This window comes from Arachis hypogaea, chromosome 18 (genome assembly GCF_003086295.3).
Source record: "Arachis hypogaea cultivar Tifrunner chromosome 18, arahy.Tifrunner.gnm2.J5K5, whole genome shotgun sequence".
Lineage (NCBI taxonomy): Eukaryota > Viridiplantae > Streptophyta > Magnoliopsida > Fabales > Fabaceae > Arachis > Arachis hypogaea.
In genome coordinates, this window is record NC_092053.1 from 7,106,741 (window position 1) to 7,247,949 (window position 141,209).

At 32.7% G+C, this 141,209-nt stretch overlaps 12 protein-coding genes across 22 annotated transcripts; 6 read left to right on the top strand and 6 right to left on the bottom strand.

Moving 5' to 3' along the window:
* The first annotated feature begins 3,909 nt into the window (after nt 1-3,909).
* On the top strand, nt 3,910-5,213 carry LOC112773050 (uncharacterized). Its single transcript, XM_025818092.3, has 2 exons — nt 3,910-4,008; nt 4,131-5,213. Exon 2 carries the CDS (start codon nt 4,144-4,146, stop codon nt 4,960-4,962), a length of 819 nt encoding a protein of 272 aa, XP_025673877.1. The 5' UTR covers nt 3,910-4,008; nt 4,131-4,143; the 3' UTR covers nt 4,963-5,213.
* A 3,457-nt stretch (nt 5,214-8,670) lies between these two features.
* On the top strand, nt 8,671-12,124 carry LOC112771044 (uncharacterized). The gene is made up of 9 exons (XM_025815613.3): nt 8,671-9,014; nt 9,188-9,278; nt 9,357-9,417; nt 9,646-9,723; nt 10,069-10,142; nt 10,396-10,509; nt 10,636-10,743; nt 11,611-11,649; nt 11,763-12,124. The coding sequence occupies exons 1-9, from the start codon at nt 8,908-8,910 to the stop codon at nt 11,847-11,849; spliced, it is 759 nt and encodes a 252-aa protein (XP_025671398.1). The 5' UTR covers nt 8,671-8,907; the 3' UTR covers nt 11,850-12,124.
* Nucleotides 12,125-12,457: 333 nt separating this feature from the next.
* LOC112771043 (serine/threonine-protein phosphatase BSL3) lies at nt 12,458-24,593 on the bottom strand. 2 transcript variants are annotated; one of them, XM_072225453.1, is made up of 22 exons: nt 23,302-24,593; nt 21,307-21,367; nt 21,122-21,200; nt 20,935-21,014; nt 20,760-20,854; nt 20,550-20,649; nt 19,903-19,972; nt 18,940-19,041; nt 18,768-18,849; nt 17,764-17,943; nt 16,751-17,018; nt 16,436-16,670; nt 16,145-16,315; nt 15,442-15,680; nt 14,562-14,646; nt 14,371-14,469; nt 14,086-14,285; nt 13,929-14,004; nt 13,507-13,642; nt 13,288-13,427; nt 13,062-13,125; nt 12,458-12,979 (listed from the first exon to the last, which is right to left on the bottom strand). In XM_072225453.1, exons 1-22 carry the CDS (start codon nt 23,726-23,728, stop codon nt 12,966-12,968), a joined length of 3,003 nt encoding a protein of 1,000 aa, XP_072081554.1. In that variant the 5' UTR covers nt 23,729-24,593; the 3' UTR covers nt 12,458-12,965. The 2 variants fall into 2 exon arrangements, with proteins under 2 accessions (XP_072081554.1, XP_025671396.1); XM_025815611.2 differs by having other exon boundaries at nt 12,458-13,125.
* A 14,703-nt stretch (nt 24,594-39,296) lies between these two features.
* On the bottom strand, nt 39,297-42,774 carry LOC112771129 (tRNA-specific adenosine deaminase TAD3). Of its 2 annotated transcripts, none has more exons than XM_025815758.3 (9): nt 42,634-42,774; nt 42,478-42,529; nt 42,233-42,306; nt 42,043-42,142; nt 41,471-41,553; nt 41,266-41,357; nt 40,614-41,075; nt 40,035-40,150; nt 39,297-39,705 (listed from the first exon to the last, which is right to left on the bottom strand). In XM_025815758.3, the coding sequence occupies exons 1-9, from the start codon at nt 42,713-42,715 to the stop codon at nt 39,513-39,515; spliced, it is 1,254 nt and encodes a 417-aa protein (XP_025671543.1). In that variant the 5' UTR covers nt 42,716-42,774; the 3' UTR covers nt 39,297-39,512. The 2 variants fall into 2 exon arrangements, with proteins under 2 accessions (XP_025671543.1, XP_025671544.1); XM_025815759.3 differs by having other exon boundaries at nt 41,261-41,357; nt 42,021-42,142.
* Nucleotides 42,741-46,252, top strand: LOC112771130 (outer envelope protein 39, chloroplastic). Its single transcript, XM_025815760.3, has 11 exons — nt 42,741-43,218; nt 43,320-43,386; nt 43,473-43,508; nt 43,660-43,804; nt 43,994-44,152; nt 44,292-44,362; nt 44,452-44,530; nt 44,637-44,752; nt 44,866-45,013; nt 45,115-45,184; nt 45,654-46,252. Exons 1-11 carry the CDS (start codon nt 43,185-43,187, stop codon nt 45,809-45,811), a joined length of 1,083 nt encoding a protein of 360 aa, XP_025671545.1. The 5' UTR covers nt 42,741-43,184; the 3' UTR covers nt 45,812-46,252.
* An 11,185-nt stretch (nt 46,253-57,437) lies between these two features.
* On the bottom strand, nt 57,438-60,689 carry LOC112771025 (glycosyltransferase BC10). The gene is made up of 2 exons (XM_025815573.3): nt 58,971-60,689; nt 57,438-58,087 (listed from the first exon to the last, which is right to left on the bottom strand). The coding sequence occupies exon 1, from the start codon at nt 60,066-60,068 to the stop codon at nt 58,974-58,976; it is 1,095 nt and encodes a 364-aa protein (XP_025671358.1). The 5' UTR covers nt 60,069-60,689; the 3' UTR covers nt 57,438-58,087; nt 58,971-58,973.
* A 930-nt stretch (nt 60,690-61,619) lies between these two features.
* LOC112771024 (protein IQ-DOMAIN 5) lies at nt 61,620-66,799 on the bottom strand. Of its 6 annotated transcripts, none has more exons than XM_025815572.3 (7): nt 66,604-66,799; nt 65,260-65,382; nt 64,951-65,190; nt 64,385-64,612; nt 63,871-63,984; nt 62,872-63,334; nt 61,620-62,272 (listed from the first exon to the last, which is right to left on the bottom strand). In XM_025815572.3, the coding sequence occupies exons 2-7, from the start codon at nt 65,341-65,343 to the stop codon at nt 62,118-62,120; spliced, it is 1,284 nt and encodes a 427-aa protein (XP_025671357.1). In that variant the 5' UTR covers nt 65,344-65,382; nt 66,604-66,799; the 3' UTR covers nt 61,620-62,117. The 6 variants fall into 6 exon arrangements, with proteins under 6 accessions (XP_025671357.1, XP_025671354.1, XP_025671355.1 ...); XM_025815569.2 differs by having other exon boundaries at nt 61,620-62,275; XM_025815570.2 differs by having other exon boundaries at nt 61,620-62,275; nt 65,260-65,402; nt 66,604-66,790.
* A 25,540-nt stretch (nt 66,800-92,339) lies between these two features.
* On the top strand, nt 92,340-94,905 carry LOC112772564 (dnaJ protein homolog). The gene is made up of 6 exons (XM_025817532.2): nt 92,340-92,905; nt 93,221-93,389; nt 93,482-93,623; nt 93,725-94,001; nt 94,094-94,292; nt 94,406-94,905. The coding sequence occupies exons 1-6, from the start codon at nt 92,756-92,758 to the stop codon at nt 94,723-94,725; spliced, it is 1,257 nt and encodes a 418-aa protein (XP_025673317.1). The 5' UTR covers nt 92,340-92,755; the 3' UTR covers nt 94,726-94,905.
* On the bottom strand, nt 94,401-99,703 carry LOC112772565 (probable receptor-like protein kinase At1g49730). The gene is made up of 8 exons (XM_025817533.3): nt 99,319-99,703; nt 98,466-98,730; nt 97,996-98,048; nt 97,835-97,902; nt 97,155-97,244; nt 96,972-97,032; nt 96,577-96,881; nt 94,401-95,057 (listed from the first exon to the last, which is right to left on the bottom strand). The coding sequence occupies exons 1-8, from the start codon at nt 99,383-99,385 to the stop codon at nt 94,908-94,910; spliced, it is 1,059 nt and encodes a 352-aa protein (XP_025673318.2). The 5' UTR covers nt 99,386-99,703; the 3' UTR covers nt 94,401-94,907.
* A 1,333-nt stretch (nt 99,704-101,036) lies between these two features.
* Nucleotides 101,037-103,742, top strand: LOC112771848 (uncharacterized). The gene is made up of 4 exons (XM_025816667.3): nt 101,037-101,239; nt 101,767-101,868; nt 103,136-103,296; nt 103,371-103,742. Exons 1-4 carry the CDS (start codon nt 101,125-101,127, stop codon nt 103,473-103,475), a joined length of 483 nt encoding a protein of 160 aa, XP_025672452.1. The 5' UTR covers nt 101,037-101,124; the 3' UTR covers nt 103,476-103,742.
* A 2,689-nt stretch (nt 103,743-106,431) lies between these two features.
* LOC112771182 (ubiquitin carboxyl-terminal hydrolase 8) lies at nt 106,432-115,044 on the top strand. 3 transcript variants are annotated; one of them, XM_072223911.1, is made up of 14 exons: nt 106,441-106,690; nt 106,759-106,879; nt 107,011-107,265; nt 107,762-107,903; nt 108,194-108,253; nt 108,355-108,450; nt 109,331-109,666; nt 109,797-109,937; nt 110,050-110,220; nt 110,381-110,644; nt 110,770-110,918; nt 112,747-113,265; nt 113,877-114,147; nt 114,408-115,044. In XM_072223911.1, the coding sequence occupies exons 3-14, from the start codon at nt 107,108-107,110 to the stop codon at nt 114,528-114,530; spliced, it is 2,430 nt and encodes an 809-aa protein (XP_072080012.1). In that variant the 5' UTR covers nt 106,441-106,690; nt 106,759-106,879; nt 107,011-107,107; the 3' UTR covers nt 114,531-115,044. The 3 variants fall into 3 exon arrangements, with proteins under 3 accessions (XP_025671614.1, XP_072080012.1, XP_025671615.1); XM_025815830.2 differs by having other exon boundaries at nt 106,759-106,853; XM_025815829.2 differs by lacking the exon at nt 106,759-106,879 and having other exon boundaries at nt 106,432-106,690.
* Nucleotides 115,045-123,137: 8,093 nt separating this feature from the next.
* Nucleotides 123,138-131,258, bottom strand: LOC112772312 (putative axial regulator YABBY 2). 2 transcript variants are annotated; one of them, XM_025817227.3, is made up of 6 exons: nt 130,772-131,258; nt 128,384-128,512; nt 128,089-128,218; nt 127,077-127,125; nt 125,641-125,716; nt 123,138-123,595 (listed from the first exon to the last, which is right to left on the bottom strand). In XM_025817227.3, the coding sequence occupies exons 1-6, from the start codon at nt 130,835-130,837 to the stop codon at nt 123,491-123,493; spliced, it is 555 nt and encodes a 184-aa protein (XP_025673012.1). In that variant the 5' UTR covers nt 130,838-131,258; the 3' UTR covers nt 123,138-123,490. The 2 variants fall into 2 exon arrangements, with proteins under 2 accessions (XP_025673012.1, XP_025673011.1); XM_025817226.3 differs by having other exon boundaries at nt 128,089-128,224; nt 130,772-131,207.
* Between the last annotated feature and the right edge of the window lie 9,951 nt (nt 131,259-141,209).

Consider the following 141,209-nt stretch of genomic DNA (forward strand, 5'->3'; position numbering starts at 1 on the left):
AACGTTTCAATCGTCCTATTTAATTCCCTAACGTTTTAAAATTGACTCAATGTTGTCCTGTCGTTAGGGATCCGTTAACAGAAACGTTAGGGACTTAAATAGGACAAAACGTTAGGGACAAAAACGATACATAAAAATAAATTTTAATTTAATTTTATCTTTCAATAATATTAATTTTTTACTGTACATAGTATTCAATTATTTTTTAATTACATCTAAATAAATTACACTTAATTACATTACTTTTATTTTAAATAAATTTATTTTTTTATAATTTTAAAGAATTTTGATACATTAGAGACAAAAGGTATAATTTATATTTTATTGTATATATATTATTTTTTTCTTTTCTGTAAATTTATATACTAGTCATTCTACAAACATTTCATGATAACTAAAAATCTTTAAGAGTAAAATTATAAAAAAGGTTAATTTATTTAAGAGTAAACTACCATTTGTACCCACGAAAGTTGAAAACGCTGACATATCTACCCATAGAAAAAGGAAATTACCATTTGTACCCATAAAATATGGATTTCGCATAACAAAATTATCCAAACACTAAAAAATTACATAAAATCCCTAAAATACCCTTATCTTCACCACCACACCACCTCCTTCACCCAATCACCTTCTTAACCCTAACCCTCTTCACCCAACCACCACTCTTCTTTCCCTTCCTAATCTCAAATCCCACCACCACCCTCTTCACCCAGCCACCACCCCTCTTTCCGTTTCTAACACACTCTCACCATTAAGTCGAAAACCTCAGCTTCATGTTCTGCGTAACAGAGCCCTCTCTTCTTCCGACTAAACTCAACTTCAGGGCTCAGAGCTTGAGCTACAATGGCGGCGAAGAAGCAGGATGATGGAAGCACCAAGAAGAGGAAGCGGATTCCAGCTTCGGACTCTAATGCGAAGCATTACATGAATCCCATTCTAAGGCTCCTAAACTCTCTGCCTCTAAGAAACCCTTCAAATCCCTCAAAACACGCAAACTAGACGCCGTTCCTAAAGACAAGACCAAGAAGGCTCCCCTTATAGGTCGAGAACGTCATCTTCATGCTAAGGTCTTAAAACGTTACCAATTTGCTTTCAAATGCATTTGAATCTATGTTTTATTATTGTTATGAATCGGTGGAACATTTTGTTGTTTGATTTCAGGAACTTGCGGAGGCTAGGAAAAAGAAGAGGAAGCGCCATTTCACTCTTGAGCAAGTTTTACTTTGGAATCTTGTATAACTCAAGGCTGGTGACAGAAGCTCTGCAAAAGATGAAGGGAAAATTCCTGAAATTGCAGGCCCGCCTCGCCATCTGCAAGGTCTGCTGGAACGGCGGTTGCTTCGACTCTGACATTCTCGCAGCTTTTGATGCCGCCGTCGTCGATAAGGTAGCGTGAAGAGGAGGGTCTCTGACGCGGTAGGCTCTGGTTTGAGGCCGATGGTGATGGTGGCGAGGAGAAGCTGGCGCGGTACTCCTGGGCTGGCGGAGTTCCGCGACGTTGCTAGCGGAGAAGGGTGAACGATGATGAGGAGGGTTAGACAGTGGTTTGTGGTTGATGCTGGGATTGGGTGGCTGAGAACATTGAGAGAGAGAGGAGGGAGGAAGGAGATGATAGTGTGGAGAGAAGGGTAATTTAGGAATTTTAGATAATTTTTTAGGGTTTGGATAATTTTGTCTATAAAAACATTTTTTTATGGGTACAAATGGTAATTTCTTTTTTCTATGGGTAGATATATCAGCGTTTTCAACTTTCGTGGGTACAAATGGTAGTTTACTCTTTATTTAAAATGGAAGTAATATGATTAAGTGTAATTTACTTAGATGTGATTAAAAAATAATTGAATACTATGTATAGTAAAAAATTGATATTATTGAAGGATAAAATTAAAATTTATTTCTATATATCATTTTTGTCCCTAATGTTTTCGTCCTATTTAAGTTCCAAACGTTTTAAAATCGTCTCAATTTTGTCCCGCCGTCAATTCTGTTAACGGATCCCTAATGGCAGGACAACATTGAGTCAATTTTAAAACATTAGAAATTTAAATAGGACGATTAAAATGTTAGGAACAATTTTAGAACTTACCCCAAACATTAGAGACAAAAATAATACTCTACTAAAAAAAACTCATGCACAAATGCAAAATAATGTGAGAAAGAAGGAGCATAAACAAGAGCGACTGCCAAATGAAGTAAGTCTTGTGTCCGTCCGAAAAGATTAGACGTGACACGCTTTCATTTATTTCCACATATTATTATTCCATTATGATTTCTAAATAAATTATTTATATATATATACCATCAAAAAGTAAAAAGGAAAAAAAGAAAAGAAAAAGAAAGGTATACACTATTACTATAGTCTGAAATCAATATTAGATGTTAGTGTCGGATTCTCCACGAGGCAATAAGATTGTGGGATTTCTAGCCGCCCAATCATACTGCTCTCTCCAAAATTAAAGTTGATTCCTTTGCTTCCCTCTTAAGCCATTTTCATCCAATAAATGTTTTTATGTACATATATAATAATAGTTCTACATTATAGCCATGCCTTTTTCTTTTATTTTCTCCATTGAGTATGGTTGTAGTGGCAATGACCTCACTACCCTTTTCATAGTTTCATTGATGTTAATCAATGACTTTTTATGAATTATTAAACTATGTATGTTTTTGGTGGGTGATGGGTATTAGAGAGAATGGAGGATTGTGGTGCTCACTTTTGTTTAGTAGACGAGCCTTTTAATTTCCTCCTATTTACTAATTCAAAAGGAGCTTTAATTTGTTTGTTTGTTACACCAAAATGGTAGATCATTAGCTACATATGCTTTATTGATTTTTACCATATGTCATCAAAGCAAGTGTATGTTTAGAACCTAATGAAAAAGACATCATGTGTTGATTACATATAAGATAAGATCAGACAAGCATGCATGGTACATTAATTTACTAATAATAATAATACACGTTTAGTGGTATATTAAACTAAGAAAAATAATTGAGAGTTTTAATTTATTCTTCTAATTATGCTTTTTATTTTAAATAAAAAAGTTTAAATATTTTATCTTTTTGACATTTTTTAAAAAATAACACATATATTTAAATTTTTACTAATTAAAAAGATAAATTAAATCTCTTAATTATTACTTTTAAACTAATAAATGACAATATTTTGACATGATTTAAGTGTTTGATAGTGCTCATCTCAAGTAGGTAGATCAAGTACAAAATTTATTTCAATTATATTATGCCTAAAAAAAATCAGTCACTAGTTATATGTATTTGACATCTTATAAATTTTTTATTATATTACTATAAATAAATTTAATTTTTAGTCTATTATAAATTTAATTATTTAATTAAAAAAATATATAAATAAATATATACAATATATAATAATTGATTTTTACGCACATAGAACATTTTCAAATCTAATTTGGTATACGTATCATGATTAACTATATGAATGAATGATAAATGTGATAGACTTTTATATATAAATGGACATGTGATAAAATTAGAAAACAATTTTTTGGGTTATTATTGAACAGAAAAAAAATAAAAATTTTAAAAGAAAAAATGTCAACTAATAATATTAATGATAGAAAAAATGAAAAATTTAACACCCTAACGTAAGCAATATAACGACAACAAAACCTTGTCCCACTAAGTAGGGTCGGCTATATGAATCAAATGACGTTATTGTGCTCTGTTATATATCATGTTTATAGAGAGACTGCTTACATATAGATTTTGTTTAACCACCTCATAGATGGTCTTTTTAGATCTTCCTCTGCCTTTCGCCCCTAACGTAAGCAATAGAAAAGAAAAAAAAAATATATTGAAAACCTGAAAAGGGAGATTTTTCAATCGTGGCAGTAGATAGATACTGTTATTGGTTCTTCCATTTGGCACCCTATAAATACCCCATTTCCTCCTCACATCAATTAACCACAACCATCACCTGAACTCTCATCTCAAACCTAACTTTTCTGTTGATAATAATCACAGGTACTATATATATCTATGTGTTTTCTTAATAAGCTTTGGGTTTTGAAATTAATATCACTAGCTAGGCTTTGTTCGTTGTTATTGTGAATTAATTAACTTTGATGATAACTTGTTGGATGCAGCTTACTAATTAAGATGATGGTGCCGGCAATGAAGAAGCAAGAAGAAGAAGAGAATAATAGTAAGAAGTTTGTTGGAACATGCTGGAGTTCAATCTTGATGTCCAATAATAATAAGTCCATGGAAGAAGAAACATTGATGAATTCATTGAATTGCATTGTAAAACCTCCTCCTCCTTATTATGTTGCAAAGACTAAAAAACCCTCTCTCAGTGATAAGAGTTTCCAGATATGCACTGAAAGCCTTGGATCCGAAACCGGCTCCGATCATCTTCTCTTCTCTTCCTCTTCTTCTTATACAGTCCCTTCTCGCGTCGAGACTCAATTTCAGGCTCAAACTCAGGCTCTGCCAGAACAGCATTGTGCTAATAATCTTGTTGTCGTGAACAAGTGCGCACCGCGTTCACCTCCTTCTTCTCTTCCTCCTCCGCTGCCTTCGCTTGGGACGCTGTCCCGCCGGCGTGACGGCAATGGGAGGCTGTTTCTAGAAGCTTTGCCAGCTGTTGCTGCTGCTCCTCACAAAAGCATTAACAAGAACAACAATAAGCTCTGTGCTCAACGCCAAGACGGTCGTCTCGTCCTTACCTTTGCTAATGAAGAAGAAGAAGAAGAATTTGAGGAAGATGACAATGTTGTTGTTGATGAAGAAGAGGAATATGATGAAGATGACGAAGTAGATGAAGCAAATCACGATGATGATGATGATGATGATGATGATGATGATGATTACTTGGTTCATCATCACAATAATAATAATAATCCAAAGAGCATTATTAGTTGCAAGGATTCTAGAAGGTCTTTTCTACTATGGGAACCACATTGCATTGCTACTTAATTTCATGATGATTAATTAATTAATTAGCCATAATAATGCACTCTTATTTAATTTTTATTATATATATCACTCTTAATGTCTGTTTTGTCTCTACCAGCAGCTAGCTCCACTCTTTTCAGGGAGCTGCTGATTAATTAGTTCAAATAAGTCAATTAACTGGACAGAGGAAGAGACAATAATACTTTAGTTATTATGTGTAACATCATATATATTTCATATATGCTTATCTTCTTTTCATATTTTATTATTAACATGTTTATATTTATACCTATTTATATTTATGTATATGTTTGTGCATGTATGCACACGGTAAATTTGACAGTTACATTGCCAATAGGTTATAGCTCAAATGACATAGGCTCTCCATATTCAATTAAGAGTTCGCGGATTCGAGTCTCCTATCTTTCCAAATTTTTTAGCCAATGAGTAATAGCTCAAATGGCATAGACTCCCCATACTCAATTAAGAGGTTGCGGGTTCGAATTTCCTATCTTTCCAAATTTTTGCCAATGAATAATAGCTCAAATGGCATAGTCTCCCCATACTCAATTAAGAGATTGTGGATTCGAGTCTCCTATATTTGTAGTGACATCAAATTTGATAATACTTTTTAATTTTATCATATTCTTTATTTTTAAATTAAGAAATATTACTAAATAATTAAAAAAATATAGGACTAGTTTTAATTATATTTTTAAATATGATCAAAATTTCATACTTAGCATATGATTTTAGTTAAAAAATGTTAAAAATTCAGTAAAATTTTTTTTTGGTCAATAATTTTAATCATTAATTTAATTTTTTAATTTAACAATTTAATATGTACACTTTAAAATATTATTAATTGATTACTGGTTAAAAAAATAAATTATTTTGGAGTTCACCAAGAATTGAATTTTTGATCTTTTGGATCTAGCGTTCTAATACCATGTCATGATACCACTCATCCCAACAATTTCAACTGATGGAAAAATGTAACACTAATAATTATATCTCTAATACTCTTTAAACCTCCATTATACACATTATATAAATATTCTATTGGCTCCTCGTACTTTTCCTTTTCGTGTATATATATATATAGTAATAATCTAATTAAGCTCATAGTTGACCTACCTAACTGGCTAGGTACTTATCATGTTGTCCTATATTTATAACGTTATTATGGATGGCTTATTTTAATTTCAACTTTGTAGTCCCTTTTATTAAATTCAGCCAATTTGTGGGGTTATTCCAAAATGGGTCCTGTCTCTGCCTAACTCCTCTTATTCTTTGGGAACATCATGGATCCACCCCTCGTTTGTCTTTTGCCTCACATGATGACTTTCCAACTTATTAAGACACTAAATTCAACACTTATTTTCCCTTTTTCTTCTTAATTCTATATATATCCCAAGTTCTATACTAAAATTGCCGGTGCAAGAAGTAAGCAAAGTACTGAAAATAAGAATTGACAAACTTATAAAAATGCCGAACTAAGGTGAGAAGGTAATACAGTGAGATTCAAATCTTATATATATACATCTATTTTTTAGTAACTAACTTTTAATAACTTATGTAATTAATCAATAACTGATAATCTTTAATAATTAATACAATAATATCTTTCTTATAATTTACAGGACCATTCTATGTCATCGTTAATTGGAGTTACCTATATAGAGAATGATGATAACAATAACATCATCTACTTTTAAGTGAATTATATATAGTGTGTTTTAGCTACCAATTTCATTGGGCGGGAAACAAACAAATATGATGATCAATTTAGCAAAGAGTAGTGTGAATGTGTCAAATGTGATTTTGCTTTTGTTTTTTTTTCATTCTAATGATCTTTTGGGCCAACATCAAAGAAGAGTAAAAGAAAGGGAAAGAAAAATATGACCAAGTTAGTTAGAATATTAATTTAAAGCAATTGGTTTCAAACTCTCTGTCATTTTATTATACTTTATTTTTCTTCCTTAATTATTGGAGAAACCTTTTCATTACGTGTCATCTTTTTCATCCACCACAGAAAATCTATATCTATGTAATGTATTGTAGAAGGAGGCTTTAGTAAGTGCCATGCCTTTGCTTTCTACCCTCACTCTTACTTTGTCATTGTCAATTAGGTATAACTCAAATAGTATAGTTTCTTTATATCTACTTAAGAAATTACAAATTTAAATTTTTCTATTTTTGATTAAAAAAAATCTTTTATTCAATTTAGTCATTATAATTGACCATTAATTAACTTATTTTTGATCTAGTGATCATCATCTCTATCTTAAAATTAATGTACCTGAGTTCAAAATTTGGTTGACGTTGAATAATAAATGAAATTTTTAAATGTTGTGTGTATAAGTATTGTGTGAATAAGTTTGTAATGTTTAGGATTAAAAACTGTAATAATATTAAGGAGACAAAAAAAATCGTCAGAATTTATTTTATTTAGCATTTATTAATTGTTATAGTAATTAATAAATACTAAATAAAATAAATTTTGATTGATTTTGAGTTTTGACTAATTTTATTTGTTATTAAGTATTTTCGTAAAAATGGTTCAATTCATCTGACCTAGGGCTGGAAGTGAGTCAAGCCAGCTCATGAGCCAACTCGAGCTCGACTCGTTAACAGCTCGATAAGCTAAGTTCGTGAGCTGGTGAGCCAAGTTTGAGCCTGAAATTGAGCTCATAAATTAAATGAGCCGAGCTTGAGCTTGGATAAGCTCAGCTCATTAGCTCGTGAGCTAGCTCGATTATATATATATATATATATATATATATATATATATATATATATATATATATATATATATATATATATATATTATAACAATCTTAATTATTTAATATTTATATTTATTTTTTACATATAATTTTAATATAGGACATAAATAAAAAATTTATAATTTATTGATAGATAAACAATATATAAAATTGATCTTTTCAAATATTTTTAAAAATATATAAGTTATAATTTATTGATATAAAATTATAGATTATGTATTTATGTTTCTCTTATTTGAGCCGGCTCGTGAGCTCGAGTCAGCTCGTGAGCTTTTGGTGAGTCGAGCTTGAGCTAAAGAAATAAGCTCGATAGCTAATGAGCCGAGCCGTGAGCCAAGCTCAGTTTTCGTGAGCCGAGCTTGAGCTTGGTCTAGCTCGGCTCAACTCGGCTCTCACTTCCAGGCCTAATCTGACCCAACAAATTTTTTTTTTCTAGTCCAATCTATTATTGACTTATGCTTCAAGGTTCTAATTAATTAAGATTAATTAAAAAATGTTCTAATTTACGATTGAACCTTCTCATTTCAAGTGTACAATTCCTTCGTGACAACCAACTGCCTAGTTCCAATTTAATTATAGTTTAATTACAAACTTTTGTTTTATCCCACTAACAAACTAAGTACGAGAATTGATTTTTTGTTAGTTTATAAATATGAGTTTAATTTTAATATACTAATATATAAAATATTTTATGTAGTCATTTAATTATATTTATTTCTTTAGATAACTATTCATACTATCAATATAAAAGACATGTAAAACTAATTTACACTCGCAATCATCCAAAATAAATTCTATGGACATTTCACAGGAGGAACAGCTACCTGCCTACCTCAACGTTTTAAAGATTTTCATATAAAATAAAAAATGGATCTCTTTTCGGACTAGGAATTAAGGCCCAAAACCATTGAAATACAACTTGCAGAAAAGGCCCAAACATACAGCGAAAAAAACATAGGTTCTAGAAATTTTCAATTTTAAGACAAAAAAAAAAAAGAAAATTTCAATTTTATTTTTTATTTTTTATTCTAAAAAACAAAAATCCCCAAACATAGCGTCGAAATTGTTGTAGGTGGAGCTAAATCTTATTTTTTCTGGCGAGGTTGCAGCTGCAGGTGTGGTTTGATCCGAGAAGCTGGTAAAATCTAAAATTGAAATTCAAATCGAAATCGGAGAAATGGGAGAGACAGCTTCTGCGGCTGCGTCCACCGTCGACGACGATTTGCTTCTCAAGAACTTCTTCGCCGAAGTCAGCGAAGCCGAGAGGGACAACGAAGTCGCTAGGTATTAGGTTTTTTTTTGGGGCACTACTTCAATTTTGATTTTAACTGGATGTTTCTTCAATTTGATGTTTCTTACTATGCTCAACAACAATTTTTCTACAAAAGATTTTTTTTTTTTAATTTGTTATTGGTTTAAAGTATGTATGCTGATCAACATTGTTGTTGTATTTGCAGGATTCTCTCTTGTTTTAAGTTGAATCCGTTTGAGTATCTAAAGCTTCCATTTGATTCATCACCTGATGATGTGAAAAAGCAGTACCGCAAGGTAACTTCATGGTTGGTTTAACTAACTAATTTGTTCTTGGCCTTGTTACAACTTACACTTGCTAATCCTTTTTTGTAGTTGTCTTTGATGGTTCACCCTGATAAATGTAAGCATCCACAAGCAAAGGAGGCTTTTGGAGGTATATGAAATTAATGCTTTTATCTTTCCTCTCTATTAAGCTTATTCTTGTTATCTTGCATGGAATTCTGCAATGTTATGATGTAAAATAGCATGTTATTGCTGTAGGATACTCAGAATTCAGAGTTGTACATCAATTAGCATGTTATTCTGTAGGCGCAGCTAGAGAAGTTCATATGAAAGTTTTTAATTGTTCTTAATGCTTGTTGTGCTATTTAATTGTCTGCAGCCCTAGCAAAAGCCCAACAATTATTACTAGACCAAAATGAAAGAGATTACCTTCTTAGCCAGGTCAATTCAGCTAAAGGTTAGTATAGTTGTCTTTTTACTTATTATATAGTTCTTACCTGAAAATTCTTTCCATTAAGGGGTTTTATTCTGCCTCCTTTGTGGGTTGGTTTTTTTTTTTTAGGATTCTCTGTTTCTTTGAAATTTTAGCACTTCAGCTGTGATTATTGATTGATTCTTAGCTGAGTACTCTTAATTTTTACTGGTCATTTGTCTGCATTCCTCCACTTGTTTGTTATTGTGTGCAATATTCTCTTCATTGCATGTGTCATTTAATTGTTCATCTTTTAGTTTCTCATTTTTTTGGTCCTCAAATCTCTGAAAGAATTGCCTCTCATTTTTCCCCCATTGATATGGACTGCAGAAGAACTTAGAGCAAAGAGGAAGAAGCAGTTGAAGAAGGATACAGCTTCGAAAATTAAGTCTTTGGTTGAAGAGGTATGTTTACTGTTTTATTAGAGTTATATACAAATCTGTGATCTGTATTATGCATCTAGAACCTAGAATTTTAGAATACCCTCTTGTTGTGAGGCACTGAGGCTTTCTTTTTGTTCTTCATCTGTCTAGCCCCTGCTCGTGTTCTAATCTCTTATAATTAGTATGCTATCAATACTAAACAAAAAATATACTGGTTGCCTTTCTTTTCCCCCCAAAAGACCTATCATATTTTGTTCTCTCTTGTGCTTATCAGGGAAAATATGATAAACAATATGAACAGTCAGAGGAGTTCCAGAAAGAGCTCAAAATCAAGGTTCGTGAACTATTAACTGAACAAGAATGGAGGAGAAGAAAAATGCAAATGAGGGTATGCTCTAACTACTTGTCATTATCCTTAAGATGCTGTTTATGTAGGAAAATTTAGCCCGAAAGTAATTATATGCATAAAAGGCATTCTTGTTTCTTACCTTGTATTTTCTTCAATATTATGTAGATATCAGAGGAGGAAGGCAGATTAAAAAAGGATGAAGAGGAACAAAAAGAGATGTGGAAAAGGAAGCGTGAACATGAAGAAGAGTGGGAAGGAACAAGAGAACAGAGGGTTAGTTTTCTATGATTTTGTCTAACTTTCATTATACATCCAACTGCAATTTGTTTTATTATCTTCCATAAAACATAATCTTTGTCTCACTTTTCTTAACTTTCCCTATGAAATGTACAATAATACGTGTTATGTATATTGTTCCTGATTATGGCCGAAACCCCAATATGTTTTTTGGGTCCACATGTACTTCCCTTCTGTCTGTAATAAAGTTGAGTAGCAGTGTGATAGTAGTATATAAGTGGATATTAAAGTAACAAGATAAAACATTATTAAGAAAATAATGAAGGTAAGGCTGGCATAAAGCTGTCCATCCTTAGACCCCAAAACGGTGGAAGCCAGCCTTGGTCTTGTGGCCACCATTTTTCAGTTCTTGTTGCATGTTAGTTGTTCATGAGTCTATCAATCACACCCCTAGAGCCTTGTTTGTTCATATGGATGCATTCTCCTCTACCTCACCCAATCATTGCCAAATGGCAATTATGAAACTTACTTCGCATTTCTATTTATTTCATTTAGTACCATCAGTTCTTTATTTAACTTGTTTCTGAATTCGGAAACAATACTTTTCTATTGTTTTTTAATTAATGCTCTTTTGGATTGTCAGTAACAACTTTCTGTTCAGATGGCTGTACAAGTTGTTAATATGGGTTCATTGGTTGCAATGAATTTATAGATTATATAGTCAAAGAAACCATCATGCACGCCACTTAGTTTTGACAGTGTTGATGATTCGTATTGTACAGGAACTTGAAATTTAGTCTAATTAAAATATCAATGCAGTTTTTTTCTTATTGCTTTTCTTCAGAAAAAGATTTAACATTGTACAAAATGTGGATAACGTTACTACAATGGATTTATTATCAGGTGTCCAGTTGGAGAGATTTCATGAAAGGTGGAAAGAAGGTGAGATATGCTGCTTGCTGTTTTTTGTATAAGCTGTTGTTCCATTTGACACGCGGAGCAAAAAAAATGATAAATTCCTTGACTAATATTTTGTTGTGTGTATGTATGTGCAGAATAAGAAAGGAGAACTTAGGCCCCCTAAGCTTAAGACGGAAGATCCAAACAAATCCTACGTTCAGAGGCCTGTCAAAAGAGGTTAGACTGTGTTTGGAGGCATTTCATACGCAATCAATCTAACAAAGAAGTCCCTGAGAAGAGAGCACTCATTTATGCTGGCTATTCCTTTGTCTGTCAATTTGATGGATACTTGTTAGCATGTTTATCAGTGGGGTCACGAGATGCATCTAGATGGGATGTTACACAAGAACTCGTACATAGGGATTTTAACTAGTGTGTCATTATTAAGTCTTCGTTAGAAATTATGTAACTTGCTGGTTCCGGCCTATTGAAAATAGGATTATATTTACTTTGCGTCTCCAGTGAGTCATATTTGAGAATTTCTTTCATAGTGCCAAGAAGTCCATTTAGAAAGAGATTCAGTGAGCATGCAATCTGTTTAAAAACTGGGAAATGTTCAATTTCTGGACGCTTAAAAATTGGACATGTGATTATATAATAAAATTTCAGACAGTCAAGTTAATATGAACAAACAACGTATTTCATTTTTGCATTTTGTCATTATCGCCGCAATATTGAACTGCAAGAAAGCATTGTAAAGACGGAAATGAATCAGAATGGAGTAACCCCTTAATCCTAGGCTCCGGAAGAGAAAAAAAAAAAAAGACAATAAAAGAACCACGTAAGCTTCTTGCATCCTAAGACTGCGAAATCTATTATCGAATTTGCGATATTCCCTGTCAGAGAATGTAGATTCACACAAAAATTAATTGTACAGATTAAGGATAAAAATTACACAAAGCAACACCTATGATACATGGGACATCCGACAAAGGTTTCTGATTTTATATATCTCACCACATAAAACCCTCTTGTACTCTTGATTAAGAAAGAAAGGGAACCAAGGAGCCATAGCAAAAAATATTGAAGAATTAATGACAAAAATAGCCATCTTTGACAAACCATGACCTTTTTTTTACTAGTACCTATGCTCAATTTACACGGGGTGGGTGAACCCAGAATGCAGCTTCTAGCTTTTGTCAAAGCAAACCTAGCAGCGGCTACCAACCTTGCACATTACCTTTTTATCTTCTCGACGGTTTGCTGATTGAGCAGTGAGAACCAAAACCAGGAAAGCCAAGCTTTCTGCTGCAGGGATGAAGACCAAAAGCCCAGGGCCTCCCGTAAATCGCATCATGCTATGTACAGAGCACTAAAACAAGGCGATAGCACGAACCGGTAAGGCACAAATAATAAGGACATTTTTAATGATCACTATATCCAAGCGAGCGAACCTCGGTCATTTGTTACTTGGGGACGGCCTCTAGTTGGCGTTGGTGGTCTGTTGGCATTCAACTCCTATACAATAATATATAAAAATATTACTTTAATCACCATTATACCATGTAAGAAATTGACCACAGTAAGAAATTCATCTAGCCGCCTTCATGTATATTTGATAGGTGCAGTACGTTAAATTACACAGCACCACAATTCAATTGAGAACAATTATTGGAGTACCTGCATCCATGTATCTTCAATATGCCGCTCAGGTGATGTCTCCGGTGAAGACATCGCTGGTGGTAATGGATGAATTAATTTAGGAACCACAACAAGGTCCCTACCCAAAACTAATATTGCCCCAGCATTGTTTGCAGTGCCTAAAGAAACAAGGACGTGCCAAAATCAGAAGCAAATATATAGAGAGCAAACAGTAATTTAGAAGTCAGCAATATATACCACAATAATTTGTAGCTGAGAAAAGCGTGATCAGATGTCCTTGGGCGAAACGTTCAAACCCATCCATGACACATTCATGTGCACGGACAATCAGCTGAAGATCATTGTTATTGCAAAATTCTATGACACGATCAGGCTGCAGTCCAAACACCATTTACATGAGCATAATAACACAGGTATGTGATGATTGATCAGAAAAGCATAAATATCCTTAAATTACTTTAAAGTTTCTAGAATAATGAAGCAATTTTCATAAGCATTTTAGATTTATCATTTTCTCATGCAAAAAAGTAATTTTTTTAAGTAAATGATTACCATAGTGATCATCTAAAACCTTTTGAACTACCAAAAGGCCATATAGAATTAAAAAAAAAAAAGAAAGAAAAGAAAAATCAATCATTTGCAAGATAATAAGTACTCACCCCAAAAGTAACCAATCCAGGACCTCTTGCATTTGGCCGTAGTCCTTCCACACTATCATTCTCTGTAGGATCAGACCTAGAGAAACATTTCATGCTCTTATCATCCAAAAGGAAACCCAGTAAATTGTCTCATACAATAGCACACAAATGAACTAACCACAATAGATCCATCAGCACAATTGACCCTGCTTCCATTGGAATTGGACGTTGAATGTTCTCAATCTGCTCCACGTGATTTATTGAACGACCAATACCACCATGCATGCAAATAATCTTTTTCTCAATTAAAGCCGCCAGAGGCAGCCAATTAAACAGACGGTTCACCCGATGCCATGTCCAAATTCCATCTCTCTCACCCTGATAAGCAACTAACACCATTGGTTGATGTGCCAATACCATAGATAAATTAGGGAGGAAAAGCTTGGCACTTAAAATTCCTTACCATCCTTTCAATGCACTCAATTCGGAAGCCAAAAAGAGCATTAATATCTGCAGCTTCATGGTTTCCACGAATTAGATGTACATTTTTGGGATATTCAACCTGTAATATTAACATCACAATGCAAAAATCTGAGGCATCAATCTTGATAATAACACAGTAAGACAACATTAAGCCATCAAGCATCAAAGTACCTTCAAAGCAAGGAGGAGGCATATAGTTTCCAAACTGTGTTGTCCCCGGTCAACATAATCTCCTAGGAATAGATAATCGATATATCTGATAGTCATTTAAGCAAATTAGCAACAGAAAATATTGAATGCCTAAATCACGAAATGTATAATAGCCGAGTTAAGGTTTTTGGGATTGGATAGAAATCAGAAAAGAAATAGAGGTAAAACACGAAGTATATTACACTAATGCGGTAACATTTCTTCTGACACCTTTATTTATACTAAATCTATGACAAACAGTTCTTCTGACACCTTTTATTCATACTAAATCTATGACTGAAACCACAATGAACCTTTACCTTGGGTGAAGTACAAGCCATTTGTTGTCACATTATTTTGCAGCGATTTCTTTATGAAATTCTTGGTTTAGGAATTTAACAAAGTGCAGGAGGTGCCCTGGGTTTTTGGATAATTTCTTGTTGACTATCTTAACTGATAATGGGAAAAGGAATAGTGAAACTCTTTTGGCAATGTGCAATTTATGTAAATTGTTGATCTACTTGATGGAGCATGATTCTTCCCTCTCTAAATATATTTCTTTGGATGAACAGCTCCTTTCAGGTATTACACATTTGCCTTGTGTTTGCTGTATACCACTAATTGTCTTCAATAAAGCCTCTAGTAGACTTGTGTCACTATTATTATTATTATTATTATTTTCAAAAACAGGTTGTGGTTTTCACATATTGTATATCAACAACCATGTTAAATACTCTTAAAAGTAACCTATTGACCAATTGCTTAAACCAAGATACAACAATCATCAACATGCACAGAAGTAAGAACACATAGCAATATCCTTATTTACAAATACAAACATTGATGGCACAATCGAACTTACGCTATGTCACCAGCAGTTGATGGTGAACCATATTCATCAAAAAGCCGCATGAGATCCCCAAACTGCCCATGTAAATCACCAAATATTTTAATTGGAGCCTTAAGCCGTAATACACTTGGTTCACTAGAAAAGATCCGCTCGGCACTGTCACAAAGATCAGCAATTTCATTGCAATCTAAGAAAAACTGCCGGCGAACTGGTGGTTTCCATCCACGAGGCTTTAAGAGGTGTGCTATGACCTACAATATAACATATATAAGAAACAAATTTGAATATAACATGACACAACAGACTTTGAAATACAACATAACATATATAACAAGAAGGCAACAAGGAGATGTAAACATAAACCACAGTTCAACACAACACAATTAGATCAAGAGATGTGATACAAGATGGAGTAAGCTAGGAAATGAAAGGAAGGTCAGTAAAAAAGACCTATCTGATGTTCTGGACCTGATTAACTGGTCTACTGTTCATGGTACAACAGTTAGAAGTTAGGTCCACAACAGTTGACAGATAAATCCACGGAATTTCAACGTCCATGTTACTTAATATCATCATATATGTGCACTACATATATATTAGAGAGATAACTTTTTATGAATTCTAAATAGAAACAAACTATTTTGGTAATGTTATCATATGAATTATAATTATTATTTTTGCACGCTTGATAACTAATAGTAAGAAGAACATGTACCTTTTTTGGCACACTATTGATAGACATCTGTCTGTCTAATAATTTTCTAGCAGCAGTTGCATTTTCTGGAGTTCCATAACTGACTCGCCTGCCCTCATTTTCAAATTGATCAATTGAAAGCTGTCTAACCATACCACCTAATGCTCCACCGGTCTCCGCAGCAACAACCACCTTGAAAACATTCAACTTAGAATAAGAAATTGCACTTATAATTTTATAAGAACTCTTGTTGATAAAATTTTATAAGAACTTATAGCATAGTTTTCTGAGAACAAAAGATGTATCACTCACAGCTCTATGATGCAGCCGGACACCGCCAGAAGCAATGATATTTGACCCTGCAGAATCAGGTTTGATAAAGGAAGACTGTTTCCCACTTGGGGTAGCATCGGCTCCACCGTCTCTGTCAGGCAATTCAACTTCACCATTCTCTTGCCGTGCCTTGGCTGCAGCCAGTGCAGCACTGATAGCTTCAGCTTCTGCAGCTGATGCTTCGACCAGATACTCAACTCCTTTGCTTGTTCGCCTGCTAACAAAGTTCATCAGATTAATGAGGCCAAAGATGTATAATTAAACACTTTTCCCAAGGATAACAAAAACTCTCACCGAGAACCCTGAAGCATGGCATTTTCGGTGCTGATATCTGTATACATATCTCCATTCATTGGGGGAGCGACTGGATTTCCTAATACAACTGAACCATCAGCAGCAGCTTCGGACATTGGTTGCCTCGTCCTCTCATCAAATCCATATCTTCCAGGTAAGCCGCCTGCTTGTACATTAGATGCAGCCGCCGCTGCTGCATGTGAAGCGGCAGTAGTTGTTTCTGAAGCAGCAAGATCTACGGCAACAAGTAGGTCATCTAGCAATACTCCTGCAGCACAATCCCAAAACATTCCAGTCCACCTCTCTAAGTTATGAATTGGTTAAGATAACCACATGCCAAAATGAATATTAAAAGAAATCAACCATAAACTAAAAATGTTCCAGACAAGACCAGACATCTCAGCTTGGAGCGTGAACAAACATTGACAGGCAATTATCACGGAGAATAGCAATTACAAAAAAAAGGTGAGATCTTGATTAAAATGGAAACATATTTTGGTTATTCATAAAGAAAATGGAAAGAAATCTTGTTTAAGTTACGTTGAAAAATGTTGTAATAATAATTAACTATATAGATTTTATCTGACAAGAAACCATTGAGCAACTTAATTCATTGGAATTCCCTATGATTGTTGACTTCAACAGCATCAGAGGCCGTAGCTACCATACTAATTGAGTCCTTTTATAGCCCAGTTTTTATGTCTCAAAACTATTAGCACTATCTAAGAACTTTTATATGGATGGATGGAATCAATAGATGATATGCATCAAGTTAATCGATTATTTGCAGAGTCCTATAATTCAATGCAGAAATCACAGGCAGGATTCAAGTGTTTGACTGCCTCAAGTCAACCCATAAAGAGCTCTTTTTAAAATAATCAACCAACATTACTAGGTGAATAGAACTTGTAACCCAAAAACATCAAGAAAGGATTTCAATTTTCAAGCAGTACTCAGGTTGTATAAACTAGTAATCTGAAAGCTATATGAATCCATTTAATGTTTAAACTTACCCCCTCGTAAACCACCATAAATAAAAATTAGGTCACCAACAGCAGCAGCTGCATGCCTACAACGCCGAGTCAACTCAACTGCAGCATCTCCTCCGGCTGCATCAGCACTGTATCTACCGGTTCTTGGACTAGTGACAACAGATTTTGTATCACACCAAACACCAGCAGCAGTGTCAAGTACTGCAAAAATGCAAATGAATAAAAAGACAGAAAATAGCCATAGACAAATATAACTGCACTTATAGCACCAACAAGGAGTTTTAAGGGGGAAACACAAGTACTTTGCTCCTTAATTTCCAAAAAAAAAAAATAATAATAATATAATAATAAGGGAAAAGTATACTTTACACCCTCAATGTTTAGAGTTGCTTTTAATTTTACCCATAAGTTTTATTTCGTTTCAATTTTACACAAACCATTTCTTATAGTTTCAATTTTACCCTTCCATTCGATTTTTAACAGTTAAAGATTAGTCAAAATTGTTTTTCCCAGTTTTGCCCTTTTTCATCAACTCTTCCCACTCTGAAACTCAACGTTGCCGTTGCAGCCGCTGGCACCATGCACCACAACACCAGTGGAGAAGAGGGAAAGTTCATGATGGTATATTTACAATTTTTGTTAATAGATTTTAAGCAACAAAAAAAGTCTTATCCCACTAGGTGGGGTGTTCATAGATTTTAAGCAAATTAGGGAAAAAAAGGGGGTAAAACTGAAATTAAAATAAATTTTTGGTGTAAAATTAAAACGAAATAAAACTTAGGGGTAAAATTGAAACTAATCCTAAACATTTAGGGTATAAAGTATACTATTTCCTAAAACAGAATTGGGAACAACTTGTATAAACAAGTGTTCTTTTGTGTGTGTGTGTGTGTGTGTGTGTGTGTTGGGGGGGGGGGATAGAACTAGAGCACAAAGATCAATAATACGTTTTTGTATTACATGCAATAGACATAGGTGGGGGGAAGAGATTTAGGAAGCCAGCACCATGGAGCCTAACCAAGTACCTGCTACACTTGATGAGTCTTCTACCATCCTTCCTCCACCAAGAGCCCCACCAGACACATGGAGCCTTGCATTAACAAATACCTAAATCATTAAATTAAACAAATTATGATTCTTGAATATTTATAAAATCAGCTAGAAGAATTAAAATAAAATGAAAGAAACTGAACCAACCGCAGCATGCTGATATCTTGGTGATGGAGAAACACCAGGGGCAATTGCCCATTCCCATCGACCATCTCTATGCTTAGCAAGTCCATATGCACTTGCCAATGGCTGCAACATAAGTGGTAAGAAGAAAATTTCACTAAAGCTTAGGAGGAAACATTTCACAATAGTCACATTAAAATTTAAATAATAATAATGATAATAACAAGAATCCCATTAGAATTATTTTCATATTTTACATAATATATCCTCATGTATTCATTTTCTAATACTCAGAAAAAATGTACCACACACCCACACATATAGAGGAATAGGTACTTATACCCATGTCCTTGCACGTAGGACTATACCACTGTAAGCTTAAAGCTTCTCCTGTGGTGTACTTTGTTTGGACAGTAACATGCTTCTGCATTGTAAGGCTCATGTTACATTTCTCAAACCCTAGAATATCTTTAGGCACTGGGTCACATGTTTCTTATATAGAACAGTTCTGTTGAGTTTGTTTTCTGGCTTGGGGTAAAAAGAGAATGAAAAGAACTCCATGGGAATGTGCAATGGTTGCCATCTTCAGGTGCATTTTAGGGAGTGGACCACACATGTCCTTAAGAGCGTCTCCCTGCCCCAAATTTGTTTGGGATAGAGTTATGTTCTTAGGTAGCACTCTCTAAATTGCAAAGCGGTTGGGTTGGCACTACTTGTTTCTGGAAATATTCTGTTTTGTTTTACTTTTTTCAGCTCTTGCTAATACCTTACACTCCCCCTATACTAAATTCTCTCCTTTTTAATAATACTTCTTTTCTAAAAACAATCCAGCAAAGACACTTAAACTCTGCACGACCATCATATGAACATGCACAAGCCGTAGACAAAAAGATACAATAGTGTATGAGTGCCAAATGAGAGAATTGTATAAGGAACAAATTGAAGGCTTGGAAGTAAAACAAATAAACAGAATAAATAATAACTCACAACACTATTGGCATCTCTCCCTCCACAGAGCAGAAGCAGTCCATCAGAGCGTGCACTTGCAGTTGCATACCTACTCACAAACAAAGTATTAAATAACAACTCCTTTCCACATTGATAAGTTTCACTATAAGATAGCCAAATTCACAAATAGAAGGAAGGCAGGTCTATATAATTTAAATTAAAAAAAAGCAGCAAACCAATAAAAATTATTGCTACAAATGGAAAAGGTAATTAAATTAAGAGAATGATTTTCTTTGGCTTTCTAGAACTACAGCCTAATTTTATTTAAAAGGAATTTAAGAAAAGCAAGAGAGAAAGAACAAGAAACACAATCCAAGAACTTTTCCTTGGATATGAAAACAGTTTGAAAAATGGAAACATTAAATGTAGTTAGCAACTAAATTAACTTGGCATAAGTATTACCAATTAAAATTCTCACATAAAGTAAAACTGAAATTAAATATCTAATGTAACCACTCAATAGTTTGGTAAATGAATGATTTGAGTGACAATCTTCAAAACCTAGTCTAACACCTAAAAGGTTAAAAAATAAACATATCACCTCTTCATAAGAATTTAAAACTAATACGTACATAGTACGTGGAAATATCAGTCTAGAAAAGAAAAATTCAGAGATAGAAGTATACATGCATGGAGGTGGACCCTCTCCTTCTGGCTCCAACTTGCGCCATTCATAAGGCTTGGCAGCTGTGTCCAAGGCCCACACATCAGCCAAAGGTCTCTTTCCTGGGAAGCAAAGGCCAAACTAAGTGCAACGTCCAATAAATAAATAAAAATAAAATAAAACAACCAAACAACGCACACAATGGAAAAGGGCTAGGCATTTGACCAGTTACCATCATTTCCTCCAATAGCCATAAGATACCTCTGCCCCACCAAAGCCATTACATGTCCATAGCGTGACCCTGGTCCAGGGCCTTGAACAGATACTCTACAAATAATTCAGAACCTACAAGATTAGTTAAATATCATTGGAAACATCAAGGGGGAAAAACAGGTTGCAAGTCTAACCTATGCCACCGGGGCATTTGCTGAGTGAGATCAAGAACATGAAGATCCTCTGCTGACAAACCAGCAGGACCGATGCCACCCTGGGTAACAATGCAATAATTCAAAAGAATTGAGCATCAACATTCACAGAAAGGAAATCAAATCCACCGATATTATGAGAACTTAAGAGATGCCCCCTCCATGATACCTGAATAACCACCATGGTCCCTACAGCAGTTGCCACATGTGCAGCCCTTGGAGTTGGAGGCTCTCCATAGGGAGTTATCCTGCAGCATATTGCTTTATGAGCACTAAAGCCAAGTGTGAAAGGCTATAAATGCATTATTCAAGTCTTAAAGTAGGCAGGAAATAATGACCTAGTTCTAAGCTTACCTAGACCATTTATTATTAATGACATCATAACAGTGGACATCAGCAGTAGCACCAGCTAAACCTGCAGAGCAGATAATATACTAGTCATGATAGATTCCAAGCATAAACATTTATCACTAAGTTTTTAAAGCTACAAGACATGTTCAAGAAAAAGCTCCCTTCAAGCTAGTTAATATCAAAGTCTTTCTACGAAGGGAAAAAAAGATGTGAATCCAAATTAATCAGAGTTCATTTTGTGGCATTGCTCACAGAAAGATGAATAGCTATAGCATATTAAGGTATTCCCAAAATAACCAATAATGTTTGCACCAAATAAAGTTTTCAGCGTCTTGTTACTGCCATTATTATGCACCATGAATCATGATATGGAAAATCCAACTTGGATTACCTAGATCTAAATATTAAAAACAAAAACCATTTCAGGCTTAAAATGGCTACCAAAAGCATGATGATTGGAATTACTATAATAGGGCATGGAAATAATTTCAAAACAGGAACTCACTGTATTCTCCAAAAAATGCAATGTGTGATCAATAACAGTTGAAACAAATACTCTTCAGAACACGAATTGAAATATAACATTCTAACTAAGTAAAACAATTTGGGTTCACAAGGTTTCCACATGACTGAACCAAAGATGCCACTCAATATTTATATGCAAAATGGGAAAGGCTCCAACCTCCTTTTCACATTCTTGAGCCTCTACCTTAGATAGGCTTTTCAGAGAGAATGCTGTAGGCATGGTTAAAAAATGCTTTCATGACAAAGTGATCAAGAATCCAACAGTTAATGAATATGTTGTTGTGTCCGATACCATGTCTACCGATACTGCCATTCTTCAAATTTAAATTAAATTTTAGCATAAAGTTTACTGTGCTTATGTATTATCTATGCTTCAAAAACAGAGCAATTTGCATAAAAGAGCTTCATCTAAAAGAGCTTAAGTAGTTAGGAGAGATGACTCTTTAGTCTTAACAAAGCTCATTTGGGTGAACGGATCGAAACATAATGATGTGGCACGAATGGGAAATAACATAAACAAATCACCACGCCCATTTTTAAGATGCATTATATTGAGTGAAGGATAGAAGACCAATGAAAGGAAGTTATCCTGGAAGGTTCTTAATGAAGTTCTAACTATCAACTAACTGTATCAAAAAATAAAGGGTTCTCATGAAAAATAATAAATTCATTTCATTTAAATGCATCATACACACAAGTCTGTGTGCGTCTGTGAGTTCTTTCTCTTAAGATGAGGAAGAGGTTACAGTAGCACTTAATGAGAATAATGGCAGGAAGTCATCCACAGTCGTTTGATCATGTATGGAAAAACATGAGACAAACTTAAAAAGAGAACCAAATGGAAAGTAGTCTAATTAAATTGGGTGAAGACTACAGAAAGATTAACAAGGCTATAATCTAAATGAAATCATTCAAGTTTAGAGTTTGAATAGAGCTCTATGATGTTGTTTGAATGCAAGCATGTAAACCCTACGAGTGGAATATTACTGCTGTTTTTGCAAGTTAAACCATCCAACAAAGGAATGATCGTAAATAACATGCCATCTCCACTACATTCAATTCTATTCTAATATTATTCCACCCAACCAAATGAATCATTGTGGAGCCTCTGCAATCAATAAAAGCAGGTTTATGAAAACACGTGTTTCAATGACGGAAGAATTTATATCATTAGCACCCAGACTACGACATAGAGTAAGTCTGAATAATCACTCATTCCTTCCCATGTATGCATTTTCCATGTCTTGAAACAACTATGTAAAGAGGGATTTTTCGTTCAAACATCCCTAAGAATTAATAACTAGACAAATAGACATTGACAAAGAAACAAAAGCTCGTGTGTGAATCCAAATTCAAAATGCAATTCAACTTTAAAACACACGAACCATGAAAAATTCAAAATACTCAGCCATGATATAACAACTAATGGTAACAAATGCAAGGTAAAATAAAATAAGATAGTGAAGCACATACGTATTCCAGCATTTCCAGCAGACGACGGAGTCCCTGAAGCCGCAGAATTGCCTTCAAGAGCAGTGGCACCACCGAACAATATCAGCCTGGGACCAATGTACCCAGGAGCCCCCTCCTCTCCGACGGCTGCCACCGCCGTCAATGTGTGGCCGCACCGCGGACCCGGCCCGTCCTCCTTCTTCTCAATAATCGCGTTCATCGCCGAATAAGTTGGCGCCAGCCTCGGCCCTATCACCGGACTCTGCTGCACCTGAGCAGGCGCCTGCTGCTGCTGCTGCACAGGCAGCTGAGCCGCCGCCGGAGATCCACTGCCTGAAGACGGTGACTCGGCCAGCTGCTCTACCTCTCCCGCAGCCGGCGCCGGAGCAGCAGCACCGGCGGATGGAGCGTGATCGGCCTCCTGCACCATCGAGGAATCAACATCCATTACTTCAACCCTAAGATTCGAGCAATTCCGTCAAGATCGGAGGCTAGAATTCCAGCAAAATCGAATTCCTAGCCAACATTTGGATTCATTCCTCGGAATCCAAAGGCTTCGAACGAACTCGCTCCTTTCAATAACAAACGCTAGGAACTACACAACTTAAAAGGAACGAACTCAATGTTGACGAATTGAAACAAAGGAAGGGTTGAGCTCAGATCCTCGATTCTTCAATCGGAAGACGGAAGAAACGAAACGCGTTCGGAGAATAGTAAGCAGCTCGGAGAAAAGTCCTTTAGGTTTTTTTTCCCCTCTCTCTCTCTTCTCGCTTGTGTTTCTCTCTCTTCTGTGTTGAAAGTTGAAACCCAGAGAAAGAAAAGAAAAGAAGCGGTCGAAGAGGCAGCGAAACGGGAAACGGAGACGATCTCAAAGCCACAACAAAAACTCAACCCAAAAGCCCCAAATATTAAAAATAAAATTATAAAAAAAATAAAAAGTTATTTTATGTAAATAGCTAAACAAATAACAAACGATAAAGAAATTAAATTATAAAATCCAATCGCTTTGTCTGTGCTGTCCCCTTCTCTCTTTCTCTCTGTAGTGTCTGGATTTATTTTTTTAAGAAAAAAAAGCTTTGCTGTTTTTTTTTTCTTTTTTAATATTTTGTTTGTTGGTGCGGTCTACAGTGTTTCGTTTATTTCCTCGTTGAAAAAGAAAACGGGGGGACCGGGATCAACCGGCTAGGGTAAGAAGTGTATGGGGATGAATGCGGCGGCAGTGGCGGCGGAAAACGGAGAGGATTCAGCGAAAATCCGGTGTTTGTTAATGGTGGTGGAATGTTCCTAATTGCAAGGAGGTTTGCTTTTAATAGAAGGGTTTAACAGCGCAGCGATAAGATATATAGCAGATTGAAAAAGCACGCGCTTTACACTCTTTTTTAGATTTTACAGGATTTGACTAATTTTATATGGATTTACTAATTTTGCCTAGGATTAGCATAAAAATAATTCACTTTAAACCTTTTTTATTAAATAAAAAGTTTTATATCTCCTTTGTAAATTAAGTAAATTTTAATTTTTTAATTTATTATGTTTCATATTATTTGTTTGAATAATGCGATTCAACTTTTTTTCTCAACATTAATTAATTTTTTGGCTAATTAAAAATTAATTTTTTATACTTTCTTTAATTATTTATATTTAAATTTTAGAATTTAAATTTAAGGTTTAAAAATTATGATTTAAAATATTTTATGTTTTTCTTTTGTTTTTTTATTTTCAATAACAAATTAATTTAAGAGAAGCAGAAGACTATATTATCTACTTTTTCTGTAATACATTAGTATTTTTCACAAAGCAAGCTAAAATAAAGCGTAACTTGATAAAATCAGCCAGAAATATAAAAATGCAAACGTTGCAATTTCTTTCTTGGGTATCATTACGTAAATAAGTTTTTTTTCACGCTCATTCTCTAAAAAGAAAATATTATGTTTGTTTGTATAATAAAACATAATTTGACGTCAATATAAAAGATTTTGATTGATATATATATTGCATAAACATCAACCTCTTTAATCACCTCTCCATCGTTTATAAAATAATTACATCCTGTAAAGCTTCTTTATATTTTGTTTCGTATAGCTGGTTGATAATTCTATATTATATTATTCGAATTACATAATTATTAATAGCATATAACTAATAAATATTAGTAATATTACTATCACATGGTTGACCGCATAAATAACTAAACTATCACAATATGCCACCAAGAAAAAAACTAGTACAATATAATTAGAAAAATATCTAAAAATGTAAAAAAAAAAATATATCTAACATCATTGATTATCTTTTAACCAAATCATAATATTACCTTTAGTCAACCAAAACATTAATTATTCCTCTATTATTATTATTATTATTATTATTATTATTATTATTATTATTATTATTAGAGTAAACTACTATTTCTATCCACGAAAGTTGAAAATGTTGACATATTTACCTATAAAAAAAAGAAATTACCATTTGTACCCATAAAAAATAGTTTTTACAAGCAAAATTATCCAAATCCTAAAAAATTACCTAAAATCCCTAAATTACCCTTATTTTCACCACCACACCACCTCCTTCACCCAATCACCTTTCTAACCCTAATCCTCTTCACCCAGCCACACCCCCCTTCTCCTTTCTAATCTCAAATTCCACCACCATCTCATTTTCTTTATTACTACCATCACCACCACCGCCACTATACCTCCATCATCATCTTCTTCACATGCAGCAGCAGCAGCAACAACAACAACAATAGAAAAAGCAGAGAAAAACGGTTCTTCCTCACTGAACAGCGTTGATGACGATGGTGGCAGTGACACCCACCGGCGCCGTCGCCCTCTCCTCCTTCTCCGATCTCTTACGCGCTCTCTTCCTTCCAAACCAGCGACAACGACAGCGACGGACTCAATCAATGGCGACGATAGATGTGACGGAGCCGGCAGCAGCAGGGCGCGACGGCGGCGACAGCTCCCCCTTCCTTGGTTCTGGCTCGCATCTCCTCTTTGGGCTCCCTCAACAACGACGACGATGATGCGATAGCGGCAGCGAGTCCCCACGTTATCAGTGCGGTCTCGCTCCCCCTCCTCTTCTCTTCTTCTTCCTCGGGTGGGGGTGTGTGTGTAATGTCTCCGTGTGTAAGTTTTGGAGGGAAAGGGGGTGGTGGCTGGGTGAAGGGGGGTGGTAGTGGTGGGATTTGAGATTAGAAAGGGAAAGAGGGATAGTGGCTGGGTGAAGAGGGTTAGGGTTAGAAAGGTGATTGGGTGAATGAGGTGGTGTAGTGGTGAAGATAAGGGATTTTGCAGGTAAGAGAGAGTGTGGGGGCAAAGAATCTGAAGATGGTTCTGTTGTTGTTGATGATGGTGAAGCCCTTTTTCTGGGTTAAGAATTCGAAGAAGCAGAAGAGAAAGAGAAAAGCAAAATACATAAGGAAAGCGAGAGAAAGAGAAAGAGAAAGGAGTTGGCAGAGTTGACGGATTATGGCGGCGACGACGAGCTCAGAAAATGGAAGGAAAGAGAAAGAGGATGGGTTAGTGGTGGTGATGGCAGTGGTGGGGAAAAGATGAAAACATTGAGAAAGAAAGAGGAGAGGGGGAGGGGAGGAGATGATAGTGGTAGTGGTGGAGAGAAGGGTAATTTATAAATTTAATTTAATTTTTTAGGGTTTGGATAATTTTGCTTGTAAAAATCATTTTTTATGGGTATCAATGGTAATTTCCTTTTTTTATGGGTAGATATGTCAGCGTTTTCAACTTTCGTGGGTAAAAATTGTAGTTAGATCTATTATATTCTATTATATATCTCTAATTTTAAGGCCAAAATGTGCCACATGTCACTCTCTCGTTGCAATTGAAATCAAATATTTCCCTCCAAAATCAAAGAACTCTCCTCTCTTCTCTCTTCCTTTCTCTATCTCTCTCATTTCTTCACTCACTCTATCTCTCTTATATATCATTATCAATGACTAATTACAAATTTGACAATCAAAATATACAACATAACACTCTCTAATTATATTTAAATTAAATTAAAATTAAAATATAGCTATATTATATATTATATTTATATATCTATTATATCTATTATCTATTATATATTACTAATTTTAAGGCCAAAATGTGTCACATGTCACTCCTTCATTGCAATTGAAATCAAATCTTTATCTTCAAAATTAAAAAACTCTCCCCCTCTTCTCTCTCTCATTCCTTCACTCACTCTATCTCTCTTATATATCATTATCATTATTAATGACTAATTATGAATTTGACAATCAAAATATACAATATAACATTCTCTAATTGTATTTAAATTAAATTAAAATACTAAAATTGAAATATAGCTATATTTTATATTATATTTATATATTACTAACTAATTTAATAACTAAAATGTGTCATACGACAATCTCTTATTAAAATTTAGAGAAAATATTTTCCTCTAAAATTAGTAAACATCCTTCTTATATTTTCTTATCTACCTCTCTTTTTTTTCTATTTCTCTCTATCCTTCCTACTCTATATATAATTTATAATTCATATTTTATATTAGTAATTTGACAAATCAAAATTTATCACTAGATATTTTTATTATAATTAAAATAAAAATTGTTCTTAACTTCCAAAATTAACAAACTCCCTCTCCCATTCTTCTTCTTTATCTTTCTCTCTCTTTTCTCTCATTCTCTATTTTTTTCTACCTTTATGTTCTACAAAAAATAAAATTAACAACATAATATAATTTAAATAAAAAATATTATTATATACATATATTTTATTTAAATTTAAATTTTTACTGCTTATCTTTTTAATATATGTTTTTACTTTTTTTCTTTTAAATATTTATTACATATAATTTTAAAAAAAATACTAATATTGCGATTAAAAGTTAGAATCAAGATTCAATTGTTTTTAAAAAAATGAGTTAATTTTATAACTATAAATATAATTTTTTTTATATTAATATCTAATTATATTTTTATATATATAGAAAAAAATATTATTTTTAAATAGTAAGTATAAAAATTAATTATTTCTATTTGTGCAACAAATTTAATACCTAATCAAATATAAAAATATACACATTAAATTCTTTTAAATTTTAGATAACGAATGTTAAAATTAAGTAAAAAAATTAAACTCTTTCATTTGAAAATAATAACTAAAAAATTTATTATTTAATTTTGTTTAAGATTCTGGTCTTCTTAGTCGACGGGGACTTTTGTCCCTTAATACCATTTTATAAAAGTAGTTTAATACTATAAATTTTGTGTCATAATCTATAATACCAAAATTTACGTAATTTTAAAAGACTTATATTCCCTGGTATTACGGGTAAAAATACTAGTATTTTTTTAATTATACTAAAATATTTTCCTTTTCTTCAAAATTTATGAATATGTATATATGTATCTATCTCTATTTAGTATACTGCCTTATTACATGTACAATAATATTGGAGAAACAAAAATAAATAAATCAAAACAATTTAAATTTATCTCATTTAGTATTTATTAATTGCTGTTAATTAATAAATATTAAATAAAGAAACTTAGGCTGTTTTTCTTTTTTTTCTACTCTAATATTACCATTGATCAATTGTACATGTACTCATATAGTAATAAATTTTCATGCATCACAAAAGAAAAAAATTAATTAAAAAACTTGTCTATATCAAGCAAAAATTAATTTTTGTTGACCATATAAAAATATTATCTTAAACTATAAACTCGTTTAACTATATCATTTAATTTAATTATATAATAACTTAAACTTATTGTCACAAAAAAAAGTTATTATATCATGTGTCATCATCTCATATAAAAATAAAGAAAATTATTATTTACAAAAACCTAAATCATTTGGAAGTGAAAATTAGATTATTAGATGAGTTACGTATTTTCTTGAATATCTAAAATCAACTTCTAATAATAAATATCCTAAAATTATATATGCTAATTGCTAGGTCATTAGAATTAATGGAAAATGAATCCTCTTAATTAGTGATTTTTTTAATTGGTACATATTTATTATTTTTTGCTATTTTAGTATTATAAAATAGTTCTTTATTTGGGATTGAATTCTTTCAATTTTTTTTTTAAAAGTATAAAATATAATCTCTTATCATACAATTTATTAGTGAAATAAAAAATTATAAAAATAAAAATATTAAAAAATTAAAAATTATATTTAACGCTCTCAATTAAAAAAAATTAGAAAATAAAAGACGATTCCATGATGCCAAATAGCCACAGACATCAGATATGCATCAATAAAAAAAAAAAAACACCCATCACACTTTCTTAGACTTGTCTTTTTCCTTATCCGTCTCAAACACTTTTTATATTTTATAGTTTTAATTATTTTTGCAAAAATTAGTATAATAAAGCAGTTATTTAATGTTTTTATCAAGGAAAAGAATAGAATTAAGAGATGTTATCTTGGAAAGACAAAACAATTCCAAAAATTAGTGTCTACTTAGATAATTTTTAATTTTAAAGGTAAAAGATAACTAGGATTAATTATTTGATTTAATTATAAAATTTGACATTTAAACAAACACAAGTATTTTTTTTTGTGTATAAATACTATTACTGATAAATTTTATTAAATATAAATTTTAAATTTTTGTGATTTTGTTCTTTATTCGAAGATTATTTACATTTATATGTATCTTTTATATTAGAGATGGTTCATTTTTAAAATACTATTTTCTATTAAATGCTTCATTCTTAAAATACTATTTTCTATTAAATAAAGAAATTATTTGTTAATTAAATAAATTTTAGTTTTTTATTTATTATATTTTATATAAATAATTAAAATTTATAATTTATAATTTATAATTTAATATTTATAATTTTTTATTTTTAATAACAATCTAATTTTTAAAAAATGATACATCTTTTATTTTTATTTAGAGTATATTAACACTTGTTTATATGAGATCAACTTAAATCTATTATAATTTAAAAAAATTGTATTACACTTTATTTTAAAAGAGAGACGAGGATCTTTCGGTTATTAATTAAAGTGCGATAAGGAATTTGTGTTTGGCGCATAAGAAGAACTATGAAGGTGACTTTTATCATATTTATTTCAGCTCAGTAATTTTATAAATTGAAAATGTGGTGGAATCTCAAAGACAATCCACATGGACCAATAACTTCTCGTATCATTAGTGTATTATTCTCTAATCTTTACACTCTTTTTTTTTATAATCCTAGATTTAATCAATCATTACTTTATTCGTTTGATAAAAGAGTTATAATCCTAGATTTAATTTCGAGAAATCCAGCTTCATTCCGATTAATTGTGAACAGAGTTAGGTGCGAAAGATGTGTCGTCTGTTGGGATATAAGGAGGCCTCCTTCCCTATTCGGTATCTTGGCATCTCTTTGAAAGCGAACCCGCGGCTAGTGAAGATATGGAAACCAGTGATTGATAAGGTAGAAGAAAAGTTTAGTCTTTGGAAAGTTAAGATTCTCAATAAAGCGGGTAAGCTGATTCTCATAAAATCTGTTCTTAACAGCTTACCTATATACTATCTAAGCTTGTACAAGTTGCCTAAGGCTGTAGCGGAGAAGTTGATAGCCTTACAAAGACGGTTCTTGTGGAGTAAAGAGAACGGGAGGACCGGTATGCCACTTGTGAGATGGGAGGTAGTGATGACTCCGAAAAAGGCGGGTGGGTTGGGAGTGGGTGATGCCGTGCTGCAGAATACGGCACTTCTGTTTAAGTGGTGGTGGCGATTTGCGAAAGAGGACTGCCGCTTATGGAAAAAAGTAGTGTGTTCTTGTAATAACATGAGTCCTGCTGAGATGCTGCGTGTGTAACAGCCCAGACCACCCGCTAGCACGATATTGTCCGCTTTGGCACACAAGGCCTCACGGTTTTGCTTTTGACGATAGGGATGCTAGCCGAAGCCCCCCACACTCACTCGTCAAAACGCGTCATGCTAGGGAGAGGTATCCACACCCTTATAAGGCATGCTTCGTTCCCCTCTCCAACCGATGTGGGCCTTACAATCCACCCCCCTAAGGGAGCCCAGCGCCCTCGCTGGCACATCGATCCGGGTTCTGGCTCTGATACCATCTGTAACAGCCCAGACCACCCGCTAGCACGATATTGTCCGCTGCAACCACCGCGTGTTATCATCTTCAGATCCGCCGTCGTTTGAGTCGCGAACAGGGGAACGCGCGCGAAGGAAACTGTCGCGGAGCTGCCGTTGCCGCCGGGTTGATGGGCTCGCCGTCGTTCTGCTCGCGTGGCTGCTGCGTTGCCGGAGCTCCTCGTCGCTGCTGCTGGCGCCGGAAACCGCCTTTCAAGCTTATATCTGTTGGTAAGCCCTAACCCTACTTCAGCTTCTTCATCTGTTAAGTTTACCTTTATCGTGAGAGTTGTTGCTGCTGTTTGGTTTTAGATAATTTAATCTATATCATTTAATACTATAAGTTAAAGATAAAGAAAATTAATCATATTACCGTGTATTTTCAATTGGAGTAATTTATTGAGAATCAATTAGTATTTCTATACCACAAATAGTATTTTAAAGTAATTTTAGAGATTAAATTAGTTTTTCAAATATTAATACTTTATGCTCTAATTTTATTAAAATTATCAAACTAATGAAACTATCCTACACCTAATTTTTACCAAAACCCTAAATCCCCAAAATGTCACTCTAATCCTAGTTTCCCCAAAAACCCTAGCCGCCACTAACATTTTCTCTAACACAGACACGGTAGAAAAAAAAAGAGAAACAAAAGAAAAGGAAGAACGGAGTGGGAGCAGGGAAATCAGGGAAGAAAGAAAGAAAGAAAAAGGAGGGAAAAAAGGGAGAGCAGAAGGGGGAAGAGAGGGAGACGGCGCCAGTGGGCATCACTGCCACCGTCGCCGCCGCTGTGTCGTCAGGAGGAAGGTCCGAGGGAGAGAGAGAGCGTGGAGTTGAGGGAGTAGAGAAGCACGCCGTCACCTCCAGACGCCGTTGCCGCCGCCGTTCGCGAAGAGGGAAGAGAGAGCTCGCGGGTGAGAGAAGGAAGTCGTCGCGTCATTGTTGCGAGTCCACCGCCACGCCGTCGTCTGTGCTCGTCGCCGTCGAGGGTCCATCCACGCCGTCGCTGGAGCCTGAACGCCGCTGCAACCACCGCGTGTTATCATCTTCAGATCCGCCGTCGTTTGAGTCGCGAACAGGGGAACGCGCGCGAAGGAAACTGTCGCGGAGCTGCCGTTGCCGCCGGGTTGATGGGCTCGCCGTCGTTCTGCTCGCGTGGCTGCTGCGTTGCCGGAGCTCCTCGTCGCTGCTGCTGGCGCCGGAAACCGCCTTTCAAGCTTATATCTGTTGGTAAGCCCTAACCCTACTTCAGCTTCTTCATCTGTTAAGTTTACCTTTATCGTGAGAGTTGTTGCTGCTGTTGGGTTCGCCGCAGGGAGGAGTCCGAGCAAGAAAAGGAAGAAGGTGGCGATGGATACCTCCGCCGCTGCTGCTGTTACTATCAGTGTTCTGGAGCTTGCAGTTACTGCCGTTTTTGGGTGATGAACCTGGTTGTGTCCTTGCTGCTGATTGATTGTAGTGAGAGACGTTGTAGCCACTACTTTTCATCTTGGTAAGCTCATGGGTAAGATCGCTTTAATTCTTCTTTGTGCCATTTTATTTACGCAGCTAGTTCTGATCCGTCTAATTTACCAGAGTCACTATTGTCATATCTCGGCGCTGCCGCCCTTGTTTGGAACTACTGAATGTTGTTGTCTCTTGTAGCACTATTCTTCCCATTTTAATTTCAACTCCTTTAATTCTGAAATTTATAATGTTTCTGCCTTTATCCTACTGCTATTTGGTTTCCTTGTGCCACCCTTACTCTAATTACAGAAATATATTTCTATTCTAGTCGCTGTCGATTTATCTATTGCAAAGTCATAATTGATAATGGAGCTGCTAAGATCGCTGCTGCTGCTATGAATTGGGGATAAAGGGGATTATTGAGTTAAATTCTGCGATTGAGACATCGAGGTAGGGGCGTTTTCATTAAACTTATTTTTATTCTTAAGAGTTGTTATAAATTGATATTTAAGCAAATGATTATTTTTAGTGATTATAGAGTTTTATGAATTGAACTGAATTGCCTTGAATGAATGTGATTGCTTATTTGACTATGGCTATTTCTGAAAATTGAGTTGGTATTGAGATAGTGAGTGGAAGATTAATTAAACATTGTTTCTTTGAAAAGGTTTTGAACGATTACCTATTGGTTTTTAAAAGATTCATAAGGCAATGATAATCACTGAGCTTGGAAACAGATTTCTTATTAGATATCTTCTTATGACAACTTTGAAACTCCGTGGTGAGACCGTGTGGTTAGGTTCTCACCCCCCTACAGCTTTACCTTTTCAGGAACCGGATGAAGAAGCGTTAAGAAGAGTTATACTGCGTTTGGTTTATATGTTGTGTTAATTAGATTATTTTCCCTCGTCTTTGTTATTATAAGTTTGTAAGAGGGATAGAAGTTGTATGTTCTATATGTTTATTATATTATGAGATATTATGGAAAGAGTCTTGTATATGAACCTATGCTTGCTTGTATTTTTCTTAAGATAAGGTATTTATTTTTCCGATTTTCAAAGGAATCAGCGATACAGTGTCGAGTCACAGGCTCTTATTTTAATATTTAGTATGTAAAGTAGTCGTAATACTTCTTGCTATCAGAGTAGCGCAGCCGGAACCGTGATTTCTGATAGTGAGGGTGTTACAGCGTGCGCAGCCTGTGCCTCAAAGAGGGGGCCCTGGAAGGATATGTGTTAGCTTCGGATAAGGGAACCACAGATAAGGGAGAAGATGATCAGAGGACTGGCAATGGACGTAGGGAATGGCAGAACAACCCGATTTTGGGAAGATGTCTGGCTACCTGGTGGGGTCTTGAAGGAGATGTTCCCAAGACTGTTCTCGATCTCAAACCTTAAAGGATCGGTTATTGGGGACTGTGGGTTTTGAGATGGATTAGAGTGGATATGGAGCTTCCAGTGGAGGAGACAGCTATTTCAATGGGAGCTAGAGCTTTTGAACCAACTCCATGAGATCTTACTGACAGTAAAGCTAACGACTGAAAGGGAGGATAGGGTCGTCTGGAAATTTGATAGATCTGGCATTGTCTCAACTAAATCCTTTGTACAGGTGATGCAAGAAGCAGTCCTCCCGGAGAAAATAACGAGCTATAGCTTTATCAGTGCTGTTTGGCGAGGCTTCGTCCCGCCCAGGCTTAAACTATTCACTTGGTTTGTGTTGATTGAGAGGGTGAATACTAAAGAACGCCTATCCAGACTAGGTGTTATTGGTCAGCGTGATAATTTGTGTGCTTTATGCAATAAGGCTGTTGAGTCCGCTTTTCATCTGTTTGTTGGGTGTGAGATCACTTGGCAAGTGTGGAGCGCGTGGCTGTTCGCCCTTGGAAGGTCATGGCCTATACCAGGTACACTAAAGCAACACTTTTAGAGTTGGACGCATACGGCACAGAGAAAGAGTGAGAGAAAAATGTGGTTGATTGGATTCTTTACTGTCATTTGGGTAGTTTGGCTAGAGAGGAATGATCGAGTATTCAATAATCATGGCTCAGAAGTCGTGGAATTAATCAGCAAAACATTTATGTTTGATGCTCCCTTTGGTTGTTGATGGCAATGCCGAAAATGACGAGGGGTTGATACCACTATTAGAGTTGTTAGTCATGTTTGAAATTTGATTTTTACTTCTGTTCTTGACTCTAGTTGCTCCACTGTGCTGTGTTGAGCGCATTTTAATTAAAAAAAAAATGTTACACATATATCAAAAATCAACAATTATTTATTTGTATAAAAAATATATATTATTTCACATATTTTTAATGTTATTTTGTATTATAATACTTGTTTTATATATAGAAATGAAAGATTTTTTGTATATATAATATAATTGTTCTCTTAAAAATTACTCATTTAAATTGATCATCCAATAAAAATAATAAAACTTAAAGAATATGCAAAAGAATACCTAGAGTACGCAAAAATTTAAAAAAGTTGTTATATATATTTTTTATTAAAAAGTTATAAAAATAAAACTAAATATATAAACTGAAATTATAACCGAATTTATATATTTTTTTGGCCTGAATTTAAGTTCTTTTAACTTGTAAAGAAATAAGAAAGAGTTACTGGTAGGTAATATTTAAATATGACAAATTTAACCCAAATAATGTAAAAACATCAAAAGGAACCCAAAATTAAAACTGAGACATATCATATTCTACTAGAGTTAAGTCCATGTGCCAAATCTTACCACAGCTCCATACTTCAATAGCACTTTGAATACATTGAGTTGCTCAAATATATTATCTCCAAGTTGGAGCAAACTGAAGCAAGTATAGTGACAGTTCCATCATTCAACCACAAATTATGAATCAAATAAATAAACTTTTTTCAAACAAGCTATGAGTCCAATTGTTAGATGCCAAATATCGATCATTTATATATGACTGTTTTAGTTATCTTAAAAATAAGGACTCTCCTATTTGGAGTTGTCTTTGCAAGACTTGGGAAATGTTGAAGGATGGATTTGTTTGGTGTATTAGAAATTTGAACCAGAATTTTTAGTTTTCTAACTGGAGGAGAGAAGGACGGTTATCTAATGAGATGGATTATGTTCACATTTCTGATTTGAATCTCCGGATACAGGATATTTGATCGGTTGATAGGTGGCATTTGGATACTCTTTATTCTCCTTTATCTCAAAATCTGAAAGGTAATATTCTTTCTTACAATCCAGATGAACAAGCAGGTCCGGAAGTAGGTTGGTATTGGTGTGGGTCTGCTGCCAAAGTTTATGACTCACGCAATGGTTACTTGTGGTTGTATAAGCAGCTATTTGATCGGGAGGAGCGGGAGAATTGGCTTTGGCTTTGGCGTCAGCTTGTTCCGGAAAAGCATAAATTTTTGGCTTGGTTGTGTCTTAAGGAGGCTCTTCCTACTGCAAGTTTTCGCTTTAGAAGAGGGATGTCGTTATCAGATAGGTGTTCAAGATGTCTTTCTAGCCAGGAATCGGTTTTACATTGTATTCGGGATTGTCCAAAAGCTTAGCTTGTTTGGCATAGGTTGGATATTTCTTGTCATCCTTTGGATTTGAAGAACTGGTTCTTGTATCATAGCAGAGAGCATCCGTTCAAGTTCTTTTCGGGACTTTGGTGGATATGGAGAGCAAGGAATAATGACATCTTTAATTCTCATGAAACTTGGCCTCCGAAAAAAGTGATTTGTCTGGCATTAACTTCAGAAAAGGAGCTTAGGAATATTTTTGAATTACAACGTATGTCCCTTCCCTCTATTCTAAATGGTTTTTGGAATCCCCCATCCATTGGTACTTTTAAGATTAATTGTGATGCTAGTTATTTTGGTTCGGGTGATAGTGTTGGTTTTGCTTGTTTATTAGAGATTGTAATGAGAGTTGGCAAAAGGGGTGTTTGGAAATGATTGAGAGTAATAGTATTCTTCAAGGAGAATTGTTTGCCATTTGGAGATGATATCTCTTAGCTTGAGATGTGGGTCAACGAGATGTTATTTGTGAGACAGATTGTGTGGAAACATTTAATCTTGTTACTCAAGATGGTTTTGGGTTTATTGATCCATTGGTACTCAAAATAAGAGATATCATGCATTGGAATTGGCGTGTTGACTTTCGTTTGATTATGAGAGATACAAACACGGTGGTAGATACTATGGTAAAGATGACGATGAAGTTACAACTTTCACATGTGGAACTTCTTTCACCTTGGGAGGAGTTTAAGAGTAGTCTTAAACGGGACTGTCCCTCTATTTAAACAGTTCCTTATTTTGTTTGTTTTGTTTTTCTTTATTTAGTTTATTTCAGTCACAAAAAAAAAAAACTTTTTTATGAGAATTCACATCAATGGTTGGTTTATCCAAAATTGAACTTTGATAACATAATAAAATTTGAAGAGTATATAAAGATAAAGAAAGTTGTGTTATATATTTTTTTATTAAAAAAATTACAAGGTAAAGCTAAGTATATACACTAAAATTATAATTGAATTTATATATTTTGTTATATTAAATTTATGGATTAGTATGAAACTTTTTTATTGTTGTCATAAATTAAAATAATAATTTAATAAAAAGTTGAATTGAAACTTGAACAAGTATTTGTCTCAATCAATCATACTATGTTCTTAGACTGCGTTTGTTTTCAAGAATAAGATAAGATAAGACAAGTCTAAAAATAAGACACAAAGTTAAGAGACATAATATTTTTTATTCTTGTATTTTATTTAGTGATAAATTAGAATAAATTATAAAAATTTATTTTATCTTCTTATTTCTCATTCAAAATTTGTGAGAAGAAAAATATAATAATAAAAAATATATTTATGAAAAATTAATAAAAATAATAAAAAATTAAAAATAAATTGTGTCTCTTGTTGGTTTTTATTCTGTCAGAGTGAACACAAAATATATTAATTCAGTATCTCTCGACACAATATCTTTATTCATGTCTCATCTGTCAAATATAATTTTGTATCGCTATATTTCAGTATTCCAATTTCCATCCCTATAAACAGATACAATCTTAAAAATTGTGCAATGTATTTAACAAAGAATCCATACTTTTTGTGTACAAAATGCCTTTGTTTTATGTTCTTAATTTATATTGGCTAAAAATGATAATACAAACTCATTTATCGGAAAAATATAAATTCCTCTTTTTTATAGAGCTTCTCTCTTTCTTACGAAGCTTCCTTCGCTTTCTTTCTTCTTCTATCAACTCCAGCATTTCCAAATGAATAAATAGCACGGTATTTGTATTTGAATGTCACATTATTCAATGAGAGAATCCAAAACTGATCACTAGAGTTTGCCATATCATTTGATCAATTTTTCATGGTCCAAGTTGAGACATGCATGCCTTAAGAGGAAGCTAAGATAGAGTTATGCCAATTGCGAAGTAGTGAAATACATTTATGTATCCTAAATTCCTAATAAGTGTAATTAAAAATACTATATCCTTCCATTTTCCATCATTAATTCAAATTAGATTTAGAAGTGACTTATGTCAGCTCATAAACCAATTCAAACTCGACTCGTTAATAATTTATTAAGCTAAATTTGTGAGTTGGTGAGTCGAATTTGAACCTCAAATTAAACTAATAAATTAAATGAGACGAACTTGAGTTTAGATAAGCTTAATTATATATATAATATTAAAAGTATAGATTAAATGAATATATGATATGTGTATTATAATTTAATATATATCTATATATACATATAAAATAGTAATATATAATTATATATATTTATTAATATTTTTAATTATTCAAAATTTTATAATAATTTTTTATATATAATTTTAATGTAAGATATAAATAAAAAATTAATAATTAATAGATAGACAATATATAAAATTTATCTTTTTTTAATATTTTTTAATATATAACTTATGATTTATTAATATAGAACTATAAATTATAAATTATATCTTATTTATTACCATTTTTATATTATTAATTTTTATATCTTATTTTCAGTATCATTAAACCATACCACTGAAGATTTGATTATTTTCCGTGGATTTTATACATTACTAAAGGCTAAAAGGTTTAATTTGTTATTGGTCCAAAGAGGGGGAAGAAAAAACTGACTCAACCACTGAATCAAACAGTATAGGTAGTGAAAACGACGCAGCTCTCCATCATAACCAGAACATAAACGGTATCTTAAACGTTATTGTTACAAAAACGGTATTTTGAAGTTTTAATTTTGTTTAATATGACTTTTGTTTTGTTTATATTATTTTTTTAAAAAAAAATAAATTCTAAAAAACCCATAAAAAACAGTGAAATGAGATTTATAAATAATACTTTTTTTGGTAGAGGGTATATATGCTCATTTTTTATTTTCTTTAAAAAAAATGTTATTATTTATACAGTGCTTTTATGAAAAATATAATTTAAGCGTTAATTCTAACCAATAATTTGTATGAATTCCAAGAGCTATTTCAAAAGTCTAATGATTAATCATGTTTTAATTAGTATAATCACTACACTAAGCTGTCATTTGCAAAAATTTACACTACACCAAAATGTCCAAAGAGTGTAACAGATCGGTAATTAGCTCAAATAAATCATTCTCAAATAGAACAATGATCAAAACCTTCATGATAATTTGAAGGTAGGTCATAATCATGTCTTCACTATTCCATTGCATGATCTATGTCTGAGGGACTTCAGTATGACATTTATGGAGGGCTTCTTCAGGTAACAAAACCCTGAAAACAGCATAATGATGATTTAAACTCTTCTCTCCTTGTAATCTGTGAACACTTCCCAGGGCGCCGGCGTTCCGGTTGGGGAAAGCATAGAATATCCTCCTGATTCTTTGATGGACTAGGGCCATAGCACACCTGACATTACAGTGGCAGCGAATGTGTCAGAAAAACGAACCATAACACGTGTTTCAACCAACAGAAACTGAAACTCGCCAAAAGGTGAATCCTAGAGTTTCTCTCATTTCTATGATGCAAAGGGTATTCAAGATAAAAGGGAGAATATACTATAGTGCTAGCCTCTATGAATTTCTAGAAATTCATTAACAATGTATTCAATCAATGGTGGAAATCTATATTTGACAAATTACATGCCTGAGCAAATAAGAAGAACTACAACTTCAAACAATCTCAAGAAAGTGACAGAGTGGTTCAAAGGTAGAACATGATCTTGTTTATAAGCTTACATTGTGCATGGTTCCCAAACAAGATAGATGTCATATCCAGTGCACAAGTAAGGTCGTTCTAACAGCTGATTGGAACTCTGACTTCGAGCTTTCAATTGATCATCATCATTCTCAACCTGAAAATTCCATAATGCAATACCTAAATACTTCTTTCAAAAGAACATGCTCAAACGACAAAAAAAAATGATCAAGCTAATGACATTGCATATGTAATGCATATTTTCATATTATCAATGTTGAGGTTGGTATGAGATGCCTCGCTATGATCTAGATTATAGACAAATGACAAATTTATATAAGTTTCAAGTAAATGCATGGTTCTGCCTCCATGGCAATCTGTGTCTGTGCTATATCACCTATCCAAACGAATTGCAAACTTGATATGATACATAATCCACAAATTCCACAGTTCATTAAGGTCATAAGGCAAGTGTGATGAAAATAAAAAATTTTACGGCTCAAGTAAAAGATGTTCTTATTGTTTTGGATATTTCAAATAGTTAACACTTCATAAAGATTGGCAGCTATATCTGGTTTTTAAATAGATATAGTACCAGACATAGATATAGGTGTACTTACAGCAGTGCAAACAGTTTTCTGTCTCTTTGCGGGAGAGCTAGTAGAAGAAGGATTCTCGTGATCCAGTTCCAAAGGTTTTTCTCCATTATTTTCCTCGCTGGGGAAAAGATATCTATCCCTTGCAGCCGATGATTCTACAGCCACCATGGCAGCATGCCGCAAAGGGTGGCAATAATATGAACTCTGTGAATGCAATTGCTGCTTAGCCCATTGCCAAGGATATAAACATGCAACACCTGTATATGGTTGTTTGAGTTGCTTGTTTGATTCATTAACTTGAAATGACTCATGTGTTGCAAAGTTATTGGAAATAACATCAGAACTAGAGAATTCTGACTTTCTATTGCAACTGGAGTCGATGCTACTGTTTTCTTTGTTAGGGCTCCAAGCAAAAACCTGATCGCGTGCCCTTGAAATTATTTGCTTAGCTGAAGGATCCACTATGACTGCAGCATTGACTACCTAAACAGATTGAATTTCGGGTAAGTATTAACAGAAAAGCTAGACATTACTAAGAATAGCTCAACCAATTATGTGGTAAAAATTATCAGAGAAAAGAAACTGAAGTTAAGCCAGTACAGCCAGGTGCAAGTAAATTATTTCTTGAGTACAAATATATGAACAGCGGAAAAAAAATGCATATTTACCACACCATCAGAAGTTGCCAACTCCATAGCTGATTGCATAAACTTAAAAATGCATTCTGAGTTTTCGTCGCTAAACCCAGTAATACCATCAATGTTACTGCAATTCAAAATGCCAAGCAAACACAAAGAAGAAATCAGTTTATTCTCATATAAGAAAGGATTTTACACTGTGATAAATGAAGAACTGTAGAATAAGAATATAAAGCCTACTAAGTCCTTGGATGATATGAGGTTGGCCAAATTTTACATTGCTCTTGCCACTCTTCTTTTGATGTTGCAGCATATTTGCAGACCTAATAACAATTAAATCCAAGTTTATTGTACAAACTAACTGATGTAAAATGAACAAAAATGAAGAATCCAGGGGATTCTAACCAAAACTCTCAACAATATCTTCAATTAATCAAAACATCTCTTCATTAATAGTGTATCTGAAAAAATATGGGATAGCCACAAAATAAAGTAGGTCCTGGAGCTTGCAGTTATCAAACACGACAAAACCAAAACTTCATTCATATAATTGATTTCAAATGTTGAGGATTTTCCCTTTCTTTTACATTTCGTGATTTAGTTAGCAAGTTATAGAATACTAAAAAAGGGAGAACAAAATGCTACTACCTGAATATAAAACTCAGATTAAAAAAAAAAAAAACCATCATAAACACTTTGAAATTGATATCATCATACAAATAACCAAAGATCAAAACATAATATGAGCAAGCATTAACTAGGAAAAGAGAAAAAATAAAAGAACACCCACTTTTGTGATAAAAGGACTCAACTGAAAGGAACTAATCAATTCCTGGAGAGCAGGCGGCACACTATCCAATTGATTGTCACCTTCAGATGCTGCACACAAGATCACTGATAACTGTACTTGTCCTGTCAAATATTCTAAGTGTCACCACAAGCCACTCACTTCACACAATAACGAAGAATAAAGCAATTATAAAACATGAAATACCACCATACCTCTTTCTAGTACTTTCTTCTGAATTCGTTTGACATGCCGGAGATTTTCTAACGGTGCTATTTGATTCAGACGCCTAACAATGAAATTCAAACATCTCCCAACAGGTTAGTTTACAAAGCACACAACTCCACATGCATAAAAAAAAATCCACACTTTTATTGATAGAAGCAACAAAATTCAAAATTTAAGCTTCCAAACAAGCAAACCAAAACCAAAATGCTAGTATGCTTTAAGAGGTGCTAACCTAACAATGTGGTTTGCATTCTGTGGGTCAATAGCTGAAGCAAAAACAAACTCTGCACAGGAAAAAAAAAAACACACACCAAAATCAAAGCACCAAACTTTGAGCTTCAAAAAGAGAGGGAACCAAAAAATCAAATAGGGTTTCGATAAACTTCACCAGTGGGTTGGTTATGAAGGTCATGCGGTTCCTTCTCTGGAATATGCACAATCTCGCACGTGCCAAATTGCTTGTTCATCATCCTCTTCTCTCCTATTGCCACGTGTCTACTCGTTTCCGGTAACCCCTGATGCCAGAGAATTCTCCGGTTCGAGGAGTCAGAGAGTGGCCGTGGCGCGACTCTGCTTGTGGCTACGGCTACAACCACTTTCCTTTCATGGGCTTTCACTTTTTTGGTTGAAGCCCAGTTGATTTTTGACGAGGCCCATTAATATTGAGTGGGTATCACGTGCGTATCATGTGCAATGCTTGTGGCGTTCAGTGGTGGAGTGTGGAGAAGCAAAAGGGATAACAGAGGTTGGAAGCAAAGAACGCCTTCTTCTTTCTTCTTCCTCTAATCCTCTTCTTCCCCAAAATTCAGAAATTGCAAAACGACGCCGCATTCTTGCGTCAAACGTTGCCTTTTTCTTCGTTTCTTTTTTTGTTCAAACTTGATGTGGTAACATAAATTTTTTAGTGCGAAATTTAATGGTTGATGCATATGTAACGCGATGGGAGCTCAGAAGAGCATCCATGCTGGCAAAGGTTGGAACTTCCAAAGATTATTCATCTGCCCTAAATTGGAAAGTTTACTCTTTTAACTGATTAGTGTTTCTTTTTGTTCTGCATTTGAATGGTTTTTGCAGCAAAGATTGACGTTCATGTTGATTTTTCTCACAAGCTTTGCGCTTCTTTGATGCTCCCTACCCTTAGGTTTGTTTTCTGATCAAATTATTAATTTTGTATACAATTTATGAAAGCGGTTTTATTTGAAAACCTTTTTTTTCTTTACCTGATAGGAGTTCTGACAGTCCTCTTTCGTTGGTTATTGGGAGGTAAGAATTTCATTCAGTATGCTTTCTGTGTTATAAAGATGATAACTTTTGAGTTATGCATCGGATTTAGTATATGGCTATCCCTTATTTGTTTAATGAGTGGTTCAATTTATTTATCTGTTTTGTTAACTTTTTTTTTTTTATGATTTAGTCTCTGCATCAAGCACCCAAACTTATTTGGTGGGAGTGAGAAGCTTGATGTTTCGTGGGACAAGGGTTTATATGATTCAAATATCTTAGTTGCCTATAGAAGGCCACGACCAAAATGGCTTGCTCAACAATCTTTTGTGTTACAGGTTGGTCTTTCTTTGGTTAACTTTAATTTTATTTATGGTATGAGAAAGGATGCAAGGCCATGCTGTAAAATGAGCTTAGTTTCTAAAATGGAACTTTTAAGTTAGTTAATATGTGAAATCTACTGAATTAGATGAAAATTGTTATAGCATATTCTAAATTTTATTTGTTGTCGCCCTTTGCATCTTCAGCATTCTCTTTCACCTGAGATTGGTATCCATGGTATACCTATAAACAATTTCTCCCGCTCTGGAAGTGGAGGTGTAAATTTGTCTAGATTATCGGTTGGGCTGGACTTGAAGGAACCTGCAAGTACGAAATGGAGCAGTTCAACCAGTATAAAGTTTGAGGTTCAGCTAGGTTTTTTGTGAATCTTTCATTCATGTTATTAAAGCTCAGTAGCATGAGTTTCCTTAGGTTGCATTACTCTTTGATTTTGGTAATAGACAATGTTGAATTGGAAACTAATTATGATAAACCATCTTGTAGCATGTCCGTCCATTGAACGATGATGGTCACTCGATAAGTAGAGATCATGATGGGTTGCCTTTGACTTGCAGGTAATAATGGATTCTACATTCTAGTAGCTAGTATTTCATTTCTCCTGTTGTTGGACTGATTTTGACCTTATGATATACATTGCTTGCAGTGGTACTACACATGACAGTATGGTAGTGTTAAAGCAAGAGTCTCGATATACGAAGGCAAATGATCGTAGCTTTTTCCATGTAATACAATCAATTCTTATCTGCAGTTTGCTTACTATCTATATACGATTGATTACAAAGATATTGTTGTGTATTTGTTGGCTGACCAGATGCTTGTCTGTTTCAGTTTAATCTTCAAATAGAGCAAGGCATTCCAGTTCTTTCCAAGTGGCTAATCTTTAATCGTTTTAAATTTGTTGCTTCTAAAGGAATCAAACTTGGACCAGCATTTTTGTTAACAAGGTTGGTAATTATGACATTTTAATAGTATATTTACTATTTCATGTCTTTCCTACATTATGAGTCCTAATTTCAACAAGAATTCTGGATATCCTGTTTACCGTTTCTTCTGACAGACTTACAGGTGGTTCAATTGTTGGTGACATGGCTCCTTACCAAGCATTTTCCATTGGAGGGATTGGGAGTGTGCGAGGGTATGGTGAAGGAGCAGTAGGGTCTGGGAGATCTTGTCTGGTGGCTAATAGTGAACTAACACTCCCTTTGGTAAGCAATAGCCTTATAAGCAACTCTTATACTCTTATAAGCTATTTATTGTTAAATTGAAGTGCCTAGAACTAAACCCCCTGAGGTCATCTTTACTGTAGAACAAGATGTTAGAAGGTGCCATTTTTATGGACTGTGGAACAGACTTGCGCTCTGGTCATCTTGTACCGGGTGAGTTGTCATTCTGCTGAGAATAGGTCTATTTGTCCGCTTGTTGATATAATACATAATAAAGCGACATTTGATTTAGGAGGAGGAAAAAGAAAAAGATTGGCTTGAAGAGGTTCATGTAATAACAACTGCAAGCTATAAAAAAAGCAAGTCATCCATAATTTGACATGTGAACTCAAAGTCATACATTTTTATGTGGCAGGAGAATTATTCCAGGCTTTTCCCATGTTATTCTACTCGTGATTTCATGTCTAAATTGTGCAAGCTAATACATAGAAGTTCCATTCATGTCTAAATTAGTTATCGTGAATTTAGTTTTTTTTTTTTTTTTTTTTTTAACACACTCCTTTGGCGTGTGTTGTCGAGAGGTTTCCATTTTGGATTTAGTTTGTCGTTTTTGGTTTCTTTGTGATGATGCCTTACTGGATTTTGAACTTGCTCTCATGGCATTGATCTCTTGGAAATTCAGGAAATCCAGCAATGAGACAGGGTAAACCAGGATCTGGTGTTGGTGTGGGATATGGACTTCGATTTAAGTCACAGTTCGGCCACTTTCAAGTCGATTATGCCATAAATGCATTTCAGCAGAGAACTCTCTATTTTGGCCTCAGCAACCTTGCTTCATGAGATCCATACATTCTTTTTTTTCCACTGGTCATTTCTCATTTCTCATCATTTCCTATGGAAGATGGATTGTTGAAGACACAGAAGCTGCAATATTTTGTTGTCGATTCTCGGCATCATCGGTTTTATGAACTCCAATAATATTCCTTCTGGTTCTAAATAACTGTCGGCTCGGACGAAATTGGCGCAATAGAAACTCAATGAACACAGTATATCCAGATTTCATTTATTAACTAATTTGCCACTTTGTCCAAGTTGATAGTTATTTGGAACCTGAAGGAGTATATTTCTAGCTTAGAAGTATATTTTTCATTCTTTTTCACACAATTCATGATAGTTGAAATTCTGATGGCATGTTTTTTAATTTGGTTTTGGATAAATGAGTACATATTATTTACTGTAAATTGCTCTCAAGCTAATGGTAGATAGAATTATATTCTTATACATGAATCTCAGCACATAAGCAGACAATTAACCCTCAGATCTTGTAGATATTTTGTAATTTAGTTACAATTTTAGTTAATTAAGGTGGCAACAAAAAAAAGAGTTTGTAGTAGTTTTATAGTCTTTCGTAATTCATATAATCATATGGCTATAACCAACATCTGAAATGACACAAAAAAACGATTAGTAGTGACATTGTTACATAACCATTTTATCAACCAACAAAAATTCAGTGACTTACTTCTTCTATTTATATTTTTTGGGCCCTTTAATACATTAGGATTTTATTGGGCCTATAAAATCTTTAATAGACCAAGACATCTGGCCCATTAAGAAAGGTATCTCACCTAGCTGAAGTTTAACAGAAGTTACTGTCATGACCAAAACAAAAATACAAAAGTTACTGCAAAATAATAGAAATTAGGGTATTAACTGAAATTAAATATTTGTTTAAGCAGGATCGTATCTGCAGAGTTAATATTTTTATCTTGTAATAATTAGATCTTTGATAATAAAATTCAGCTCTCCCATTAAAAGAAAAAAAAAATGTGCCTCATCAATTCAAAGAGTTCATAATATTGTGATTACCAATGTTTGTTTATTCATAAATGGAGATTCCAACAAAACAAACAAGATTCGAAACCAGAAAGGTTCTGCTGTACCGCTGCCTGTACGTGAATCATCTGCCTTCAATTTAATCATTTATAAATAAATTATTCCGAAAGTGATGGTAACAAACTAACAATGATATATTGACTTTGTGTCAAATCTAATTTCTAAGTTGTAACCCATTTATCATAGTTAATTAATAAATAATAAATTCCAGTGTCACGTGAACACTAAAGAAATTTGATAAAACATGCTCGTCAAAGTTGTCGGGTTAGCTCTGTCATTGGCTGAAGTATCCAAGATGAGACATCATTAAAACATTAAGCATCAATTATTAATTCAACTATATTATGTGTACACTAAAATCAGCTCTTATTATTAGTTATTAGTATAAAATATATATTGAAATATAAATACATAAAAAAATAAATTAAACTATATATATTTATACATAAATGTATTAATAACTAATTTTAATAATTAATTTTAATGTATAAATAATATTTTTATTTGTCACTGTAGATTTCTTTTTTTTTATTTTCTTTTATTAACAAATAAGTAATTTAATTTGATTATTTACATGAAGTGAGGATCGAGAAATCAGTGGCGTGTGCAAAAGACTAGTGGTGGAAGTGAGCCAATTAAACTCAAGTTCCAATAATGAAAATTGAGTTCAAATTATGGTTGATTACGGTTCAACTTTAACTCAAATATTAACATGTATTTTTTTTAGTAATACCCTAAATAGGTCCTCAAGAAATTTATGTTTAGACAAATTTGTCCCCAACGAAATTTAACTAAAATTTTGTTCTTGACCTTCTTAGCTATACACCAGATATGTCCCTACACCAGGTTCAGCCAGTCAGGTCTAAGGTTGACGTCCTACGTGGAAGTAACCTGGCTAACATGTCGGGTTAAGAGTGACGCGTCACGTCGAGGACAGTTTGGTCTCTGTGCTTACAGGACAAAACGACGTCGTGTTGGGGCACAGGAGAACGATTTCGTTTTTCAAGGGACAAATAGGTCCCGGCGATGGAGGGTAATGTAACCAAACGATGCCGTTTGATTTGGGGGCCAAATTAAAATTAGGTTGTGTAGTTGATGATGGTTGCTGGAATTGATTATGGCTAGTGGAGGGACGACGTCAACTGGAAGTCGGAGACAATGTGGAAGAAGTATTACTGGCGAGTTGAGTGCTGACAGTGAGACGACTGGATTCGGGAGGGGTCGACTGAGAAAAGGAGAACATCCCAAGTGATTTTGCAGGACATTAGCTGTCATATGCAGGTCGCGCACGACAGAAAATCCGAATAGGTTGTTTTTTGGTTGTCCTTATTTCAAGGTATTGGAGAGTATTTTTGTTGTGTCATGTGTGATAATTGCCATGGGTCTGTAAAATTGTTTCCCATGTTGTTGTTGTGATTGTAAGAGAAGCAAGGTTATTGTGAATTTTTTGCATGGTTTGATGAGATTTTTGGGTATGCGATGGAGGATGTAGTCGAAGGATATAGATTGGCTTCTGTGGACACTGGTGCAGGTGATGAAGGTGTTGTAAGTTTGAACGATGGCTTGGAAGACAGAGTGAAGCAATTGGAGAATTTGTTGTGGAAGAAAGATGAGGATAACCAATTTGTGAAGAAGCATAATATTTTCGACTTTCTTAGGGGTGTAATATGTGGTGCATTGATAGGTGTGGTTGTGTTTTGTATATTTGTGGTGGCTGTTTAGGCAAACTGGATTCTATGTTAATAATCAAGTTATTGTATTGAAATGTGTATTCATGGTTAGATAGATATTAGATGGACATGCATTATATTGATTAACTCAATTGTGGTCAAATAGGATAAAAGAAATATATTGCTTTTGGGTTGTTGCAACCATATATCAAAAGGGTGAAGTAACTGATATTCACAATATTGTAACTACACAAGTAATTTGATTTAGTAGCAACATAACTCAAATGAAACAAAACAAAGGTCTGTTTCCTTCAACATACACCAAAAGCAAACCAAACTAAACAAAAGGTCTGTTGTCTTAAACACAGAGAACACCAAAACAAAACAAACCAAACAAAGAGGTTCTATTTTCTCAAACATAACAAAATATGGTGTTTATAATAAGTTGCACACTGATTCTTAAAAGGGTAATTTCTTCTTATATTGGTTCAATCCCGGTGTTGGGATGAATTTAAACATTTCAGATACTGCCTGACTGGTGGTAGCTACAGTCGTATCTACACCGACACTCCCCTGTACCTGGGGCCTCCTAATTGTTTGCTTTGGACGTCTGAACGGTTACTGAGCCTAGAATTTACAAGATTGTTATGAGTATATTTTTTACAAATTTCAAACATACACATTAATCTAATTACAAGTAGCATACTTTGGGTTTGCTTGAGACATTAGTTGTGGCTTGTGAGGGAGGATTTTCAGTTTGAGTCTCATGAGAGGCAGGATTAAGAGGTTGTATGCTACCTTCTACAGATCCTTCATTTTGTATGACCAATTATAAGGTAGTTAAGTACCCAAATAATAATTTATAAGACAATTAGTTCCCTATAGAATAATATTTATGGTGCAAATAGGTCCCCACGTACAGGGGCAATAGTCTACACCACAACTAATGTGCAAACTAAGACTCTGCAAGTGAAAACTAATGCAATAGATGTTACCTGAGATAACGGGGCTGATTGAGAAATATTCATCTCATACTATGGCTGGGCTTGCTTCTTCTTTCCTTTGCCCTTTGAAGATTATCCTTGCTGGGGTGCCCCTTTGCATGTTTTGGAATTGTGACCAATTTCTCCACACTTGGAGTATGTAACTCTGAAGGTCTTCTTGGCCTTTGTCCCATCAGGGCCGTCTTCCACTGCATCAGGTCTCCTTCGCTTCACAGGACGCCCAATTGGTCTCTTAATTTTGGGGGGTACGGAACTAACTACTCAAGATTTATCCCAATATTTCTCACTGTTGATAGGGCTTATGGAGTGAGCATAGATAGCCCTAAATACATCCATCTTCAGCCATTGATGGACATATCCCTCTGGTCTATCTCCTCTTCTGCCAATTGCAGCTATTGCATGCACACAAGGGATCTTTGGTGTCTCATGTAAATTGGAGTTGTAATTAATATATGATAAATATATCAGAATTTTAAACCCAACAGCATGTTAAGCACACCATAGAAAATATCCTTTAAGACAACCCAGAAAATTCCAATGGAGCACTAATTAAGAAATTAATCCAAGGAAAATATAACCATTACCTGTAAGTTGCCACATGTTACAAGAACATGTACTGTTTTCTAGATCCACCCCCAATTTCTTTATGTGATATTGCACCTCAAAAATTTGTTTGGCATCATCACTAGTCCATTGAGCAGTCCAGTATTTGCATTCTTTCATGATGTCATCCATCATCTTTTGTTGCACTGGTGCCACTATGCTTGTGTAGGTGCTCAAAATTCTCTTATGCTGGGTCATCCTCCTCATGATGTAGCATCTCAACTCTTTCAGCATTGTCAAAATGGGTTTTCTTCTGTAGTGTACTATCTTGGCATTCCACACTTCTGTCATATTGTTGGTGATGTTATCTAGCTTCGGCCAGTTACTAAAATGTGATTTTGTCCAGCATGTTGGGTCAAATTTTGCAAGGTAAACCCATGCATCCTGGTTCACCGTCTTTAGTCTATTCATGTGCTCTCTGAACTCTGCTTTCGTACTGCTTTTAGCACAAGCACAGATGACATTCTTCAACTGCTTGCTCTTGTACTTATTGGTGAAATTCTTTCATATATGCCTAACATAGTTCCTGTGATGGGAATTCGGCATAACCTCCTTCATCGCCGGCATCAGACCCTATACAAAATTGAAGTGTGTTATAACTAAATTAAAGAGTAAATTTAATATAATAGTAAAAAAAAAGTAGCCAAAACTAGCATTTACCTTTTGCTGATCACTGATGAAGTTCCACCCTTCAACTGCAGCAGGGCCTAAATCATTTTGTAACAAGTCTAAAAACTATTTTCAGCTTTCTTTAGTCTCATTAGCAACCACTGCGTATGCAATCACATAAAAGTGATTGTTGGCATCTTGTGCTACCGCCGACAGCAATTGTCCTCCGTAATAACCCTTCAGGAAGCACCCGTCTAATCCTATCAACGGTCGACAACCAGTCCTAAACCCCTTTTTACAAGCATCCAAGCACACATACAACTTGTCAAATAGTAGAGGGGACTGGGGAATTGGCTCCACTGCTAACAGAGCAGTTGAACCATGATTGCTTCTGTGTAGTTTTTGTAGGTAATCTCTAAGCTTCCCATATTGAGCCTTCTTATTACCAACATACTTTTCTCTTGCTATCTTCAAACTTCTGTACAACATCTTATCACTAATTATCACATTATAATCAATTTTTATATGATCCCAAGCCTCTGCATGGGTTAGCCTTGGCTGACTTAGAAGTCTTTTTTGACAACTTTTCCGCAACCCAATTTTGATCGACCATGTTGCTTTCAAACTCTCTACCACAATTATGCACAGGAATAAAGGTCTTAATCTGGTAGCCCCCAGACCTAGAGTTCCTAGCACAGTAAATAATCCAAGGACAGTCATTCTTCTCATGTTGTTCTTTATCACCTACTGCCTCAGACCCTAGCTTGCTAGCATTTTGTTTTTTATCACCTACTGCCTCAAACCCTGGCTTGCTAGCATTTTGATCAGGGTTAGCTTGAGTAGAATTGGCTACAGCTGGAATGTCATCAACTGCATTCTCCTCTTCGCCTCCATTTGATCCACCCTCTTTTGCCTTAGCTTCTCTCTTAGCTCTTAGTCTTACTTTGGCCTTATCCTTCTGTATCTCCTTTCCAGCCATAAACCCTCCATGAACACATGCTGCTCTCACCCGCCTCTTATCATTCTTGATGTAAAATATTCTTCTGCCTTCAGCTATAGTATAGTCCTTTAGAGTCTTTTTGAACTGGTCTAAAGTCTCAAACTCCATCCTCAATTGAAATTGAACTTCTCCAAATTCTGCATTTGGATCATATTGAGGCCAATTAAATCCCTCACCCCCATCATCACTTGAGTCTGGAGGAGTCAAGAAGGCCTCTGACTCATACTCAAAATCAATATCTGACTCATCCCTTGGCTCCACTCCAATCTCCTCTGCAAAGGTTGAAGGTTTCCTAGGCTCAGTTCCATTAACCTCATGAGGCCCATTATTGTCATTTGGGCTTGGTTCAACACTGTCAGGCCCAACTGCCCTTGGCCCACCATCACCCTTCTTCCTCACTTCAGGTCCACTTCTACCATTTACAGCACATCCATCTTTATACCCTGTCTTTTTACCTTGGGTCTTAGCCTTGGAACCTCTGGTAACATTGACATTTGGCTTTGAAGCTTTCATTGTAGTTTTTTTCTTTCCCTTATCACATTTTCTCCCTTTCGTTCCACTATTTTTTTTAATACTCCTCATCTTCACTTGAATCAGAAAAACCATAACTTGAGGGTGGGGGCTTATATGGCTCATCTTCTGTAGATTCATACCCATCATCATCACTAGAACTACTCTCAATGTCTGCATCATTGTCCAACCCAGCATCTTCAACCACTACCTCCGCAGCACCCTCATCAGAATCAGATAATATCTCCTCCACCCCTTCCAGTACTGGATGGTCAAAATATATGTAAAATTCATCTGTATCCTCATTCTGTATTTTATTCTTCTGTAAGGCTCTGATTTCTTTATCTCCATGAATAGAGTGTAGACCAGACTCCAGAGTTTCAGATGTGGGATCATACCAGTACATAGCTTTATAATCATGGTATCCCAAGTCTAGAAAAAATTTCTTCAAGTCAAAGAAACAAATGAGGTCAACATTCATTGGGAGAAATCTTTCCACATTCCCATTAATGTACACCAAGACACCTTTGTTATCTCGAACAAAGCTTCCACCATGATGAAACACTGGAACCACATCTTTCGACATCTAAATGCCAACAAATAAACAAGTACAACTCATTTTCTATTATATCCAATATTGCTAATCACTACAACTATCCACGACAATGCATACAACCAAAATCAGAAATTCAAAAACAATCAAGTAAAAAAAACGTTTCACTGACCTTGATCAGTTGGGTGTTGAACCAACTGCCTTCACAACCACTTTCACGATCAATGTCACCAACGAGTATGGACAGAACAATGAGTATGCACAATGTTGATGGAGGTATGGAAGGATTTTCTTCGTAAAACCTAACAGAGCTAATGGGGGTATGGAGTAATTTCACCAAACAATTGAATATGAAGAGACTTGTATATCAAATTGGCCCCCAAATAAAACGGCGTCATTTGGTTGCATTGCCCTCCATCGCGAGGACCTATTTGTCCCTTAAAAAATGACGTCGTTCTCCTGTGCCCCAACACGACGTCGTTTTGTCCTGCAAGCACAGAGACCAAACTGTCCTCGACGTGACGCGTCACTCTTAACTCGACACGTCAGCCAGGTTACCTCCACGTATGACGTCAACCTTAGACCTGATCGGCTGAACCTGGTGTGGGGACGTATCTGGTGTATAGCTAAAAAAGTTAGGAACACAATTTTAGTTAAATTTCGTTGGAAACAAATCTGTTTAAACGTGAATTTTTTGGAGACCTATTTGAAGTATTATTTTTTTTATCATAAATACTCTAATTAAATTCGTGGTATTCTCATTTATGAATTATTTAACTTATTATATAATAGACAAAAGTATACGATTTAGATATGACATAAATGAATAAAAATTTATCTTAATATACTTAATAACCATACATGTTATATAAATTAAAAATATAAAAAAAATCTCCACATTGTTATGCATACCAGCCACCAGAAACAAGCCAGGTTTCTATGTAGGACGCGTATTCACGGCTTTAGGTGGTTAGAATATATATTTAGTGTCAACTATGATTCAATGATTAAATGTATAACTGTCTCAAGTCTTGTTTCTTTATATATATAAGTTGATGTTTATCAAAATGTTACGTCTTATGTATATATAATTTCAACATTTTCAATATATATTTTATATAAATAATTAATTTTTTATGTGCCCTATTTTTATATACTATTGTATGCTTGTGCTTGGAGGAAAGTGAAGAGCACATGTGCTATAGCCTATAGCGTCTACATTTCTTCCAATTCAAGGGAACATAACGCAAAAACTCGCCTAAAGATAAATCAACTTTATTCCTTACCCATTTTCTTTTTCTTATAAATAATAAAACCAATTTTGTAGATCTTGATGTGCGCTTGGTCATTATATTATTTTAAGATGGTCACCACGTTTAATGCATTGATGTCTTGATGACATCCACAATTTTTTTTTTTTAAAAATTCAACATCTAGATAAATTGTTCAAGTAGATCAAGGAATGAATGTCAAAATTTGGTGGTAACAACTTACTTAACTTTCATTTAATTTTATTTTTATTGAGAGCTGATTAAAGTAACGTGAAAACTCAAGTGAAGTTGACTTCACGTAAAGTTGATACTGAGAGCCGTTAGATGATTTGACTGATTTGACTGAATTTTTATCTAACGACTCTCAAGTATCAACTTCACGTGAAGTCGACTGCAACTGAGTTTCCACGTTAAAATAAACATTGCAAGTTTTTTATGTGTATTAATCATTGTAAAACTAATATGTGATTAAACTATTGCCAATTTAGATTATCATGTTAAGTAAAAGATAATCTATAATATTCATACTATTAGATTGAGTAGACCCATTGATTGATAAGATGAAGAGGGTATTGGTAGAAATTTTATTATAATTGAAAAATTATAACTAACTTAATTTGATTGAGTGATCAACTTATTTGTCCATTTAAACAAGTGATAAGAGTTTAAATCTCATCTACTGTATACAACAATTTATTACCTAATGACAAATTTTTAATTCTTGACCTGTAAAATTGGAGGATTATCCCATACTATTACATTGAGTGGACGCTCTTTTGTTTGCCTTGTAATTTTTTGCAAGATCAACAATAGAAATGACTTATTTTAATTTCTGAAAAAATAAATATTAAGAGTTTAAGTCTCATTTTAGAAGTTCAACTTCCTCATTACTGTCTCGTTGATCATTAACATGCTTAAAATGATTGTAATTAAAATGATACTCTATTATTATTTATAAACACCTTGTTTGTTACTCCTATGTGATTAGACACTTTCATCATCCTAACTTCACCCAACTCCAACAACAGATTCAAATGTGCCCTTCATAAATTTTTAGTTGTACCAGATTTTGGTCCAGTTTCAGAATGTGACTACCACAAATTAAAAGAAGAAAAATATTAATAAATTAAGTTGACAGATAATTTTTATTATTAAAAAAGATATGAATCTTTTAAAATCTAAAATTCTTGTTATCACAGTTTTAAAGGCAAAAAATAAGTAGCAAATCAATTGAAATTCCAATGATTAATTAAGAACAAATGGAGTAATTAAAAAGGAATAAAAATTAACATCAAAGTGATATTTCTATTTGCAATATTAAAGATATTTAGATGAAATTCTAATGTCATAATAATACGCACAATATAAATTTATTATGTTTTATATAAATTAAAAAATATTTTTTTAGTTAAATAAATAAAAAACCTCTAACACTTTGACTACTAAATAATAAGAGAAAATTACACTTTTCTTTTCTATAAAATGTCTAAATAACACTCTTTTTTTGCAAGAGTTAAATAACATACAATTTAATTTTTTTTATTAAAATATTTTTTAATAATCATTTTTATATATAAATTAATGATAATTATTTTTATATATAAATATTGAAAAATTCTATAGTGCCTATAACTTGGTATCTAACTTTTGTCTAACTTACTTTTTATGACAATTTTTGAATATTTAACAATTATTTACTTTTATACTTTTAAAATTAAATATTAATTTTTAATCTTTTTTGATAAGTTAAGCAAACATTTTTAGGCACCATAGCAATCACCATAAATATTTACCTAAAATATATATTGCATGAGTTTTTGATGTGAAAAAAAAAGTTAAATTATTAAATAAAACTGCAAAAAGTAAAAAATTATATAAAAAGAAAACAATAAAACTCTGCAGAAAAGGAAAAAAATATATATTTATAATTATTGTAATAGCTTTTATTTATTTCTAATATTTTAACTTATTATAAAAATATTTAATTAAAATTTTTTTATATATTTTATGATTAATAAAAAATATTAAAAATAATTAAACATTTATTACATTAATAATAATATATTTTATATTATTATTAACATTATTATAGTATAAAATAAATTTACTATTATAATGTATTTTATTTATTTTTAACTTGTTATCATTAATCATGAAATAAATAAAAATTTTAGATTAAATATTTTTGTAAAATGTTAAAATATTTTATATTATGTAATAATAACAATATATTTATGGCTAAAGTAATAAATTTTACTTATTTTTAATATTTTATTATTAATCATGAAATATATAAAAAATTTAAATTAAATATTTTATAAAAAGTTAAAATATTAAAAATCAATTAAATTTATTATATTAATAATATATTTTATATTATTATTACTAATATATAATTATAATAAAAATTATTAACATTTTTTTAATTAAATAGACTAAAATAGATATTATTTAATTCGTGTAAAATATATATATATATATATATTTTTTAAAATAAAAAAAGAAAAACATTATTATATATTGTAGGAGAGAAGAGTATCATTTTCTCAAATAATAAAATTGAGGCCAAGTGTGATGGTGTGTGGAGGAACATTATGGGGAAAGCAAACAAAGGGGGTTAGACTTTTCTTTGTCCTAACTTGGTACTTATGGGACCCACCCTTGACCCTCCCCTTAGCCACCGACACCATACCACTCTTCACACTTGTCGCTTTTATGGGCAACTTTTTCAACAAATTCAAGTTGTACCAAATTATTACAAAATAATTTGAAAATTATACTAAATTATTTTTCACATAATAAATTACTTTTAAAATTGTTTGTTCCAATTTCAATTTAATTTGGTGTAAACCAACTATTTATTATACTCATTGCTCATGCACGTCATTTTCAATGCCATAATATCAAATATAAAAACTCATGTCTTTGTTTTTCATTTCATCTCAAAACAGTCCTTTTTATAGTTTTATATCAGTGAGGATTTCATGAGTAGAAAATCCTACTTCATTAGTGCAAGCTAAGGTCATTTTAGTCTTAATCAAGCATTGATGACATAACATAAATCTTTTGTTGAATTATTAAACTCACCACTTACCACAGATTCCGATGTCGCCTGGCCTCAGAAATCAGAATATGATACCATAAATAAGATTTGCAACATGATCCCTTTTTCTCTACTTTTTTTTCTCTACTTGGAGGCTTGGAGCCACTATCTGATATTTTGAACAAAGGAAAGGGATCACAGACCAATAGAAAAAACCAAAAAGAGACAAAAGCTAAATAGGATGAGTCCTACTCCTATGGAATCAGAAAACAGGAAGAGATCAAAAGAGCGCATAGAGATGGATCAATTGGGGAATCTGTAGACTTCGCTTTTCCTTTCATTTCAGTATTATATATAATGTTGTATCACCATGCAGCCACTGTTGCCTCGTGTTTAGGCAACAGCACTGGAATTGATCCAAAAGTAGAACACTCTATGTGGATCATTTCTTCATCAATGGTTTGTGCTTAATAGACAGGCTCATATGTACAAGATCATTCACGAAAGAGGGAGAGAAACCTTACAAAACTACCTAACACAATCTTCTACGGCAACAATTACACATACACCAGATGAATAATACACTTGACTATAGCATTAGCACCTGCATCTCTTTCCTTGACTCGTGCAGGTGCCTCTTCGTTTCCTTTCTTCATTTTGATTCTGATTCCTCACACTGTGTCGACTCATTTATCATTCCAGCAAATGGAGCTTTAATGGGACCTACACCTATCTAGGCTATTGATGAATAAGTCGACACAATATCTAGTGCAAATGAGTACACACAACTCTAAACTTATCTCAAGACTCAAGACACTTCTCTCTTTATCTTGAGAGTTCAAGGTATATTGGTTGTGGGCTGTTTATGCCTCTTCAAGCCATATACCTTCCAATGGAGCTAGGTATTGCAACAGCAACTTGGTTTTAGCCATAAATATCTTCTATCAACTTTTCAACCTGAGAATCAATTTGATTGAACCATGTTAGCTCATCTGCAGAATCTTAAAAAAAAAAAGTGCCTCTTTTTTTAGCTTTGTAGGTAGAGCAAACTGAAAAAATGTACCCAGAAAAATGGTTTCCAACAAAGTACCTAGTCATTGATTGAACTAAAGAGCATATTTTGACATTCCAAATGAAAAAATGTGAACTTCGGGTACCAACAAAGTAATTGGAACTAGGAGCATATTTTGACACTCAAAAATCACAACTTCAAAATGAATAAAAGATGCCACAAACCTTTTGCACATCATGAAACATGTCTACAAGACCACAACTACAAACATCACAAATGTCCATAACAATTGTACATTCCATACATAGTAATAAAAATCAATTCCCAATATAACAACAATCGACTTAAATGCACTTATGTATATGGTTTAAAAAAAGAAAGCAACGAACTACTCTTGAATTTCCCTCCAAGTTTCTCATTTGCTTTAGGTTTCAGTAATGCGAGAAATGCTTCTTAGGGGAAAAAAACCGTTATGACCTATAGTCCTGTAAGTAAAGGTTCTCTTCTCCAATTTACCAAAATGTGAAACTAAAAGAAAAGCTCCTTACTCCTTAGTATTGAATGAATAAACCACGAGAAATACCAGCAAGTACTTAAAAAAACATACAAACATGAGTACTAATTGAGGAACTAAAACAAAATCACTTAAACATTGAAGAATGGAAGCATTTAGAAATGCAGTATTGCACACAAATTTCAAAACTTTATGCCACTCCACAATCGACATTGCACCAATCCCAAAATAAAACCACAAAATTCAGCAAAAACATATTAAAAAACAACAAATCACACAGAACAACGACAACATGCATTCTTGTTAGTCATTACCTTTCAATCCTTGAAAAGAACCGATTTTGCTATGCGCATCAACGGTTTCAAGCAATCAGGGCTAAACTTCCTCGCAAATAGGTACGATTCGGAGTTCTCCGACTCCCTCAGCCGCCCGATCAGCTCCGGAGACACCTCGGAGCTCCGATAAGTATATGGGTGCCCATTAACAGTGCCAGTCCAATTCACCCTCGTTAGCGTGTATTTTGTGCAACCATCAGGATCCGCCATTGACAAGAGAGTTGGAAAATAGTGCTCCTCAGGGTAGCACTCATCTTCTCTGTAACACGGCAACTTGAACTTCTTCCATAGCTTCCGATCCGCGATTATAAGCAGAGCGTGTTTTCGGGTCAGAGTGAAGAACTGCGATCCGACCCGGAACTTCTCGAACGGAACCTCCGGCATCATCGCGTACCTTCCTCTTGCCACGTACCGCTTCCACATCCTCGGCGTCTTTGAGATGATCTCGATGAAACTCCGGTATTTGGTTCGGATCCCCGGTTCGGATTCAGGTTCGGGTTCGGATTTGTCGAAGGTTTTGGAGACGAAGAGGGAGCGGTAGACGTAGCGGAACGAGTGGAGAGGGATGCAGTGCTGAGATAGGACGGCGAAGTATGCGTTGGCAGGGTCGTCAAGGATCGCGGTGGCGAGGAGCCGGCGCGTGGCGGAGATGAGAGTGGGTGAAGCGCGGTAGGTTTTCTTGGAAGGAATGAAGCGGTTGTGGAAAACGCCGGAATCGGGGCGCGTGATGTTCACGGTTGGGTCTGCGTGAACGTAGATGTTGTAAAGGTTGGTTGGTTGGTTGTGAAAGAAGCGATCCCATAAGGAAGCGAATTGGATGTCGGTGTTTGTGAGGAAGAGGAACGCGATTTTGAAAGAAGGGTTCTTCTTTGTGGAGAGGTGGAAGGTTCTAGAAGGTTGGTTGGGGTGGTGGGAGAGGGAGATTGCACGGCGGAAGAGGGCGGCGTCGTCGATCTCGTCGGAGTCGGGAATGGGCGGACTGAGGTGACGGGGAGGGAGGATTCGTGGTGCGAGGAAGAAGAGGATTGGAAGGGAGAGGAGGAGGGAGAAGGCGATGATGAATGGGGATGACAACATTGAGGTTGGTGTCAGCCTCAATTGGTGGTGGTGGAGGTGGTGGTGGTGGTGGAGCCGTGGTGATGGTGATGGTTGCGGTGGCGAGGGTGAAACCGGGGATTGTGAGTGGTCTGGAATTTTGTCAATGTGAGTAGAAACTCAGGTAAAGGTATTGGGTGAGTGGAAATGTGGGAAAGATTTGAATTTTGGAATTGTGGAGCAATGGGGTGTGGAACTGAGATATCGATTTCGATTTTAGGGTTGAGTTTTGGGAGAGAGAGAGAGAGTGTGTGTGTGTGTGTGTGTGTGACTGAGAATGCTTGTTGTGCTGTTTTCAGGAGTAAACAGAGTGAGGAAGAAGAGGATAATATAGTGAGAGAAAGAGGCTTGAGACTTGAAACGAAGATGATGAGAGAGACTTAACCTTTGTTGAGCTGAGAGAGAGAGAGAGAGAGAGAGAGAGAGAAGAATTTGGATTAAGAAATTAATTAATTAATTGTTATTTGGGTTTGGATTTTGGTTAGGGGGGTGGAAGGTGGGTAGTGGGTACAAGGGGGGTTAGGGGGTTTTCTATTTTGGTTGGAAAAAGCTCCCTAACTGACGGTGGAGTCAGTGAGGTTGGCGCCTCATCAGTCCTCACTCACTCACTAACTCCAACACTAACGCCGTTTATTTCTGTTTGAGTAATTTAAATTCTAATCACTGATTAAATTCGATAAAATAGATGCATTGTGTGTGTGTAGCTGTAACCTGGCAATCACAGGCGGCAAAAACAAAACATTACAAACAGGATTGATCGGTATTATCGATAACTTTGTTTCCTCCTTAGTAAGCTAACAATAACGATAAGAATCTAGTAGTAGCAGACTAGCAGTAACAAAGAAAATATAAAAGGTTGAAAAAAACATTAACAAGAAGGTTAGGTAATTAATAAACATAACTCAGAGTGACAGCTTGATGTGTTGACTTTGAAGAGGGTAAGAGCAGGCATCATCCCAAAAAAGATTAGATCTGAACGTGGAGAGCATCAACCCATCCTACCTTCTGAGATGACAAGCAATGCACTGTCAACACAAATAGTGTGTTCTTGGAAACTGGAAAGATCATCTTAATACTCATCTATTTATATATTAATTAAAAAGAAATTTTACCAAATTCTTCTTTAGGAAAAAAATTGTATAATAAAATTTAAAAAATGATAAATTAATGGATGCATTATTTCATATATAATCCCTGAAATCAATTTTACAAAATCGTCGAAATAATCAACTTCTACTTGTCATTATAACTTTCAAATACTACTTGTAGACTATTTCTCAACATAAAAATATCAGCCTTCTATTATACGGTGATTTCATTTGTTTCCCCAAACACTCGTAACTCTGATGAAACTAATTTTTTCCCTATAAAAACACTATATAGTTATTGTACAGAAATTGACTACCTAGAGAACCAAAATCTGCATATATCACCAAATTAAATTTCATGCTCATTTGTTAGCGTTCTTAAGATTTGAACATAATAATAATAATAACAATAATAAATAAATAAATAAAACGAACTGTAGTCATCTTAGGGCAACCCATTCATTCAAACTCTCAAACACTACTAATTTGACTATTACATAGATGAAGCACTTCGGTTTGAAACTTGAAAGGAGGCAAAAGTTCATGCAATTAACTCAACTAACTCCACTTAAGTATATGCCTTGTGTTCCAAGCTAACAGAAGAATACAACAACAGCTTAACCACAGTAATATATGGAAGGCAACCCACACTGAAAGGAATACATTTGAGCATAAATACACCACCACATTATCACGTAGCTGAACAATAAATACCGAATAATTACAACAAAGACGTGAATCAACCGGAAATATCTTATTCTCATCATAACAGAAGCCTATATCATCAAAATCGAACAGCCACATCAAAGTCTTCTTCATGAAGGAATTTTTGGTAAGTGACGATTGCAAGTAACCACTCAATGCTTGGCTTTTATATGTACAGACCAAAAACTGGACATGTCCCAATGAACAAATGGAGCAGTTCCTCTTGGGATTCTTGAAACTACATACCTGCATGCTGTGGAACTGGCTGAGTAAGATTTACATCCCCTCTTCCATTGACCTTAGGTTTATCCCTACCGAGCTTTTGTGCGCTGAGTGTTCCTTTGACATTTGTTCTATTAGGATGTCTTGCTGTTTGAGCCCCAGGACCTCCCCCTGCTAATGTCAATCAGAAATAGGATTTAGAAATGGCTGTTCCTATCCTAACATAATTGCAAAATGGATTTTGGCATTGCTCATTCTGCTAATATCTACAAAGAATTTTAGAACAAATATGATATTTACATGAAGTATGCAATAAAAAATGCAAACTAATTTACTCTACAAATTTGAATGATGCAACACGACTTGGCAAGTAGATAACCTTATTCCTAAGTAACATTTTAGGAGAATAGATTAACAAAGGCAGGAATTTTTCAACCTATAATGTGGGGTACAAATAGTATGAATCTTCAGCAGAGATGTCTAATACTTGTAAATTAATGAGTGCCAAAACAGGTATACACATTTTTCCAAGATATATCATCTGTCTTCTACAATGTTGCCCTACATTTGTAAATGAAGACTATATGGTCACCTAGTTGTGGGTCCTTTGGAGCATTACTCTTCTAAAAGTGAAAGAACTGGCTGAAGTGGAATGCAATTATTCCACCCAATAGTTTTTTTTTTTTCTTTTTCCAGCCTCTTGTAAAGGCGCAGTCTGATCCCCAGTGTACAGGAAAGGACAAAAATGCAGAGAAGGGTAACAAACTCACCGCTGTTAGGCAGAGATAATCGTTTTTTGGCCTGCTTATCTCCTTGTGAGGTTCTCTCCTTTGGATTACTACGAGATCTTGACCCAATCCTGGGTTTTGAATTGGCTTCTTCAATAGCATTTTCACCATTTGGCTTAACAGCCTGAATGTTCACTACTTCCTGCAAGCCTGCTGACTTACCAGGTGAAGAACCACAGCCATCGGAAAGAATCGGTCCAGCTTTCTGACTTGCAGGTTTTTGATGATTGTTTGACGGAATTTGTTTGCTGTTAGCACTGGTTCCATTTTTTCCATCCATTGCTCCATTTTCATGTACCACTGCTCCCTCCCTTAGATTAGTGTCAACAAAACGGTTCTCCCAAGGACGAACAGCCATCCATCTTTCCAACCAATTCCAGCCCCAGCTACTTTTATCTGGTTCAAATCCAGATGAAGCAGCCTGGTGTCTTGATCCTGCCTGCCACTGTCAAGGAGGAAAAACTATAAATATATTACCCAGAGCATGCAGATCAAAGAATACAAAATGGAAATGGATGAGACAATACAAAGCCAGTGATCAAATGACGGGGAAATTATTGAACAACAGTTATGCAGTCATTTTACTTCTAGGGGTTTACTGTTTAATGTTTATAAAATTATGTTTAAATTGGTTGGTTCAGAAATATATCTTGTGCTTAGTACTTGTAAGTCATATAGATAATTTTATATGCAAAGTTGTGTTCAAGATGTAACTAGACATAAAACAGAGATCTAAATTACCCAAGAACCTCTTAAATAATGCTTTAAGAACTCAGCTTGAATCCAAAATTTCATAGGATAAAATAAGCAATCACTAGTGTCATATGACTGAGAATAGCTTAAATACAGCAAGGATTTGAGCTGGATTGGTATTTTTAATGATTCTCTCTTGATTTCAGAATTTTGTACATGCAAGTTGAAGAAAATTTTGAGTATGATGTCTACTGCCTGCATAATTCAACATGCTCAATGGATCTTTACCTGATGAGCTAGAGCATATGCCATGGCTCTCTCACGTTTAGCTGCAGCCTCCTGCCTCTTCAATATTTTAGCTTGGATTTCTTCTACAGATCCCACACTGTCACACCAGCCTTCCTGTATTGCACAATTACGATTATAACATGGAATCTTAGCTGCTATTTGCCATTATTAAAAGGTTTCTTGGACAGAAATGATAACAAGGAAACTGGAATTCAATTAAATTAGACATACAAGAATGACAGAGTACCCAGAAGATGCCAACAAACCATTTGATATAAACGACTATATCATGTAAGGTCAAATGAATGATTGAAAATTTGCAATTGGGCTTGTGAATGAGGACCACAAAGGGAGAAGGCAGATCCTCATTCCTAAATATTAATCAAAACAATTGAACTACCCATCTCCTGATCTCCATGGTGAATGGATATAATAATTTAAACCAAAAACAATGAAGGAGATAGATATTTGACAAAGCAACATCATTTTAAGAGTAGTGCTCCTTAGTCCTTACTTCTATTTCTCGAACACGAGCTTCATTTGCAAGCTGCTGCTGAACTTTCTGTTGTTCATTCTGACTCTCCAATGCCAAGCGGACACGCCTTGCCCGAACACGAGCCTGAACCCTCACCAAAGCTTGCATGCAACGCAATGTTATTGCAGCTTGTTTTCTTACTGCATGGCCTCTTACAAGGGCCTGAAGCCTTACCAATCCTTTCAAAGCTCTTAGTGCTCTTCTGGCCTGATACATACAACAAGTTCCAGCTCGGTTGAAGTTGTTGGCGACATAAGTAAGATTCTTAATAGAATATTACTAAGCCATAAAGTAAAGACAAAACACCAACCCTCCAAATAGATGTGAAGCAAGATAAATAGGTAGATATAAGTCACTTCTATTCAACCACTATACAGTATTGTTTTTAATTCAACAAATTTCAGAATGTATATTACAGGCATATAAAAAAAATAATAATAAACAAACAATTCAGTTCTTTCCTTCTTCTTGTCTGTTACTTAAAGAATTCAAAAGAATTCAGTTTATTTGTGATAAGATAAGCCAATTTGATATAGAAAAATTACCAGGAATCCTCGAAATGCTGTTTGAATGCGAATGGCAGCCCATTCTTCCCTCATTATTTGGTGATTATGTGCAGTATCAAGAGCTTGTTGAGAAGTAGAAGGTGAATAATGGACATCGGAGTTTGAACGATCATTATCATCTCTGATAGGCAGAGTCACATCATCATCAAGCTCATTTTGAAGTTTACCATTATCAAATTCAATCGAATGCTTTCTTTGATGCCGATACTTGCCAACCTTCTGATCATTGAGAAAAAGGAAAGCTTAGGAATAAGAAGGAGAGAGAGAGAGGATGAAAGAGATACTCACATTTCGGTCCTTCTCAGAAGACTCTGCCTTTTCAGACTTCTTTAGACCAATCAATGATCTAATCCATTTCCCTGAGACACCCATTGTCAGTGAAAATTCAATTTATCTCGATCGAGTGCAAGCCTGGAAAAGTGTTACATGACCTAGTTAACGAAAAATCAGTTGATCATAATTCATATACAATCTTAATGATCATATTCAACTATAAGCTATGGAAATGATGAAGCAGGTAGCAAACTGTCAAAGTACAAGCTTAAGTGAAAACATCTATATGCAAATTACAACTTATTTAATCCTATCACTGTAATACACCTTCCTTTGAAGCTTCATAATCTATATTGGTCTGTATTCTTGGATTTTTTTTCCAAAATGCTAGCAATTCACTAGATAAGATAAACCAAAAGAACATTGCTTTTATTTTAAGTTTTAAGTAATCATAAGCAGTTTCGAATCACGGAAAAGCATGATTAATACAGGAAAACAGAATCATTTAAGTTGAAGGCAAACAAGGTAGCTAAACATAAGGTGAAAATGCACCTTGTGAAATGACTAGTTGTCTTTTTCCTTTTCACCGTTGGACTCAAACCTAAACAATATTTTATCAAGACATTATCCTTGTATAAGACGAGGACTATATGTACAAAACATGGCACTCACGGGTTGAACAGCTCCAATATCAAAAACAAAATTTGGTGCTATAAAGAATGGTGCATAATTTGTTAATCAAAACACACAAGGTATTCTCTCAATGCCATGATAACAGGAACCCGAAATAGCCAAATGCTATGAAGAACTCTACACTACACTACAATATAGGAATAATGCTAAATATGTGCTCAAAACATTATCGTAAGTAACATGGAACCAAAGCCTTTGATAATTTATACCAAGAACAAAAATACAATTAGCTGTTAAACACACTGCAGAGACAACATCCAATCATAAACAAAAAAAAAAAAAATAATAGTAATCCCAGCTAAACAAAAAAAAAAAGGAAAAAAGGAAGGTGAAAAGAACTGTGTACTTTTTCCAAATCCATGTGCAACAGTGCAAGTAATCGTAATTTTATAAACTTGAATTATTACAGGAAACACGAAGCAGAGAAAACGGATCATAAAAGCGACAGGTATTGGTACAAATTTCATCAATCGAGATTATGACATGTAAGTAAAATGGTAACTACAATTAACAGGTTGTTCATTAATCACATCCGCGACAGATAGATTTGGTTTACTTTAAAACAAACTAAGTTCAATTAAATTTTGAATCTGAAGAGCGGAAAAGGAAGAAGACAATAAAAAGTTCGTGTAGATCCCTAGATCGCAGAATTGAAGCAAAAATCACCTGAAGTTCATAGGGAGAGAAGCTGTAACTGAGTGAACTCGTCCTCGGAGAAGAGAAGAAAGGTTGAATCGTTACTGAGTCAAGAGAGTCAAATGCCGATCCCGAGTTATCACTCGCCACCGCTTGAGAGGATTTCTATCTGAACTTGGGAGTGGACAGAGCTCAAGCTAAGGTAGTGTTTTGTTTTGATGTGAAAAAAGATATAATAATAATAATAATAATAATAATAATAATAATAATAATAATAATAAATAAATAAATAATGTAAGAAATCAATAAAAATTTATTTAGAATAATACTAATTTGTTGTTTCTTTAAATTATTTTTTAAGTATAATTTATTTATTAATCTTGTTATACCTAATGTCTAATTAAATATAAGATATTTTAAATTCTCATCGAATCCAATATATAATATATGAAAATAATTTTATACATAATAAAAATTTATATGTAATTTTTTTATATAAAATTATTAATTAAAAATAATAAAATAATTTAATATATTTAATTAAATTATTATTTAATGGTTCTTAATTATTAATTTTATATAAAGATGTCGTTTGTCAATTAAAAACTTTATAACAGTAGTCAAATTCTAGTGACATATACCGTACGACGAAAAGCCACTGATAAATCATAACTAATTAATAGTTAAAAAATATTTATAAAAATTCGATAATGATAGCCTAAATATATCTCATCTAGACATCTACTAAATATGCATCAATATAATACATGATGATTAATATAATTATACTTTCTGATACTCACATAACATTTTTGAAAAATTATACGCAAGTGAAGAAAAATAGATATTTAATTTAACGGGTATATTAATTAATATTAACATTATAAAGGGTCTAATTAAAGTTTTAAAAGTAATTAAAAACTTCTAATTGAAAAAAGAAACAAATCAAGGAATATCAATAATCATTTGTGGGGCAGAAAACGACGACGTATAGCTGTCAACGGATGTGGTGGGGGAGGGACAAATTCCGAAGGAGTTAATCACGGGGTCGTGTCACCCGTAAACGGAGTTCCCCACCTTTATGATATCTAATCCAACTCTTAATTTATTTTCAATGAATTGACCCCATATAATCATGTTTATTGTTTGGTTTATTTATGGAAGTGCTCATTTGCATCCAAAGTGAAGCAACTTGTTTTGATTTGAAAGTTTCAGAGCTGCTTTCATTATTCAGTTTTCTTTTGAAAATTATAATAATTTTTCTAATTTCTCTTTCAATAATTGCAACCATCGGTTAGATCAATTTAGGGGTTAATTTTTTTAGATATTGGATAAAAATGGGTGTAATCCTTAAATATTGGAAGTTATGGTGTTTTACAAAATTCTGGGAGTTATAGAATTCGCAGAGTGCGAATTGTCAAATCATTTTTTTTTTAATTTATAAAGACAATACACAGACTGCGTATTGTATTATTTTAATATTAAATTACAATACGCAGATTGCGTATTGTATTATTTTAATATTAAATTACAATACACAGTCTGCGTATTGTAAATACACAGTTTGCGTATTGTCTTGACAATACGTGTTCTGCGTATTGTGCTTGTACAGAACAGCGCCCCCATAACACTGTAAAACTCTATTTTTTGTAACATTAAGGTAAAACTCTCTTCACTCTTCCATATTAAAATAAAAAATCCCAATTTAGGATTGGGTTAGCTTGAAAATATATTGGTCTCTTATTCTTTTAAAAATGTCTTTACAAATAATAATATTAAATTATTTTAAGAGTGTCAATTACAACAATTTATTTTAAGAGTTAATATTTAGATTGATCTTTAAAATTACAATCATGTTTCAATCTGTTTGTAAATATTTTAATTTATTTAATTTGGTCTTTTAATTTGACATCTGCGAATCACGTTAAATCCTGCTCTATTTTTGTCAAAAAAATGGTTAACGACGTATTGAAATAGATTAAACGCTTGCTATATTAGATTCTTTAACAAATATCTAATATGACAAGTAAAACTTTTTATCTTAATTTACTCTTTAAAAAAACCCTTAAAATCTTTAAATAAAATTAAGATTATGGTTTTAATTACTTTATGGAGAGAAAATTGAGATATAAAAGTTTTAATTGCCCTATCAAATAGCTGCTAGAAAGTCCAATAATTACCAGTTCATTTTAATATGTCATTAACAATTCTGTAACGAAAATAAAGTCAAAGACCAATATTTTTTTTTATAACACACAGACTCACTAGTTCCCAAAAAAGGGAAGTGAGGGAAAGAGTCTAACAAACAAACCAGTCACAAGAAAACTAGCTACAATCAATTATTAAGACAAACTAGCAACTACAATATAAATAGCAGAACAACATCTTTGAAAAGAAAAGTCAGAAGATCACAAGCCCAGTCAAGCTCTCAGACACAATAATACCTTCCACACTTCTCTAATTTGGATCTTAAGGCAATGAATCAGTCTGCATTTTCATATCAATAGCTCTCTCTAGTTTGAAATCGGCCAGTGATTTCAAAGTAAAGAGAAAGTTGTACTAACAATGAAGAGTTATAATATTGGTCGGGGTGTTGAATATAAAGTGTTTGAGTCCAATCAATTGAAGTATCATGGAAAGTATGTACAATTTGGGAATGAATGTATTAGGGCAGAGGAAAGGCTAATGAGAAGTTAGAAGTACAATGGGCCGCACACATGTCTAACAACAGAGATATCCACTTATCACATGCAGCTCGATTATCATATCATATGTGCATCAATTCTATCATTTATAAACCTCATTTATAAAAAGGCAGCTCATTTATCAGAATAAAAAGGCTTTTGAATTAATGCACTATAAGGCTCATTTATAAAAAATAGTCACCTCAATGCAAGCGGCCAAATAATGGTGTCAAACCCCTTGGGCTGAATGTAGGAAATACCAAAAAATCCAAGACTGCAACAATGTTAGTGGTCCAGCTAAGTTCTTGATGTTCCGGTTAGCAATTCTACATAGACACCTGTACAACCAGGACAAAGTGGGCGAATCCCAACTATACTTGTCGAGTCCATCGAGGTCCGCAATATAGGGCAGCCACCGTAAATGAACTCTAGCACTAGACTTGTCCCTGAAAAGCATCGTAGACAACAGCATCATAGTGTAACCACACGCATAAACCTCTACAGTAGCCTTGGATACATTACGGACATGACTTTGAACTTGTTCTAGAACCAGGAAAACGACACTGTGAATTCATCAATACAATCGTCGGGGGGAAGTTCACCAAACAATTCTTTGAACCACACCCACGTAGGCTTCCCCCCTCCATCAACTGCTCAAAGTCGTTGAGACATCCACTAACTGCAAATTCATCAATAGGGAGGCCGAATTGGTATGTCACATCTTGTAAATTTAGCGTGCACTCCCCAAAAGACATGTGAAACGTATGGGTCTCTGAATACCATCGCTTCACAAATGCACTAATCAGCGGCTCATCAAGCTTAAACCAATAATCATTTAGCCTTGCAACACATAGTAATCCGACACTATCTAAGTAAGGCACTATACGGTCATGCATTATCATTTTTTGTTGCCTACGAATGTTCTTAACACATCAAGTTGGCTGACAAAACAATAATATACAATCACAACTTAACAAGGCATAATAATAACAAAAATATATATTAAAAATGACATCCTTCATATTCCTACAATAACCTCAATATTCCTTAAATCTTTTAAACCTAGAATATTAACAAATAACCAAATTACAAAACAGATGACTTGTTTAACTTCATCATTAGAAATTTCTATCATATGAATATACATATCGTCAGTCACTAACCACTAATAGACTACCTCACGAGATATACATTATGAAATTAGATTAACATAAATCAATATATTATTGTCATCAACTAGATAGATTACAAACAAGTTTGACAATTGACCTCTTCATCGATAAATCTGATAACATATGCAATACCGTTTAACCTGTATATGTCTCCCTCGTTGCCAGCCATCTTTCACCAAAACTGCCTCCAACCCCCTACTTTGATTGGCTCCGCGTGAACTGCCAGGCTCATCCGTGTTCCAGCGCTTCTACCACCGTTCTTCACAACTGATGTCGCCGCCCTCCACCTCTGGTTGCGTCGTGCACCGCCACTCACTTTGCCGTGTCTTGCTCTGCCATATGACCCCACGGATTCTTCTTCATCCGCTGCACATACCTCTCTTCTTTCTCAATTTTCCTTCTTTCCAAAACCTTCTTCGCCGTGACAATGGTGGTTCTCTTTGCAAAATGCAACTCGTGGGAAGGTATTGAGCCTTTGATTCTATACATAAATCATTCTAGGCTATTGTGTATTAGTTGTTTTGTACATAAATCATGCTAGGCTTTTGTGTTTTACTCCTTCCAAATAAATTGTCCCTGGCTAATGTGTTTTAGAGTAAAAAATGAGACGATTTACACTCATTTGCGGATACCGACTTACTTGTGACGATTTATGCTTATTCTTTGAAACCTGAACAAAGCATAAATCGTCCTACCCTACAATGTTTAACGTCCAAACCTAAACCACAAAGTTCTAGGATGATTTATATAATAATAGGAAGAGAAAATTCACGTAGCAAAAAATGATTTTGAGGATTCTAGTAATTTTGGTTTTCTTTTAATTTATTTAAGTAAAAAACCCTAAACCGCACGTATCGATGCAAAAATTTTTACTCTAATCAATTATAGTCTTTTACAACATTATAAATTCACTATTATTTTTAAATTTAAAATTAAAAAATATTAATAAAACAAGTATTAACCTGAAAAAATAAATAGCACAAAAAAGAACATTCATTTATTCTTAGTGCACAAGAAATCTTTGAATAACTAATTTTAATTGCGAAGAAACACTCCCAAATAAATAGAGTACAAATTTAACCTATTAGAGCACTTAATTGTCTCCTATTCCAAATATTGAATCTGACTCACGTTTGCTCCTGGAGTTATCTTCGTTAATGGAGATCTGATGTGGCACGTTAAACTGCCAAGTAGGAATGCCTAAAACAACGTCATTTTCTGTTCCCGCCCAATGTTCACTTAATGCGACGTCATTTAAGGGCATGGTTGGATTTAAAAAGTTAGGTCCATCTATAAATGAACACATAGACGTAACTTGATCCTTCTTCTTCCTTGTCTTCTTCTTCTTCTATTCTTCTTTCCCACATTTTTATTCTTCTCACATACTTGACTATGAAAAAGGAGAATCAAAAGTGCGAGTAATGTTTGTTGTGTATCGGACTGTTGGACGAGGTTGTTGAACAAGTAGCATTAGCACGGAAAGAAAGGGCAAAGATCAGGTTAGGAAGTGAAGGTTTTCTTTTTTCAATTTCTCGATACTCTGTTCTTGGCTTTCATTTTGGTTTTTGTTTTGCATTATATTTTTGTATGCAATCTATTGTCTATATATAGGGTATTGTAAGTTATTGCATTTGAATGAGGTTAGGGTTTGTTTTTTGTTTTTGCTGTTGAATAAAAGAATGCCATTTGTATCTTTTGTTGTCTTTGGATGAATGTTATTATGTGTGTGTTATTGCTTGTATTTAGAAATTTGTGGTTTAAAAAATAATGTCAGAGACCATATTGAACAGTTGTTTGGGCTAGAGAAAGATACAATGAATGTGTTTTTAATAAGAAATTACTACAAGGTTCTTGGATATGACAATTTGAAGGAGTGCTAGTGGCTAGCTCCTGTGAGGCTCTTGAAGACTGGATTAAGAGCACTTTCACATGACAATGAGCTATTGGAAATGTGCTTTCATGTAAAGAATAATAAAAGTGTAGTGCATGTATACCTTGAGCATGGAATTTCTGATGCTGAAAGTGATAAGGTTCCACAACTAATAGAGATGACCCTCATCTAAAAACCCTTGTATCTGACATCATCTCAAATCCATCATCATGTATCTCAAACACACTTCCTGGATAAAATACTTCCAAACCCCCTGAGCAGCCAACAATGACCACATTCCATGAGGAGCCCACATCCAATCCCCCAGGCCAGCCTACCTCTACACCTCTAGCCCAGCCCACCTCTGTACCTCTAGCCCAACCCACCTCAAAGCCTCCAACCCAACCCACTTTTGTACCTCCAGCCCAGCCCACCTCAAAGCCTATAGCCCAGCCCACCACCTATTCACCTCCAGCTTAGCCCACATCAATACCTCCTTTCAGACCATGTTTTTTCTAATGCAAAATCCAATAAATCTGAGAAGTCCATTCCAACCACCACTACAAGTGTCATAAAGAAGTTAAAGACTGAAAGTTACAGAAGGCTTAGAGAAGGGGGTTGAATTTATGACCTTCTTTTGCTTTAATAGATTAAGCCTTTAATATCAAACTTTCACTTAAAATCTGTTTAAACTGTGCAACAGAACTTTTATGAGACAATTCTATTTTGTCTCATAAATATCAGAAAACAAAACTTAGAGAAAGAGAAGAAGAATAACGCAGGCATGTATCCTGGTTCGGTTGCCTTGTGCAATGCAACCTACATCCAGTCTCTACCACAACAGTGATGGAATTTCCACTATAGTTAAAGTATTACATACACCAATTTCTTAGGATTCACTCAATCCTTTCCCTCTCAAGTTCTTATCTAACTTGACTTGGTTATGCTAATACATAACTCTTCACTATAAGTGCTAACCCAACTTAGAAAGGGACACCTCATAGGTACAAGACATAAGACATATGAAACAACCTAAAAAAATCTGAAATCACTCTATGCTTTTCTCTCAAGTGTTTCACTCAACTTTTTGTCACTCTTAGGCTTTTTCTTGATTTCTCTCTTCCAGCCTTTTACCTATCAAAGAAATTGTAGAAAGATATACATTGAAAATAAAATACAAACTGTAGAACATGAAGGAGATTGATGCATTAACAGCCTCTGTTGCTATAAGTTGAACCAGATTCAGCTAACTTTGATTAAGTTCTTCATCTTGGCAGAATGCTTCTCTAACTTAGAAAGCACTGTCCAAAAATGTTGAACTCTTCTCAGGAAAGCTCTTCAATCAAACTTAGTTCTGGTTGTCTCTCCTTGATTCTTTTCTAAAAATATTTTTCTTTTTGTACCTTGTGCTGTGTCACGGTTGGGATTTTCTCCCAAGTCAACTTCTTGGATTTTGAGATTTGATAAAACTATCCTTTTTTTTTTCCAATCAATCCCTAAATTAGGGATATCAAATCTGATTCTCTTGCTTGACCGTGGTCAACAAAGCATCAGAGATGGTCTTACTCAGTGATAATCCCAAATCTAAACCCTTAAAAATGTGCTTTGCCTCCAAGTAACTTTGTAAGCCATTGATTTTTAGCAGAAGTAATCAGACACTACTTTGTTCATTAATCCAAAAATGGTATCACAGAGAGTTGGAGAAGGAGTGAAGAAAATAACTTGCATGCAAATGAAAATAAATCACCTTTATCCTCTGACTTAGCTTAGCTTGCTTTGATTTAGGTGATTAGACATTAGCTTTTATGATTTACCTTTCTCTCTCTTCTTCTCTGGTGAATGAACAAGAAGGACTAAGCTCTCTCTTTCTTTCTGATTCTGACCGAAGCAAACTTATGAACATTGGCCTTGGAATGCTTCTTCTTGGTGGAATCTCCTTGGACTTGAGTTGGATATATTTTCTGATAAGGATTTATGTTGGGCATTAAGGGTTTAATACATTCAATGTAATAAAATCCTAATGGGGGGACAAGAAAAGAATGACATCAAGAAGAGGAATTTATGGGCATAAAGAGACGCAGCGGAAACATAAAAGATAGGTAAAGGAAAAACAAAGGATAGATAAGATTTTCCTACTAGACCTCTAAGATACCTGTTCTTAGCAACCTAGGTCACCGGAAAGGATTCCCTACTAGACCTTCAAAGAACCTGTCCTTGACAACCTAGATCAGAGGGACGAAAACTAAAAGAAACCACCACGCAGATCACCTTAGTGTTGGATCCTCCAATCTTCCTCATGCAACAAGTGAAGCAAATCACTCACCTCACTTCTCACACAATAAAAAGTGCTTAAAAGCAACTGAAATTTATTCATCAAAGTTATGTAAATTGTTTCACCAAAGGTGTTTAAATAGGTACCTAACAAACTAACTAAAAGATAAAATAACTAATTTAAATCAGATTTGATCTTATTGGATTAGATCAGATTTGATTTAAATTTTAAAATCCTAAAGATATGATAACTAATTTAAATCAGATTTGATCTTATTAGATTAGATCAGATTTGATTTAAATTTAAAATCCCTAAAAATACTACTAAGCAAATCAGGAGTAATTCAAATCTTTCAACCAACTCTAACAACAAAACAAACTAACATAAATGCCTAAAAATTCGAAAATTAATAATAAGTTATACCTCTCATTGAATTTGAAAAGCATTATTGGGCTTCTTGCTGTCCTGACTTAGCCCAATGGGCTTTATGAGTCGTCGCCCTTTCACCACCATTGTTTTTGAGACGGACTCTTTATCTTTTTGATGTCCAAGACTGGCATGGTATAATTCTTCTAGTATTCAGATCCTTGAATATGACAAGATTATCATTCCGTCTCTTAGCTCTAAGATGACGAAAATGCCCTCCTGACCACGTATCATTCTCTCCCTCTTCAAAAAGATTCGTCCTCGAATCTTACATGAGATCCTCTTCGTCCCTCCAAGGAATCCAAACCCAATCTCCAGGTTTAAATACCATGGTTTGATGACTTTTCTCTACCTACTGAATTGTGGCTATGTCCTTCATGTGTGCCAGTTCAATCTTTTTAACCATACGTTCACCACCTTGTCCAAAGTGTGCAATTTGTCTTCCTTTCTTTTCATCAATATTAATGCTTCCATAATTGATCAGTAAATCTACAAAGCCTGGAAAAGTTGATATAAAAACACTAGGAATTTCATGGTTAGATGTATGAGAAACTAAGGATTCCGTGGAATTCAATGATACTAATACACTCTTGTCTAAGCTAGAACTTTCTAGATCTCTCTCACAAGTGTGTTTATTGCTTTCAGTTTCTTTGTCACTCATTGACTCCTCTCTTTCACTATTCTCATCTTTTCTCTCAAAGTTCTCGCTTTCAAACAAACATGGATTCTTTTCACTCAAACACTCACTCTCTTTTTCAATTTCTTTTCTCTCATATTTTTCAAATTGCTCATATCCCAAGGACTAAGTTGAGAAATTCTGCACGTTTGAATCTTCTAAGAATACATCACCATCTACAGCATACTCAACAGATTTTTCCATCTCTGGCTTTGAAGAAGAATGAAAGATAGCTGTAGAAGAAATTCTCTTGTTATGGCGATCTCTCATTTGTTGCACCTGCTCCCAGCCAATGGCCAATTTGACCAAATCCTCCATGGTTGCGTAACGGTAACGTTGGACTGTATCTGTAAGTTCTTCACGTAATCCAAATAAAAATCGTTCCATAAGGACCTCAGGACTCCTTTTAATATTAGCTTTGCCTATTAAATATAAATATTTCGTGTGGTACTCCATTACGGATTGTGAACCTTGTTGCAACTTACAAAATCTTCCAAAAAATTCATTGTGGTATGATGATGGCACAAACTGCCTCCTCATGATTTTCTTCATCTTCTCCCAGCTGCAAATTGGGCTCTTTCCGTACCGTCTTCTAGATCTTCCTAATTTAGTCCACCATATACGGGCAGCATCGGAAAAATTGGCTTATACCAGTTGAACCTTTTTTTCTTCTGAAAGGATGCAATTTGCAAAAATTGTTTCTCCTTTCCTTTCCCATCTGAAATACACTTCAGGATCATTCCTCCCTTTGAATGCAGGGATTTGCAACTGAGAACCCCTTTTCGCATATGAGCTTCCTTCATCATCATTATCGTAATACGCAAACAATTTTTTTACGACTCTTTTTTTTGGGAACTCTAAGGTGAATTAAAGAAAAAAAATAAAGAGATTAAACAAGACCCATGGAACGTGTAGATAAATAAGAATTTACCTACGACCTGTAACTGATACCAGATGATAAGGATTAATTATAAGAATTATGTTGGGCATTAAGGGTTTAATACATTCAATGTAATAAAAAATCCTAATGGAAGGGGGACAAGAAAAGAATGACATCAAGAAGAGGAATTTATTGGCATAAAGAGACACAGCGGAAATATAAAAGATAGATAAAGAAAAAATAAAGGATAGATAAGGTTTTCCTACTAGACCTCTAAGATACCTGTTCTTAGCAACCTAGGTCACCGGAAAGGATTCCCTACTAGACCTTCAAAGAACCTGTCCTTGACAACCTAGATTAGAGGGACGAAAACTGAAAGAAACCACCACGCAGATAACCTTAGTGTTGGATCCTCCAATCTTCCTCATGCAATAAGTGAAGCAAATCACTCACCTCACTTCTCACACAATAAAAAGTGCTTAAAAGCAACTGAAATTTATTCATCAAAGTTATGTAAATTATTTTCACCAAAGGTGTTTAAATAGGCACCTAACAAACTAACTAAAAGATAAAATAACTAATTTAAATCAGATTTGATCTTATTGGATTAGATCAGATTTGATTTTATTGGATTAGATCAGATTTGATTTAAATTTTAAAATTCTAAAGATATGATAACTAATTTAAATCAGATTTGATCTTATTAGATTAGATCAGATTTGATTTAAATTTAAAATCCCTAAAAATACTACTAAGCAAATCAGGAGTAATTCAAATCTTTCAACCAACTCTAACAACAAAATAAACTAACATAAATGTCTAAAAATTCGAAAATTAATAATAAATTATGCCTCTCATTGAATTTGAAAAGCATTATTGGGTTTCTTGCTGTCCTGACTTAGCCCAATGGGCTTTATGAGTTGTCGCCCTTTCAGCACCACTATTTTTGAGACAGACTCTTAGTCTTTTTGATGTCCAAGACTGGCATGGTACAATTCTTCTAGTATTCAGATCCTTGAATATGACAAGATTACCATTCCGTCTCTTAGCTCTAAGATGACGAAAATGCCCTCCTGACCATGTATCATTTTCCATCCGGCCCAACTGATTTCATTGCTTTATAACTTTGGGCTTTGTTAGATATGGAACCCACTAACAATCTTTGTTTAATTTGCTCTATCTCATTGGGCTGCTGCTATTATAATTTTGGCCTGCAACAATAACCAAGACAATCAAAAGCTAATTGGGTGTTTAACCCATTAGATCAATGTTTGTAATCATTAATTGAGTTAGTTAATTTCTTAATTCAACAAAACTACCCTGAATACAGGTGCTATCAAGTGACATTGTCAAGCAATGATAGTAGAGACTCGTACGGGAGTGTGGAAGATGAGCTCTATAGGCCTAGACTTGAAGCTTTTGAGAATTCAAGTGAGGATGATTCTGATTCTGAGGTAGTTGCATCAATAATTAGGGAGTTAAAAATCAAGAAAAACAAGAAAAAATCAAAGATATGCCTTGAAGACTTGTGTGATGAAGATGAGCTGATAGTTCAGAATTCTGATGAAGAAGTTGACTTAGGTCAAGTGCTAGGAAAAGCCAGTGAGGTCCAGGATGCATTTGATGCCTACCACAATGATTTTGATGGAAATGATTCATGGCACTTTTAGGAGATGAAGGCCCCACCTAATTCGGATAAAGAATCTGATGTGGATGATGATGATGCATTTCCAATGTTCATGGAGGGAGCAAGATTTGGAGAGCTAAAATTGTAAGAACCCGACCTTTCTACCATGAAAATTTCATTCTTTTCATAAAAAAAAATTCGGATTTTTTGCGAATTTATATATGTATGTGTGATTGATAGATATTAAGGTAGAGGAATAAAATTTAACTTGTATCACCAAATTCAATATTATTTTACTCTGTTTTAATTAACGGCGAGATTCAGTAATTTAAAAAAAAATTTAAAAAATAATAAATAAATAAATAACAATAATAACAATAAAATTACCCTTCCGATTCAATTATTATGTGGAATAATTACTTCTATAGGACTTTAATAATCTCTTTAGTTGTTCTTGAAAAGAGTCGATAAATGAATCATTGAACCACACTATCTTAATGAACCAAACCCTGAACCGGGGTGGTTTCTTTTCTTTTGGCCCAACCAAACCACCTCCCACCCAATTAAACCCAACCCTGATTACCTTCTCTCTCAGCACCGTTTGGAACTCTGGTTACACCTCCTTAGATGTGCGTTAATGCTGTGTTAGAAAGAGGAAAAGACACGAAGCCTCTGCACCACCTCACTCCACTTTCTTTTCTTCCACCTAACGAATCTAATGCTCCTTATTCTATTCAAATCAAAGACACGCACAAACAAAGAAAAAGAACAGAAAAAAGAACAAAACAAAGCTAAAGATGAAGGAAGGAGCTATCCGCAACATGAAGATAGGCGCACCACCCCTCATCACTCTGAATCTTCAAAGCATCCTTGCTGGGTGAGAACCAGCAACTTTGCTTTTTCTTTTTCTTCAAATTCAAAGAAATAAATCATGTTCTTCCCCTTGTTCCACCTTTGCCATTCTAATTTCAATTCTTGCTAGAACAGTGGTAACCATAAGCAAAAACTCTTATCTTACTCAAGCTGAGGTCGGCCGTTTGTCCTTGGAGGAGAGGCCGAAGCTTCAATTTCGTGTGGCTAAGGTTTTGATTCAGGGAAGAAGCAAAAATAGAAATTTTAACTTCAAAAAGAAGTAAGGGTTAGGATTGTAGATTAGCTATGGGTGATTATTAGATGTAAACTTGATTGACGATGATGAGATAACATGATTGATGTTGCTGAAAATTCTGTTAATTGGTTGAATTATTGTTGTTAGATGTAGTGCAGATTTTTAATATTGTGAAAGTGTGATCATGTTATGTTTATTGTGTAAATTCTTGATGTATATGGAATTGAGGCTCTTGGGTGGAGTTATGGCATAATTCGTATAAATATGGTAATGAGTAATGAGGATTATTAATTGGTATGAGTTAGAAACTTAGAGGATAAATTTGGTTATGGAAAAATTAGGGAGCCTTGCTGCAGAAATTCTGAAACAGATTGGACAGCAACATAAAATAAATTCTGAGAGTAATTTGGCCAGTTTTTACGAGCAAAATTAATTTTCAAATAAACTTAAAGAGGTCAAGATTTCTTCATAAAAAATTTCAAGGAATTTGGCCAAGTGGTTTGGAAGATGTAAATTTTTGAAATTTAGTGGTTGCTGCAGAATTTTCTGATTTTCTAGTTCTGCAGTATCAACTTCCAGCAACTATAACTTTTGACATATTTGGTATTTTAAGTTGCTTCCAAAGGGATTTTGAAGATCAGTGAGTCTACTTTAATTGTGTACAAATTTCATGCCTATAGCTATTTTGTAGCATTAATTATGTCTCTTGAAAGTTGGATTGTTCGTAGAAAATTTAGAACCAATTACTTGAAACAGGACAGCACTTTCAATTGACATTTAATTAACCAAACAAAGTGCTACGAATCTAAAACTTGTTCGTCCCAAAACTTAGGATTGTAGAGTATATTCTCACCAAAATTTGGAAGTAACATATTAGAATTGGATTTTTTATGAATTTTTCAAAAACCAAGTTGCCTGCTGTATTTTTCTGAGTCAGCAAATTTCTTTATTAAGTTTGTCATCAAATCCAATTATAATCCAAATATGATAAAACTTTGATTTCGATCCAAAAGGTATGTCCAGATTTGGCAGCATACATTACCTTAGTAAAATGAAAAGAAAAGGTAGACTTTTCCCAAAAGAGTTGATGTTAAATGGTGATGTAGAGAGTTGTGTAATTAAATGGTGATGCAGAGATATGTATAATAAAACGGTGATGCGGAGGTACGTGTATGTAATTGGTGTAGTGGAGGTATAATGAAAAGAAAGAGAATAAGGAACCATGAATAAAATAGGCAAGTAAAATGGATAAAGAATCATGAAAAGTGAAAGTTGAATGGGTCTTGCGCCAAATTGCTAATGCGAAAGTGCCCGCCTAACTGATAGCCTAAGATTGCTAATGTGAAAATGTTCGCCTAACTGATAGCCTGTCTCTTACCGTGATGCCAAAATATCCTAACTGACATGGGTTCGTCCATGTCTCCATGATGATAATTGTGCCTAATTGACGGTAAAGAAACCATATTTGAGATTCTCCCTGAGTAATGTCGGGTTGGGGGTAGACAACTGACGCATGAGCTTATGGCATGCGCTAGGAATATGCATGCATCATCTTGTTTGCGCATATGAACTTCCTGTGAATTATTTATTGCCATTTCCTAAGTGTTTATACTATTTACTTTTTGTATGTATATTTGTGCCATGTGTTTCTGTGTTTATTCTTTTTCTGTTTCATGACAATTTAGAGATAAAGACCTTAGGTTCTCTTTTTACCTTACTGAGAACTCTAGGTTCTCACCCTTCTTTTCTTTCTTTTCCCCCTTCCCAGATGGGGTCGGCAGAGGAGTTCTACGAGTTTCGTCTTATCCTGAGCTATGAGGACCCGACGCGGGGCGGAGTCTTCACATGGAGCACGTTGGGGACCCGCCTCTATGTTTCACACGAGCCTGAGTTTCACGTTCCTATACAACGCCCTCTCTTTGACTTTGGCATGTCGTACGCATTTACGTTATTCGAGTTACACCTAGTTGGAGATCAGTCCCCCTCTTCTCGCCCCCTTCTCTTGGTAGAACCATGCCATGATTTACTTCTCCCGGATGCTCCGCACACATATGAGACCGCCTTGAATCTTGCGCAGCACCTTCCCATTTCAGCACCGCAGTCTGAGCCCATCGAGCCTGATGACCTTTTGGAGTTTATGTCAGCAACCATGGAGGCCGACTCTTTGGATGATTTTCCCATCTAGAATGATGAGTCGGAGGAGGATTCGGAGTTCGACGAGGAGCCACTTCCCGAGGGATCTTGGGCCGTCTTCCAGGAGATGATTCAGAGGTCACACCAGAGTTAGGCACAACAGATCTTCTACTCCCTTTTGATGATCAGTAGTATTACTTTTTCCTCACTTTTGTAGTACTTTTAAAGGGGTAGGACCTCTTAGTAGTTTGGTTATAGTTTAGAAAACCCGTGTGAGGGTTGGGACTGACTTCCTCTTTTGTATTTGTATATATAACTTGGTGTGGTACTCAGCTTTTGAAAGATGGCATGTATCTCCAAGCTTAACTCAGGTGTATATTTGTATATTGTTGGAATAAATTAATTTCAATAACCCAGATTATCCATATTGAATCACAAAAAATATATCATAATGCGGAAGCGTACCTTTACTCATAAAAGTAAGAAATTGTTGGAAGAGTCTGGATCTTGTGGTTCTTTCGATCTTCCTCAACCAAATCCTTCTGTATTCCTAGGTGGCTAAACTGTAACTCTTTTGATGGGGAAAGAGCAACAAAGGCGGCTTTGGTATATTGGAGACCGAAACCCTGAAGGTATATTTATATTTGAGCATGGCACCCATTAAACCCTAAAGTCCAAACAAAATAGTATCTAAAGCCCAAAAGATAATATATCTAAAATCCAAAAAGATAATTATCTAAGGAACAAAAGATAATATCTGGTTTTATTCTCATTTAATTCCAAATCAAAAGTAATAATGACTTATTCAATTAGCATTTATAACAATAAATGAGATCATCATTATTTAAGTCATTTAATTTGAAATAGCATAATTTGTGATTATAATTAATATATGTATTTCCCACAAATAAGTTAGGAAATCAAATAATTTCCTAACAATTTCCCACTTGGGCTATACATATATTTTTTCTTGACATAATCACATCTTATAAACTTTATGCGCGCATCTGAATGCTATTTCTCTCATTACTTTAACAATCTGGTCCGTCTCATACATTAGATATGGAACTACCGCAACTTTTATCACATTAAATGCCGTGACTAAACCACGCCAATCACCATCCTAATATACTTAACGACATAGATCAAATTTGGATGAGTAATATGAAAATTACATGCCAAGTGATCTCATGCATGTCTATTTCCAGCTGGTCCAACTTTATTGAGATAAAACACAATACAAATATTGCTAAATGAACATTTCACATAATACGAAATAAACCATCAACTTAATTCTGCAGAAAAATAATTCAATTATCTGTCATAGGACATATAGTATAAAATAAACTCCCACTAAACCAAGGCATCACAAATATTGACACCCATTCGAGCAGTGTGCTCATGAAAGACTTTAGGGATCAATCCCTTGGTTAATGGGTCTGCTAGCATATATTCTGTTCCTATATATTCTATGGAAATCTATTTTTCTTGAATTTTCTCATTGACAACTAAGAACTTGATGTCTGTATGCTTCGATTTTGTCAAGATCTTATTGTTATTGGAGTATAGTACTGCTGACTTGTTGTCACAAAATATCTTTAATGACCTTTCAATGTCATCTACTATACGAAGCTCAGTGACAAAGTTTCTCAACCATATGCTATAAAATCGGAATCAGAGTACCCAATGATCTCCAAATTTTCTGATCTCCGATAAGTAAGCATGTAATCCTTTATTCTCTTTAGATAACGTATTACGCGTTTAACAGCTATCTAATGATCCATGCCTGGATTGCTCAATTATCTACCCAACACTCCCACTATAAATGATATATCGGGACGTGTGCAAATTTGAGCATACATTAAGCTCCTAGTGCTGATGCATAAGGTTTATCATGCATTGCTATCCTCTCAAGATCATTTTTAGGACATTGCTTGAGACTAAACTTGTCTCCTTTAGTTACGGGTGTGTCAATTGGTCTACATCTTTCCATGCCATGTCTACTTAAAATCTTTTCGATATAGTTCTTTTGTGATCATCCAAGAATACCTTGAGAGTGATCTCTTAGAATCTCGATTCCTAATACAAAAGAGGCAACACCAAGATCTTTCATATCGAATTTGTTCGATAGAAATTTTTTAGTTTCATGCAACAAGCCTATATCGTTACTGGCAAGTAGAACGTTATCAACATGTAAGACCAAAAAGATGTATTTACTCCCATTGAACTTGCGGTATACACACTCATCTATGATATTTACCTCAAAACCATGAGGTAATGACTTGATGAACATGTGATACCATTGACGGGAAGCTTGTTTGAGACCATAGATGGATTTTCTTCTTTTTCTATTGGATCTCCTTAATGACACTTCTTGAGGTTGTTGAGCTTGCTGTATGGATTGGGATTGAGGAGGATTCTGATTATTTTTTCTGTGCTGTAGCAGTATCTTGAGCAACAACAATATTCTTATTGTTCTCTTGTACTGTAACTGGATCTACAGTATGATTCTCATTGTGCTCTTGTACTATAACCGTGTCTTGAATAATAATAGGTACAAAGACCTGACCATTGTCAGTTACAGAATCCTCATCAAAAGTAACATTCCTAATATTTCCTTCCCCCTAAACTCAAAACCCTCAAGAAATCTCGCATTTTCCATTTCAAAAATAGACCTTGATGCAGGATTGTAAAACTTGTACCCCGTGAACGCTCAGCGTAACCAACAAAGTAGCAACTAATTGTCCTTAAGTCCAATTTTCTTTCATGCGATCTATAAGGTTGCGCCTCAGCTGGACATCCCCAAATATGCAAATGCTTTATACTGGGCCTTTTCCCAGTCCAAATTTCATATGGGATTTTGTTAATTGCTTTGCTTGGCACCCTATTAAGGATGTACACTGCAGTCTTTAAGACTTCTCCCCAGAGTGATTCAGGCAAGGAAGAATGACTAATCATACTTCTCACCATGTCTTTAAGAGTTCGGTTTCTTCGCTCTGTAACACCATTCATGCTAGGTTTGCCTGGCATGGTGTATTGCGGAACAATACCACACTCCTCTAGGAAAAGAGCAAAAGGCCCGAGACGTTGCTCACCTGAACCATCATATTTTTCGTAGTATTCACCACCACGATCAGATTTGACAGCTTTAATTTTCTTTCCAAGTTGAAGTTCAACTTCAGCTTTGAAAGACTTGAAAACATCTAAGACTTGGGACTTTTCATGAATTAAATATAGATACCCATAACGAGAGTAATCATCTATAAACGCAATAAAGTACCGTTGTCCATTCCAAGAGACAGTAGAAAATGGGCCACATATATCGGTATGTATCATTTCTAAGACATCTTTAACTCTCTCGGCACCTAATTTCTTTTCGTTTGTCCTTTTCTCCTTTATGCACTCAATGCAGACTTCAAAGTCTACCAAATTTAGGGGTCCAAGAATTTCATCCGACACGAGCCTCTGAATTCTCTGTTTAGAGATGTGACCTAGGCGTTTGTGCCATAATGATGCCGAATTCTCATTTAGTTTTTATTTTGTACCTGTTTGCAGTATTTCATTATTATAGGAATTTAAGTCAAGCCTATATAGATTATCCACCAAATGACCAGAGCAAATATTATTCGAATTATAGAAGAGACTGACTTTATTATCTCCAAACGAATAAAAATAACCTGATTTGTCCAAACGAGAAACATAAACCAAATTTCGTCTAAATGACGGTACATAAAATGTCTCTAATAAATTCAAGTAAAATCTACTCGTGGAACATAATCTAAAGGTTCCTATAGTTTCGATTGCAACTATATTGCCGTCTGCTACATAGATGTATCTTTCAGCATCACTTGGCGGTCGGCTCCACAGGCAACTCTGCATAGTAACACTTACATGAGTAGTAGCAGCAGAATCTACCCACCAAGTATCAACAGGTGCATAACTTAAACTAGCCTCAGAACAAACGAAAGTAAGAATTATACCCTTCTTTACACGCCATGTGGCATATTTGGTACAATCCTTCTTCATGTGTCCCACCTTCTTACAGAAGAAATAGGTTGAAACTTGATCCTGTTTCGTAGCCTTTTTCTGCTAAGAAGGTACATCCGCTGTGGTATTATGCTTTCTTTTATACTGAGAAGATGAAGCTATGTGAGCACTTTCAGTCTTATCTTGTTGTAGCCTCTCTTCTTCTTGCACACAGTGAGATATAAGCTCATTTAAGGACCAAGTGTCCTTCAGAGTGTTATAACTCACTTTGAATTGCCCAAAGTGTGTAGGAAGGGAAATCAAAATGAAATGCATGAGTAAATCTTCAGACAACTCTAACTTTAGTGCTTTCAATTTTGAAGCAAGATGAGATATTTTCATAATGTACTCCCTTATGTTCCCTTTATCTTTATACCCCATGGAGACAAGTTTGCTCAAAAGAATACTTGCCTCCACCTTTTCATTCTTAGTAAAGAATTTTTTAACATCCTTTAGGAACTGTTTGGCCTCTTTATCATCAGTAATTGAGCCCCGAAACGCCTCAGGAATTGAGTGTTTCATGATCATAATGCTCATTCGATTGGATCTCTCCCACTTCTCTATTTTAACCTCATTGAGATTTTCCGGAGTGGAAGTGGGTTTCTCCTCTCGAAGAGCTATATCCAGATCCATACAACCGAGGACAATCTCCACGAGTTCACGGTATCCTTCCAAACTTTAAAGTTTGAACCATTCAGCATAGGAATACTACTAATTTGTGCAGAAATATTGGTAGCTAAAGCCATAATTTCTGGATTAAAACAAATAAACATGCAGTAAATATTAGTTAAATAATGGAAAAAAAAATCCATATTGAGATATCTAGAACAACATTAATTTTCAATCTTTGGATAGAAAAATTAACTGTAAGTGATACTCTCATTGCAGTAATCAAATATTATCAAAATTCCTGTCACACATTAAGCCTTTCTTTGGACCGACTTAATGCGCACATGGAGACTTAAACTTCGCAACCTATTTATTACTGCATATATTTTCTATTAATTGGCCAAACAATAACCTTCCTTTGGGTCGATTATTGACTGCATAATTAATAGAAAATAAACAAAAGTGTGCAATGCTTATTATTTGGCCAAACAGTAAACTTCCTTTGGGCCGATTATTATCCGCATAAATAATAAGAATTACTTTATTCTTAATTAATTACCCAAATATTTGTTTACCATTAATATGTGTATGTAATTCGGCCAAATATAGGCCTTCCTTTGGGCTGACCAATACTCGCATAAATTACATATCATCATATTCCTAATGTTTTAAATAAATCAATTTTCACAAAAGAGACTACTTTGGCAGCATAATGTTCAATCAATTTATTCCAAAACCAAATCTTTATAATAGATGAGTATAATAATCCAAATTGTTACTAATTCCTTATATAACAATTAAATAAATTTATATATTTTTAAACCGCACAAAAAATTAAATCTTAAAAAAAAAATTAAGAACGCCGACTAGTTTTATATATATTATCGGCAACTTATTATCACTATTTTCTCCAAAAAAAAAAAAAAACGAAACCACGAAACAGATAGCTCAGAGGTGCATGATTATTATCTACACACATGTTGCTTTACTCATATATCAAAGGCGCAGTACATTCACATGTACAAAATTTTATTAACAAATAAATCAATACATATAAAGAAGGCATTGCAATTCATAAGATCAATGTATACACATTAAAAAAACAAATAACGAATTCACCGGATCCACAAAATTGAATTCGATCCAAACAACGCAAACATGTTTTGATCCGGTGAAATTAAAAAATTTAATATTTTTAATGGCTCAATTATGGATGGCTCTGATATCACTTGTTGTGATAAATTAATTTCAATAACTCAGATCATCCATATTGAATCACAAAAAATATATCATAATGCAGAAGCGTACCTTTACTCATAAAAGTCAGAAATTATTGGAAGAGTCTGGATCTTGTGGTTCTTTCGATCTTCCTCAACCAAAGCCTTCTGTATTCTTAGGTAGCTGAACTGTAACTCTTTTGATAGGGAAAGAGCAACAAAGGCGGCTTTGGTATATTGTGGACCGAAACCCTGAATGTCTATTTATATTTGAGCATAGCACTCATTAAACTCTAAAGCCCAAATAAAATAGTATCTAAAGCCCAAAAGATAATATATCTAAAATCCAAAAAGATAATTATCTAAGGAATAAAAGATAATATCTGGTTTTATTCTCATTTAATTCCAAATCAAAAGTAATAATGACTTATTCAATTAGCATTTATAACAATAAATGAGATCATCATTATATAAGTCATTTAATTTGAAATAGCATAATTTGTGATTATAATTAATATATATATTGGCCACAAATAAGTTAGAAAATTAAATAATTTCCTAACATATATATGTATATATGACATTTTCTGTTACCATGTATTTATCTATGATATGGCTTTAAATGTTAACTTTGCGAACAACTAAAAGATTTTCTTTCACCATAAGTAAGTTAATCACGTTGAACCAATAAAGGCTTATATTAACATTTGCTTATGAAATCTAAGTCTAGAGCCAAGTAGGTCCTTACGACAAGTAACACCTAAACATTTGACATTGATCATGACGTGTTAAAAGTTGGGGTGTTACCAAAATTAGAGGTCGGGGATGAAGTTCAATACGAAACATGACTTTATTGAAGCAGTGAGGGAGCTTACCATACATGAGGGGAGATAAATCAATTTCAGAAGGAATGAGAGTTATAGGGTGAGAGTTGTTTGCAAGTACAAGAAAGAGGGTTGTATTTGGGTTGCATATGCTTCTATGGATCATGAAGAGACTTGTTGGTAGATGAAGACATTCAACAATGTCCACATATGTGCTAGGAGGACTAAGAATAAGGCAGCAAACAGAAAGTGGCTTACCTCAAAGCTAGTCAAAAAATAAGAAAATATCCTAACCTAAAACATGGAGAAGCGTCTGATTGTTTTAAGAGGAAGTGTGATCTTGAGTCCTCTCTGACTAGAGCATTAAGTGATGCAAAAAATATTGTTTATGGGGATGTGGCAGCACAATACACACTCGTCAGAGACTATGCAGAGAATCTTCTAAAAAGTACCCCTGGCTCAACTTTTAAAATAGGAGTGAAGCCGCAACCTGAAGGAGATCCAATTTTCGAAAAAAATGTACATATGCCTTGATGGATGTAAGAAAGGCTTCAAGGCTAGATGTCACCCTCTAATTGGATTAGATGGATCCTTTTTTAAGACTCACTTTGAAGGCAAATCCTATCCGCAGTTGGACAAGACACCAACAACCACATATATGTCATCACCTGGGCCATTGTAGAGGTCGAGAACAAAGACAATTGGTGATGGTTTTTAGAGCTTCTACTGGATGATCTGGGTGATTACACTCGTAATGGTTGGTGCTTCATGTCGGACAAGCAGAAGGTAAAATTTAATATTTAAAACAATTTTGAGTGCTATGTTGAGGGACTATGTTGGGACATAATATAAAATTTAGGGTTCGGTTAGGTCATAAAGTAGAATTTGGAGGGCTTAATTAGGGCTCGATTACAATAAATGTTAACTTTGTTGCATATTATGGTAGGGGTGAATTCCAGCAGTTCGTGAATTGATGCCTGAAGTGCATCATAGGTTTTGTGTGTGGCACATGTGGAGGAATTTTAACAAGCAATAAAAAGAGGAAGAGTTGAGAAGCTTGTTATGGGAATGTGCAAGGGAGACAACAAGGCATGGCTTTGAGCAGAAGATGGAGAAGATAAAGAGAAATAATGAAGATGCCTGGGCCTACTTGAACAAATGGCCAAAGAAATCATGGACCAAGGCATACTTTAGCCATGGTCCTAAGATGGATAACATTTATAATAATGCATACGAAATATTCAATGTAAGGATAAAGGAGTACAGGGCAAAGCCTATAATCACTCTACTAGAGGAAGTCCGCATGTTCGTCATGAGAATAATTACAAAAAAATAAAGTGAAACTGCAACACCACATAGGCAGGTTACCTCCTATTCAAAGGAGCAGACTAGAGAAGATAAGGAAGGAATCACAAAAATGGCGTCCGGTGTGGTCTGGAGATGATAGATATCAGAGATTTGAGATTCATTGATGGTCAACAAACATGGCTATTGATTTGGGGAAGCAGATATGCACATATAGATTCTGGCATATTACAGGTATAAGTTTGTTTTGTTGCTTATTTGCTACTAGTTATAAACTGTTTCAGGCATACATTTTTGCTATAATTGTGAACTATTGTAGGTACTATATTTTTGGTTGAAATAAATGTGTTAGGCATGCAATTTAGGTTGGGACAAATTCTGATTGGATGTAATCTGTTTTTGGTTGGAACAAATTCTAAATTCATGTAAAATGTTTTTGGTTGGAAAACAAATTCTGATTGGATGTAAACTGGCTTTTAGGCATGCCATGTGTCCATGCATGTGTTGTAATAGCTAAACTGAATGAAAATCCTAAAGACTATTGTCACACTTGGTTAACCATGGATTCATATAGAGCAACATATGTCCATTCGTTAAATTCTATCCCTGGACAAGCAATGTGGGAGAAGTCTCAGTATAGTAGACCTGAAGCACCCAAAATTTAAAGAAAGCCTGGTCCTTTGAAGAAGAAAAGACGGAAGGATGTAGATGAGGAGCCTTCAGTAAGTAAGAAGAGTAAGACTGGAGCAATGAAACTAAATAGAAAGTACAAGGAGTTTACTTGTACTTATTGTGGGATAAAATGTCACAAGCTGCTCCCACAAAAAAGCTTATGATATTGCAGTTGCCTTTGCTGCTGTTGCAACAGCAGTAATTTCTAAGAAGAAAAAAGGGGTTTCTAATGCAAATAAAACCATAGAGGGTGTGTTTGCATAAGACGAAAAAGGAGAGGCTGACCCTGCTCCAACTACTGATGTTGCTACTTCTGAGACCCCAACAAATGCTAATGCTCCTTCAGATATTGTGATATCTCAATCACCTTTTTCACAAGAAGATGGAGAACAAATAACCATTCAATTTGTCCTTATATTTGTGGATTTAAGGTTTATTTTAATTATCTATTCAGTTTAATTATGTCTCAAACTGATCCGGACTTGTATTCTACTCATGCAACTATAGATAATTTCTGCAAAGAAGCCCAACAAATTACAACCAAAGAGAAACACATCTCCAGTCCCAAGAACAACTAGTATTAATCCAATGTAAAGAGCAAATTCTAGAACATCTTTAAGAATGACTGAAGTCATAAAATTTGTCCGTACACTAGGGATGAAGCCAGCCTTCAAACCTCCTAGAAAGAAGTGATTGATTTCCAGCCGTGATGGATTATTATAATTAGGATAGTTGCTTTTTTAATTATGTTTATCTTGTGTCACTAAAACATGGTTATATGTGTGTCTATATACTTGGCTATTCATGACTTTCTGAATGTATTTTGTTGATACTCTATTATGTTTATTTTAGTCAGCTTGTTTTGTTCAGTTAATAACAAACAATGCCTTTGGATATTGGTTATGCATGCCTTCTTTTTTTGGATCCTAAATGTAGAGACTTGATTTAAAATTTATGAATGGTACTAACATGTTTAATATTTAGCTACAATTCTTTACTATTGTAATATTACATATATACCAGAGGAGCTAAAACATGCTCTTTTTTTTTTTTTTTTTCATATTTGCTTTCTACAATGCTTTCATTCAACCCTAAACATATACACCATCAGATACACAATTTTAATCAAAATTTAACCATGCTTATACCATACACAACAATCACAAACACACCTAAACAAATAAGCAAACTTAAAATACTAATTGATAGTTTCAAACACTTAATTTCAGCTTCTATTGAAGTAATTTTCCATGCTAAATTCATCTTCTAACTCTCATTATTACTTTCAAGTTGTGCTTTGCCCACTAAATTCTGTTCTTCCTCGGCATCTGTCCACATAAAAAAATCACACCACATTCTCCCAAAATTCTGTCAACTCCTCAATAACCAAGAAAAAGAAAAAAAAATTTAGCATACCCATCAACAAAAGTACCAGTAGCAATACATTAAAGAAGACATTGCATTTACATTATAATTTAGATACCCATAAAAAGGTCTTTTAAGATTGACATTCGTCCCAAATCACCGAACTACTGGATGCATTCCACAACCACACTAATCATGAATCTTTCCCAATCTCCCACAATTAAAGTTCCTTACGAAAGCACCATGAGAACATGACCACGCAGAGTTTTAGGAAAAGAGAGATGCAAATTAGGGTTTTAACATCTTTAGAAGGGTTAAATTGAGTAAAATCAAATTTTGTCACATCATTTAACCATTACACATCTATCTTAGTAACTTAAAGCGCCATATCAAATCTTCGTTCACAAAGATAACTCTAAAGACAAACGTGAGTCATGATCTAATATTTAAAGATTTTAATTGAGTAATTTTAAATTTAAATATCGAAATTGACTTCGAATATAACAAACTACAATTTTAATATAACAAACTACAATCCAAACACACATTTAATAAATAGGAAAGCTACTTTGGCCAGTAATAATGGTACTAAGTTCGATAAATGAACGAAGCCGTTAGGTAAGCCTGGCGCCAAGAGGAGGGGACAAAAGAAAGAAACAGCTATAAACTAAAAAGCTGAAAAACAATAAAAAATAAAAACAAAAATAAAAAGCTAAAACATAAAAAGAAAAATAAACAACGATTTAAAATGCTGGCTAACGAGGGAAGAAGGATCTAGAACAAATTCCCCATCTCGCACAACAAAAAATATAGAAAAAAAAAACATAAATAAATAATAAAATAGTCAATTATCATTAAATTTATCATTTTTATAGCATATAAAACACTATTTTAATTCAAAAATTAAATATTTATTTTCTCACCTCACAGATCTAACGGTCGATGCTTCTAAATTTTTTTTTTGTCAGACTCACAATTCACAAAAGCATAAAATCAAATAAATTATTCTAGACTCTTCTCTATAACCTATCTAACAACCAGGATTCGATCCAAACCGTCCATCAAATCAACGACCGTGCCGCTTTATATATACCCCTTGCAGAAATTCATCCTTGTGTTTCGCTTCGCTTATACCTCCTCTGAAAGAAAGAGATCTGGAGTCTTCATGTTCTCGCGCCAGTTGGTTACATACACCACGCCAACCTTATTTTGGGGGGAAATATAATTAGGGTTTCGTTTCTTCGATCGATCAATCGATCGGAATCGGTTTCTGTTGAATTGTGATCTGAATTTGATTGTGTTGTGAGATTGTGAAGATGTTTGGGAGGGCGCCAAAGAAGAGCGATAACACCAAGTACTATGAGATCCTCGGAGTATCGAAGGAGGCTTCGCAGGACGATTTGAAGAAGGCTTACAAGAAAGCCGCCATCAAGAATCATCCTGACAAAGGAGGTGATCCTGAGAAGGTAGCCATCCTAATGATTCCATTCGGAAAACTCTGAATAGAATTAATAATTTAAATTGATTCTTAATTAGTGGTGATTATTTGTTGACGAAATTGTTTAGGATATAATTGTTTTTTATTTCAATGTTATTGCGATTCTGATTTGCTAATTTGCGGTTGTGATTAGTTTACGTAGTAGTGATGTGGTAGATTGCACTTCGCCAGAGTGATTATGACTGTAGTTTGTTTATTGGTAGCTGCGGTGATCGATCGAGAGAAATCATGTGAGACGAGGCCTTACACTTTCACGTTTTCTTTCTGTATTTTTGGTGTGTAGTTTAAAGAGCTGGCACATGCTTATGAGGTGCTGAGTGACCCGGAGAAGCGTGAGATTTATGATCAATATGGTGAAGACGCACTTAAGGAAGGAATGGGTGGCGGTGGTGGTGGCCATGATCCATTTGATATCTTCCAGTCTTTCTTCGGGGGAAGTCCATTTGGCTCCGGTATGGTTTTACGGACAATTCTTTTTATGGGAGCCGTCAAAGCTAGCATTTATAAAGAAATTAAAGGTTTCTAAAATTGTTTCGTTGAGCAGGTGGTGGCGGCAGTAGAGGCCGGAGGCAGAGACGTGGCGAAGATGTGGTTCACCCCCTGAAGGTCTCTTTGGAGGACCTTTACCTTGGGACTTCAAAGAAGCTTTCTCTTTCACGGAATGTCTTGTGTTCTAAATGCAACGGGTGTGTTTTGATTTCGGCATTGTTGGTTTGCATGCTTGTTGGCCCTTTTTTCAACAATTGGTTCTTACAGAGTGCACGGCTTGTTTTGTAATTGATTACAGGAAAGGGTCGAAATCTGGAGCTTCAATGACATGTGCTGGCTGTCAAGGTACTGGTATGAAGGTTTCCATTAGGCACCTTGGTCCCTCTATGATTCAGCAAATGCAGCATCCTTGCAATGAATGCAAGGGTACTGGAGAAACAATCAATGAGAAAGACCGGTGCCCACAATGCAAGGGCGAGAAAGTCGTCCAAGAGAAGAAAGTGCTCGAGGTCCATGTGGAGAAGGGAATGCAGAACGGGCAGAAGATTACATTCCCTGGTGAAGCTGATGAAGCAGTATGTTGAGCATTTAAGTCATATTATTACTGATATTGAATTGTATATACTAAAGGATTTGTGCTGACTTCGATCTTCTGCATTTCTTGCAGCCCGATACAGTCACTGGAGATATTGTCTTTGTCCTTCAACAGAAGGAACATCCCAAGTTCAAGAGAAGGGATGAAGACCTCTTTGTTGAGCACTCGCTGTCCCTGACTGAGGCTTTGTGTGGCTTTAAGTTTGTGCTCACTCACTTGGATGGGCGGCAACTTCTCATCAAGTCAAATCCTGGTGAAGTTATTAAGCCTGGTACGTAAATGTTGCATCTATGCATTGTGCATTTTTGCTCCTCCAAGTTTTCCGAATGATTGAAAATTGTGATTCGTTTCATTTGTGATATTAAAACTTGCTTGAAATGCCAGATTCTTACAAGGCAATAAACGATGAGGGAATGCCAATGTACCAGAGGCCCTTCATGAAGGGGAAGCTTTACATTCACTTCTCGGTAGAATTTCCTGAATCTCTGATCCCTGATCAGGTGAAAGCTTTGGAAGCTGTTCTGCCACCAAAACCTACTTCACAGTTGACTGACATGGAGCTGGACGAGTGCGAGGAGACCACACTGCACGATGTGAACATGGAGGAAGAGATGAGGAGGAGGCAACAGGCTCAGCAGGAGGCATACGACGAGGACGATGATATGCACGGTGGTCATCAGAGAGTACAGTGCGCTCAGCAGTGATGATCTTCATACAGAACAAGTGTTGATCTTCAGTCAATTCATATGTTATTTTTAGCCGTGTGCTGCGGACTAAATTAGTGTTTGATTAAATCTGATTTTTGGATAAAAAACAAACAGAGTAGCATTTATTGTCCAAGGGTAATTCCGTTCGGACATCCTAATATCATCAATTTTGTTCAATTTTACTCTCTTCCTCCTATCCGCAGGCCACCTTCTTCTCTTCTCGGTTCCTTTCTCCTCTCTTTTTGTTTGTTTGTGTTGTGTGTGTATGGTCTTAACAGTATCGACGAATATTTAGTAATTTGAGGAGGGGAATAGTAGGAGGTTAATATCTGCAGTGAAAAAGACAAATATAAGACAAATATAAAAGGAAAAATCTTTAGTTATTTAACATTTTCTGTTTAACATCACATAACCAAAGAATAATGAGAGTGTAAAATCTGTTCAATTTTAAACCGTGATTTGGTTTGATAAATGACATGAAATAACCCATAAATTTGATTAAAATTATGCGTCTTGATAGTTCAACCGCAAATTATTTTTGATATTGGGATGGAAATGGTGTTTTTTAAGATTATGGATGATAAGGGTGTTATTCTTAAATGTGGAACTTTCTTATTTAAAATGTGGAAATCGGATCATCCGATTTTTTTGGGAATAAAAATCGGACCATCCGATTTATTAAGAACAAAAGTTAGATCCTCCGATTTATGAAAAAATCACAACAAACAAATCGGACTCTCTGATTTGATATTTGAAAAATTTTAAAAAATCACCTTATAAAGTAATCGGATCTACCGATTACTGATTCCTATATCAAAATAAAAACACATGCACCACTAACAAAATTGAATTGCACACTATCTTCCATAATAAAATTTTTTAGCCTAGTTCAACATCCCAATTGTAGGATTATCACTTTTGATAATTTATACTTATCTCAATTGTATTATTATCACCTCTGCTAAATTTTACTTTATACGAATTTGACAGCATGGATGCAAAATTTGTTTTTATATTATACGAGCACAAGAATTGAAGTGATACAGGAGTTCACAGCCATGATTAAAATCTTTAGGCAATTCTATGGTGTCTATGAGTTTTTGTCTAATTTTGTCTAACTTATTTTTTGTAGTAAGTTTTAATTTTTTAAAAATTATTTATTCTTATATTTTTTAAATTAAATAATAACTTTTAACTTTTTTAGTAAATAGACACCACTTTTTAAGTATCATAGCATTCACCAAATTTTTAATCTAAGTTGGTTTGATACTATTTTCTGCAAAGATATGCTGCACTGCACTCAGCCCGAATACAACAACTCTACCTGCCCGAGCAACTATTCTCTTATCTGTCAATATATTCTGCTCATCCAACTTCCAAGGCTCGTCGACTATGTTTCCGACTCTCTAGTTTAGTTGATAGGAAATGATACAGACATTTCTTGATAGAAGCTTGGCTACTGATGCCGTTTTCTTCCGAATCGGATAGGACAATTGTTTCGCCCGCCATGTTACCGCTAATGTTTCTCATATGTAATGCTGTGTATATCAATTCTAGGCGGCTTCTTGTTCATAAACACGAGACTACCGCATCTCGTTCCTTTTAGGATAGTGAGATTTACAGTTTGACAATCTATTTTTTTATCACTTGGAAGTTACAACTAATGAATTTGCATCATTTCATTTCTGAGATCAATTTCAACAAAAGGAGCATCAGGCGCAGTAAGCCAGTAACCCAAACTACCTCTCCAAGAGGCAAGAGACGTGAAGGAATGCACACAAGGGAGTGCCAAATATTCTCCCAATAAACCCCGAAGGTTTTTAAAGAAACAAAAATTGTCTATCGTACCTTGTCATGGGAAATATCAATCTTCCTTTGCAGATACCGAAATAACTGAGAGATTGTAAATGTAGCCTTGTCCCTTGATTTGATACATAATTTTGCCACTGCTAGAAGATTTTTAAGCTCCGTACAGTCATAATTGTTTCCAAGATCAGGGTCTATCATCTTATCTATGGAATTGTAAAATCGGGATTGTTGGATCCATGGGATTAAATCTGAACCTTCCATCTCTGAAGATTGGCCGGTGACCAATTCCAGTATCAGCACTCCGAGTTGGAATATGATCTTGCAACTCTTCTGCTTCATGCTATCTGAAATGCAAGATGAGGCCAGTGAGCGCATTAACGTGAAGTAACCAAGAATAAGTACCTCAGTTTTGTTTTCTGTTGAAAGAGAAGGACCTCCTGAATTCGGCATCATGACAGAGTTTGCATTGGGAGTAAGAAGGCCAAAATCTGATAGCTGTATTAGAGAAGAAAATCTGGTGTCATACTATTTTAACATTGAAGTGATTTATTTACTTCTGGCATGCCAATCAAATATAGAAGATGATAGTTCTAGTGAGAAAAGAAATGTTTCCTTACTTTAGCTGCAAAGTTCTCATCTAACATAATATTGCTCGAGCTGATGGAGACATGATATGCCGGTGGATCACTGAAAAGAAACAAGTATTCCTGCAGCCACAATCAACACAATAAAATACCAAAATCAGAATCATGTTTCACAACTTTTGTGAAACGTTAAATAATTTGTCACAGATATAAGTGACAAAACAGCCTCATATATTCGTGTTTCTACAATCATATTGGTCAAAAGAAAGAACTCAGAAACAAGCCAAGTCATACAGAACTATCTTGCAGATACATATTTAAGCTTTTGTTTTTCATTGGCAAACTGAATGAAACATGCAACTGTTGGAAACTCTCTAAAAATTTTAATCTTCCTGTATACTAACATGTTTTAAGGTTATATATATATACATATATATATACAGAAACTAATTTACACTCGCTTCCACGAAACCAAGTAACATAGTTTCCAATATTTATTTTATCATAAATGCCAACACTGAGAAATGCTAAACAGTTCCAGCTTAGCAGGGATATCACGCATCCAATAGCAATTCATGAACTCAATGAGACATTAACTTTTCATAGTCCTCAGATTACTTGCATTAGAAAAATATGATAAGAAGAGTGTAGTTTCAAGTCAAAACACATTAGGAAAATGTGGTTCTTTGACAAGCTTTTGTTGAAGAGCTTACCAGTGCTGCCACAACTTCATTAGCAATCTGCAACCTGGTCCTCCAATTTAAGGGAGTCTTCAAGGGATCTACCAGCATTCAAACATTGAAATAAATAAAAATAGTTCCAATTATTATTGAGAGGCTCCTCTAAAATCCTTCTAATTTCTTTCAAAATTTACCATTGAGATGCTCCTTTAAGCTTCCATTCTCTATGTTATCGAATATGAGCAGTCTGCAGAAATAACCCCAAAGGCAACAAGAAACCAGTTAAAAAATTTGCTTTACCTATCACATCTTCATTAATTAGACTGTAATTCTAAAACGCCCTCTGTCAATTTTACATTGTCTTCAGAGTACAAAGATAAAAAGGACAGTAAAGGGTTTTCTTTTGTTCATGAAATCGGATATGAAGAACACAATCCCATTTTTTAAGTTTCGTATATTTCGTATTAACATGTTTTATATCTGATAGAAACAAATAAATCAACTTCTACTCGTGCTTGTAAAAAAGAAATAACTTCCTATATAACATTCTTACATGCCAATTAAGCAATAACATGGCCTCATGGTTCACACATGTAAGAGTTTTATGTTATCCTTATCAATATTAAGTGAAACAGAGGATAGATACTATTTAGCTACCAATAACCTCTTATCTTTTCCCACAGAAAACCCTTTGAGGGAGAGAAGATGGCGATGATGCAAGCGCCCCAAGAATTGAATCTGTCTGCAGAAAACATCATTTTGTTGACCAAAATCTTTCACTTCCTTGACCAAAAACACACCACCACCACCCTCACCAAACCTGGCAGCATATGCAGTAACCTCAGAGTTGCTATAAATGACTCTCTGGAAACCATCAGTTGCCCTTTTAACATCCTTGTACGGAATTCTCCTCACAAAGAACACCCTACCTGAAAGAAACTCAACTCAAGAAAAACACTCTAGTTATCCAAATTGAACCAAATTCAAAAGTTTTTAGGAATTAACGCTGAACTTCTAGTGAAGTGATCGCAAAATTGCAGCATTCATACTCAATCAATCGCTTCAAATTCGTAAGTGAAAAATAAAAAACCTACAGCATCCAAATTTTGAGCTACAGAACAAACAAACAACACAATGATGAGCCATTCAGCATTACAATCAGCTAATTACAAAGCTTTTAAGAGTTGACACTGTGACTACAAATCGAAAGCATTTTAGAGAAAAAGGAAGCTTCAAATTAATAGTAAGCAAGCAAGGATCGAAATGAATTAGAATTCATGAAATTCGACTAAAAACAGAAGAGAGCTGCACTCAATTATACAGCAGAAGCAACAATTATTACGAAAATTAAACTAATTTGGCAGCTCACAAGAAGTAATAGTTAACTAGTGAAGTGATTATGCAAACATGGAGCTTTCGCTTCAGCCGAAAGAAAAGCAATTAATAACCGTGAAAATTATTAAAAATAAAGATTAAGAGAGGATTAACATGAAGGAAAATTGAGGAACAATAGGTACCGGAACGAGATCGGTGAAGCCATGCAAGTAAGCGGTGGCGGAACTTGCGGATCAAGAGATGATCCATTCTGATAGCGATGGAGACGATGGAAGTTGTTGCTGTCGGTTAACAGCGATAACGGAGTTTGTTGTGACGAAGATAACGGTAACGCCGCCGTCAGAGCTCATTCCTTACTCTTCTGGTTAACTGCAGATTCCTTTTGCCTTTGATTTCATTTTCATTTTCATTTGATTCTCTCTCTGTGACACGTTAACAGATTGCTGATTCTATTCAACCTGAGTCACGTCAACCACTCCATTCGGTAAAATATTAAAGAGAAGCAGTTAAACCAAAACCGTTTTCCTGTTTCTGTTTAGCGTTAATTGGTTATATTGACTATTAACTGAATAACTGATTCATTTAGGGGATATTTGATTGGAAGAAAAGAAATATACAGAAAGAAAATAGAAAAGAAAAAAAAAATAAAAGAAAGAAATTAAGTAAATTTTTATTTTTCTTATGTGTTTGAATGTAAGAAAAATAAGAAGAAAAAAGATATTATAAAAAGATAATTTTATTTTTGTATTATAAAAATATATTAAAAAAATAAGGGATAATATTAAAAGTAAAGAGAGAATTAGTTTTTTCTTTATTTTCTTTTTATCCTTTTTTTTTCTAATTTTTCTTTTTAATCAAACAATAAAAAATAATTATTTTTTTTCATTTTCTTTTCTTTTATTTTTTCTTCAAACAGACAGTAGCCTTAAGGGTTTAGGTAGAAAAAAAGCTCAGTAAAATTTATTATTTTTGTTTGACACTCTTAATCGTTAATCTAAGTTTTCTATTTTAATAATCTAATAATATATTTTTAAATTATATTTTAAATGTTATTGATTAATTACTGACAAAAAATAATAAATTTTATTATTTTTTTAATATTCTTTTAATTATTTTGTGTCTTAAAAACACGCTAAAATTATTAGTAATAAAAGTTTTTGAACTTTTATTTTGATAAATACACAATAATTGAGAAATTTTAAGAAATGTCATTTTTTTTAACGGTAAATTTAGATGAAATTAGCTAATTTATATCTTAAAGATATGTGTTAAGAATATAATAATAAAAAAATTTAAATTTTTAATATATTCAATCTATTAAAAATATATAAAAAAAATTAATCAAGCATTTTTTTATATGGCTCCTTAGGGTATAGATTAGCAACAACCCAATTTAGATTTAGTAGTACCTTTTTTTCTCTCTCTACCTAGCAAAATAAATTTTAATTTTACTATAAACTAATTGAATTGGGACCATGCATGTGGTTATCTGAGTATGGTGTTTGGATAGACAAAATATCCAGCGAATTGAACATCATGACCCGTACCCCTTATTAATTAGACACTTTATACACATGCTAGAAAACCACATGATTTTACCCCCTTATTCAACTTTAATTATTCAGCTCAACTAACATTGGATTCTATTTGCCAATGAGTTATAGCTCAATTCAATTAAGAGGTTGCGGATTGAAGTATCTTTGGTAAAAAAAAAAAAAAAAACATTGGATTCTATTTGTACTCTATCAGAACTTCAATCTTTTGTTTTTCTCTGTCTTGATGGGTTAAATTAAAGCTCGAAATTACATAATTTGTCTGCATATTACGTATAAAAAAGATTGTTCCCATTGCATTGATCCCAAACGTGCAATAACTAACTGAAATGAAACTGCATGTAGGTGAAATCAAATCTCTAATTAAGCTAAGTTTGCTTTGTTATTACGTTCCATCAACTTTGAAGATAGAACTTCTTCTCTTCAATAATTAACATGGAGTTTCAGTCTCCTCCAATTCCAAAGCTCTACCTTCTTTTATGCTTATCTTTCATCCTCTTACTTTCTTCTTTTCACGCTCATGCTAGTGGTTACAACTTCAGATTCTGTGGTATATATATTTCGCATCTTAGCTAGTCTTGCATAATATTAGTATTTAGCAAATGTTGCATGTGTTAGATGTTATTATTAGAATAAGATTTGAACTCTCTCTTACTCTACTCCATGTATTATTTGACATATTAGTTAACAGGGGAATTTGTGGTAGTTATGAGTATGGTGATTATGATAGTTATGAAAATTTAATAATACTTGAAAAATGTAGTTAAAATTAAAGTTATACTTTTTTATTATTTGACAATATTTTTCAAATTGATCATTTTTTATTTCTTTAAATTAAAAAATATTAATAAATAATAAAAGTATAGGTTTAATTTTAACTACAAATTGTCAAAGTTTTATAATTACCATAGTCACCTTAATTATAGTCACTGTAGAATGCACTAATTACTGGTTAATACGAGCCACTCTTATTTTCTTAACTATTAAGATATACTAATGTGTCAAATAGAAAGAGAAGAAAATGTTTCTCACTTCTCATTGGTCATTGTAATTAAATTTGTGAGTTTTATTTTGCAGCTGAAGATGCAAACTATCCTGTAAAGATCTCCAGACTTGAAATAACACCAAATCCTATTGTGCGTGCAAGACGGGCTAAGTTTAAGATCTTCGCTGCTTCTGGTAATCATTTTTCTTCTAATTTTTCTATTATTTTTATATAAGTAAAATGACAAATAAATTTTTTAGTATTTATATAGATTAATTCCTAAACAAAAAAATACTAATAAAGTTTTCCAGAATAACAGATATGGACACACTTTTAAATTAGTCCATATGATTAGAGTAGAAGGTCTTAATTTAAACTAATTTTTCATATTTGTTATTTTAAAAAGATTTTAGTGGTACCTTTTTTGTTTAAGAACTAATCTATTCGAAGTGTAAATTTTCAGGAGTTTATTTCTCACTTTACTCTATATATATACATATGTAGTCTATTCCAAGTTTCATTTTTTTATTTTCATACGATGACGATTTAGCATTTTGATGTCTTTGTTATAGGAGTAGGGACGAATTCAGAAATCTAAAAGTAAAAAGACCGAAAATTAAAATCTTATATAATCAAATATAATGTGATATATGTGATATTAGATATAATTATTATTAATTTTTTAATTAAAAAATTAATAAGTACTTGTCAATAAAAGAATTATATCCGTCTTTATATTTTTTTATGGTTTCAAATGTAATAAAATATAAAATTATCTATTTTTTAATATTTTGTTAATTAATATACTTTGTTAAGTATTTATGTAACAATGAATTATATTTTCATGTTTTATATCATTAAAAAATATGACATAAAATAATATAAATTAATTGCACTAACAATTTTGTTATATGAATTTAAAATATATTAAAATATTTTTATATAATAAGTTAATAACATGTATAAAAATTAAGAGAAAAAATAATGAAAAAGAAACAACTAAACAAAATTAGAAAACGAACAATGTTATTATAAATAATATTAAAATATTTTTTATATGATTATAAATGTTAAAATTAATTATAAAAAAATTTAAATTAAATAAAAAATACAAATAATATAAATGCATGTAAAAAAAATTTAAATCTTAATACATAAATAATACCAATTTTTTTTTTACTATGCTATTAAATTTTACTTTACACAATACATTCATTATAATAGTATAAGAGTTTAAAATTTTTTAGAGGACCAAAACCACTACTTGCCTCTTTTAAATCCGTTGCTGTTAGGAGTTATAATGACATATAAATGATATAATAGGCTACAAATTTTGCATTATTAGTTGCAGCTTTTTTGTGCATACGAATAGAATAATTGTAATTAGTTAAACATATATATGGTACATGAAATCCACTTTATGGATTATGAATTGCAGTTGGTGTGTATTTTGTGGTGCAGATCATGTTATCTGTGGTGGGAAGTGGGTAATAAAAGTTTCATATATGGGACTTATTGTCCATAAGAAAATGTATGATCTTTGTGAGGCAATGTCCTGTCCTGTTGATGCTACCAAATTTACTCTTTCTCGCACCCAAAGGATGCCCTTATTTGCCCCACAGGTTACTTTCATAATTCAATTTTAACATTTTATACCACACATTTTAATTTTAATTTTAATGTTTACTCTTCACAGGGCATCTACACCGTCGAGATATCATTAAGGAACAGAATAAATGAACCATTCACTTGTATCACCTTTAATTTGAAAATTGTTTCTACATTTTTGGGATCTAGCTAGTCTCTGAAGTGATCGATAATGTACTATTTATCCATATAAGTAAATTTGTAATTGATCATAAGAAGAGCAATGGGTTGCTCTAATAACATATATATCACATTAATGTCAATGAAATATAGAAACTACACATGATATGTGCTTATAGTTACTACTATACAATGTCGAATGTTTCAATATTTGATTTTAGTTTTTATAGAATATATCCAGAAGTAGTATAACATATTCACGAATGTAATTTTAGAGTTCAATGTATTCAGTGTTCCAAAAGTAGTCCTACTTTATTTGCTCTTTTTGTTTAGCTACAAAATGTTGCTTCTCTCTTGGTTTCTATTCATCACTGTTCAGCATATATTATCTCATTTGCAGAAAACATCTTAAATCTTAATTTTAGCATAAGATTCATGCTTTTCTATATTATCATGGAAACAATTGTTAAACTCCTAAACTGAGGGAACCATTGTGTAGAGTTGCATATTCTGGTGGGATATTACAATTGAGTTGGTTCATCTCCCAATTTGGGTCTCACTGGTGGTTTTTGCATGGTGCACTTTACACTGCCCATGTTTACATCTATGTTTACCTTCTTGTTATGATCCTAGATTATTATGGATGTTATTTCAAAACAAAATTACCTAACAAACAAACAAACCGAGATAGAAATAGTTGTATTTTATCTTTGTTCTTGTCCCCACTGTCCCTGGATAGATAGAAATTTGGAGGCACACTTAAAAGTTCAAACCCAGAGATCTTTGATGAGGATGTCTACATCCAAAGAATGTTATAGTTTAGAGTAAAATTAATGTTTCTTGACCCATATGTAGCATTTGTTTTGGGTACTAAGACTGGAATACAGAGATTTAGTATTGTGTTTAGTAGTTAGAAGCTGAAACTAAAATTTCAATCTCTTTTTTTAATTAACATGGATATTTAAATAATTTTACTTGTTTTGGTTTCTATACTTATTTTACATTAAATAGGATATACTTAAATATAATTTAATTCTGTATATTTTACATTACTAAACATAATATATAAACTTAATTTAATCTTTATTATCTCTCAGTTTCAATTTATCAATCTCTGTCTTTTGGTTTTAGTCTCCCTTTCAAATACTACCATAGAGATATTGATTTTTGTTGAGCAAATAATAATAGATGGTAGGGAATCTTTGCAGAATTATTCTTTGAAGGAGTAGGCGCACATGCTTACATAGTTACACTAGAGGCATGTGCATTGTTTTTTGACCATGTACAGGGTCTTTCTTGTCTTGTGTATATACATGAAAGACAATACTAGTAATAGTAAGTAATTAAAGCTAAGAAGCAATTTTATCAATTTTATTTTATGATGTAAATAAGGCAATCTAATTTATTATAATGTGGTGGTACTACGAAATGGTAGAGTATTGTAACGTGTGTTTTAATCTTCTAGAGCAAGTAATTAACAGGGAAGGATTATATATCCCCACAATTCAAGATGAAAAAGTAGACATGTGCATGAGTTTTGGCTCGTCACGTGAACAAAGTTCATAGCAACAACTTCAACGTTATTGCAAGGTGTTAGTTTAAAATTACAAACAGCTCACATTAGAGTGTGTTTTTTGTTTTTGTTTTTGAGATCCACAATCACACATTTTTTAATTTCAATATATTGAGTACAAAGGGAGATTTGGTTACGATTTTCTTAACTGGGCTAAAACAAGTTTTACTAGAGTCCACATAACAACTTCACTAATATTGTTCTGTGTTTTTTCTTTTATTTTTTTTATTTTTTGTAGGATTTTTTTTTTGGTGACTATTTTTTGTAGGATTTTGAATAGACATTTGTGATAACATTTTTATTTTCTATCCAAAAAAATAAAATAAAATAAAAAAATTAGACATCATTGAAAAAGAATAAAATTATCGTAGAAAGATTTCTCAAGATCTTGACCATTTTCTTCTCTGACCTTCCCATAGTATGATTGTGTAATGGACCCATGAAATTGGTAACGACATCCCTCCCACATTGTCTTTAAGGCTGAGAGTTGGAATTGAAGGAGTGAGACTCATAATTGTAGAGACTAAAATTAAAATTTTAGTTTTAAAATATAAAAATTTTAAGTTTTTTAATATTTTTTAAAAATAGGATATAAAAAACTGAAATTTTTAGGAAAAATTTTGAAATTTTAATTTTTTATTTAATTTTTTAAATTTTAAATTTATTTTTTAATTTCTATATTTATTTTAAATTAAATATGATATTGAGATATAATTCAATTATATATATTTTAGTATTATACTAAACATAGTACCGAAACTCAATTTAATTTATGAAGTTTTTAATTTTTGTTTTTTAGTTTTAGTGTCTTCCAACGGAGCATAAAAATTCTTTAAATTAGTGTTAAATGTCTTATTATTATGTTCCTTAATTATTTAATAAAAAGAATGATTGTGTTCTGTAACATATACCATCCTAAAAGTTTTAAAATTACTTTTAGTATTTTAAATTTTATTCTTAATATTTTAAATATAGTTTAATTATACTTTTAGAACAAACAAAAATGTTAACAAAAATATCTAATAATGAAACATGTTTAAAACCTTACCAAGTTGCATGCATATATAGAATTCATGAACTCTACCCAAAAAATCTTGATCATGATTAGTATAAAAAAAATATTCTTATACTAAAAATTAGTTATTCAATTATTTATTATATATTTTAATTAAATAATTAATCACTAAAATAATTAAATCTGTAATACACGAATAATCAATTTTTTTATAGTAATATAATAAATTTTTATATGTCAAATATATATTTTTATATGCACTAGCTAATTAATAACAGATTTTTTGTGTATGCATAACACATTATAAATTGTTAATATAAATGTAAATAATGCATGAAAAATATAAATATAAATAAGGCAGAAGAAAAAGATATAAATATAAATAAATTAATTTTCCCTCCTTTGTAAATTGGATTGCATCCTCTTCACAGAAAATGCTCCACTTGTAATTAGCTTCTTTCTCTGCAAATCCGTCGTTTCTCTCTCTCTATTGTCACGTAGTAACACAACACCATCTTTTTTGAATCAAATCAAATTCCAAATCTCTCTCTCTCTCTCTCTCTCTCTCAAGAATGGAGATTGCTGCTTCCGAAGATTGCTCCGATAACACTCAACGACCAGACTCAGATAACGACCAACGAGTCTATCTCGTTCCTTACAGGTCAAAACTCAAACCATTCCACTCTGTTTCCTCAAATTTTGAATTCCGTTTCTCTTTGCGTTCCTCAGAATTCCAATCGTCATTTCTCCACACACCAGACACCACAAAAATCAAATCTCGATTGTTCAGATGCTACTAACAACACTAGCAATGCTCCTTTAGGGTTTGCACACTCTACTGAACCAGCTGGCATGTTCTGATTTAACTTTATCTGTTTCTTCTATGCTGGCTGGGATCTGAACTTGTTTACATGGATTGAACTTGAACATGTGAACTGTGAAGGGCATTGATGGATGATTCTGTGTGTATGTGTGATTCAGGTGGTGGAAGGATGCTCAGGATTCACTGCTGGAGGATTCGGAGAAGAAAAAGGGAGTTGTGTTTGCATCTCTGCCCGGTTCTTCTTATGCTGGTCCAATGAGGATCATCAACAACATCTTCAACTCGGATCTCGTGATGAGTCTTCGGAAGGAGGATGATTTGCAGGACTGTCGCGAGAACGGCGGTGAAGTGAGTGTATCTGGCAGGGACTTTGCATTGGTATCTGGGGATATGTGGTTGCAGGCACTCAAGTGGTGAGTGAGTGTTCTCGGATAAAATCTCAATTCAGCCATCCCCTTGTGTTGTTATGCTGTAGCTAAGTCGAGAGAAAGCAATGGGCAACTTAAGCTATGTGGGTTTTTTTTAAGTTAGAATACATAGTGATGCAACCTTTTAACTTTAACCTGTGATTTAGATCCCATTCATTTCTGAAACTCAGGGCTGGATTGACACTTTGTACTATATGAGCTTCTCCCATAGTTTCTTATTTGTGTTACAGCATTTTGATGCTTACGATAGTTTTAACAGTTGGCTCTCTCCATAGAGTTGAAACAACAATCCTGTATGCCAAATATTTGTGAAGAATTGGAATATTTATACTTGTCGGATAGAATTGCAAGTATTAGATTTTAATGTTTACTTGCAAATAAAAGTAGATTGTTGTTTCTGCGACTAATGAAGTTTTCTGACATCCAAAATTGTTGGTTGTTCATATCTTCATAATCATATCTTTTCTGATATTTTACTTAGGCATAGTGATTCAAAAAATGCGATGAAGGATGACAAAGGCTTTTCAGCTGCTGACGGTGATATGGCAGAAGTCTATCCATTACAGCTCCGGCTTTCTATTATGAGAGAAACAAATACATTTGGAGTGAGAATAAGCAAAAAGGTGTCTCTCTCTTTCAGAAGTTCCTGTTTCTTCTTCTTCCCCTTTTTAGTGAAGTTCTTTTAGCATTGCTGTTGTAAAAGTTGTAGCTATAGGTATTTGGGTTGGATGATCTCGTTAATTTGTCTATATATTTATACATTATGTCCATTTAAAAGACTGATTTGAGATGGAAATTATTGCCTAGTCTAATATGATTCATGCATTGTTAAGGAATGATCATTTCATTGTTCAGTGCCATTTTTCTGTTCAGATAATCAGATACTAATCCATTCTTCCCACCTTTCTTTTAGGACAATGCAATTGAGCTTTTTAAAAGAGCCTGCAAAATGTTCAGTGTGGATTCAGAGATGGTAATATAATTTTCATTTTACAGTTTTACTTATCCTGTTTTTTATTGATAATTTCACTTTATTACAAGAAATTGACTATTTTTTATCTTGTTATTGCACAGTTACGCATATGGGACTTTTCAGGTCAGATAACCCTTTTTTTTGCAAATGGCAAAAATCACTTCCCAATAGACTGTCAAAGGCAATCTGATCACGAGGTATGAGTTATTAGAGGTTTTTTTTTATTATTTTATTTTATTTTCATAAATATTTCTTTGTTTATGCTTGTATTTGTAATTTTACTCCTTGAAGAGAAGGTCAGAATTCAAATATAAATTCGGTCACTTAGCTTGCTAATTATCTAAGATTAATGTTATGCATCATAATATTGTTGGATGCTTTAATGGATATTTTTAGAATTTGTTGAAGAAATGGCTTTGGTACATAGGTCCTCATGAACATGACATTTACTGTATTTCTTATTGTATCCATGTAATTTTTTATTGGGTTTGATAGCTTTAGACAAATGTTATCATATGCATATTATTTGTGTTATAATATCAGGTATTGCTATATTGACATTTGACATTGGCATTTATTCCAGTGGATAAATAAAGTTTTGGGATGTCATTCATATTATTTGTGTTAATATGCAAGATAAAATGTTTCTGCTTTTTTTTTATCCCAAAAGAAAAATGCTTACGGTTCAATCACTTGTTGACTTTATTAACTTGTAATCGATTATTAGCTTTGTACTGTGGACTAAAATGATCGCAGCTTTGTACAGAAAGCTAGTTGTTCCTTAAGCTATCCCTATTCAAGAAAATTTTCCTTTCTATCCTCTCTCACTTTTTCCACCACTAGTTAGTAATTCCTTTTTTAGCTTTTGTCATTTTAGTTTATTGTTTCATTGTCTACCATTGCCATAGGTGTGTAGATGCAAAAACATGAGCTTCACAATATTTAGGGTGAAAACCATAAATATTTATTTAACTTTCTGTTAGAATATTTATTTACCATCATATATTTAATCATTGGGTATAATTGTATTAAATGCCTTATTGGCCATATTAATTTGTGAATATGAATTATACACAGATTCTTCTGGAGTTACAAGTTTACGGGTTGTCAGATTCATTGAGATGTAGAGAAGGGAAAAAAGATGAGATGACAAATTTTTCTTCCGGTGCCTCAGTGAAGATGAATGGTAGTGCAAGCAGTATGAATTCTAATGGTGTGCATGACAATTCCTTGACTTTCTCTTTGGGCCCTGGTGAAGCTGGTACCTTGGGATTGATTGGTTTACAAAACCTAGGAAATACTTGCTTCATGAACAGTGCCCTCCAGTGCCTAGCACACACACCAAAGCTTGTTGACTATTTTCTTGAAGATTATGGTAGAGAAATCAATCATGATAACCCATTGGGCATGAATGTATGTGATAATTTCATTAGCCTCTCTTAATTTATTGGCTTGCTATCTCAAGACATTATTTTTCTCCGGACTTCTATGCTTTTGACATCTTGCACTTTTTCATTATCTTCTTCCTAAATTATTCTTGCAGGGTGAGATAGCTTTGGCCTTTGGAGATTTAATTAGGAAGTTATGGGCTCCTGGAGCAAGTCCTGTAGCACCAAGAATGTTCAAATCAAAGCTTGCTAGATTTGCACCTCAGTTTAGTGGATTTAATCAGCACGATTCCCAAGTTCGTACATCTAACCCTTTCATTCTATTTTTACTCACATTTGTAGATTCACAAGACTCATGTCTCATGTAACCTCGAACTTGCCACAATATATGTACATCTTTCACTACAGGAGCTCCTTGCTTTTTTGTTGGATGGACTTCATGAGGATCTGAATCGTGTTAAATGTAAGCCTTATGCAGAAGTAAAGGATGCAGATGGTCGGCCAGACGAAGAGGTTGCTGATGAATACTGGCATAACCATTTGGCTCGCAATGATTCTGTCATTGTTGATGTGTGCCAAGTATGTACTGATCTCATTACGCAATTATAAAATCAGTTTCCCAATTCACACATGATGTGAATCAATTACCAATCTGTAGAATCTGCTAGATTGGATTTATGATTTACTCAAGCATATTCATTCCTTTGCCTCATGGATCACATTCATCATTTTTGTGCAGGGTCAATATAAATCAACTTTACTTTGTCCTGTTTGTAGGAAGATCTCGGTGACGTTTGATCCATTCATGTACTTATCATTACCTCTTCCTTCATCAACAATGCGGTCAATGACTTTGACTGTTATTAGTAGTGGTAGTAATGGAAAGACTCAATTATCTCCCTATACCATTTCTGTTACAAAACATGGAAAATTTGAAGATCTGACCCGTGCTCTTAGTATTGCATGCTCTCTGGGGGCCGATGAGACCTTATTAGTGGCTGAGGTATTTATTGTTTGTTTTAGACTCAAATTTGGAGTCGGTGTTTAGTGTTTTGAAACTTTGAGTGTCTTTGTTGATGCATTTCAACTGTAAAGAACTATATATCTGAAGCCAGAGCTATGATACAGGTATACAACAACCTTATCATACGTTTTCTTGAAGATCCAGCTGATTCATTATCCCTAATCAGAGATGCTGACAGGCTAGTTGCTTACCGAATTATGAAAGATAACGGGGATGCCCCTTTGGTCATCTTCATACATCAGCGGATGGAGGAGTAAGCCAATATGTTTTTTTATCAGAATATATATTTTTTAAGTACCTCATTCTACAGTGTATCATAGAAATAGTAAACAGTTGTGCATGTGATGTGTGTAATGAATCTGGTGGTCATGGAGAATAATCAGACTCAAACACAGAAACACTCCCTGAATTAACATAGGGAAACAACAAAGAAATTACACGACTGAATAGTAAACTGGTAATGGCACTTTCAGAGGCCAAACCTCTCCTACTATATCTCTTCGAAAGGCCACACTCTTGACTCTCCTCAGTCTAATTCCTTTCCAAATCTGAGATAACTATACAGGCTGACTATTGTTTAAGGCTTGGTTTGGTAAATCTTTTACTTTTTAAAAGTAGCTTATAAAAGTTAACTTCTAAAAGATGGCTTTTTAAAAGTTGTAGTATTTATGTTTGGTAAATCAAATTAAAAATAGCTTTTAATAAACACAAACAACAACAACTGAGTTTGGTAAAATAGCTTTTAAAATTTAAAAATACTATAATAGACATAAATACAAGTATTAAATTTAAAAATTAGTTACCATATGAGGTTATATTAGACTTTTAAATTTTAAAAAGCACAAGTCAACTTTAAAAAGCTCTATCTTAGGTGCTTTCAAAAGTACCCCGATCTTTTAAAAGCGGCAAGCATAAGCACATGATCTTTTTTATTTACCAAACACAAAATGAGGAGCTTGAGCTTTTAAAAAGCAAAAGCACCTCTTGAAAAGTTTTACCAAACCAAGCCTAAGTCTCGGTGGGATCTTATGCTTTTTGTCTTAGGTCTTATGTTTCTATAATCTCCCTTTTTTTTTCCTGAGATGCTATAGCACTTGCTCCATTCATTTTGAATGTTGAGCCCTTATTCAAGACTTCAACTAATCCCCCCCGAAAGGGAAAAAAAAAACTCTTCTTTCCCCTTAAATCCTCCTTAGGTCCTTCCTACCAACCAATTCTAACAGAATACTCTCCTCTCACTTGCAAGCTAGGCAAGTTAGTTATATGAATTTAAAACTATGCAAACTTAACAACCTGGTTTTGCTAATTATTTACCAGGACATCTTGCTCTTCACGCAATAAAGTTTTCTTTGAAAGTCAAACAGTTGCACCAAGAAATATGAATTAACTTATCCATGGAAGACCTTTTGTATACGATGAATATGAATTTCATGAAGGCCTATGGTTATTAAATATCTGGGGTTTGCACATTCTGGGGGAAGATTGATTGGCCATTACATTGAAAGAAAGACTTTTCGGTGAATTTATTAAATAGATATTTAATTCTATGCAGATTGTCAGTGTGAATTACATGAAGAAGCCTTTATTTTTACGAAGTGTTTATTTGTGATCATTCAAGTTAGCTATTTTAACACAATTTTAGTCATTCAGGTTTGATTTATTCATTTGCAAATGTGGTGAATCTTAACCAACCATCCTCTACCAGTTGATACTAGATCGATGTGTACAAAATTGATGTATAACAATGACAATTTGTAGAGGACAATCAATTCCTTCCTTTTTCTTTTTTAAATCAAGGTTTCAATTTTAGTTGGTTGAACATGCAATGTTCTAACCTTGAAGCCTTAGAAGAACAAAAAGTTATGTGGTCATGTGTAGGCTGAACTATTTCTTATCTTATGATCAATACAGCATACTATCTGATTAAGCAGGGGAAAACATAATACATCCAACTGATCTAGTACTCACTCACAGATTCAAAAGAAAAGAATGGTTGGGTATACATGCTTTTTACATCGATTTTCATGGTCACCCTTGATTTCCCTCTCATAAAAAGTTTCTGTTTGATGTAATTTTGCCAGGCTGTACATCCATGGGAAGTCTACATCAAATTGGAAGGCCTTCGGGATTCCTGTAGTGGCCAGGCTTTGCAATATTGTAAATGGATCTGATCTATGCAACTTATATCTAAAGTGGTTCTGTCCATTTCAACAAGCTGCTTTAGAAGATTGTGCTGCGTCTAACAAAAATGAAGCAGCAACAGAAATGGCCACATCTTCTAATTCAGGTCCAAATGTGAATGAGTTAGATATTTCTTCAGATGGAGAAATTGAGTTTTACATTACAGATGAAAAGGGAACTGTCAGGAATTCCAAGATATTAATGGATGAGCCACTAACAATAAGTGGAGACTCAAGGCTACTGCATGTGCTTGTATGTTGGTCAGAAAAAATTAAAATATATGACACAAAACTCTCTAGTTCATTGCCTGAGGTTTTCAAATCTGGCTTTTTGGCAAAGAGGCCTCAAGAATCAGTTTCTCTGTACAGGTGCCTTGAAACGTTTTTGCAGGAGGAACCTCTTGGACCAGAAGACATGTGGTTAGTTTAGTTACCATTACATTTTATCATATTAGGAAAAATACTTCAATCTGAATTCTTTTTATTCTGTTCTATTTTTAATACATTTAACTGGATTACTATACATTGTAGCTATAGTGGATAATTTTAGTTTGGGATGCATGGGAGCACAGTGTTTATTCTGTCTAGTATTACTATCATTATTTCCTTGCATTATCAGTTTGGGATTGCAATTGCATACTTGGTGCCCTGAAGTAGTGTCTTTTTAAATATTGATCAGGGGCAGCTGTCTGTTTTATAATGAATTGGGCATATATTTTTAAGTTCTTAACTTCTGTTTGCAGATAACTTAAATCTCCAGATTAATTTCTTCTCCCTAATTCTTCCTTTCTAGTGTATGTAGAGCTGCGTTGAGTTAGGCTGATTTGTTTCCACAATGCTGACCACACGTTGTTGCTGAACTTTATTTTCCATCTTAAAATATTGCTGTATTAATATTTCATACTATTTCTGGTGCTTCATTTGTGTTCTATACACAAGGGTCATTCACTTGGGACATAGCCATTTGTTCGTGAAAGTAACTTATGATCCTGTCTTACTATTTTCTGAGCTGCAGTTTTCTGTATTGTCAGGTACTGTCCTGGCTGTAAACAACATCGTCAAGCTAGTAAGAAGTTAGATCTTTGGAGGCTTCCTGAAATCTTGGTTATTCATCTTAAGAGGTTTCAATATAGTCGTTACAGTAAAAACAAGCTAGAGACATATGTTGACTTTCCGATTGATAATCTGGATTTGTCTGCTTATATTACTCTTGGGAATGACAAGTCTTATCGTTACACACTTTATGCTGTGAGTAACCATTTTGGAAGCATGGGAGGTGGTCACTATACAGCATTTGTCCATGTAAGTGCAGTTTTTCCTATCCTGTTGCATATAAGACTCAGTTCTGTTTTTGCCATGAAAGGTTGCCACATTTTTTGGATTGGCTTTCAGGCCTCCATTAATTGGTTATTAGTCATAGTTTGTGAAAATTTAGTGTTATATGGTAGACATCTATGGTCACTATGAAATGGTGGAGGGCATTTATTTGATATAAAATTCTATTCTGCCCTTTATGCAATTTAGTTTTTCATAATTGATTTTCACTCTTGAATTTTATATAGCATGGAGGCGATCAATGGTATGACTTTGATGATAGCCGTGTTTATCCCATCAGCAAAGAGAAGATCAAGTCTTCAGCTGCCTATGTTCTATTCTACAGAAGAGTTTTTGAAGAATTAACATAGTGGTAGAGTAGCATATAGTTCAAAATTCCTATTGAAGCTGAATACCATTAATTAACATTATTGGTAGCAGTCTTTAGTATACAGAGGGTAAATCTTGGCGCAATAGTGAGATTACTGCATTGTGACCTGGTGGTGACAGGATTTAGTTCTAGAAAGAAATGGTATATTCTCATGAGATTTAAGATTGTGTGCATCTGACCCCTCCCTAAACCTCGTGCATTGGACTGCTTTCTTTTTCTTAGGCTTACAAGTATACCTAACAAAGTAGCATTTTTGTCTCGCTTACTAAAAAAAATTGAAGTTTTGGGCTAGTTGAATTTTTGGTAGGGAAGAAATGGAAACATAGGCAGCAGTAAGGAAGACTGTAACATAGTAACAACTAAAGGGGGTGAGAGACATATCCAAATTGTTTACAGTTGTTTAAACATGTAAAGAGAATCTTTGTTCAAACAGGAGTTGGATTAGATTCTTTGAATTAGTCTTTATTCAATCATTATTTTGGTTCTCGTTTTCATTTATCTTCTTATACTTGTGAATGATAGATTTTGAATACATTGATGCTCTTCTAAGTATGTTCTTTCGGCATAAGGTAGTGATCCTGATAGGGCAAGATAAAATTTCCTGGTTTGGTAGCTTCAAACCTTCAATAATAGGACTATAGGAGTGGAGAGAGACAGAGAGTCGTAGGGTTACACAGTATGTCCCGTGTCTTTTTGCATCCTTCCACTGACATTGAGGCGGTGACTGTGAGAGAAAAGAAAGAATATTTGTGGGTTGGTGAATTATTCAGTAAAGATATAAGTTTACAGATCTTTTGTTTTATGGGATAAAAGAGAGATTGAAAAAGTTAAGACCTGAGTTTTGAACAACAATAAAATAATAAAAAATAATTATAAAAAGAATTTATATTCTCTCTATACAATTTTAATCTATATAGGAGTGTACCTCGTGGGTTTTATCAAATTTACAAACATTTTCTCTTACATTTGGTTTTCATTTTATTTTTGTTTAATTGGATGATAGCAAACAGGGAAGTATCCCTTCTTTTCCATTAGATGATCCCAAACCTTTTTTTTTTCTCCCCATTTTCCCTTTCATTTGAGTCTTAAACACATTGTATGGATATAAGATGGGAAATGAGAAAAAAAAATAAAAGGAAAAGTGGATTTTGTTGTGTGTTGTTTGGATGAAGAGAAAATAAATAAAAAAAAAATAGAGATAATTTTTTTTTGTTTGGATAAAAAAAAAATAAGAAGAGAGAAAATTATAATAGAGTAAAATTATATTAATATCTTTATTTATATTATATATAAATTATAATTTATTAATATATTTAATTTATTTTTTTCAAAAAACAAAGTCATTCAAATTAGTTTTTAAGATTTTAATATATTATCTTTTTTTTTTTTGGTGACTGATAATATATTATCTTTATTAACAAACAATTTTTTGTAAGTTATATTTTTTCATTGTCTTTAAATGTCACAAACGAAAAGATGTATGTCTATTTTTCAAAATTTTATGAAAGAATAATAAAAATTACTTATAGATTATATCATTAATTTTTTTAATTATATTTAAAGAACAAGTGTCAAAAGAATAAATATGTAATTTTACCCTTATTTGCACATTCTTCATTACTTCTCATCTTTGAAGAGAAAAATTTTATGTGAATTTTACATCACTTTTTTTTCTCAACTTAATTTTTCTTTTCATCCAAAAAAAAAATATTTTTTTTATCCATTTTCTTTTCTTATATTTTCTTTTCCTTCAAACTCTTTCAATCCAAACAATGTGTTCGAAGTTTCTTTCTATATCTTTGATTTGATGGCGCAAGAATGATGACTCTTTTTCTGTTAAAAATTGACGAGTGTGTCATATTTACATATTCACTTTCAAATCAAAATGAATACTTACAAAAGAATAAGACTGGTGGTTTTAAGAAAGTCATTTTTTATAAGATTTAGTTATTGTATATTCTAAAGGCACATTTTAATAGTATAATAAATTTTTTTTAAGTTTTCAATGTATTTGTTTTTTGATAATTCTTAGTAAAATATTTTTTTAAGAACTTTTTTTATATATATTTAAAAAAAAAAAGGACGTTGGTACAGAAAATATTTATTCTACTCTTGTATTGAGAAAAGGACAAAAATGGGTAGAATAATGCAATGGCAGAATGGCACAAAGCAAGTAAGCGAAAATGATGCTTATTTGAAGCTAGATTGTGCAAAGAAAGCAACATTATGCGTTTTGGTTGTGGAAAAAACCGTTGTCACAGCATCAGTGGAAATTGGAAAATTAGTAGTAGCGTAACGTGTTATTTTTGTTATGATAGGTTCTTTAATGTCCGACACTTGTTTGTTGTGGGATGGATGGACCACGTTAACATGGTTTCCAATTTGGTGTAAGGAGTACCAAAAGAGAACCCATCTTCATTGTTGATAGTACCATGGTACTTGGGGCAGGGCAGCCTTAAACAACCCCAGGACCACTCACTTTTCACATTCTCCTCTCAACATTCTGTGGCTCTTAGTTGTTTTCACACCCTTTCATATTTCCACACATGTGTATCCTATTATATAAACCTTTCAACTTGTTACACTTACACGCCCAATACTAATCAATTTCGGAGTAAACAATGTAATTTGCTATTAAAAATAATAAAAAATAAAACATTTTAAATTCAAAATCCTAAATCTAACTGTTAATATAAAATATAATTATTAATAAATAAAAATTAAAACTTATTCAATTAACGAAAAATATAATATTTTTTATTTAATAAGAAACATTTAAAAATGTGGTCAATAATGCTAATATTACGGGGATTGTTCTTACGTTTTTTCTCTTTATCATCACTAACTAAATTCTATTATTATGGATAAACTAGTTGTTTGAAAAATTAACCTCAGACTAATCAGTTTGAGGAAATATAGCTTTTTTTTTTCATTCCAAAACTCAACTAAGATGTTGAATAAGAGTTACTAAAATCAGTCAACTAAAGGCAGCCACTAGTATAAAATACAATAATACATACTAGAATATAAATATACATTGAAAATAAATTAAACTACACATATATTTATACACAAATATATTGATAGCTAATTTTGGTATACAAATAACATTTTTTAATATATATACTAACGATTAACGAAGTAACCTTAATAAACACACACTTATAATAATGATTATACATCAACAGTACGAATTACGGAAGAAGACCAAATTAAGATTACTGAGTATTGTATTGACCCATAAATTATTTTATGTTATATTATTAACCACACAAGACAGGCATTCGTTAAAGGAAGGGTACCCCAAAAAAAAAAAAAGACGTGGGTCGTCGGAAACATTATTTTAATGCTAATTATTATGAATTTCAGTTATATTTGTATAAAATTCAATCATATATTATTTGTACAGCAAAATATTTAATTTAACCACTTACTATTTTAATATTTTTACAGATACGAATTTAAATACCTAATTCTATTATTATAATATATAAAACCTTTTTCTACACTTTTGACAGAAAAATAACAATTAAATTTAAATAATTATTACATTTTATCCATCTATAAATTAATTGTTTATCTGATAATAATTTACTATTTACTATTTACTTATTATTAATATTAAATGAAAATATGATCTAATACTTTTGTGTAAACGAATCCACACCAAGAGTATTGTGTAATATATATTGATTAATAGGATAACTTCAGTTTGATTCTTTTTAATAGGATGCCAATATTGATTAATCTCTTTTTTAAATATTAATAAAGAGAGAAAATATTTTTTTATTGACACACTTCATGTTATTATTACACCCATTTATATGCATATAATGAATGCAAAATTTTCTGTACATATAAAATCACTAAATTAGTTATCATCTTAATCAGATATATGATCTTATTTTTCTATTTGTTCATACCCTGATTTAACATTAAGACTCAGATTTAAATAAAAGGCCCAATCTAAAAATTGGCTCTCACTCGACACCGACCTTTTCTTAAGAAGTCGGTCTTAACAACGATTTGGTTAAAAGAAGTCAGGGACAAAGATTAGCTGGCAGATAGCACTTATTCAAATAAGTAATTGTCTCTAAAATTTCTCAACCCACTTCAAGGAGTCATATCTCAACTTTCCTAAGATAAAGGGACGGTTATCCTCCTTAAAAGGTGGAACTACTCCAACAGTGGTTATTGGTTCACCACTATAAATACACTGACCCCCTCAGGTATCACTAAGTCCCAATATTCTCCAAAGTTGCTTAAACCCTTGCTGATTTAGCCATCGGAGTGTCTTTGCAGATATCACCCCCATTCTCTCTCACACATAGCTCGGAAGGAGGCTCCCGGGCGTGAACCCGCTCGAAGGCTTCTTCCACTAGACCATTAGGCCAGCCCAACGAGTCCAGTTCATTAATCTTCGGACTATTGGTACAATGTGTACAATGGGTTATTGAGTTACAAAATAAACATCCACATACTATTTAGAATAACCATCCGAGTACTAGGGATAATAAACATCTTCGGATCTAGAGCTCTAATACCATGTCATGATACCACTCATCCCAAAAACTTCAGTTGATAGGAAAATGTGATACTAATGATTATATCTCTAATACTCCCTAAACTTCCATTGTACACATTATACAAATATTTCATTGGCTCCTCATACTTTCCCATATTTTTTACATTAAAGTAATAAATCTTAAGATTATTATGTATACAAAAATATATATATATATAAATTACAAATAATGTATTTAAATAAAAATTACATCAATTAAATAAAAAACATAGTTTAAGAATAAATAATTGATGAGATAATTATTATATTAGGACTTAGGAGGGTGATTTTGTGTCAAGTGTGTGTGGTCCGTAAAAGAATCTCTCGTTGTTTGGGAATCATGGTCCTACCGGGTAATGAAATGACAGTCCGAAATGGTTTGCAGAGACATCCATTTATTATTTTCTGAAAACCAAAGATAAAGTCAAGTAGTCATCTTATCAATGTCACAATGCTATGTGTTATGTTTTTGTGTATAAGCCTATAGGGTGTTTTTCTTTTTTTTTTCCCTCAAATTTGGTGTACAAGATAAAGTATATTTTTTATTTTTAATATTTATAATTTTTTAAAAAAATTCATAATATTTAGTTTTATTAAAATTTGTTCTTAATATTTTTTATATTATTTAGTTTTGTCTTTAATATTTTTTATTTTTGTCAAAATTATTTTTGAATATTTTTAATATTGTCTATAATATTTTAGATAGAATTATTATTTAGGAATAATTTTAAAGTAATAAAAAATATTAGAGATAAAATTAAATAAAATTAAAGGTTAAGAATATTTTTAACGAAAACAAAAAATGTTAAGGAAAAAAACATATTTCATCCAATAAATTATCTTTTATAAAAGTAAAAAAAAAAAAACGAACTTTTATAATTTTATAATTTTATATATATTTATGTCTTATTCTAATTATCAAACGTTGTTGTCTTGAAGCATATGTAATGCGCTTACTTAAAATGTTTACAATCATATGCTTCTATTACATAAATTAGACATAAAATGTAAAACAAAAATAAATAAATTGTAAAAGTTTTGAAACAACATTCATTTATGTTTTCTCTCCCAACTATATCTCTGTTTTCTTGTTTGTTTCAGACAAGATCCAAGCCACACATGGGATCCAATTAAGCCAGCAAACCTGCTTGATTTGACGTCTCAGATTCTGTACTTTTAACCTTATCCCACCAGACAAATCTTTAACCTTCTCTTTGATCACTCTTCAGTCTTCACACTCTCACTATTATATATATTTATATTTATCTTCACTTCATATAATTATCCATCATAATCATATGTTTAATAGTAGTTATTATTGTTAGTGTTGTAAGTGTGAGGAGTATTGAAATTAGTCACACATCAAAAAAAGTAAGAAATAGTGAGAAATTTATAAAATGAGAGATCCATTAATTTGACACCTTAAGATTTTGAGTTGGATATAGTGTCTTCTCATCTTATGTTATCTCACTTATGGTTAATCGGTCAGGTGGTTTTAAGGGGTATTCAAAGTTAAGTATTGAAAGTCTTCCCGACAAAGGTGGTTCGGGCGGCGTGTCCCGTAGTATCTTTCGGGCGAGTTTATAAAAAGGTATTCAAGATGATCGGTGACGAATTTATAAGATGAGAGGCCCATTAACATTTACTAGTTAGTACTATGCAAACAACATGAATATTATGATCCTTATTATATACACAATCTTGTCAAAGTAATGTAACGTAGTTAGTAACTTCATTTTAGATGAAAATGTTTACATGTTATTACTACCTACAACTAATTCAGTCATGGTACATTATTTATTTAACATCATCATTACCATAGATTATAGTATAGTGTTGTTAGTTTATAAATATTACTTTAAAATCTAAAATAATCATGTCACGTCTTTCATAATTTGGTGTGCGACTACAAGTTATTTTCAAAATACGCATTTTGGCATTGGAGATTTTTTTTTAACAAAAGAAAAAAAAAGAAAAACGAGAAACTCTCTGAATAGTGAATACTAATTAATTACTTGAAATTTAAAATTTGAATGCAATGTTATATAAGCATGTGAGGGAGTGAGGTGCGGGTTATATAAGCATCATGAGGGGCAGCGAATGTAGTACGTAGCAGTGGTTTCCTTAAATCAAGGATCGAAGATGATGAATCAGAGACAAGAAAGACCCCATTAGATTTAGGGCATCACTAAATAGTGAACTATTTTACATAAAGCCTTTTGACCAATTATAGCATATCCCACTCCTACTACTGTGTCTAACATACGTCATGTCAATATGACTTAACCATTTTTTTGTAGCTACTCCATTTTCATTATCAATCTCATTGGAAAAATAAAATCAATCTCCAACAAAATCCATTATTGTTGTTGTTATTATTATTACTATTTTATTTTCGGTAATACTAAATATACTAGTATTTTTTAGTTAAATTTAATTAAGTTGGTATAAGTCTAATAAAATATATATATATTATCATTTTTTTCTATATTTCTGCAACACATAGATTTTTGTAAAATTATATTTATTAATATAGTATAAAATTTTTTTGCATATCACAAACTAAAATATATATAAAAAGACGATGATAATAAATAAGAATGAGAAAAAGAAGAGAAAAAAAAATGAAACAATAATAACAAGATAATGGTGACATTAACGAAGAAAAAGACAATGATAGCAACAACGACGACGATAAAGATAATTGTAATGGCAGCCACAATAATAATAACGTTGAAAAATAATAATAATGTTGAAAAAAGAGGCATAAGGAGATGATAAGGACAATAATAAAGGAGGAAAAAGAAGAAGAGGAAATAGCAACAAAAAAAACTAACAATAACATCCACATAAGTAAAAAGGAGAAAAGACACGTTATAATAAATTCAAATCTAACTTTAGTATATTAATATTTACAACAATGATTAATTTTTTTAGTAGTAATCATAGGCTATATGTTACCTTTCTTTTTCTTTTATGGTTTTACCACAAAAATAATATTTTTAGAAATAATATTTGTATTATTATTTTTTCCCTAAAAGGTGTTAGGAAGATATATATAAATCTCATGACTGAGCAGAACCTCAAAATTGGGATCTCAACTCATTTTCCATAGATAGTTAGTTCTTGTTAACATTGCTTTTTGTGAAACTTGGACATGCTACGAATTTAGGAATAGAAGGAAAAAGGAAATTAGGGTTTTACTTTAATCATCCCCTTCTTACAATTCCTTTTTCCTTAAAAGATTAAAAAAATAACCTCTGCTAAAATGACAGTGAAGACATGCATGCAACACTGTATATTGTTCCTTTAAGAAGGCTGTGCTGCATAATAGGTATATATATATATATATCTATGATTTTTTGGCATAGCTGTGCTGGCAAATATAACCATTACCTTTTTGTAGTATTATATTTTTAATTAATTATTACCTCTGTTTTTGTTTAGGCCCTTATTAATTAACTGAGGAACAATATTTTTCTTGCTTCATAATATTTATCATTTTAAAAAAAATTACATTTGAATGGTATGTATTAAATTTTTAAAATGATAGACATATATTATAAGATAGAAGAAGTATAATGTTATTTATATATATATCATGCAGTAAATGGGGACTATAGGAAGAGAGACACAAAACACTATTTAGAGTAGGTGCATGAAAACATACACAAATTTATGTCTGTATATATAATGTTTACCATTAATGATACATTTTAATATATGGGATTTGAGGAATCATATATAGTTCAAATAAACCCAGAGCACAAAGCTCCAAGGAAGAAACACCCTTCAACAATAAAAGATGTATAAAGAAAAACATGGTGGTTAAAAGACTGTTCCACTGGGTAACGAACAACATATACCCAAAAAGGGTCAAACAGTAACAATTTCAAAAATGAAAAGCACTATTCATGTGGTCCTCATCAGCTTCAAAAGAATAAAATATATAGTAGTAAATAATAAGATTCCATCATCATCAATAATTGCAATCATAGATGATAAGAGAAATACATAGATAGATACTTAGATAGATAGATTATTATTACTAGTAATCAAAATGAGATGGATCTGTTGTAATAATAATAAGTGTAGTACAGTGTAATGTTGACTTAATAAAGTGCTCTCCAGATAACAACAATTAATGCTATAACAAGAATAGCAATAATAATAATAATCATTTCATAACAACTATAACATATAATAGGGCAATACAAATATACTATTAAACGTGAGAGGATGAGGTTAATGTTCAGGAAAGTTTATCCCATCCAGTTGTGTATGATTGGGATATCTGATCAACCCTCTCATATTTTTTCACAGATTTAGGTCAAGCATAGAAAAAACCAGCTGATACTCATAGGCTTCCATTTATATCAGTAGAATCCATTAGACTTTTGAGTCCCTTCCCCTTGGTCCAACTTTGCTTGTTTGTTTCCATCCAGCTTTAATCCAAAGTGAATGTGAGGGAAATGAGCCCACTGCATTATTCAAATATTTAATATAATTAATAATAATTTATAAGATCAGACAACAATCAAAAGAGAGAATTAAACTATATAACATACAGCAAAATAATTGATTAACCTTCATGATACTTTCAAGGGTAAATTTCACTCAGCTGTAGGACCGAAGTTAGCTAGGGGTCATTTTATATATAAATCTAACTCATCAACATTATGAAAAATAATCATTAAAAATTTAAACACCTATTTCATTTACACTCATATAGTCTTTTTTTTTTTTTAATTTTAGTGTAATGATCACTCTAATATATAAAATCATGTTTTTTATTATTAGTAAATTGTATTAAGTGTCAACGAAAAGTTATTTTTAAATATACTAATAACACAAATAATAATAATAATAACACAAATAATAATAATGAGAATTACTATTATTATTTTCAATGATCAATTCTTGTAATATTTTTAAGTTTCACGCCTTAACCTATATGTGGTTTTAGATATGTGATGTACTACAAATTAATATCATGCATAACATTTTGCACTGCCTATATATAGAAGCAATTTGACTAAAGAAAAGCATAATTAAAATGGAGGTTATGCATAAATATGACTAGGGCCCCTAGCTTTGTTGCATATATGATTGGGAAGTTTGGGCTAATATCATCATGAACAATTGAATTGAAGATGCATGCATGTACATAATGATCAAAATTACGAATTTTGCTGATATAAATTACACGTCATAGGTAGAGCACGTGAAAAATTAGAAAAGGGATAGTACATCTTTTATCTATTGATACAAGTTTTAACCGAATCATATCTAAGGTATATATACCCTGATGTTTTAGCCAGAAATCACTTATGAGTAGCAGTTTCATACAGCATCCATATATAGGGCAAAAGGATAAAAAATAGAAGTATTATATTTATTATTTATAGTAAAAACCTCTTTTCAACTTTGGAATGATCAGTATTATAATTAAAAAAATTTGTACAGTATTTACAAATTTTGTCTAAATTACTTAAATGAAAATGTTGAGAGATGTATTTATTATGGAGTTCAATTTTTTTTAATATAAAATTAGAACATGTGTAATTTTTAGACATTATATATAGAACTCGTCTTAGTATTATTATGATTAAAGTAAGGTAAAATGAGATACAATGTTTTAGTTTTTAAGAGATTGAAGATATGTTATTTTTTCAATATATATATTTTTTTCTTAGTCTCTATGAGTTAAGCATTTCCTCCTTTTTTTTCTCTAATAAAAAAAAAAAAAATAGAGAAGCCAAAGCAAATGCTGTTTCCTAGGAGAATATTTTTATATCATCATTTCCCTCGTATACAGACTTCGCTAAGCAATCGCATTTGAATTCTTTAGGAAATATTATTTTGTCGTAACCAAATATAAGTGTAAATCTTGTATATTATGTCTCACATTTGTCCCTACATCTTCTTTTACACCATTTTTGGTTAGAGGAGATTAGTTCCTTTGCAGGGTCCACTTATCTGCTAGGATTTCAGGACTTATCACCTCATTTTCTTACAAATCTTTGTACGTAAAAAACGTGTAGAAATTTAATCTGATGGATAAATACTATCATGGTTGCATGTATACACAGTCTGTCATTATTAGTTAATTAAATTAAAGATTATTTACGGAATTACAGGTTAAAGATTTAGGATACAATGTATACATATATTTTAAGAAATATGAATTGGTATATATTTTTATAATTTTATAATAAAAAATGTATATTAATATCACTTAATTTTTTTTTTTAAAATCCAAATTAATATAACTCTGACCAGACTATATTTATTCTTTCTCTTACCAATCACGTATTCAGAAGATATATAAAACAGAAAAAAACTGATTGATAAATATTTCAATTGAGTTTGATAAAAAGAACTATGCAGTTGCCACGTCCACCAAGGTCAAGAGTAGCGAGCAATAAAGTGATGGAAAAAAATAGTGATAGACCATAGATGAATTCATATGACAGAATGAATATGCAGAAAATGGAAAAATAATAATAAAAGCTCTCAAACTCACATTTTTGGCTGCTGTGCTGAAAGCTTCCCTGTGGCTTATGTCTGGATTGCTAGCCTTAATTCTTTGGATTTCCTCCCTGATTAATTCAAATGCAACCACCAGCTGTTATCTTTCTATTTTTTTTCCATAATTAAATCATCTATACTTCAAAAAATTATATCCTAAATATAATATAGTAGATTTTTAAAAAATTTTAATAACCAAAATATATTAGCTAAAAATTGTCAAAATTTACTATTTTTGATTTTATTTAATACATCTTGCAATAAATAAATGCAAAATAAAATAAATTTTGACCTTTTTTTTTTATTTCTAGCATTACCATTTTCAAAATAACTGATTTAGGTATCCAAAGTTTTACTAAGTTTAATTATCCTTATAATAATTTAATAAGCAAATCTCCATGTGAATCGGAAATGGAAATTGAGATAATAACTTCAGTGCCACATTTGCAAAACTGTCAAGATGCTAGTAAAAATAGTTAAATTAACTGACTTTTGATCACTAAATTAAACTCCTATCTTTTTTTCTTTTATATTGGATGCATCAAGGTTTTGTAGATGAGTAATGCTATTTATACCCATGTCACAGTAAATCTTACTTGTGAAAAGATGTCAGCCACTGGAAATATTATTTAAAAAGATAAAAACATAGATATTAATTGTAAAATTCTATCTATCTATCTATGATTTAATATATTATCATATAAGATTCATCATAAATTTAAGTCAATATTAAATTCTTCAAGTCTATGTATCCCCAACACTTTTCTTTATAAGAAAGTTAGCATTTTAATATGGTCTGTGTTGTTCTCCAATTTTTGAATAATCTATTTTTGGAAAAAATAAAAAACCTAAACTTTTATAACTAGCTCTTTTTGTTTTTATTACTTCAAGTCTTTAACCTTCAAATCGTGATTATTTAATATTTTTTTTTCATGTTGATAAACTGCATTCATATGGTAACAATACATCGACCAAATCATGAAACTCAGTTATTTTTACTTGAAGTTAACATTTGAAAATTGTTAAATAATTTAAGAAAAAATATAGGTAACCAACAAGATTTTTGAACAATGTGTAAACAATTTGAATTAATAGGGTTAAAAGAGTAAATTTAATTAGTAGCATTAAATTAGGATGTAGTGTATTTTCATTTGATTGATAGTTGGTCATGTTGTTCAAAATTTTCATTGTTCTCCTAGCACTCTCCATAATTTAATAAGTCTAATCTAACGACTCTCAACTATGAATTTAATATAAAGACAACTGCACATGAGTGTGTTGAACATAAATATATTATGCTATAAGCAGGTATAAGTGATATCCTACCAAAAGGAAAAAAAGAATAATCAAGTTTACAGTATACTATAGTGTATGGGAAAATGCAACGATGTTGACGATTTAAAAATTGTAGATCCGAAATATTATACTTACTTAATGAACCGGTTATAAGCAGAAGGAACACGTTGTCTCTTTTCCGGAGCTGTGATGATCAAAAGATTATTTAGTATGAATATATTGATGAGCAGATTACATATAGAATGTAACTATAATTTATATATAACGGTGATAAATTAGTTTTTTATTAACACGCACTAAAACATGATTTTATAAATCCATTAATCAAAATCATATTGAGCTATATATATATACATACTAGCTAGAGGCAAAATTCACTGTTACATTGAATGGAATGTGATAAAAATTTCTGTATAAGGTTTGTGGTAACATATTTACGAAAAAAGCTAGGCATATGTGTTTAAAAGATAGCTTGATTTGTACAGGTTGTTAATTATTATTTAATTTGGGTGCTATGATGGTAGATTGTACTTATTATTATTGGGATCTGTCAAAATGAATTTGCATATGTTCTAGGGCACAGGCAAGACTGCAACCAAATTAAATAATCGATGGGTCTATTTATTTTTCTCATGTAAGGTCACTATCTGTGTTGAAGTGGGCACTTAACTTTGATGTAAGAAAAAAATGAAATGAAATGAAAAGGCCAATTTGGGTAGCATTGTACCAAAGAAAACCGGTTACTCAGAGAGATGGACGCCCTCTCTCATGAAAAAAATAATCTGAGTTAGTTTCTCATATGACAAGTGACCTCAAAAATAATGATGTGTGTGTTTATTTTGCTTCTTCCATTAATTGTCATCTGCCACTTGTAGAGTTTTCAGTCTGAGTCTTTTTTGTCCTCAACTTCTGGCTCAAAAGGTTCACCTTCAGCCTGGCCTAGTTAAGTACTCTCTTGTTTCATTCATTCATTCATTAATTAACTTTAGCTTCATGATTCATCATCATCATCATGCCAAATGCTAACTACTATTTTCAATGAGACAAAAAACAAATGTATTTGTGTGTATATGTATGTTCAAAAAGAAATTAGCCTCTTTTTCCTACAAGAAACATGTATTATTTATTTGTGGAGTGTGAGACTCACGACGAATGGGAGGGATCCTAGGTTGGGGATCATGGTCTACAGGATCAAATGCTGCTGATAACTTGTTGCATCTTGATGAGGATGATCCCAGTTCCTTGCTGCTTGGATCTTGGAAGCTCAGGTGCTGCTTCTGTGACTTGCATTGTCCACAATATAATTAATAGTAACACATAGAATTAATATATCAACCAAAGTCCAGTTTATGTGGCATACAAACAAATCTATATCCCAATAAATAAAGGGAAGGGAAGGAAGAGAAGGTGAAAGACATATATATATGTATGTATATATATACCTGATGATGGTGAGGGTCTTGAGGAGGCAATGTTTGAAGAGATGCTCCCATGTTAACTGATAGCAGATTGGCACAATGCCCACATCTAACTGTCACTATGGTCAGCAAACTGCTACATGGAACACTAACCTGCCAGTACCCATTTTTGGAATACAACATACACAACCAACCACACATATCATATTAATTACAACTTCATTATTTTTACAATTTCAGTAACTAATTAAAAGCTAAATCATCACCTGCTTAATTTCTCTCTTTCTCTCTCAGTGAAGGGAGAAATTAAACATCAAAGGTTAAGTAAAGTTGATTTTCAGGTTATAGATATATATGTGCAAGATTTTGTAACATTTTGTTTGAACCATCACCACAGGAACGTAATATGTCTGAGCTTTCAATTCAAAACTAGTTGTTATATATGTCTGTAAGTTGCGCTGAAGCTATATATAGCACATTCCCAAGAAAAGAGGTTCCAAGCATGGACAAGAGAAAAAACAAAATTAAATCTTTGGAAGAGAAGACATAGATGAAAAAGAGGTTAAAGATGAGGACAAGAAGCTAGGAAGCTTGAGATACGGAGGTGAGTAATAATATTTGCTTTCATTATGAGAGAGAAAGCTGAATGAATGTGAATGGACTCTGATCTATCTACTTTTTATAATATTAATGGGGTGTCCACTTTGCTTGTGTATGTGTGTTGTATGTAGCAGCATATTGAATCATCCAAAATCCATGTTATAGTAGCAAGCAGCAAGGTGATATTGTGATATGAAATAAGGAACCTGACATGGGCTAATTCAAAAGTTAGCACTCTCACACAAATGTCTCACTTTGCTTTTTGGCTGACACTGCAAGGCAAGGATGATAAAAGATGGAAATTGTAGCCTCATCGATAGAGAGAGAAGGGTGAAAGGGACTTGACTATGGAACGGGCCATGGCAACACCGTTAACCACTACTGCTACATAACAGATCACAGGCTATGAATAAAGGAAAACTCTGTGGATCATCATGTCATAGATACATGAATTGATGCTGATTAAATTTTTCACTGCTCTCTCTTTGTGCAGTGTTATCTCCATTTGAGGGATGAGGGAAAGAGAGATAATGCTTTCTCAAAAGGAGTAAATTTCAACAGAGATATTATGATGAAAGGCATCAGAGAGAGTGTGGTAAAAGTAACCAAAACCCTTTTTTTTTTCCTATATAAAAAAAAACTAAAGCTATAATAATAATAATTAAGGAAGAGTAAATTAAACAAACACATAGAGTGCATTATTTTTGGGTGGTGGGAAAATGGGATTTTGTCTTGATGTGATAATCTCTATCTCTAATATCTCTGAGAGGTTCTTGTAGAAAAGAAAAGAGAGGACACTGCATCAGTACACTTAAAAGAAACATGTCTGAAATTGTGAAAGAAAACTTGATCATCATCATCCGAAAAAAGAAGACGCTTCACTGCCAAAACTCATCATCATCATCAACACAACAACACAACATAGCACCCCTTAGTCCTTCATAACTCATCACACAGAAACAGATATACTTTTTGTAGAGAGAGAAATAGAAATAGAAATAGAAAGAGAAAGAGAGATTTTAATTTCATGGAAAACCTTTGTGTTAATTATCCTCAAGTACATACAGAAAGCAAATTAAAGGGAAAAAAAAAATAAAAAGAAAAAGAAAGAAAAGCTGAGACATTATATTATTGAAACATGGCTAGGCTTTTTGTACAAACATATAGCATATGAGATCATATATACCATGCTATTTGTAGTCACCTGAAGAACTAAAATAAATAAAAAGAGTAAGATAGAGGGGGAAATTAAAGAGCTCTCTATATATAGTAGAAGAAGAACCCTAATACACCTGGGAGTAGAGATAGAGTAGCCCTACCTACTCATCGTAGCCCTTATATATATATTATGCTTTTTAATTTCATATAAATTCATCAAAATCTCGTAAAATTTCTTAGTTCTGACTTACAAATCTCCATTTTTATCTCTCAAATTAGGACAATTCTTAATTATTACTTCCTCAATGAAAGATCCACAATATATACATAACACCTTTACCTCTAAGCAACACAGCTGAAGCACTTCTTAGAACAAAATTAAAACTCAGTTTTCATTTTTCTCATAAAATATAAGTTAGTATGTAGTAGGAGGAGTCAAATCAAATTCTCGATCTAAAGCACATTCCAGCTTAGAAATTCACTTCAATTTCGATCTTCGCTATAATCGTGATCTCGATAACACAGGAAATAGAACATAGCAGCTCATCATGAACAAGAAATTGTATGTTATATTAAGTTTAATTAGAAGAAGAACAAGATGAGAAGATTAAAATTAAAGAAGAGAGGAAGAAGAAGATGAACTAAGAATTGTACCGCTAGAGTGGTGTTGCAGAAGTTGCAGTAAACATAACAAACACGTTCGGTTCCCATCATGTCCATTTTTTTTTTTAAATAAAAAATAAAATATTTGTTGTGAAGAGTGAGTGTTGTGCTTAGTAGGTTTATATAGAGAGATCACAGAAGAAGAAGAAGAAGAAGGAGGTGAAGAGAAATAAAGAGAATTGTTTGGCTGAAACAAAGTGCACACAGCACAAGCTTAGCTAGATAGATCAATGGATTTATTACAAGAGACCCCAGAAGAAAACAACAAAGAAAAATTAAAGGTTAGTAAAAAGGAGAAAGAAACTTTCTTATTACTATTATTACTATTTGTTTTTTGTTTTTTCATTTTTATTATTTGTGATTTATTATTAATGGGAAAAGATGGAAAGGGAAAGGATGTGTACAAAAATCTCAATGGTGAGGATGGGACTAGTCTGGTCGGGGGGTGGGGTTAGCGGCTTTTGATTTTTGAAAGAAAAGATGGATTATAGGATCTATCTATGTCTATGTATATATCATCAAAATGTGTAAGAATTCAAATCACCCCTATTATTTTCTACATCCTAGGTCTTAACCCAATGCCACAAAATTTTATTCCCTCTCATAACAACGTAATTTAAAAAGTTTATAATTATATTTGGGAAAGTCTAGAGCGCCAGTAGATTTATTAAAATTTGGCCAACACTTAGCCAGCAAAAGAAAAATGAGTGATTCTCCACCATTAGATAAAATCTCACACTATTAAATACACTATTGATGGCTAATTGATGATTACAACTCACAAAATCTGTTGGCTCCTAGCACTCCTCATTATATTTATTAGGACTACTAAATAGTAAATACTCATGTCTTAATACTAGTATACCTAGTATTTAGAATTTGAAAACTTATATGAGATGGTCAAATTGGGTTTGCTATGCGGTAAAAAAATAATTTTTTTTTAAGTAAAATTGTTTCAATAATTATAGTTAAATTGAAAATGATTGATATTGCAATTGAAACTGAAATTGAAATTGGTTGTGCGCGTGTTATTGAGGGGAGAGTGGTGTGTTATGATTGAGAAAATGAGTGGGTGGGAGTGACCCATCTCTCTAAGGGCACCCTGCCCTTTGTGTAGCGGACTAGGGGGGCGAGATATTAATGCTTCGGAATGTTTAAGGGCTCTTATTATTATTATTATTATTCAAGAGAGAGAGAGAAGAAAGAAAGGTTATGGGGATCAGAGAAGACATGCTTACAATTTGTGTCATTCAAGTTTGATTATGCTATTATGCATCTCAAAAGAAAAGCAGGGTGACAAATGGTGGGTTTGCTTGCTTAGTTTACCACTTTCTTCATTTTTTGATTGATTATTTATTTGTCTTAACAACACTTTTTCAAAGTCTATTCTGACTCTCAATATTGGGCTACACAACAACACAATCTTTGTTCAAGTTGAGAAGGGTGTGCTAAATCAAGCTGTCTAAATCAAATTATTCTAAAGTCCTAATAATAAGAGTGTGAGTTTGTGTTTTTAATCACAATACATATAATAAGTCAACAGGAATTGTTGCAAGGGTGTTACTAATAATGACGTCGAAAAGACTATTGAAAATAGCAAACACTCCAAATTAGCTTTTGTCCATTTTTGTGTCTTGTTATCTATTCAGCTGTACTATTTTGCTAATTGATTAGACATATTACTGTCCATATATTCACCTATTTATTTCTCTTACACCTCTCCCTTATCTTAATTACTATTATTTCTTTCATTTTCATTTTCCTATTCTTACCCTCCTTAATTAAGTAGTCATTCAAAATGATATATATATTATAGTAAAAACTCATTTACAGTTGTATTTGTATAAAATTAATAAGTAAAAATTGTTACATGATAATTATATAATAATTTTAACTATTAATTTTATGTAAAGACAATTTTACACTTGAGTTTTTACCTTAACTTATATTACCTATATAAACTTAAGAATTTTAATCTTTCTAAAAAAATATTTGCTTCTGTATTTTTAGATAATAATTTTAGAATTTATTTACTCATTATTTTCTTTGAAATTATTCTTTTATCTCTTTCCAAATCATTTTCATTATTCTCAACATCATAATTTTATTTACCATCACTGTTGGTCACCATTCGTTGCTCCATCCAGTCACATAAATTTTAAATTTTAAATTTTAAATAATAAATTTTAATTAACACCTATACTCAAATGTTATTTTTATTTGAATTTTAAATATTTTTATTTTTTAATTTTAAATTTTTTAAATAATCAATTATTGATTTTTAAATTAATTAGCTGAATTAACGTTGGTTTTCATTTTTTTATTATTTTAACTAATGCATTTGTTTCAACAAACTTAAAGCTTTTTACTAAATGAGCGAAGCTCTTAAAATTAAACAAATATCCAGCGCATTGAAACTATATAGTAGCATTTCAGAGAGGAAAGGCATATAACTTTCATTTCTTGGGTGTGATTATAGTCATGTGCGTAAGTAAAGTTATTAAAGATTATTCCTATTTAAACTCTAATTTAAAGAATCTCTTTTATGGCCATCATGTAACTAAACTCGGTATTTATTTGTGGTATATATAAGAATAATCTTTAAAGCTACATTTGTTTATCAAAACAGGATAAGGCAAAATATTGAGAACAAAATAGAAATAATAGAAACATAAAATTTTGTATTCTTATATTCTATTTGATAATAAACTATAATATATTATAAAAATTTAATTTATTTTCATTTTTTAATTTAAAAATTTGAAAAAAAAATATAATAATAAAAAATATAATTATAAAAAATTAACAAGAATAATAAAAAATAAAAAATAAGTTACGTTTTTTTAATGTTTTTATATTTTTTCTATCAAGATAAATACAAAATACACTAATTTAATATCTCTATGGATCCCTAACTCAGTATCTCATTCCTATAAACAAACACAATCTAACCTATTATATTAATTGTTTTGATTAATCTCCGTATATTTAAGTCATGAAAAGTATAAATACTACACAATCAATCAATTCGCGTACAATTTTTATACAACTACCATCAACATTTGTATTTTTGAGTAACTTACTTTATATAAGAATGATACACAAATTGATTGTTCATTTATCATTTGTATAAGTACTACTCCTTTAATATATAGTACATGGATAATAGGTATAATGAGTACTATAGCTAGCTAGAGAGGTTAGTTGGGGAAAAAAAAAAGGAAAAAACATAAATAAAAACCAAAAAAACAAAAACAAAGACACCAACAATGAGCATAATGATAGTGTAACGTTGTCATAATAAATGTCAACTCTTACATATGGTATAAATGATAATCATATTGTCTATGGTCTTTAAATAGATTTCCAATTACAATTACGTATATAAATTTAGAAAATGATAGAGAACATTATAATTTTAAATAAACAAAATTGATTGTACATGATCTATTATTCACAAAAATCAAGACGAGCACCCGAAGAATAAAACTTGGGAACTACTATTATTTGCACCAAGTTGGTCTTCTTTTTTTTTTTTATGTCGTGTTATTAGTTAGTGAGTGATTTGATATATATATTTTTTATATTGACTTAGACAAATATTACTTTAATTTTGATGCTAAATATTTAATGAAACAATGTTATTTATTCTTAATGAACTATAAATATCATTTCATAAAGTATTTAGTGTAAAATTAATAGTCATTAAGGTTAACCGATATCATTTCATAAAATATTTAGTTAAAAATTAAAATAAGAAAGACAACATAAATAGTTATATTTCTACATTAATATGGTCAAATTTTTTCAATCTCAAAAATATTTATAGTACAATTAGAATATCGAATTTTTTTTAAAGCAAGTCACCAATTTCAAAGATTATTTTGAGACTTAGCTCAATAAAATAGAACTATAAATTGGTTATAAACAAAATAAAATGAATGAATTCATCATGAAAGAGCACAACTATAGAAAAAAAAAATATTTTTATTATATGTCTCACATTATTAAAAAATAAAATCTCTAGATAATTTATAAGAGTGACACATTCTTTCTCTTATAAATTAGTTTTGAAATTAAACTAATATAAATTCACTGAACCTCCATTCTAATATAGTATATATATTCTATCTGATTCAATATTTTGAACCCTATATATTATCTAAGATTTATAAATAAACACATTATTATTATTATTATTATTATTATTATTATTATTATTATTATTATTATTATTAGTAGTAGTAGTAGTAGTAGTAGTAGTAGTAGAATAAACAAAACACAATTGACTGACATAAACACTTGTTAAAAAAGCTAAGATTTATTATTATTATTATTATTATTATTATTATTATTATAATTATTATTATTATTATTAAAAATAATATATATTATCAAGCAATTAAGTAAGTAAACTTGAGAAGTACATATTTTACTTATAATTAAGACTTTTCACCCACCAAAATAGAGTTAGCCATTTTCATAGAATTATATATTTTATTTAAACAATTATCATCCATAACTAGCTGGTATATTTTAATTTAAAGAAAGATGTTAGCTGATTAATGTTTTTATATTTATTTTGAATTCAAATCAGCACTAATCAATTTTCATTCTTTTCACTAAAAGTGTTGACTCTGGCCTACCTTTCAGTGCATGCTTAGATTGTTGATAGCAAAATTTGAATTAAATTAGTTTGTTGTTGATTGATTGATCTGGCCTTATTATGTATGTTACCCAAAAATTTAGCATAAATTGATGAGGATGCTAAGAAGAAGAAACAATTAAGCAGATGAAAACTAAGTAACACGGAAGTATATGAGGGCCAGAACAAGCTAAGGACGATTAGTACCATAATGTATGACTTTATTATATTGCCGATTAGCTAATCTAAGCCCGACAATCATACTCTACGTTATAAATAATTGTTCTCATCCTTTAATTATTGTGCCATTATTGACATTGCTGCCTGCTTTATGTTACTTATTCTATCAAATAATAATCTTCATCTTCTTATGCCTTTGTGGCATATCCTCTATGGACATTCATTCTTGCTTCATCTTTTCTTTTGTTTTTCACGCCATTTTTCAACTGGTAAGTCAAGGATTAATTCAATTAAATTTTGTAAATATGATTTTGTATAGAATTGATTTTGTAAAATTGATTTTAATTAAAAATAAATTAGTATTAGCGTGGTTTATGTTTAACAATCTTTATATTAAAATAAATTGGATAAACTAAATGTTATTTGGATTATATTATTTAAAATTAATTTTAAATAAAAAATTATAAAAAAATATAAATTTAAATAATTATTTTATTTTAAATATTTAAATAAATAAATAAATAAATAAATTTTAATATTTTTTCTAATACTTTTAATATTCTTTAGTATTTCTTAGAATATTTTTTGCTATAATTTTTCACTATGTATGATTCTAATATTTCTTTGATACTAGTTTTTTATTTAATTTAATTTTTTTAATGAAACTAATAGAATTATAATATAAAGCAAAAAAAAAAAACTCCATACAAAAAAATAATAAAAGCAATAAAAAAACTCATATAAACCAAAAAATAATAAGAACTTCATGTTGCATGTGAACTATTGAGCTAATTACTAGACCAACTTAATTTTGTTTTTGTTTCATTTTTTGTTACACATACAATAATAGTCATTGTTATAATTGTAATGTAGTAATTTCTATCATGTGAATTTGATATGTTTTATTTATTTTATACTTAAATTTTGTTTAGAGATAATAAAAAATTAAATTTTAACTATTTTAATCTTAAAAATTTTGATATTATATCAAAAAATTATATATTTCAAAAATTTAAAACAAATGTTAAATAAAAATATATGAACATTTTTGTATAAATAAACTTTTTTAAGTATAGCTCATCCTGAATATATTGAGTTATCTTCAATAAATGAGGCATATGTTGTGTATGTAAGCAAGAAAGTTTTAGTTAGTTAATATTAGCTAACTTTAGAATTTAAGTTTATAATTTAGGATTTAGAATTTAATATTTATAATTTAGAATTTAAATTTAAAATAAATAAAATAATTAAACAAATTAACAGATATTAACTTACAAAATTTAATTACCTAGCTTTACTCTACAAAAAAAACACACTGACACTCATATCATCAGAGTGTTTCTAAAGTGAAGTTTAAGTGGAATCTAAAAACATATCTCGCTCTTGTTTCTAAAATTCCTTTTTATAAGAATGTATTTTTTTGATATAGTAAGTTATAGCAGAATTATAACGCACAAATTATAATCAATTACATATCTAACAACTGTGGAAACTCAGATACAATCGACTTCACGTAAAGTTGATAATTGAGGGTCATTAAATGATTTGACTGATCTGACTAAATTTTTATCTAACGGCTCTCAATTATCAACTTTACGTGAAGTCGACTATACCTGAATTTTCACCTCTAACAACACTTAATTAGCATGGGAGCATCCAACGAGAGAATAGAGTGCAAGGCCTAGATTCAAGAGTAACGTGTGCATAATAATAAATGGTGAAATATGTATCAATTAAGAATGAATTAAGATCAACTAATTCAATTCTGGCCAACGAACTCTCGTTCAAATGGCATAGTCTCTTTATACTCACTTAAAAATTACAGAAATATCCCATCTTTGAAAAAAAAAAATCACATGACTTCTGGACTAAGGAATAACGAACACGTACGAACAACAACAGCAAGGAAATCCGATTCATGTTAGAGTAACTTTACGCAGAGACGATAGAAGAGAATAATTAAAAAAAATGTTAAAATTTTGAAGATGATGATAAGAACATGCCAGTGGACTTGATTCTTGATCCTTCGGTGAGAGATGTTATAGTCAAGTGGATTATGTGTGTCGAGAATCACACTTTTACCAAACTAAATATATAAGAGAGATTTATTCTTATATTCTTCATTATTTTCTTTTTTTCAAACTCATCACCAGTGCAACAAGTATATAGATATGATCATTTAGACATTTAACCACAATTCCACACAAGGGTTTAAGACTTTAAGATAGAAGCCAATTAAGAGATTAAGGGATTATATTACGTACAATGCAATATATAATAATTAACCTGAATTCCGCACAAGAAAGCCAAAGACCAGTCATGTCATGTCACATTGGTTAGATTTAATTATTAGATTAAAGTGAAGTCATGTACGTTATATATTTAAAACGATCAAAACATTGTTAATTAGAGCAAAAAGTATCATATTAATGTTTAATATGTCACGTCAGTATTTAATAGAATAAATTAATTAACAACATGGCTAAAATAGTCCATTTTTAAATTTTACTCAATTAAAATAAAATTTATAAGTACCAACAAAAAAATTAGAGTATATACTTGCCATTAGTTTTTATTGTCTTTAAAAATGTGATCAACTTCTTCTGGAACGAAGTTCTTTGCTTGAATGTTGTGATCAAATGCAAATTTAAAATTTAAATGAAATTTTAATAATGCGATGTATTAATAAAAAAAAAAACTGCATTAACAATAACATGATCGAGGTTACACTTACAGAGGCAAATTAGAATGACAGAAATTTCATAAAGCCACAAAGATGTACTATTGGGAATAAGCCTTTCCTTTGGAATTGAGTTGAAATGGGAATTCAGTTAAGCAATAAGAAATAAACTGAGATTTTTGAGTATTAGTTTACATGTGATATGAATTATGGTGAGATGTTACATTTGTAGTGCCTCACTATAAGCGCCCTTTGACTAAAAAGCCAAAGAAATAGGGGGAAAATAATAATGCCACCGATATGACAAATATAGTACAATATCTTTAGAATAATTATACTATGCGTATATACAAAATTAATTGTTGAATTAATTATTAATATGTATATAATATTTTTGTCTTAAAAAATTATGCTCGTAAACTTTTATGTATATTTTTTTCAATTTTATTATGTTTATTTTTAGTGTTATTTTCACATTAATTTTTTTTTTAATATCTTGTTAAATAAAAAATATAAATATATAATTAATTAATAATAACTGTATTTTTATACAAGTATTAATAATAACTGTATTTTTCATTTTTTTTAAAAAGAAAAATTCTTACCATTGAAGTTTGTACTATGAATTTAATTTTGATACACTGTCAGTGTAAAGTAATTTTATACATGCATCCAATTATGTAACGCTACATCATTAAAAATAACTACTTTTACATTGATCGCGTGACTAGTCATCTAAAAAAAGTAAAGAACGGATGTGACTGCACGACTGTGTAAAACGCTTTATACTGTTAGTGCATCAAAATTAAACTCTTTATACAGTAAGAGTTTGCTTTTTTTTCTTAAATATAAATGTATAAAAAATACAAAAATTATCTTTGAATATAATAATATAATCAACAAAAAGTAAAATATTTGCCAATTAAACTAAACAAATAAATATTTTGGAAAACAAAAATTGCATAGAGTGGTTGTGATAAAGTTAGGAAGTAGCCGAAAAATGTGAGAGAAGCTTTAAATGAAAGGGCAAGATGGAGAATAGGAAAAACATTAATTAGAGTACAATGAGACAGGAAGGCGTATAAAAAAATGAGTGTTGGATCGTTTAAGTGAAATTGGACAATAGAACAGAGCGGGGACCAAACTGAATTAATGGATCTTGTGATCTGTAGTCCAATGTTTAAGATAATGCATGGCACTTTATGGGTGGAATAGGCCACATGCATGCAGAAAGCGCAGCTATCTGCACCAAAAGAAAAGATACATATAATCATTGCACAAGGAAAAAAAAATCCTTCATTTTTAAAGTGGTACAATTTTTTATATAGTATTTTATAATTTTGAATTATAATTTTTTTAATATTTATCGATTTTATATTGTTTTCTTTTAATTTATTTGGAAGTGACTACAACTCTTATAATTTAAGAAAAAAATTTCCTTCAAAATTTGGTCATCTCTGCTAATTCTTTAATTTTATATAAAAAATTAAATATTATGTATATATATGAAATTAGATACTAAATCAGTCACGGGAACTTTTATTTTTGTATATTGGATTATGAGTGGTGAAGTCTTTAAAAGTGATCTAAATTAGGTGTTAAACGTTATTGTGGGTGTTTACAAAACGTCAGTGACGTTTTCACTTTATATAATTAAAATAATATTTTTTTTACAAAACGTCAATGACGTTTTCTCATTTTATAATTAAAAAATATTTTTTTACAAAACGTTGGTGACGTTTTGTTTTTTTATATTTAAAAAAATATTTGTTTTACAAAATGTTAGTGACGTTTTGTACTACCATCATAGCATTGTAAAATACCAAAATGAACAAATATTGTCGTATTTCACATTAAAATTATCCATATCTAAAAATTTTAGCCCAGTCACGGTATATTTATATATGAATATATATATATATTGTTTAATTTATTTTAATATATATATATAAATATATATTGTATATGAGTAACTGATTTAACCACTAATTTTAGTTGATTTGTTTAATATAATAGTAAATATAAACATATTAGGTGCATGCTATAAGCCATAAGGTCTATTATTATGTTGAGTATGGTAATTATACAATTTTGAGGATGCTAAAATTAAGTAAAAAATTTTACTATTTGACAGTATTCTTTAATTTGAAAAAAAAAATATTATTAAAATGTAAGAGAAAAATATTATCACAATTTTAGCAACACTAGTTTCTTTAAAAATAGAAAAAGATGGTGTATAATCCATCGTAATAGTTAATTGGTGTGTTTTTTTTTTATATAAGTTTTAATTTTTTTAAAAAATTAATTAATAAATCGAACCTTTAAATTTAAGAATAATAAAATTTGTAAAAAATTCTAATGGCCAAATTTTACGGAAGGATAAATTTAAAATTTCGTGGTATAAAAATTAGAGAGTCCAATTAGCATATTAAAAAAATTAAATACCAAAATAATAAATATGAGAATTAGATTTATATATTTAAAAAAAATAAAATCTAAAATAAAAAATCTAAAAGTCAAATTTGTGAGTCCACATCATGATAAAATACATCAAATTTCAATAAAACTTAAAAATATTATTGTGAGACTAATATCAAAATTAAAAAAAATAATATTTTTTTATTATTATCAGCCGTCATAACTACCATAATAATAAATACTATAAATTACACCTACATATTATTGGTCGAACATTAGGTCTAATAGTTCAATTTCCTTTTTCCTTTATTTTATGTTTCTTTAAATTTGATAGTTGAATTAGTATTGATGACTCCTTAGAAGTTAAAGAGTTGCTCCTCGCCCTTACTATCTTCACCTGCAATATATTTTTAATTTGAGTAAATATTTTGTTTGGCTCCTGATTTTTTTTTTTTTATTAAAGATAGGAAACTCGAATCCGCAACCTCTTAATTGAGTATGGGGAG

Bases quoted from the DNA above. Each gene is read 5' to 3' on its own strand.
- LOC112771024 (XM_025815569.2), bottom strand. From the start codon at position 65,343: ATGGGTGTCTCAGGGAAATGGATTAGATCATTGATTGGTCTAAAGAAG. The intron at 65,191-65,259 runs GTGAGTATCTCT...CTCAATGATCAG, and splicing joins CTTCTGAGAAGGACCGAAAT to AAGGTTGGCAAGTATCGGCA. The intron at 62,276-62,871 runs GTGAGTTTGTTA...GATTGACATTAG, and splicing joins ATTATCTCTGCCTAACAGCG to CAGGGGGAGGTCCTGGGGCT.
- LOC112772565 (XM_025817533.3), bottom strand. From the start codon at position 99,385: ATGGATCATCTCTTGATCCGCAAGTTCCGCCACCGCTTACTTGCATGG. The intron at 96,882-96,971 runs GTCCTTCTCTTT...CTTGCATTTCAG, and splicing joins CATGATGCCGAATTCAGGAG to ATAGCATGAAGCAGAAGAGT. The intron at 95,058-96,576 runs GTACGATAGACA...TTTTCACTGCAG, and splicing joins TTGATATTTCCCATGACAAG to ATATTAACCTCCTACTATTC.
- LOC112772564 (XM_025817532.2), top strand. From the start codon at position 92,756: ATGTTTGGGAGGGCGCCAAAGAAGAGCGATAACACCAAGTACTATGAG. The intron at 92,906-93,220 runs GTAGCCATCCTA...TTTGGTGTGTAG, and splicing joins AAGGAGGTGATCCTGAGAAG to TTTAAAGAGCTGGCACATGC. The intron at 93,390-93,481 runs GTATGGTTTTAC...TTCGTTGAGCAG, and splicing joins GGGAAGTCCATTTGGCTCCG to GTGGTGGCGGCAGTAGAGGC.
- LOC112771044 (XM_025815613.3), top strand. From the start codon at position 8,908: ATGGGAGAGACAGCTTCTGCGGCTGCGTCCACCGTCGACGACGATTTG. The intron at 9,015-9,187 runs GTATTAGGTTTT...TTGTATTTGCAG, and splicing joins AGGGACAACGAAGTCGCTAG to GATTCTCTCTTGTTTTAAGT. The intron at 11,650-11,762 runs GTGAGATATGCT...ATGTATGTGCAG, and splicing joins TCATGAAAGGTGGAAAGAAG to AATAAGAAAGGAGAACTTAG.
- LOC112771130 (XM_025815760.3), top strand. From the start codon at position 43,185: ATGGGAGCTCAGAAGAGCATCCATGCTGGCAAAG. The intron at 43,805-43,993 runs GTTGGTCTTTCT...TTGCATCTTCAG, and splicing joins AACAATCTTTTGTGTTACAG to CATTCTCTTTCACCTGAGAT. The intron at 44,153-44,291 runs GTTCAGCTAGGT...ACCATCTTGTAG, and splicing joins CAACCAGTATAAAGTTTGAG to CATGTCCGTCCATTGAACGA.
- LOC112772312 (XM_025817226.3), bottom strand. From the start codon at position 130,837: ATGGACATGATGGGAACCGAACGTGTTTGTTATGTTTACTGCAACTTC. The intron at 127,126-128,088 runs GTGAGTCTCACA...TGATCATCACAG, and splicing joins TAGGATCCCTCCCATTCGTC to CTCCGGAAAAGAGACAACGT. The intron at 125,717-127,076 runs GTAAGTATAATA...TGAATTAATCAG, and splicing joins GCTTATAACCGGTTCATTAA to GGAGGAAATCCAAAGAATTA.
- LOC112773050 (XM_025818092.3), top strand. From the start codon at position 4,144: ATGATGGTGCCGGCAATGAAGAAGCAAGAAGAAGAAGAGAATAATAGT.
- LOC112771025 (XM_025815573.3), bottom strand. From the start codon at position 60,068: ATGTTGTCATCCCCATTCATCATCGCCTTCTCCCTCCTCCTCTCCCTT.
- LOC112771182 (XM_025815829.2), top strand. From the start codon at position 106,602: ATGGAGATTGCTGCTTCCGAAGATTGCTCCGATAACACTCAACGACCA. The intron at 107,266-107,761 runs GTGAGTGAGTGT...TATTTTACTTAG, and splicing joins TGGTTGCAGGCACTCAAGTG to GCATAGTGATTCAAAAAATG. The intron at 114,148-114,407 runs GTAAGTGCAGTT...AATTTTATATAG, and splicing joins ACTATACAGCATTTGTCCAT to CATGGAGGCGATCAATGGTA.
- LOC112771043 (XM_025815611.2), bottom strand. From the start codon at position 23,728: ATGGATGTTGATTCCTCGATGGTGCAGGAGGCCGATCACGCTCCATCC. The intron at 20,650-20,759 runs GTAACTGGTCAA...TTTGCTTCCCAG, and splicing joins GGCTATTGGAGGAAATGATG to GAAAGAGACCTTTGGCTGAT. The intron at 13,126-13,287 runs GTACTCCAATAA...ATTATTGTATAG, and splicing joins TTGAAGATACATGGATGCAG to GAGTTGAATGCCAACAGACC.
- LOC112771848 (XM_025816667.3), top strand. From the start codon at position 101,125: ATGGAGTTTCAGTCTCCTCCAATTCCAAAGCTCTACCTTCTTTTATGC. The intron at 101,240-101,766 runs GTATATATATTT...TTTATTTTGCAG, and splicing joins TTACAACTTCAGATTCTGTG to CTGAAGATGCAAACTATCCT. The intron at 101,869-103,135 runs GTAATCATTTTT...TTTGTGGTGCAG, and splicing joins TAAGATCTTCGCTGCTTCTG to ATCATGTTATCTGTGGTGGG.
- LOC112771129 (XM_025815759.3), bottom strand. From the start codon at position 42,715: ATGATGAACAAGCAATTTGGCACGTGCGAGATTGTGCATATTCCAGAG. The intron at 41,554-42,020 runs GTGGGTGTTCTT...AATTGTTATTAG, and splicing joins TGAGTCCTTTTATCACAAAA to GTCTGCAAATATGCTGCAAC. The intron at 40,151-40,613 runs GTAAGTACACCT...TGGAATTTTCAG, and splicing joins AGAAAACTGTTTGCACTGCT to GTTGAGAATGATGATGATCA.